This window comes from Ptychodera flava, chromosome 20 (genome assembly GCF_041260155.1).
Source record: "Ptychodera flava strain L36383 chromosome 20, AS_Pfla_20210202, whole genome shotgun sequence".
Classification (NCBI taxonomy): domain Eukaryota; kingdom Metazoa; phylum Hemichordata; class Enteropneusta; family Ptychoderidae; genus Ptychodera; species Ptychodera flava.
The window spans coordinates 33,039,703-33,161,598 of NC_091947.1; the positions used below are offsets into that span (position 1 = coordinate 33,039,703).

The window sequence follows — 121,896 nt, forward strand, 5'->3', positions numbered from 1 at the left end:
GCAAGCTTTGATTGTCATGTTTCATGTAGGTCTGCTCTGTATCAGTTTGTATGTTCAATTGAGGGCCCTGGGGAAGATAAGCATCTTTACTGAAGCTTACCAGGCTACCTTCCGTAAATAACGTGTAATAAAATAAATAAAATAAAATAAAATACAGCCTCTAAATAACGTATAAAATATTGATATTGCACATAATTAACAAAACTAATTTACAACACCTCGTTACATTTCCAAACAAAAATGTCTGGCGGAAAACGTACTGTACATTCCTTGTTATTTTAACGTTCGGAATCTATCTTTAAAATTTGCTGAAAATTAATGTGAAATTGCCAGAGGAGGTTACTTCTATAACAACAAAATCTGTAACAGAATGTAATGAGGTGTCGTTTTTACATGACTGGTCTTTCTGTGATTTCCATATAAAATAGTTGACCTGAAAATGCAATGGAATCAGCACAGTGAATTGTGTACTGTGTGCAACGTTATTCAATCATTCGATAGAAGGATAAATTCAACAGAAGGATAAATGTTACCGTGTAGCTGTGTAAAGATCAGCTGATCCAGCGATAAACACCTCTTTGATTTTCTCAATCAGGTCTGGATTTTCGGCCACATTTTCTTCTATCCCGATAAGAATTCCCGTATATCCGTTGTTAACGAGGGATATTTGCTGTCGTGATCCTTTGGAACGCAAGCAGCAATGGACTCCAGGGTTAATACCGAACAATAAAACCATAACAGACAGCAGGCAGACTTTGTCAATCTTAGACCACATGACTTAGCTCCAAGACCTTCATTAAAACACAGAGAAATTGTGAACAGGAAGAGCTCAAGCCAGATTGTTTTGAAAAATACAGATTTCTTCGCATGCTATCTGTGATAAATATCAATTGAGATAATTGCATTACGCACGGCTTTGGGATTTCCATCAATATGCGCCACGAGAGGAAGCTTATATCAAACGTTTCCTCGCAAACTGTTGTTTTAGAATACAAATGTCATTTACAGAAAGCATACTCTGCATTTTTCCATACCATTTGTTGTCATATTATTTTGAAATCGAAGCTAGTACACGGCACATTTCTTGTTGCGCGGATGAATATATCTGAGTGAGCACCACCGGTTGAAAATTGAATGCGCATGTGCATCAGTAACCTGTTTCTTTGTTCACGTGTCCAGGGTTATAAACTTTAACACGATATTGAAAGGAATATATGTGAGTGTGTCGCGCATTTTGAATGACTATGGCATTACCTTGCCTCTAACATATATGTAAGACGTTTACAAGCTGCGAACTCACAGACCTGTCTGCGTGGCCGATCTTGGTTGTAGTGTCGGCGTTGCAGCTGGAGGGGTACTAGCGCAGCCTCGAGCAACATACGCACACATAGATGCAGTAAACGAAATATCAACTGATTCAATCTGACTGGTAAACGTAGAAATCAATCATCGAAGTGTGGGAATCTCGTCACTACACAGGACACTAGATTCAATTGGCAAACATGTTGATGTTCCTCATACCTTTCTGAATTTTGTACTTTATGGTCTTGAAATTAAAAATAATCATTTACGCGCGAAGGGGTTGCAATTATGTGAAATTTTGAAAAAAGTATCACTCAAAATCATCTGAAATATTTTGCTGGAATGTTGGAAATCTGGTTGCATCTTAATTGTCCAAACAAAGGATGTTGATATTTTACATACGCCATCAAACGGGCCAGAAGAGAATTTCCAGGATGATGTATATAACTACAGAATATCTCCTACCGAGGAGCGGCGATCAATAAAGTGCCTAGGCTCAAGGGCACAACACCTTGCTAGTGTCTCGAACTCACTATACTTTAATCGTGAGTCAGCTACCCCTGGGCTAGTGAACATACGATAGAAATCTACTGGTTAGCGACCGCCAAGTCGCATAAGTTCAGCATACTAAATTATTTCATTAAAATCTGCCTCTCAGTGAAAGTACATGGTATCGATATCAGATAGAAAGTAGGATCTTGCAGTTTTATAACTGTTGAATAATTCTCTAATATAATCGCACTACGTGGTCAGTCAACGACATAATTGATGAAATCAAATAACAAACAGCAGTTCGAGGTAAAAGAGAGTTACATCGTATTTGACGATATTTCCGTTTAACATTTCGCGTGTCTCGTACTCTTTGGGCAGTACATAAATATGCTCCACTGCTTGAGAGTTTGTAACAAACAAATCTTTAAGTGGCTTCAATGATTCATCGTCATGTCTGACCTTCTCTTCGGCTTATCTTTCGCTTCTCCCATGCTCATATCATATTTGATAGCGAATTATAAAGCTACGTCGAACCAATTATACTGCCTGGTTCGTTAATAGGCAGAGAATTAAAATGACGTGACAAGAGGTGAAAGAAATCAGACGCCACAGAATAATGGTTAACGCTTGCAATGCGTGTATTTCAAAATTCAAACAGTGGTATCAAAAGAGTGTAGGAAATATACAGAAATACCATCGGGCAGTAGACTTTGAAAAGTCGCCTGCCCGACGTCATTCGTACCTGCCCTAATTACCATGTCATCACATACTTCATATCCAGTACACAATAACTTTCATCACATCAAACCCAAAATCATATTTTATTTCCACCAGTCCATCGGGCAGGTATTTAATGTTGACCTGCCCGACCAAACATTTACCTATCCAGCGGGAAATTGTCTCCAATACTGCATACAGTATCGGGAAGTGCTTCAACACAGTATGGAAACAGATTGTCTTGTTTTTGTTGTTTGTTTGTTTGTTTGTTTGCTTGTTTGCTTGTTTGCTTGTTTGTTTGTTTGTTTGTTTGTTTGTGTGGACATTTTATAAAGTCTGATGACAAGATTGTCGTCCTGGTGATATAGTTTTTGGGGTGTGTTACGTACATGATGGTGCAAAATGTTAGATTAAGTAAAATACCTTGATTTTCAGCTTAGTGAAGAAATGACAAAATTAACATCAGTTTTATAGTTTGGACATTTGTTATTTCGAAAGGTGACAAAAGCGGGGTACGAAATTGGAAAGTACATACACTGCGGTTATCACCTTCGAGTCTCTTTCAATATATTTCAATGGTCGCTGTAAAAATGAGTCAGCTCTATAGTCTCAGCGAGCAATGCAACTACAAAACAGAGGGTTGCCATCTGTCGGTATATATACAACACTGTCGACTCAATAGACTGTGTAGCTTTTAGCTCATAAATTACGTTTCTAATGTAATGGCAACACCATTGAAGTAAAACTCACTCATTATGTTTCTCTCGTGAAAACATGTTTATCGAGATTGGTTCCTCTTACAATGTATGGATGGATGCAGCCACACTTTTAGACATTTAAGTTGTATCCTTCCTTAGCTAAATCCGACAACTGACATTTCCTAAACCTCTCGGGACCTCTCATTCTCTATCTTTCTGTTTAATTCTCCCCGTCTGCCAACTTCATTCAGCCTCTGTCTTGCTGACCACGTCTCTTTGCCAGCTGTCTCTCTCACTTTTATTCTTCTCTAACTCTCTGCTTTTTGTTGCTTCTATGTACCACTCTGCGATCAATCATCCCTATTGGCATTTTTCATCGACTACATCTTGGTCCCTTCCATACCTAGACATGTTTGGCGATCGATTGAAACCTCATACTGTACAAACCGGTCGGAAAGTCACCCGCACTGTGAATATTTCTATACAACTAAGTACAGTATCGGATCACACTACAACTGCTGTAGTATGTGTGTTTAGAGTTTTTATCCACCATCGCACTGTCTCGGATAAATCGGTTGAGTGACGAGGAGGAAATTTCTTGTATATCATTTGCAAAGTTGCAATGAGTAACGCTTTACGCAGATAAAAGAATGACAGGCAAATGCTTTTTTCAACTTTCACATTGTTGTGGTATTATTTCATTTCCATGAATGAGACCTAATGAAAAGTTTGTTGAAACGTGTGTCTATTCAAACTCCCCCCCCCCCGGTTCATCGTGGCCTCAGTTGCAAACAAGCATGTATTCAGACTAGCAATTTTCAAGCTAATTCAACATTTAACTTCGACGGTTTGTCCTTTGCATTTCTACTGCAAGAATTTATGCATAATACCCTCAATTAAGTCTCGCATTCGAATTTGATGTCTGTTTGATAGTCATTGACCACAATGCGACCAAATCATCTCACCCAGAATATCCAACTCACTGAAACTTGTAACAACACATGGAAATATGCTTGACTTTCATGTTTATTACTTTCACTTGGTCTTTATCTCACTGTAAAAGTGGAAAGGAGTTAAAAGGACTTTCTCCATAGCAAGATGCATGCGTATTGTGTAGATGGGGCACGCAAGAGTTCTCCAGGTAACATTGAGAAACAGATAAAATGTTTCTAATAACATCAACAACAAGAAACGTACCTGCCTTGAGTATCCAAGGTAACTGTCAAGAATATGCGATGCCAGGAATACGGTATTAGTCGAAAACTTGGCACGCTCTCAGTACAGTTCTCTTCTCTCTAATCGCACAGAACGTAGTGAGGTCCTTGTATACTGCAACTCCTTCAATAGGTATTCTTGTTGTCAATGGCAACTTCAACCAGCTGTGGAGAACTCTACAACCGTATACAAAAGCCAGTTGACATTCAGTAGGTTAGACGCCACCTCGAGGAGATCACATCTCGGTTCAGTTAAAGGAACCGCAGTAAGTCAGACAGCAAGACAGTAGAGAGATACCTCAAACTTAAATGTTTTTACTCCTGAATAAAAAGGACGCGCGGTATTAAACAGATTGCGAAGTCTACATACTGTATGTTAATGTTAGACGTTTGATGACAACCATTTTGCTCTATTCTTTAATTCTACGTAACCAGTATAGCTTCTTTTCAAAAATGAAAGTGAATTTAAAATCAACGTATAAATTATCCTACAGACACATTCATAAAATATTCATACACAATTACTTTATAAAATTTGCACAGCATGCGAAAACAATCATGTTACATACAGGTAATCAGATTGAATATCATTAAGTCCAGGACTGCAATTTTGATCAATCACTTTACACCACTTTCACGCCGTCATCCATTGCAAAAATCTGATCTAAGGTGGTGATATCACTCCTCACATGATAAAAATTCCGACCTCCATATCACGCATGCATGGCAGATCTACGCTTAAGTTTGTAAAGAATAGCTTATTTTGAAGACTGATATTTTCTAGGTTTATTTTCCGCCATCTTCTGTACACAGAACAAGCAGTACCAATAACTGTCGGGCGATCGATTCGCGAATGGAAGGCTGAGGCAAAAAGATCGTGTTGCTTAGGTTACCAAACCTGCCCTATTTTTTACCAGTCGATCCTAAACTTCTTAACGCCATACGTAAACTCAGAGGTGAATAAAATACAAAAAGCATTTGAAATTTGGCGAGAAAATACAAATCCGCGAGAGCTGCATTGAGATCTATTCATTTTTGCACCGTACAAACAAAACATGAGAGCCAGTGATGTCAATAATGAGTAAACGACATCATTTAGCAAATGCTATCATTGAGATGAGAAATATCCTTTTGCCGCTTTCTGGCTGCTCTTTATAAAAAGCGGACTTTCTAATAAATCGCAGAGGGACGGCATCCGTGTTTTCCCCACTCTGTGTCCTATATGGTAGAATTAAGGAATACAAAAATATTGGCAAAAAACCCAACCTACCGACCTTAGTTTTGAGCAGTATTCGGTACCATACCATTATTTTTACCAGACTGGCATACATACAAAATGGCACAACCTACAGAGTTTCCTCTAGCTATAGTATGCGCTTTTTTATAATGGCGAACGAAGATTCCGAATTCATCTTGTCTGTGACTGTCATGTTCGAGTCTCACAGCCTACTCTAAGGAAGTAAATGGTCTTAAAAGCCGCTTACGTCGAAGATATTGCTCAGCCATCAAGACTTGGCAACGTCGTTTATTTTTATGCTTTTTGCCAAATAAATGGTCTCTGTTGTGACCTTTACTGATTTAACTCCTATTTTCGGTTAACTTACTGCAGTTGTATAGCGTGAATGTGGCAAAGCATATTTTACTGCTATTTAGCGAATTCCTAGACTTGCTCTAAGTCTGTGGGCATATAAGTATCAAAACATATAATAAACTGAAGAACTAAACATCAGCAGGCCGTCGCGCTAAATGGTAGGCTGTTGCGTCGATCGTGGGGTGAACGCCTTGTGCCCACAGTACTAGAGATTTCCCACAATACATCACGATTTGTACCAATGTAGATTCCCCTGTGAAGTCTACCGTGTCTCCCATGTGTAGACAAATTCCTGGGCCACTTGTAAAAATTCTGAGAACGTACTTTTAAAAACACCTTTCTTCTCAATTCCCATTTTAAAGGATTAAGAAAATTGTGCTTGATTGAGAGAAGAGAAAGGATTTTTGTAAATTTTCCACTGATCGTGTCCTCAGCCATACAGAAAAAAGTGATGGACAGTAGGGGAGACTAGTTGCACCTGTTTTATGAAACAAAAGGATATTGATTTTTTCCAAATAGAAAAGACAAAAGAAATTTACATGCTAACTATTTTCAGAGAATGACCCCTTCAGTTGGTAATAACTTGCTTCCCAAACTGTGACATTTGTAGTACCTGAAGAATGTGACTTTTATGGTTATTTAATGGTTTCTTTGAAATTTCTACTACAAGATTTCAACGTACTTTTAATAAATATAATTAATCAATTATCGTGAGACTTCACATTATTGCTTTTATACAGAACTGAAAAAGTTATAAGAAAACTAACGTCGTTGGTACAAATCGAACAGCATTGTGGGTAATTTATTGTACTGTGGGCCCACAGCTGCTGAGAAAAAGCCAGGTGACTGGAGGCCCATCTAGAGATATCCTTGTGGATGTCACTTTTATTCTATTAGGCTATGAAGTGGTGTGGAAAATCTTCCTTCAAAGTTTGCGACCGAGAAAACTTGTGAAAAGTTTGTGATAATTTTTCAGCAGTGAAATGAGCTCACCTGTCATTGTCTAATAGAGGCAGGGCTGAAATGAGCTCACCTGTCATTGTCTAATAGAGGCAGGGCTGAAATGAGCTCACCTGTCATTGTCTAATAGAGGCAGGGCTGAAATGAGCTCACCTGTCATTGTCTAATAGAGGCAGGGCTGAAATGAGCTCACCTGTCATTGTCTAATAGAGGCAGGGCTGAAATGAGCTCACCTGTCATTGTCTAATAGAGGCAGGGCTGAAATGAGCTCACCTGTCATTGTCTAATAGAGGCAGGGCTGAAATGAGCTCACCTGTCATGTAAAAGAGGCAGGGCTGAAATGAGCTCACCTGTCATTGTCTAATAGAGGCAGGGCTGAAATGAGCTCACCTGTCATTGTCTAATAGAGGCAGGGCTGAATGAGCTCACCTGTCACTGGTGTTTCTGATGCCAACGCTATCACTCCTATATTGGTCGTCAGTGTCGATGTTGCATGCTGCCAAAGCATTATTTCTACACCGTGCCTTGTGTTTTGCCTTAGTCATCACTGTGCTGACTTAGTTTGACAGTGGACCAAGCTCTATTATGGAAAGCCATGACTGACTTAAGTGGTCTAACATCATGTAGCCACGAGTATTATCATGTTGTGATATGTATTTAACATAAAGCATTGACATGTTGTCCTTAGAACTAACATAGGCATTAACCATGTTGCCCTAGGCATTCAATATGTTGTCCTAGGCATTAACCATGTTGCCATATGCGTTTAATATATTGTCCGAGGCTATACATTTGATATGTCGTCCTAGGCATTCAGTATGTTTTCCTAAGCATTCACCATGTTGTCCCAAGCATTTTACATTGTTGTCCTAGGATTTCAATATGTTGTCCTAGGTATTTCCTATGTTGTCCTTGGCATCCCAGACATTCACTATATTGTCCTTGGCATATAGCATGTTGTCCTATGCATTTACTATGTTGCCCTATAGGCATCTACCTCCCACTACAGACATCGTAATCGTAAAGTTACACCATTCGCTTCAATACGTGAAGATACCAATAAATGCATTTTTAAATACTCTTGTCGTCTGGCTCCAATTCGAGACGCCATGTGTCCGAATTCAAGTATTTTTAAAGTTCCAAATACACAGCTTCGTAGAGCGAACGTAAAAATTACGTCAATTTAATAGAACAACGCTTGATATTGCAAATAACACGATTGGAACTAATTTGTGATAATTGGATTTTAAAATTTTTCAAATTTCTCAAAAATGTTAGGTGCCCTATAACTCAATGTTGCAATATTAGAAATTACTCATAAAAGAAAAGCAGATGAGCTTACATTTGCGGATCAAATAGACATTAATTCACCATCCAATTATCCCAAATTAGTTCCAATCGTGTTAAATGCTTTCACATGTTGATCGTCGACGGCAGTTTTGGCGTATGAGTGGACTTTAAGAATTATATTATTATCATTATTACTTAAGAGTGAAATGTCCATATAAATGAAATACGAAAGGAAATACCTGGGCAATTCACTTAGTCCTTGGGATATATCCTTCTACAGAGAGGTTTACGATTGTGAAAAATACATACATACACTACAGGAGATACAATTGCTTTCTTATCTTTCTTTTCATGCATGCTTCTGTGGATTGATCGCCAAACGAAGATGTGCAATCTCAAAGATGTGACACTAGTGAATAGTTTTTCACATCCTCGATTGGCAAATAACAATATTCATTTAAGTGTTTACTACGATATTTTTGATGGTGCTGTTCATTTCAAGTATACGAGTAAGTATCGAACACTGATTAGAAGTGGTCTTTTTTGTACAGACAGAATATTGTCATTTTATGGTGAAATCTAGCAGAGTGACATCACTTTTTCAATTTACATCTCAAAATGACTTTTCATTCCAAGTCTCCTGAGAATTTCTAGAAAATGACAACATTACAAGGATGTTTTCATGCATTTCCACTGGCAAACCGATGCCATTGGCTGATATTGCACTAACCTATATGGGTTAGTCCTTCACCTTAAACACTGCGTATTCATGTTATTTGAGTGTTCAGAAAATACGGCGATCGATCATTTCGTGCTATCGAAAAGACAAGGTCCATTGATAGACCTTTGGCGTTTGACCCAAAAACATCTGAGTGAGGACAACAAGTGCGTAATCTGTTTTGTGGAGCCGGGGACTATATATGACAGATCGAAATAGCAACGAACTCTGGTACTGCCTATATGGACATTGGACTTCTGAACCGACAATTTTAGCTATCAATGCTCTTGAGGGATCCAACTAGCCTTCTCCTGGACTGGCGTTTTGTCGTGAATACACACACCAACCACATTTGGAATCAACAATTTCTGATCACGGCTGACAGAATGGAAACGTTTCTTGCCGCCAATTTGACCAGGCCTCCATTTCTCGTCCTCTCTGTCTGGAGTAAAATTTATCGCTCTTTCGGTGAAAATGACAAGTTCATGTTTTCGTTCGGTGAGTATAGTTTTCCAACAACATAGAAGTCAAATCTCAGCCTACGGATGATCCATTTTGATCAGATTAATCATTAACGCTTACGTATATCTGTTGTGAATGTGTGCAATGATCATCAGAATAACAACTGCCCTGGATGGCGATTCTTGCTGAACATATACAAAATACAGGATACTGAGAGTCTAGCTGCAAGAATGTTGCCCACGGACCGTGCGCCCGCACCGTCCGTGGGCAACATTTTTGGAGCTACAGAGAGTCATGACAGCGTAATTACACGAAAATGGAATTTCCAATGTACTACGGGATTGACTACTGTGCCCCGTGTTTACAATAAAAGACTGTTGCTCCGGTATTTTAAGGTGTTAAGGCTTTTCTGGACTTTGAAAATTGTTCCTTAGTTCTGTTCATAGCTGAAATTTCATGTGTCAAGGTGTCATATAATAATTGATGTGCTGCACAGGTATAACAACACTCTCTGCCCAAGTAATGTCGACATATTTCTATATGCGCTGCAATCTAGTGTAGCTAAAGTAGGGCAGTAATTAAAAATGCCGTTCAACCAAAAGACAAAATTGTGTACAGATATTTTGATTGAAAAAATCACTGTAACTCGCCCATCATTCTTTTATTCAGCGACATGGTTTGTTGCCATAGCAACATACTGGATCACGAATCTGGCGCTGCTGTACGTGGACATAACTGGAAAACCTAAGTTCCTCTCAAGGTACAAAGTGCAAAAGGACAAAAATGCACCGGTAAGAATTATTCTAACACACTACCAGGTCACATCATGGAAATATTACCTATCGCTAAATTGCTTTGAGTAGTGAGATGAGATCGTGCTATGACAATTACGTACAGAGTCAGAGGTTGCCATTGAACAAAGTTCATGATTGTCAGATTAATTTGACCACGTGACCATGCAGTGCGACCTAAACCAGAGACCATTGAAATGATTGAAATAGTCAGCTCTGGTGGCTTCCCTCTTCGCGTCAGTATCGAAAAGTATTTCAACCAAATAATTGGATCGTTGTTCTATCATTGACATTGTCCACCAAATTTACCTTCCCTTGTACCGATTAGACTAGCTATTGTCTCACAAATAACATGTTTGAAAGTTTTAATGCCACTGGATTTTACCCTGGAAACTTTTTGATATTAAAAATCTGAATTCGCCTTCTAGCTTGATCCAAAGCTGCTTCCTAAGGTTTTCAGAACGGTATTTATGAACATGATGGTCGTACTACCTGTAGTATTCTATGCAACGTGTCTGATGAGTGTGTGGCGCGGCATGAGCTGTGGCTATGACGTCCCGTCTCTTCCCAGAATCCTCCTCGACCTTGCTGTTGCTGTCGTTTGCGAAGAAATACTGTTTTATTACTCTCACAGGTACGAGACATTTTATGCCACAGTGCAGGAAAGTTAATTTCTCGTATCATCCCGAACTTGAAAAAATGAGGCAAACAAAGAAAAACCAGACCAAAGAAGAGTGTCTCAACGTGAATTCATATGTGATCGTCGCCCAATGTAATTGTGGGCCACATTTTGCAGAGAAACCACCGTGAATGTATTTAGTCCCTGCCTACATTTGCTCTGGAGATTCAATGGACCACATTGCCCCCAAGTACATGGTTGTTGCATCAAAACCTCTCTAAATCTTACCCTCACGTAAATTTTGCAGATATTATAAATGGAAACAGTATTGTAAAAAAATTTGATTTCGTCTACAATCTTATAGTTTGATGAGGTTGATCAAACTTTGAAAGAATTCAGTTCAAGCGGCGTCGGTATATCATAGAATATACGTGTAAAATCATCCGTTGACTTTCCCTACAGCTTTGACTCCTCATAAGTAGATCTGGTGTTAGGCTATTGACAATCTGTTATCAGTTTCGAAATAGAAACAATGTCATACTTTGAATTATCATTTTTTTATCTAAGTCTTTTCCGCATACCCAATGGTCTTTCACGGTTTGTGATATGACTTCAAAGGATATTCTCGCCTTAGATGAGAGTATTTAATTTATATTTCTGATATTTGATATTTTTATGATCACACTGTCACGGTACAGCGATCCATGAGTTTCCTTATTTCGAGTAACTCGAAATAAGGAAACTCGTGGATCGCTCACAAACTGTTGTTCGTTTTATTCTATTTCAGACTAATTCATCATCCATATCTCTACAAATCGATACATAAGAAGCACCATGAGTGGACGGCGCCGATTGGTTTGGTTTCCGTCTATGCTCATCCAATCGAATTCGTTGTATCGAATGCGTTGCCTCTATTCGCAGGTCCGTTCCTTATGAAGTCCCACCTGATGACGTTGTGGATTTGGACTGTGATCGCGCTAAGTGGAACCAGCATTCACCACTCGGGATACCACTTCCCGTTTATGCTTTCACCCGAATTCCACGATTTTCATCATCTGAAGTGAGTAAATCTATAATGCGAAGAATGCACATCAGCAGACAGACATTGACCTACACGCACACACATATATACTTACTAATAAATATGCAATGCACGGTGACAGAGAGGGACAGACACATGCTCAGAGAGAAAGATTTTATCCTGGACGGTGTGAAGGCTTTTTTGCCAAACGTTTTTGATATTATACCACTGAGACAGTCAATCTAGCAGCCAGTCACTCCGAGTGTCTGTCTGCCGACGAAAAGACTCCTGGCTCGTAAAACTAAGTTTATGCTTTGGTTTTAATGGATTGAAATAAAAATAAGGGCGTTTTCTAACTTTTGCTGTTTTAGTACCACTTGAGAAACCTGATACAAACAATTTAATCGCAAACTGTCACATTTTTGCGAACTACTGTGTATATTGCAAGATTTGTATCCGTAAATGCATCGTATGCAACTTTCTTAAATAAAAAAAAATATATATATACATATATATGTAAATATATTGATTCGTCTTTCTTCTCAGGTTCAACTATAACTACGGCCTTCTAGGGTTTCTAGACCGGCTACACGGCACTGACAGTTTGTTTCGTAAAAGCAAAGCATTTAAAAGACACAAGGTGTTGTTTGGATTCACGCCAGTATCTGTCAGCATCCCGGATGAAAATGAGTTCAATCGAAAGAAGGCTCACTAGCTCAATCTCATACGGCAAATACCAGAACTTGGAATGACAGAGCGCCCTCATGAAACCCACGATGTCAAATGGACATCAATGAAACAATGGACGGATACTTGTTTATATGGGTTTATTTTGCTCCGCCAATGCAATGCTTTTAAATAATACCAAAGAAAAGGATGCAAAATTCTTAATTATCGTGTGCAAATACAGAACAAAGCCATACGACTTCAGACATTTTCCAAAAATATGATGGTTTACTTCCTGTGCGTTACAAATTGCGTCTAACCCTTCTGCAGTACCGAATACTACATATGCCATACGCCTAAAGACCATTTGGCCCGTTTAGCTTTGTGGTTATAATGATAACCATGGAGGGAGTTGCACGCCTCTGTCTTCCGATATGAAGAGAAGAGAAGTGAAATATAACATGACCAATTTTTCAATTATTTCATAATTCAAGCATCCAAATCTACGGCTCACAAGTTTATACACTGAGAGGAATTACGCCACTGCCATTTAACATTTTGCAGAACCACAAAGCTGGCTCATTGCCTATGTATTATTAGCAGCTACAGAAGGGTTAGACGTAATTTGTCACGGATTTTCCCGATTCTATTGACGGCGTCGGTAGAAGTAGAGGGAAAGTTTAACACTCTCATTTCAAATCTTATTTCTGTCGCTCGTAATTTCATTTAAAATTTATAGATTTAACGCAAAGGAAAAACATTTACACGATTTCTCAGAACGTTCGATGTATCAAATTATTTCACTTGAGTGTATTACATGTACAATGCAAAACATTATAGACCGGTACTTGAATCAGTGACAAGAAAATATGTATGAATAAAATCCATGCTGTGATGCGTTCCATACGCACGCAAAGTTGCTGGATTCCAAATCGGTTAATACCAATCGAGTCTGCTTTTGATTATTCGCTTCTCTCAGATATATTAAAACAGTTAAAACAAAACCAAAGCAGCCGACAGAAAACATCGGATGATCGACCAATTTTATGTTATATTCTTACACTGTGACATCGATACAGCTTCCTAGCGTATGGTAGGGGTAGCTAAGCCGTTGTCAAGGAATTGTGACAAAATTAAAGGTATCTTTGCACGTTAGTATACATGTCCTACTATTCTGCAGTAATCTGAAAAACAAAATTTGGGAGGGAAAAGTGAAAGTTGTTCGCTGCTACCCCCGGCTGCTACCCTCCCCAACTGTGATTTGAAAAACCCAGACGACCACTGTTTTCTCATCTCCAAAACCCAATTATCCCTCTTCCCTGTTTCAAAAGCTCATTAATACCGTCCCCCAAATCACGTGATTTGCTCTGCCTGTTGGTAAACCTCCACATACAACTAAATTTTAACGACTCCCTGTCTGCCTGCTTGACGTCGACCCTTCACTGTGTTGCCTGCCGAGTTAAAGAATAAAATTTCCCCTCCCACTGATCAGAAAATGCACTAACTCTCCGCCCACTGATACCAAAAACGAGACTAATATTGCCGGCCAAGAAACCACTGGCGAACACTTTTTGTTTCGCGAACAGCTTTATCGTCTGCTTCTAGCTGTAATTTTGATGCGTTTTTCATCGTTTTTGTTCTGCTTGTGAATTTCAGTGTCATATTCTACTCCTGAAATCATGCGAAATTTCTCGACGTTCAACTTCTGAGCACAACTTGTGAGAGTTTATTGTACAGAACATTTTTACTGCTGACCACTTAAAGTTTAGCAATATCAGAATTCATTTGTCAACGATAACGTTGCGTTTTGTACACAATGCGTCGCATGTTTGTAAGGTTAATACACTGTATTTCTGCATACATTCGGGAGAAAAGACAAAAACTGTACAGGACTTCTATAATAATGACCAAAAAACCCCCGAAAATTATCAATGGCAGCTGCTATTATCATTTTAAACGTGTAGCCTCGACAATCTTTTCCGGGCCGGTAACTGAAAACGCTGCAGTGCCGTCATGAGAATAATTTATGTGGTACAGTTTTCGGCTAATGTGATAAGGAAAGGTTATTGACAATATTTGGCAAACACACAATACAATTTTTTAACAGTGTATATAGTTGATTTTCTCTTCAACGAAATCGATGGCAAAATATTTCATGATATTCATCAATCGCGAGGCCAAAAAAAGTGGAATGCTCGCGTGGGGGGCAAAAGAAATCACGCTTCGCATCGTCTTCCCATGCCCAGACAAATAAGGACTGCACAAACATTTTTTTCATATTAATTTCATGAAGTTGAAATGCTGATATCATGAGGGATTGATATATGTGAGTTCCGTAAATTCATATTGCACTGTGTCATAATCCAGAAATGTTCTGAGAGCTAACTCTGTACTCCTCGGTGTTCTCTTAAATATCAATGCATGGTCACCATATTTTTTTATATTTTTATAATTAAAGTTTTATTTGGCTTCACCATATATGATGCTTTCAATTCCTGTCTGCCGAAAATGACATTAATTTATTATTAAACTGTCGGGTGGGAAACAATCTGTTTAATGGTTAAAACAATTGCTTCATCGTGGGTCTTCATTCTGCATGGTTCGAGAAGTGTTCTATTATAATTGATATAAATATACCTCCACAAAGGGGAAGAAACTCAAATTTTCAATCAGTATACTTCCGCTGAAATAATTCATGAGTACTTCCATATTTCTAGTTTCAGTCTTTTCGCAACTTGAAATTCAAGTCATTTGAAGGTCAAACATAGAGTTCCTGTTGTGAAAGAGCAATGTGCTCTCCGACGTCAAACTTAAAATATTAGTGACAGTGACGGAGACTTTGAATTCCGTTACAAGTTTTGATATGTGATTCTTACCCAGATCTCCTTAATTTGCTATGTTCTAATGTCCACGCAGCTCAGCCATTAGTAATTAGAATCTCCAACTCATCAAAACCCTACCCAGGGTCCGCACAGATATTTGTAACTCACACCATTTGCCGTGTAATCCGGTTTTGGGATAAACCCATAGTGTTCCGGTGAATGTTTCCGGGCTCTAAGAAAGCGACCATAATGGGCGAATGAACGAACGGTAACAATAGAGGACAATTGACATGTCATCTAAAATATGTGTAGTCACACCTCATTGTCACCATTTTCACTTCCCTGGTTTCGTGCCAGCACTTTGCAAAGCTGTCTCGTGTCTCCTACTTCACTATCAGTCTACAGCTGAATATTTTGTCTCCAAAATTGAGATAAACGGTTATAATACGCTAAGGACTGTGTTCAAAGTGAGTTTATGGTGGGGTTTTGGTCGAATGCACTGAACTCGGCCGACACATCACCGAGGAGTTGCTTTAGCAATTGTTGCTTGGCGGTCGTGCGGCGTCATATCTTGACTTATTCCCTCAGGATAGTCTATTGCATATTGCTCTGCCTTTTTGACCGATTCCTATAACGTGATAATTATAAGGGGGATATGAATTGAAGATGGAAAATTAAATATAACAGATCATCTTCCTCTTTAACGGTCCCTGGATGAGTTAAGATTTCCGCAATTGCAATGTACTTGTTAAAGAAAGGAGCATTTCAATTAAAATTTATATAAAAATCGGCCATGTACATTGCAATAGTTGCCGTGTCGACAAAATTCATTGTCATAGCATTATTCACTTGACCTTTTAAAGTTGTGCAGATGTGCATATTTTGGATATGTTGAATTTTCTAAAAGTACCACGGGACTGTGATCTTTTTTCCTCCAGTTCTTCATATTGTACTTGACACAAAGTTGACCTATACGCTGCAGTGATGTTAGTTCTGGATTTGCTGACCCGTACTACTCTTATTGACTGTAGTCAGGGGTGTCTTTGTAAACAACTCTGGGATTTATACTACCAGGCACCATCTCTGTACTTCAACATGGATGAAATGGTCGAAATATCATCGAAACTAGCGTGGGAAGGGTAATTCCGTATCCCAGTCTGATGACGTAATCGATAAAACCCGTCCGTCAACGAGAAAGAAGTCACAGCGTTTATAAAGCAAGAACTATTTCCGTATAAGTACAGTGTGAACAGAAAGCCCCGGCTACCATAACCCACGCTGAGTAATCTCACGGCAGGTTTCTTGAGGTACTTAATCCATCGACTGAACTTCAACATGGACAAGATCATCTGCCTTTTGGTCGTAGTCATAGCGATTGTGGCGGTAGACGCATTCCCAGCACAACTTGAAGACAGCAATCTCGTCGACTCTTTCATCGCTGACCTTCCAATACCTGTCTTCAAAAACTGCGGTACGTAAGCTCGTATTGAATGATTACGAAATTTCTCAGTCGGCGGTGGCGATTACGTGCCGTGGAGTTAGTTGTGTTTAATTCTTACCATTGAAACCCCTTCAGCACATATTGTTTCATGGAGTATGACATCGCCATTCAATTCGCAAACCGTGCAATAATATATTGGGATGAAATCTGTAGAGTTCCGCATAAGCATGTTTCGCTGACTCTTAACAAAACTCTTGTCACGGAGGTATTTCCAGACAAATGGTTCAACAATAGTCTTAATTCCTGTCAAACTGTTTTTCGTCAACACACAGGATCAAAAGAGAGTAACCTTGAGATCAGCTTTCAAAAGGTAATCAAAGACAAACGCACTGGAAGAACCAGATTCAACTACACGGTAGATTATACCTGGGGTATGTAGATTGACCGTTCACCCATTTATTACTTCCTTGTTGAATATTATCATGTGTCGACGTTCATAGGTTTACGCCCAACAGAAAATGACTTTCTGTGATAACAATTATCGCGTATTTTAAGGCGTGATATTTGAAATATGTAAATGATTTGAAATGTTTGAATGAGTCATGAAGGATGCGATCTGTTTTAACTTCTTAGTAATGAACTTTTTCTAATGTGTTGCTTCACTGGCGTCATACGGTGCACGCACGTTCGATTCAGTGCCTCAGGTCTGCATCGAACCTCTTCCAGTACAGCGCAAATCTCGCTATGTAGTGTTGTTCTCTTAATGTAGACTACAATGTGGAAATGTCACAATAAAATTAACCATGAACCATTTCAAAGTATTGGTACTATACAGAGCTAACCTTGTCCATTTTCAATTTTAGTGCATGACTTGTCAAGTGGTGTTGCAGAGTCCTACATGTACCGCAACGACGCCCTCTACTTCCACGCCACGCAGTATGATTTCTGTCAGCAGTTGATGAATTCTGTCAATCGCACAGAATTTCAATGTCCGTTCAAGAAAGGAGGTAAGTAAGGACCACAAAAATGAGTTTGTTATTTGCGTATCATTGAATTTCTGTCGTCGAAAAAAATGGTCAGATACATTGAAGGAGAAGCCAGACTACCTCCATGGTAACCGTGTACTACCTTCACACTATTACGGTTCATGTCTATTAAATCATTGCCCATATAGCGAGCTGTGGCGACGTTTTGCCGCAAATCATCCAATTTTCGCAGTAGTGTAAGTCACTAGCGCCACAACAGCTTTGAGTAAATTGAGGTAAAGCTGTTTTGATCAGAAACACATTTCCTTGTGACCTATTTTACCATCCGCTCTTTCCACTCCCCTTTCTAGGCTGTTGTTCCAATTTTGGCACCCCCGGTTGACATTTTTAAAATCCCTATCAGCATTCAGTATTTGCATGACCTTCTGCTTCCTTGTCCATCCCACTGTTGCATCTGATGAAGGGGACTGAAGTCACTGTAAATGATTAAAATCTGCCAATCAGATATGACCTTTCCGGGTCGCTGAACATCTGTAGAAAGCTCATGCAAAATTTCAAAACGTTGATCAAAGTTTGCTATCAAAACCACAACTTCCTTACAGCTTTAAGTGTGATGGTTACCGAGAATGCTTGTGTTACATGGACTCACACTAAGCCTGAACTCCAGTTTGATGTGAACTAACATATCACTCCGCTAAAGCGTTATGTTTCGATACTTCGTTACCTCTATCCGCATCTTCTTCACAAACAAATTCTCTTAGCCATGGGAAATACCACCCTCCTTGAGGAACAGATTTGGTTTCTTCACACAATCTCTTTTCTACGTCCATGATGATGTAAGCGCATGGCAAAAGGCCGACACTACTACCATAGTCACTGTACCATGTTCGCCATGATTAAGATCGTAAATATAGGGAAGAACGTGCCCGGAATGGGGATTAAGGCCGGGCAACAGAGATCAAAAATATAATATCAGGCTGGCTCAACTTGTATGTCAGACATACCCCAATGGGGTTTAATTGATCTGGACAAATTTTGTCTGACTTTTGGCCGACCTGGCCTATCTACAGCAGACCTAGAACTTGCACCTCCTGTTGTCCTGGACAAATTGTCCAGTATATGAACCCCGCATTTATGCGTGATCTCACCGAATGTAGGAGTATATAAAGTTAATAGGCTTGTGTCGTTGCGGGATAGAGAGCACAGAGAAAGATAGATAGGGTGGCAACGGGTATAGTTTAAGGCGTGAAGCGGTTACGTAACCCATCCATGTTCGCCTCAGGTTGCTCTCGCTTCTCTTTCCGAAGAGTGCCGACCATGAATCCTTCGGTAATTTTCGGATTTTCGCCAATTGTTGAGCGAAAGTATGTTCGGCAAAGTTTGTGTTGTGTGTTGTCGTGTGGTGCTGAGCAGAATTGACGTGCTGGCGAAAACGGGAGTGTTTTGAGCTTCAGGAAAATGAGTTTTACCGTTTTAAAATTCCTCTCATATTTTTATGAATATATAATGAGTGTATTTGAACCAAATTTGAAAGTCTTTTATCGATACTGTCTGTTTTACTCAATGGTTTACGGTCAGTCATACCGTCTTTACACGTGCGTCAAGGAAGGACATATTATGAAACTGCTGGCGTGTTATGTTTTGATTGGCGTGAAGCAGTGTTTCTGGCCTGAGAGCTCACAAAGTAACTATGGTTGCTACGCGACTGGCAGTACGATGCCATCTCGTCGTATTTTTCGCATAATCTCGTGTAATTATCAACCACAAGCAAAGCCTCCAAAAGTTTAACACCTTTGAAGCTCAATTTAATATGAAAAGCCAATAGTCTACCGAGACGACCATGGAACAAAAGGCATGCAAGTGTTGCGACTCTGTCTATATGTTTCTCTGTGATAGAGAGCACAGAGAGGAATCTTGCCTGCTGCGTGTGATAGAGATATACGAAGGATATTATACGGCCTGACCCCATGTTCGAGAGACAAAGGATGCACTTTTAATTCATATTTACTTTGACGGCAGTGCCAAAATGAGAATATTAATTGGTTTTGTTATAATGGCATCACAAGTCTGGGGCACTTCCAAACATGAAATTGCTATTTTTGATAAGTTCTAAAGTTTACTTTCGATCCTAACCAAACAGCACACATTGCTCTACGTTTCAACAAAACTGAAGGGAAGTAGGCAGGTGAATGTTAGAATATTCAGTTTCCCATTTGTCATTTCAAAGTGTGATTATAGTAAGTTTAACTGTTGCAGTTTCGATTTCTATCTTTACTTCCTCATCCAGATAAAGTTCACGAGCAATTAATCTTCTCACTGCACCATTACTGGAATCCTGTAAGTATATCCTGGTGGCGATAAAACTTCTATAATTATTTCATCTCATATCCTAAGTGTTAAAATTTCTACATCATCGAAAATGCGCGAATGTATGGAAAAGCGTGACTAATTTGATAAGAACCATTCAACAATTTAGTTTTCACGGAAATTGTCGACTGTGTTTACGATATCCACGACGCATGCGCAGATGAGAAGCGAGTTTGTCAATGCATACGTTTTTCCCCATAACATGAGGTTTGCCAAGCTGGAAATGTCTGAACGGGGCTTTGCAGAAAGCAGTCAAGTGTGATGATGCACTACAATAGTTGATTTGAAATTCATCATTATTCAATGATAAGTAAGCAGATATGTTGCCGAAATACGAGCACAGTTACAAACCCCGTTTATTTGATTCCAGGGCCATTACATGGGCAACACCACAGTGAAAAACGAGCATGGAGAGACGGTGGCCTGTGTTGAAATGGATTATGATTTTAAGGAGTGAAACCATCGATTTCAACGCCGAATACACCAATCATTTTTAAAAGAGCGTGCAATTTGGTTCAATCACGTGAGTCATTGTGGTTTCAATTATACATAGGGTCAATTCGTAATCAGAAATTACTAACTTATTTCCCTTTTAAAAGTATTTAGCATTTCATCTCTATACTTCGATCCTTTTTCAAATCGGAAGACGGCGCCACTTTTGTCTGATTTTATCAAAATTTAACATTATATTCTTATTAACTCGTAAAGAATAGGACACTATCGTTGGTCATAGAATATATCTGTTTCCGATTATCCACCCGCATTACTCCGAGACTTTCTCACGTGCATTTTCTTTCTTTCGTTAATTCAATAAAATTCACACTGTTGTTATCCCTAACAAACAGCTAACAAATGAGCCGAGTGATCAGTAAAATTACGAGATTGTGTGTGGAGCAGCCTTCTTCATAGAGTGCTGAAAAGGGAACGAGAGTCAGTGTCTTTTGGCAGATGTCAAATAATATATTGTGATAATCTCGTACCGATGTGGTTGGGGGGAATCCCACATCATTGCATCTCCTTTGCCGAATGTAATGTCAAAGACCAGTGACAAATTTCGTAATAATTAGCCTTCCATGGTTTGTACTTAAACAACTTTGAAAGTTTAATATTTTACATTAAAGAAAATTACTGACAAAGTTAACTGATCATATAATGTTTTAGTGTCTTTTTTCCCAATTTTCACTCAAAATGGGATTTATGTTGTGAAGGGCAGTTACAGATAATTTCCAACACCAAGTTGTTGACGTAAGCATAGTGTCAAACTGCCTCCGTTTAATACCTTCGCATTTGATAAGTATGTTTTACTCTAAAATGGATCATACTTTATCATTATACAAAAACAAGCTTTGTAGATGTTGTATTGAGTAATCTGTATAAATTTGTTCCATACTCCTATGATAAAAATGAAACACACATGCTATCAAAGATACATCCGGTAACATTTGCTATCCTCTCGAAAAAATCGAATCAACCCACAATGCACCTAGACATACCGAACAAACAAACCATGGTACCGAAAAGCACAAGTGCATGAATTCTCGAAGCCTCCAAAAATTATCACCGAATACATATATATCGATTCTTACTACATCATCTCACTAAAGTCAATCTCACGTAGTTGTTTTCTTTTTCTGATGTGCGTTCTCTCCATCGTTCTCTAGGCTTACTGGTGTTGATAATAGTGAAAGTTGAGTCATTTCATCTATGTGGAAGGGACAATGGCGGTAGCATGATGCATGTTCTAGAAAAATTATGCGATAGGCGGTAGCATGATGCATACACAATAATGCGATGAAATCCACACTGCAATGAACAATATGGAATGTTGTTGTTGTTGACAAACGAATTCTAGTCCGGACAAAAACTGCGTTGTAAACAATGGAGAATATATTGGACATTAAACACTTATATACAGGCTGGATGGACGAGTTGAACGCCAAGCTTATCAACATCACTTTTGAAGTAGAACAAGACCTGTGTTTCTAGACATTGAATACACACCAAATAAAACTTCAGTTTATTTACTCGGAATAAGCTCACCGTTTGCAGTGATATTGATACGACATAAATTTGCTTGACGAAATGTGATTATTTATTGTTGATAAGATACACTATAGACGGGGTATACATTTTGTGAAATAGATTTGACGAAATGTGATTATTTATTGTTGATAAGATACACTATAGACGGGGTATACATTTTGTGAAATAGATTTATTTAAGAAAGTGATTTTCACAATACTTACTGTATAACATTGGAAAATACATAGTTTACACCCTGTAAACTAAATTAATATTATTACTATTATTTACACCGTTGGAAATGCACTTTCTAAGATTGAACTTATGTATTAGGTGCATGAACCTTGAAATTTCAAGACGTAAAAGTGAGCTTGTATGGTCTTTTCTACTTTATTTCATTTATTATTATCATTATTATTATATACCTCAAAAGTCACACTTTTCATTATTTTATTATATAAAAACGGAAATTATATGAAAATGGCAAGAACTTTGAGGAACAATAACCGTTGGATTAAGCTGACGAAAACGATTCGATGGGGAAAAATACGTTTAAAACTGACACTCTCGTTACCAATCGTAGAACCTGTTTTAATCCTTAACACATAGGAAACATGTCCGTTGATTAGGCAGAACACTTGCTGGGTGAAATTCTTTAATTTGTTTGCCTGATTCCCACTGTTCATAGCAGTCGAGGTTTGACGGAGTTCTCCAAGTTATAATCCTTTTTGCTTTGGTTGTTTCCGAAATTGATGTTAGGAAAATTTTCATCATTAAGCAGTACTGTCACTATTTCATACCATCAGTGAATCCACAAATGAGTGATGAAATGACAAAAAAACTAAATTTTGGCACACCGTATTTTGCTCAGAACATCAGCTATTTGCTCTCTCTCTCTCTCTCTCTCTCTCTCTCTCTCTCTCTCTCTCTCTCTCTCTCTCTCTCTTAATATAAACACATATACACACCATATATACACACACCATACACACATATATTTGTGTGTGATTGCTTCTATTCATTCAACTATTTTTTCAGTATTTATGTCAGCATGCTTCCATCAGCAGCGTAAAAAGTTTTTAAAACCAGTATGGAGCTACATAATCTCACTATCGTATTCGTCGTCACGAGGAGACCAGGACCTCGACCTGTGTTTGTGTTTCTTGTGCTTCTTGTGCTTCTTGCGGTGTTTCTTGGAACGTTTCTTCTCGTAGTAGTAGTCATCGTCATAGTCGTCCGGGTGATTGCCGTAAGTTGGCGCCAATGCCAGCATTCGTGGATCTCCATAGGGCTGACCAGAATATGAAGGCGACACGGATGGTTCGGGTGCGTCCTGTGCCCCTGGTGTAGGTTTGGTACCAACAACCACTACGGCCTCTGCCACATCTCCCTTATTGGTTGTCCTGTGGTAGAATAGGTACAAAGCACGAACATTGAACTTGCTTTCTCTTCAATTCTCACAAACCTGATCAGTTTTATAGCTCGATTATATCCATTGATATACATGTATGCTGTAAGAAAAGTTATAGTCACGCGTTTTAGATGACTTGCCGGTCGAGTTTCGAAAGTGATATCCCCCCCCCCCCCCGCCCAATAAAATGCGATATCTCAAAAGACCTGCATCTCACTCGATGCAATCATGTGATATAAAATGTGTTATGTACTCACTGAGTGTCTGTGCAATCGCAGTCTTTACATTCACAGTCACAATCCGGTGACAATGCAATCACTATGGCGATAAGGATAGCAGCGCATCCCAACACAGCTGTTAGTATGGCTCCCCATATCTTATATGGCTGAGTCAACGTCAACCCGGTATCTGCAAAAGTGTATCTGCAAATAGTTCCATAGAAACAAGTTCAGTGGGACTAAAAGTCGAATTTTCAGCTGTGTGGAAAATATTTCAAGATACAGCACACTATAGTATCAGAGAAACTCCTACAGATAAGCATTCATTTACAATTTTTTGTTGAATACGTATTGCTGAATATCTTGTACCAATGTGTTGCAGTTGACGTCTTATGAAATGTATGAATGGCTAAAACAAGGTTTCCTGGCAAAGGTGATGCAATGTTCCATGGCATTAAAACAGATTACCTTTCGATTAGTTATCGCTCCCTTCATTATTTTCAAATTCTAATACAATGCAACTAAAATGCTGGAATGATATTCAGAAATATTTGGATACAGTATTATCGTTGCACACCCAGTTTTGGAATAGTGTTTTTCTTTATAAAGTTCTAAAAAGGTTTTGCACGCTAGAAATCTGTCATGGGTCATTCATCTTTCTATATTTCACTAGACGCGTTGTTAAAAACATGGATTGAAGGTGAATTTTTGTTTGTGAGTCTCAGATATGCCATACATGTCATCGACTTTTTCTCTGAAAAAAAGAAGTATTCCCATATTAAGATAAAGATAAGACAACTTTTTACTTGTCTGAGATTAAAATCACGTTGAGCTTAATTGCATGTTGGTTTTTGCGTACCCCTAGTATCAGGATCGCAGATTCTAAAGTGGCCCTCTACGTTGTATCCTGTGCCAAACTCGACCACTTTGACGGACACTTCTGGATTCGGTTCGAATGCTCTTCCGTGTCTCTTGGTGATGCTGAGAAATGGCGTCGTCTCCCCTTCCTTTGTAACTTCGATCATATCGCTGGCGTAAGCGATAGTGAACGATCGGTAGATGTCGGCAGACAGAATACCCAGAGTGTTGGCCTCGACACTTTCGGGGTCCGTACTTCCGATGTACCTGGTAAGACTGGATTTGGAGTTCTCGGAGCTTCCGAGTTCGATTTCGAAATAGTTATCACTATCCTCATCGGACGATTTGAGGCGAATGATAGCATTCTTGGGGGCTCTAACTTGAACTGTGAGGTAGCCAGAATACATCTTGGACCCAGTCCAATCGGGCAGCATTACGTAGCGGAATGTCGCTCCAGCTGTGTTTTGATTTTCATCCTCGTTGATGGCGTCGCAGTTATCTAGATTAGAAAAAAATAAATTGTGCACTTATAGGCCCAAGGCTTACGTGGTATTTGGTCAAGATTCAAGTGTTAATAAAAAATTGTGTGCCCGAAAGCTATAACTAACCAAGTATCCACACGTACGTCAATTTGTTACTCAAATATATTGACAGTACATCAATTTTATTGGGGAAGACTTTTATTTGCAAATTTTCAATCTTAGAATGTTGATATGTCTTTAAGATGGTATTCGCCTCTGAGTCCAAACTAAATGTTTTCAGACTTTTGCCTGAACTTTCCCCGAGGAAACTGTAACTATCCTCTTTCTACTTTAAGGATCACCGTAGAAATATCTGAACTTGAGAAACGATTCACCTACCGTTATTTGAAATTCAAAATGGACACTAGCTATACAGTTAACTTTGTGGCGAAAAATGTGTAAGTTTATGGATATGGATAGTGAAAACTTCATTTCTCTCAAACGTTTTTAGCTATCATAAGAACTCAACAGTGACATACTAGCAAAGTGATGTAAAATTTGAGAGTCCAAATATCAATCCCGAGTCACATTCTACCTTGCTTGTCATTAAGTTAAAGGAAAAAGAAATCGAAAACAAAACGAGCGAAATTACAAACAACAAGGCGACTGCACTTACTTGGATTGAAGGCCTCGTCGTTCGATGTTTGGACTGAAAAAGAAAAGGTTTACAGAATATAATGATGGTCACAGACTCGGGAATGTTGTAACTCTTTTGTTTACATTTCATCAACCAGATTTTTTAATTATATCTGTGAAACTACCTGGAAACAACGTTACCGTGTATGTCAGCAGTATTGGCTCGTTCAAAAATAAGATCCCACTGAAGTTTACTTACTCTTCATTAATATTATATTAATATGTTAAATTGGAAAATATTATTATAATATAGTTATATTATTATAACTATTTTACAGTGTTAATACACTTAAAATATACCTACTGTAGACGTTAATATCCTGTGGTTCCATGACCCTTGTTTGTCCAGCAACGGTAACTGTAGCAGTACAAGCATAGACTGCAGAATCTGAGGGACGATTTCCAATCAAACTCAATCCTTGAGTGTCACTGGATATCAGGATGTCAGGCACACCGTCGTCATCAAGATCTCTGGATCCGCTACCTGGTGAAATGACTTGGTCATTTTTCTTCCACTGCATGGTGCATAGCTCTGGGTCAAGATTGGCGCATGAACACCATATCGATGCACCACTCTCGTCTCTGTCTCCTACGAGGGTATCTTCCGACGTGTCAACTGTGGAAATGTAAAAAATATCGTAGAACAAATGACAAATGTTGGGTCTTTGTTTGTTTTGTTTTATTTGATTTCCCTTTTTCGTCCTAGTTTAACCTCGGGAGTTCAAGATCTTATCACAATGATCTATAACCTAGTTTAGTATGGTCTTTAGCATCACATTCCCAATATTTTGTCACTAGATGATATATCAGGGAGCATTCAGTAATTATGGTCGGGGCCTGCAAATTCTTTTCACTACCCTGTCAATTATTGTGATCCACGATTACTCTACCCCAACGTGTGTGAACCCTCCACCCTCTCAATGAAAAGATGCCCCCGTTTAAAGATGATTATAATTTCATGACACCTATAAGTCTAGTTTTAAACTTTGTTAATTTTTCAACATTTTGTTTTTTGTGTTTTTTACAGTTTTTTTGGTTATTTTGGAAATAATAGTACTGTATTTGGCTTTGCTTCACAGTCTGTTTTCAAAATCAATATTACTTCTGGAATTAAGTTCAATTTGCAGCGATAACAATTGCCACAGCGAGTGTATGTATGTAAAACGGACCTTCGGGTTACTTCTGGAGGCAACAATTTCAGTGATTAAGTATCATCAATCAGGAAATATATTTCTGGCTGTTATGTTTTGTGGGTCTGTCTCTTGAATTACGGTCAGATATCAACAGTCTAGCTATCCGACGGCTTACAGCTTGCCTTAACTTCGCCAAAGCATGCCGGGAACGAGCTATTTCCACTCTGCTGGCATAATTATTGGCAAGGTAATCACTTAAAAACTTGCTGAGGCAAGAGGTTGATCAGACCAATAAACTTGTATTCAGACAACAGTGATTAAGTGATTTTAGAAAACGAAAACACGAAGCTAATTGCCCCTTATTTACCTGAATTATTTATACACTAGAACAGTGCTTCTATTACTATATTTACATTTTTAAAAAGTAAACCCCAGCCCTTTCTGTGTGATACAAAGCATTCCTCTAATTACAGTTTCCCATTTCAGAGGACTCCCCCCTCCTGGATTTTGCGGTCGCCCCCCAACCCCAACAATGACAACCGAACGCACCCTGACTGGTTTACCTTTGACTACTACAATGTCCACATGTTGAGATTCAGTGGTCTGCTGTTGTTGGTCGACACTCTTACAAAGCCACCGATTGGTGTCGAAAGGTCCAGCTTGGGCGATGGTTTGAGTCAGAGTCTCCAAGGCACGTTTCCGCCGACTTGCTCCGCGATTCAGCCGACTTGCTCCGCGATTCAGCCGGCGAAGAGAGGACAGCTCATCCACAGATCGCTTCTGCTCTTCGTTCAGCTGAGGTGTCCATCCATCGTCAATCACCAACATCGGGGTCCGTGTACTTGACGAAGTTGCCTCACATGTTATGGTGACGCTTTCTCCCGCCGCTATGATGACTGTGCCGCTGGGTTCGACTTTCACTGTTAAACATAACAATATCAATGATACAACACCATTCAAACACTACACGCTAGTTGACTCAGTTCCATGCATTAAAACATGCACCCTGACCACGATACAAACGACCAACATCCATCATATAACATTAAAACAGAAGAAGAAGTAAAAGAATGTGATTCTTCCTTGACGCTTTTTACATGATGGAAAGTATCATCATTGCTATTTCGATGGTCTTTTGTTACTATGTAATTATTGCCATTTCATTTACGTGTAATTCTTGATGTTCCTTTCTACCAAGTTTGCAAAGTTTGACATTCCACCAGACTTGCACTGTGGAATAACCCTACGCAGAGAATCAAATTCTTGAGCGTCGAAATTCAAACAACGCGATATTACAAACTGAACTACGTAGTTGCCTTTTCACAGTACAGTAGTATTATTACTTTAAAGTATGTTTCTTTTGAGACATGTTTCCTCTGCACGCCGCAGACGGAGAGCCACCAAACAAGTAAGAAATGAGCAATTTTACAAGACGGCATGATCGGCAAATGTCGTAACTTACAGTCGTTGATAATCGCCGAAAAGAACAGATCCACCATACATGGCGGAATCCATGAACTTCAAAGGGACTCTAAGCGGTTGACACCTTCTGGAACCCCTTGAACTTTTGGCTAATGTCATAGTACATTTTATTCTGCGATGAGAACGTCCAACACGTTCACATTATCCTCACAAGGCCAAGTTTAAGTAAAGATGTCCGAACACGTCCGAGCAGTACGCGCAGGGTCAATCGCCATAGGATTCTGTGGGATCACCAGTAATAGTAATGGCCTCCACGACCAAGATTTACCTTCAGTTGGGAATCGTCCATTGTTCACACAAAGCTTTACACGATAAAATATTGCCGAACGTGTTTCATTGACAGTAAATCTGACAAACACTTACACCAGCCCGAGTTTGTTTCAGCTTACATTCAGATAGAAATCAGCGGATAGCTCCACTTTCAAAATCGAAAGTTTTGCCATAACCCTTGACTGTGGGCATCGGTGCGATTTTCTGTCAATTTGAACATTCGTACAAAATTCGTACAAAAGCCCATAACAACGCGACGCTTCGAGACAGTGAGCGATGTGTTTGGAAACTGGCTTTCAATGAAGGCGGTTGACCTCGTTTCACCCTTTTCTATTGAGGACCGGCATTATGCTCCTTGCCGAGGGCTTTCTAATGTTGAGGCTTTGTCCTACTGTGTACTCTGAACGTCTATAAAAACTTGTTGTGTACTGGGACTCGCCCATCCACACAGCGCTGTCATGGTGACTTGGTCAATCTGAAGCCATCTTGTCACACGGCTATGAGCTTGTAGTCGAGGAGTTTGATATTCGAGAAATAAAAATCAAAGCCAGTGGATATGACTAGGTGTGTTTGTCGATATCAATATGGACAAATCATTACACGATAAGCTTATGGAAATATACAGACTAAGAACACGTACAGTTACGCTCTTTCAAGTAGGTATTAAGCGTCAATAATGCATGACGGCACTTGACGCTTTTTAACCTATGTAGACGTATAGTGAGACAGAACAACGGTTCAAATTTCGATGCTGAAGTCTTTAATCATAGTTTCGTGAAAGTAACTTTTAAACTGGCAGTGTTTTTTATTTCCATTTTAAGTAATAGTAGAAAGTCCACACAGCCTTGAAACGCAGAAGTTTTTCGGTGATTTCAGTGACGTATATTAATCAGCGCAAACGGCATTTTACCTCTGAGAATATCGTCATGGCAGACTTACGGTCACAATACGTACATAAGCAGTCTTTAAACCATGATAAAATGCCAACCTACAAACCACAAACCAAAACTGATCTTTTGAGATTTAATATTTCGAAATGTGAAGTTTTGATGCATTATCACCACTATCCAAATGGTACAAGTACTTGCTGACAAATTAAGAAGAAATAATTCAGGATATTTCTTCTCTTCTTAAAGACAACATAGTAGGCTATAGGCCTACCATGTAAAATTGACAAGGTACAGAACATCTGCTGTGCATCGAAGTCCTTTTTCACACATGTATCGGTGCGTTTTGAAATAAGCAGCATTTCCTCAAGGGCGCTTATCATGCATATCAGCTTAAATGATATTTTGCTTGAAGAAATAAAATGACATTTTCACCGATTACCTACCGTAAGCCAAGACGGCTAGTACAAAGCTCAGTAGCAAAACAACCTGGAGCCATAGCTGCGACCCCATCTTGAATGATGGCCAACTGTCGTGTTTATGATACCGTATCCTGGGTGCCGCCTGCAAAGGAATTCCCTGCCGTGCTTGAAAGCGACTTCAAAGGTGTTCACGGCGCGGCCCTCTTGATTTTTATATTGACCCACAAAACCGTACAGCGCCCCCACGGATGATAAACCCACGCCCATATCTCACTTTCAGATCACAAAGTGGTTCAGTAATAACGAGTTTGAATTTTCACCCTCAGTCACGCTTCCTTTTGCCCGCTCTTAACGAAATATTCTTTTATTAGTCAAAATTTAAAACTACTGTATTAGATTATTCATTTTCGCCGGACATTTGTTTATATCCATTAGGTTTGTCGCATTCCAAGTTGAATGTTTATCTGTTGGATTGGTTTTACTATTTTTACACATCCAACCATTTTATTTTGATGGTTTTCAATGATCATTTTAAAAGTTGTTACCTAAAATTAAAAATAAAATTTCTCTTCATCTTTAGAACTACGTCATCCTCGACTCTGTCATCCTCGACGTACATGTGCTTGGTATAAGGTTGTCTTGTCTCATTGTTGGGATTATTTTGTTATGTTATTAATCCTACATGAGAGTTGACTGAAGTAAGTGCAGCCATAGACCATAACTTCGCAGTAACCTTAGTGCACAGCACAATTCTCAAGGCCCGTTGATAGATGCTAGCATTCAAATCGAGCAACATTAATAAAAAATGATATTTAGTCAAAAATTATCTCGTCTCTTGGCAGCATTAAATGAAAAAGGAAGTGCAACTAAAAGCTATACATCCAAAGTAGATAATATAATGTCCTAATTCTATAGTATTGTTCCATTGTCCACGCAAAACTGGTTGTACAACATAAATAGACTTTCCTTTGAATATATGTGATCTCAAGAAATGCTTTGAAACGGCGTATTTAAATTGATGATAGGATCCGCGAAATATATGCCATATAAATTCAAAAAATGAGATATACAGAACCCTAAGAATTAATTCTTCCATGAGTAAATAAAAAATCCATTGTCCATCCAGAATTTGCACTCTTCCTTGTGGTAATCTTCTTGAATGACCATTTCATTGCCAATAAGTGCCATACCATCTGGCTTTTCCGGCCAGTTCAACTCTGGCGGCATCACGCCCTCTTTAGCGAAATACGCAATTGCCTTCTGCATCAGTGCCTGGAATTGCATGTCTTCTTTGGTAGGATTGGAGATGTAGTAAGGAAGAAACCCGAAGAATGCGAAAGTGTCCGACATATGGAAGGCATAACGAGCTTCCCATGGAATCCCTACGTACGAAAACGGTTCAGAAGGCCACCAGGTGGTGACATAGCGATACACAGGTGATTTCAATGATAGGGCAGCATGTTCGGCGAGCAATGAATTTCCACACGTGGCTTGAATATCACTGGCCATCGTTGTGAAGGTCAACTCAGGTGTATCCTTTGTCTCGTCGTAAGGGTAAAGCAACATGGCTCGCTTTGTGATGTTTTTGCCGAATGGATCAAGCCTTTCTATTGATAAAAAAGGAAACATCAAACAGTCATTTAATGACAATTACGTTTTTAAGATTTACCAAGCTAACACATATATTTTTGATTCACCAAGAACTTCCTTACACGGTTTGTGTGTGTGTGTGTGTGTGTTTCAGCTTAATTGAAATTTGTTCTGTAGACAAAAAAAAAACGAATTCTACTTCTTCAATCTAAAACCCTTGACTGCGTTTGAGAATATGCAAGTTTACGATAAACAACATTGGATACCTGAATACACCGGAGAGAGTGGTACGTGTTCGGCCTTTACCATCATCCAAATAGTCAGTACACCGATTGTAAATATGACGAGGGTGAAGTATTATCTTTGTTTTCAATACTTGTGGGATTTTTTCTGTCATGTGTAAATGTCTACTGTCTCTCTTTGTGGTCTCACCTGCCACGTGACTTTTATATTGATCCCATGACCAGTTCCGAATCTCTGTCGTAAACGGCATGAAGTCAGTTTCTTGAGTGGTTGTACCTATATAACAATGGAGAAATTCAGTGGCAATAATCCATTGCCTAACTGGAGTGCATGTCTAAAGCAGGAATCTAAACTTCCAACTCAAATTGTAATCAAAATATCCAATTGTTATTCAATTACTGTATAGTAATCGTTCGAAAATCCAACCCAGATACAACACGATTGGAACTAGCTTGGAAGAATTGGATTTTCAAATTTCTCAAAAGTGTTGGGTGCCCTATAGTTGAATGTTGCAATATTACAAATTACTCCTAAAAACAAGTGCATTGCTGAAAGACAAAAGCAGATGAGCTTATATTTGCAGATTAAACCGACATTAGTTCAATATCCAATTATCCCAAATATAGTTCCAATCGTGTTATACCTGAAATTGTCATTAAAACACCATTTTATCACATGAGAGTTTACAAATTTTGAAAATTCACAGCGATTTGGTATTAATTTTGTGTCACTGAGTAGAAGGGAAATTAGGCTTTCATAATATTTAATATATCAAATTCTCTCTACGGAGAATGGCCGCTTATCATTCATATACTTGTTATGGATGGATACATTTCAGGTTGTTGCACGCCCTGATGTCATGATATATACGTTGAGGACTTTTTCTCTTGATTGAAAATTTACATTTTCCTCAAGCAAACGTGAGCAAATACCTTCATATTTAGGATTAAAACGGAACCAACAACAGTCCTTCTATTATCTCAACTTGATCAAAATCATCATTCGCATGACCTCTGCTCCACTGCACTCCCACATGAAATCTGGTGCTCTGTCTGACTTGGAATGATAACCCTTTGACCTTATCATCACTCAAACATGATTATTAGCTATTATAATTATTTAAAAGTCCTAAATTTATCAATTTGTACACTGCACTTATAATAGATGTATGTCTTGTCTACCTATTATTATTATTATACTTTTTTATTTTTTTTTATTTTCAGAGGGTAGTTAGAGTTACAAAGTAAAAGTAAAGTAAATTGTAATTTACACCAGAGCCCTCTATTATCTCACTACCCCTATGTCTAAATGGAAAGGTACATCTAATAATATTTGAAATTAGGTAAACTTTAAGTGCTCGCACATCGTGTCTAAATCAAGTGGCCTACCTATGACCAACGGCATATCATGAGCTTTGCCTTCCTTCCAAGCCGTCAATGGATCAAGAGGAACGACCACACCATCAACAATACACAGTGCACCGTCGAGTAAGTCTTTGATAGGAAGATCCATAGAGTTTACACTGCCCCAATAGGGATAGACATCGGTGGGAATAGCATGTAGAACTTGTTCGGGGGCAAGGGAATAAATGCACTCGATGTCGCTACAGTTGGATCTCTCTAGGAACACCAAATTAGCCTTAGAAGCCTCTTCCAGGGTTATTTGAAAATTAGGAGAAGCGCTCGACATCCAGCCACGATGGAAAAGTCCCTCAGCAAGTGGAGACACAGACAGTGTCATTACGGAAGTACCACCAGAACTGTGCCCAAATATAGTCACAAGATCAGGATTGCCACCAAAGTTTTTGATATTATCCCTTACCCATTCCAGTACAAGTATTTGATCCATAAACCCAAAATTTCCAGATGTATTGGTCTCTGACTGTTCTGCTAAAATATCTAGAGCCAGAAACCCAAATCCGTTTAGCCTGTAATTGAATGATACATACACCAAACCTGTGTCAATGACAGTTGTTTCGTTGGGATGGTAACCGACTTCAGCAGACCCAGAAAACATGAGATATCCTCCATGAATCCACACAATAACGGGCAGGTTAGCTGACGGGTCTAGGGAAGGCGTGTAGACGTTCAAATACAGACAATCTTCACTTCCTATAATGCCAAAAATTGCATGGTTTTGAAAACAGTACGGTCCAAAACCCAGAGCCTGGAGGGTACCTGACCAACAAGCACCACTCCGTTTCAGGGAAACAGGTGGTTTCCATCTCAGTTCTCTGATTGGTGGTTTTGCATAGGGTATCCCCTTGAAGACATGAACGCCCTGCCTGGATCGACCTTCTACCTTTCCGCAATCGGTTTCAACAACACACGGCTTCTCCCTCAAAGAGTCAAATTTCCACACATTGGGCTCATTGATAATATGTACATCAATATCCTCTTCCGTAGTGCCTTGTGAGGCTATCGAACCAATGGCACACGATATACTTACAGCGACAACGATGGTGATACAGGTAGACATATTGAATGCTGCTGGCGTGCTTTATATTAGCTGGCTGTCTCGTGTTCTGAATCGAGGTCAACTACCGTCACGTGTGTGACCTCGGTTTGACTTTAACCAGAACCTCCCATGAGGCAGTTGAGGATAGCCTGCATTTTGAGTATTTGTAGTTACTAGGTAGTTTGATATTTACATTTGCCTTACCCTCTTGGATAAGCATGTTACATCCATATCGATTACCATGACCGGCTTTGACCTTGGAATACATTTAACTGCTTGGCACAGCTACTCAGCTAGCAAAGTACATGGCACTGGATTACCACGGAAAGAAGAATCCCCAAATTTGCAATTTAAATGAGATATCGAAGGAGTACGATGATCTATATGTAGCAATGTTTGTAAATATAATTTACAGTAAATATACCATAGACAATATCGATTTCCCTCGATAGGCCTAATCATGATAACTCGAATGAGTAGGCCACAAATTGCTGATTACGCATGCGCAAAAATATAAGGTATAATAGGTATTAATCCTAATTAATATATGTAGTTAACAATTATACTCTCTGCTTGTCTTTGTAACGGTTTAATCAATCTTTGTCAGGAATATTGTTGATTTTGAATAATGTTGAACAACGGCTACAACTGGATGCCCGAACCAGTCATAGTATTATATCCTATCCTTGTCTACGTGCTTGTTGCAAGTGTTTCTTTCATTGTAATGGCTTTTTCCCAACCATGGCAAGACGAAGTGCAAATACTACGATCTTTAACTAGTATTTTCTCTGAATGTTCATTGAAAGGGGCAATTTCCGTCCCATTCATCGAAATCAAGGGGAGACTTGCCATGTAGGTCAGTACTGTTGATGTTGATTTTGCCTTCTAGGGAGCGCTTCCCGATATCATTACGATATCGACCGTCACCAAGTTCAGTTTCGTAATCACAGGCGTGCTGTTTTCTGGGTAGTTTCTATAAGTGTAGTTTATTCTACGTTTCGACGTTCTCTTCCGTAGCCTAATCACCAAGGTAAGAAACAGAATTATCCGGCCTGCCAAGAAAACTGCACGTTCTAGTCGAAAAATAAACACAAATCCTTCATTGAGTTACCTAGTTAGATGCGGAAGGATCTCGGCTGTCCAAAAAACACACTCATGTCACGATAAAATGAAAACTTTCGAAGAAATCTGCCGCGTTTTGACAACATCGGCGTTTCTGATGGCCACCGTTGTAATAACGCAACTCATTAACATAATGGCCGGTGTCTGCACATAGAAAGTGGTGCATCTCAGTCTGATGCCGTTGATGGCGTTGCTCACGGACCAATCAGCGATGCGGACGGCGTACAATTATGATAATGAGTTGCGTTATTACAACGTTGGACGCCAGAAATGCCTAGTTTGTCAAAACACGGCAGATTTCTCCTGAAGTTGTCATTTTATCGTGACATGAGTGTGTTTTTTGGACAGCCGAGATCTTTCCGCATCTAACTAGGTAACTCAATGAAGGATTTGTGTTTATTTTTCGACTAGAACGTGCAGTTTTCTTGGCAGGCCGGATAATTCTGTTTCTTACCTTGGTGATAAGGCTACGGAAGAGAACGTCGAAACGTAGAATAAACTACACTTATAGAAACTACCCAGAAAACAGCACGCCTGTGTTCGTAATCTATGTCGCATGCCCATAGCACCCGTACTAACATCGACAACATGATATTTTTCAGCTTGTGATGTGCTCGGCTGTTCTCCTTCTTATGTCGATTTGTCACCCACAGGTTTCCCCGACTCAGAATTTGACGTATTTGTTCTCTTGGGCACTATTTAATTCAAATTTAAGGGGTTAAAGTCCATGAAAATATGCGCCGATCAAACGATTGTTTTCCATTAGGCTGCGTTCACAAATAACGATTGGGGGGAGGGGCTGGAGGAATCGTGATTGAAATCTTTTTTTTTTCCAGTTCCCCCTTCAATACCCTAAAAAATTTTCAAATGTCCCCCCTGGCCCTCTATATGATCAAAAATTTTCAAGTCCCCCAACTATCACCAGCCCACATATTTGTAAACGCAGAAATAATAAACACGTATTGCGCCGTTCCGCTCGCAGCTGTTCAAGACTACCTGTTATTAGCACTTTGTAAAGTCATATTCCTAAGGCAAGTTCTTAAATTGATTCATTTTTAAACGCATCATTGAACTTTTTGGATTCATCAATCTAAGCCAACTTGAATTAATCCAACTTTGGCCATGTCAATTGCTCCTGCCGAAGAGCACACAAAATGACGATCATGAGAGAGTAGGCAAATTGTGAATTCTGGCTAATTGCCATATTGTAAAAAACTGAGCACAGTGACCTACCAAAAATTTTGTTTCAAAAGTACAAGACATATATGAATTATATGCTACTCAAAATTGACAATACTGGAAGGTTACAATATTCCATCAAATAAATGTTTTAATCTCTGAAATGTTGGGTGTAATAATGGCAAATTTGGTTAAAAAATAAACAATTCCATTTAGTCACATATTCTTTCATTAAGTCTTTAATGTTCACAGATTTACTTAATAAGTTTTGTATTATTCTATGACGAGAATTTGAAAATTAAGAAATCTAGCATGGTGATCCCATCTTTTTTCTTTAATATTTGATTTTTCTCATATGTCAGAATTCAAAAATCCCCGATAACTTTTCAAGTCTCCTGGTCTTCCATGTGTTGCTCTCTGGTCTGATCTTGTGTACATGTTTCACTGTCATGAGCATCAATTGACCCAAACTCTTCTTCACCTACCATGTACACCATGTACATCTTAGTCAGAGCTATCTCTGTCACTGCTTAGGTATGCACTGACAGTGACACTGCAGTAGCAGGGCAGTATCTAATAGTGACACTGCAGTGGGCAGTTGCTGTATTAACTTTGATAATATTTTGACAATATTTTTGTTCAGTTTATACAACTGCGTTCTTGTTCTACTCCCTACAGCATGTTGAACTGTCAAGTATTCAGCTTGCCAACACAGCTGTGTATGTGTACCATGTATTTGTATCACTGACAACTGATCATCTTGTCATGTTTCTATAATTTGCACCGGTTACTGTAAATCTTCATTCTAGTAATTCGCCAAATTTCAACATTTCGCTACTTGGGCTTGAATTCCCACGATTTACCGGAGGTGTTATTCTTCAAAATTGGCGGCAAATTTACATTTTCAAATCTCTTCTGTTTAAATTCAATGGCAGCGCATTCCAGCATCCGCGTGTCTCGTGAATTTCCTATGATTATGCATGAAATGTCTCACGCAAGGTTGGACAATAGAAAGACAATGTAGTCGGACTTTTATCAGAACTGTAGCTGTTAAGTATCGCTTTTCATATTTCACAGCTTGGATTTAAAACAATGGTGTTTTTGACATGTCTCATGCATACTACGTATAATCATTGTGAAACTAGCGTTGGCAAGTTTTCTTGTCGACAAAGTATTGTAAATTTGAAAGAGACTTTGGAGCCTTGGAGTGAGCCTCCAGGCTAGCGCTCTCGGAGCTAAGGGTTGCCCCAGGCAGCCATCAGGCTGACCTGGGGAAATAAAGTTTCGAGCGCAACGTTAAATCCTGTGTCGCCTGATATATATTTACTCCATCTACGTGTACTGTGGTCTGAAGTTCCCCCTTAATCCTGATCCAGAACAGCATGAACATTCCTTTACGATTTGATATGGTGGAGAACTAAAACCCGGTTGCAATATCGACCAAATGTGGTGTTTGGTCGAGCCCCGAGCTGCAAAGCGAGTCGTTCTACCAAAATCTGAGCTGCATGATTCCCCGAAAACAAAGAAAACGAAGCCTCTCACAGCAAAGCGGAATGGATCCCGATAGATCTGTGAAAGGCGAGTTGCTCCCGGACACCTGAGTGAAATTCCGCGGATGACATAAAGGATGGAGAATGCAGAATTCAGAGCGAAAAAATTACAGAAGAAGGTGATATTTACAAAGGCAAGATGAATCATTCAACCCAAGGAAGATAGCGAAGAATACGTCAAGGTAGATCAACCATGAGAAGATAACAGTATTAACATTTTGAAGGGTGAGCAGATTCGAGATTTGTCGAAGTTGAACAAGAGAACTGTATATGATCGTTTGAACTGCGTGTTTTGTCTGCGAACTGATTTTGACAATTGTTCGAGGGGTTTTTGTGGTCAAATAGTTAGTATAGCAGACTCGCTTTAATTTCAAATATTGATATTGTTCAACAGAGAAATCTAATTATTTTTACTCGTTTGTCTTTATTTTATACGAAGCCTCATCTACGCGGGTTGGTTTGGTGGTTGGGAGTGTTTTTTATCAAGTGAAGATAATTATAGAGCTACGAGAATTACCGACGCTGCAGTGCTACGCGTAAGACGTCTCCGATACGAAGGGTTGGGGGTTGGGGGTTGAATAGTTAGTTTTTAATTTGAACATCGTCAATATGGTAATCGAAATTGTTCTAGAAACGGATCTCACTGGGAGAAACTTTTGATCACAAACATAACCGCGGACATTGCCTATATCAGCACTGCAACACATACATTATTCGATTATTTTCAAATAACGATGTCATGTTTCTAATTACAAACAAAAAATTGTACTTTCCACTTTATGTTCTTCTGAAATTCTGTACTTTCCTTGTGTATTTTGTGTAAATGTAATATTTTTGTATTCTAATCCATATTTGAGACACCTTTTATAAGGCTTGAGGGCAAGCCTTTGTGGGAGAAAGAACGATGTCATGTTTCTATAATTTGCACCGGTTACTGTAAATCTTCATTCTAGTAATTCGCCAAATTTCAACATTTCGCCACTTGGGCTTGAATTCCCACGATTTACCGGAGGTGTTATTCTTCAAAATTGGCGGCAAATTTACATTTTCAAGTCTCTTCTGTTTAAATTCAATGGCAGCGCATTCCAGCACCCGCGTGTCTCGTGAATTCCTATGATTATGCATGAAATGTCTCACGCAAGGTTGGACAATAGAAAGACAATGTAGTCGGACTTTTATCAGAACTGTAGCTGTTAAGTATAGCTTTTCATATTTTCACAGCTTGGATTTAAAACAATGGTGTTTTGACATGTCTCATGCATACTACGTAGTAATCATTGTGAAACTAGCGTTGGCAAGTTTTCTTGTCGACAAAGTATTGTAAATTGAAAGAGACTTGGGAGCCTTGGAGTGAGCCTCCAGGCTAGCGCTCTCGGAGCTAAGGGTTGCCCCAGGCAGCCATCAGGCTGACCTGGGGAAATAAAAGTTTCGAGCGCAACGTTAAATCCTGTGTCGCCTGATATATATTTACTCCATCTACGTGTACTGTGGTCTGAAGTTCCCCTTAATCCTGATCCAGAACAGCATGAACATTCCTTTACGATTTGATAACCTAATACATATTTATATATACAGGCTTTGTCGACAAACTAAATATTGTGTGTTTGAGCATGCCATGCTGTAGGGAGACAGCAAGAAACTGTGGTTGATATATCCACAGACAATCGCATCGCCAATTACCGTCGCCCGACTTTCTAGTCCTCGGCAATTTTAGTGGTCGGTATTGCCAAACCTTTATCCAGTACATTCATCGCCTAATCCCGATACTCGGCAACGTACATCCGTTCTGTAAAGACTTAGTTTGACCACTCAGAAGCAGTACGAGACATTCTGAAGCTTCTATCATCACGGCCGTCAACTGCCTCAGGGAAGACAATTAAAATCCTCATGGAACCGTGCTAGTCCCACTTATCAATAGGCATTTCCGCCATTTAATTTTTGCTGACTCATTGAAAGGTAAATTTCGTTTAAAAAAGAAAATCAATCTAAATTGATGTTTTGCGTGTATTGATAGTTCCATCTACGGCAAATGTAGACGCAGTGTAAAATTTGTACATTTTTGTCTTTTTTATTAACTTTTCTGACGGGAGATTGGTAGTGCTGCAGCGGCATACTTGTCGGCTTCCGCCCGTTTATGACCAATGCAATTTCCGCACTTAAAGTACGGAAGATAGTCAGCTGTTTATCGGGCACTTGTCGCAAGCTGCCCAGTCAGAGTATTCAATTTCACGGACCTTAGGTACGGCAGATTGCTGATCCTTTATCGGGTAAAGCATTCGCTGACTGCCCGCCGTCGGCCATTCCAATCCACATCCTTTGGTATGGAAAATGACGACCCTTTTCCGGGCACACCTGTGGTCTGCAGCCCGTTGACAACGATTGCGATATACGCGCTTTTTGTACGGGAAATTTTCAACCTCTTTTCGGTATACCCGTCCCCGGCTACCCATTGAATGAAGTTCCAATCGTCGCACTTTAAGTACGGGAAATTTGTCGCCTCTAGATTTAGCGCATCTGTCATTCATATCGCCGCCATCCGACATTCAAATACCCGTACTTGTGATACCGAAGATTGTGGGGAAACTCGATTGATTTTCTCTTATCTTATGACATTTCGAGTGAAACTTTAAAATTAAAAATTAAAAAAAGGATATATATATATATATATATATATATATATATATATATATATATATATATATATATATATATATATATATAATATATATATATATATAAGTTGTAGACAAAAAAGGGGATTTGGAGTGAAAAAAATCGAAGCAGGTAAATAGACCAGTTTCAGATGCAGTGACGGTTCGTCCTGAGGCTAAAGTTTCTATATGTATAAATTGGTAACTAAAATCGTAAATCCAGTCAAAGAATATTCCGTCGCTGCATACATTATTAACAATTAATTTTCAGTTTTATCTGATGCACGGAATGTGCAACGTAGGTGGTTTCTCAGACAGAAATACTCCCGAAACTCCGCGCAGAGCAGTGGCCTACTCTTCCTTAATAGTTAAAAGTTTGACTTTCGCTCAAGGGCGAAAGTCAAACTTTTAATTTTTAAACTGACCATTGCGCCTGGACCAAAAAATCTAGATTACATTTCATCATAAGCATTAGGGCAAAATCTATCCCCAGTGAAAGTTTCATGTCCATCCTCGATTTCTTGGCAGTTGGTCAGTCGAGTCATATATGCGAGAAAACTCAGTTTGATTTGCTCTGGTGCTCATAAAAAGAGAAAAACTTATTTTTTTTTTATTTTTTTATTTTATTTTATTTTATCTCGAACCAACAGGTTGCCCCAATAACAGGCTCGTTTGAAAATAAAAATATAATACAAAAACGAAAAATATATAACAGTTACAACGTAAACAAACAGACAGGAGAATTCACATAAGAAAAAACCAAAAAACAGCAATAATGCGAAAGATACACAGAAATACATCCAGATAAAAGTAATTATTCAGAAAAAAGGATCTTACATAATCCATGACGAAAATTACTGAAGTTATTAAAAATATCTAAATTTTGCTTGTTACAGATAGAATTAAAATATGTCTGAGATCGTGATAAAAATGAGTGTTTCAAGATATTCGTACGTGCTGACACTGGTCTAAAAAGAACAGCACGACGCAATGTAAAAGCAGGAACGTTAAAATGAATCTGTGCAAGAACATCTGGTACACTATAAACTGAGTGAAGGATTTTATAAAGAAAAAGAGTGTCTAAAAATTTTCGCCTGTTCTCCAATGTGGGAAGGCGAAATTCATAACATAGGTTACTATACAGAGCCCTTGAGTAAGCCATCGATGAACGGAAACAAAGATACTTGATAAATTTTATTTGGACTCTTTCTAATTTCTTTATTAAATATAATTGATGAGGGGACCAGATGGGTGAGCAGTATTCAACGTGGCTTCTGACGTAGGAGACATACAATGTTTTTAAAACTTTGATGCTATTAAAATATTTACAAGAACGCTTGATAAATCCAAGCATTTTAAAAGCCTTTGAAACAACATGGTTAATGTGCATACTCCAGTTAAGTTAAAAATACACCAAGGTCTTTTACAAAGTTGGTGCGAGTCAAAATAGTTTGCTTAGCACATCTGTAAGGAAATATTTTGACGTTTTTTTTCAAAGTGAATGAAATACATGAACATTTTTTAACATTTAATGACAACTTCCATTTGCTCGTCCACTTCACAACCTGGTTGATATCTTGTTGTAGTTTGATGCAATCGGACATATCAGTAATGGCCATAAATAACTTGGAATCGTCAGCATACAAAGATAAATTTGCATGGTTCATGCATTCAAACATGTCATTGATATAAAGTACAAAAAGGAGCGGACCCAAAATAGACCCTTGGGGTACACCTGATGTGACATGTCCCCATGATGACAGTTCCCCGTCAAAAGCTACCCTTTGTAAACGACATTCAAGATATGTGGAGAGCCAGGTTAACAGATTACCACCTATACCATATGACTGAAGTTTATGAATTAATAAAGTGTGGTCGACCGAGTCAAAAGCTTTTGAAAAATCCAAGTAAATAGAGTCAACCTGCCCTCCTTTGTCCATCACTGTGCTGATATAATTATATAAGATATCAGATTTGTCGTGGTCGAACGGCCGCTGACAAACCCATGTTGGCTTTCACATATGACAGATTTAACATGATTAACAAGATTATTGTACACTACTTTCTCAAAAATCTTACTGAATAAGGGCAAAAGTGAGATTGGTCTGTAATTTCCAACCTCAGTTCGGTCCCCAGCTTTAAAAATAGGGACAACGTTTGCACGCTTGAAAATAGCTGGAAAAACACCCTGTTGCAAAGACCTATTAAATATAATTGTAAGAGGAACAGACAGCTCTTCAGCGCAGTTCTTTAAAATAATTCCTGAAATGCCATCAGGACCACACGCTTTCGTCGGCTCGATCTCTTTCAATGCAGCTAGTAATTGATCAGCTGATATGTCGAAAGTGTTAAGAACATTGCAAGAGTACTGATTACATTCTGGTAAATCTGTCACATTATCTTTAGTAAAAATGGATTGAAAATAATCATGGTTAAAAAGTTTAGAAATATCTTTTGAATTTTCAGCCAAAGTACCCTTATAATTAACAGTAGAGGGAGATGACCTAGTATTATGCTTACTATTAACGAAAGACCAAAAACATTTACTATTTGCGCTGATTGAATTTTGCAGCTCAAGTAAGTGGTCTTCGTAAATAGAATTACGTAGTAATTTAAATTCAGCACGCTTACGCGAGAAACGAGAATAGTCTGCAGGATTCAATGAAGCCGGTATTTTTGCGAGCTTGCTCTTTTTCCTTGAGTAAACAAATCAAGTCCTGCGTATACCACGTTGGGTATTTTCTTTTCTTGATTCGTACTAAGTTAGATATGTTAGAGATGTCATCTTTTCATTTTTGTTGGTTTAATGCGAAGTCACAGATTACAACACGCTCCATGATCCGACAAATCGTCATGTTTCTGCAGTATTTTTGAAGGCTTTTGGTAATGCGTACAACATTTATAGTGAGAAAGATATCCAATTAGATTCGATATGTTCGTGTGGTTTTATATCTGGAGACTTTGTGTTAAACATTAGAGTCGCCAGAGTGACGGAATTCGGTTGTGCCTGGATAATAGGTGTTCCGATTGGGCTGGCTCTCACATTACGTCAGATCCCTTTGTTGTAAATCCTGGTTACGCGTATGACATAAATCGACTTTCAATCACAGTCAGTTTTGCTTCAGCGACATTGGCGCTATTTAGGGGAGGGGGGCTAAGAGCTTTGGGATTTGGACACTTAGGGGGAACTGCCTTACGCTTAAAGGAGAACGCACCTCGGGGACAGACATTCGGACTCTCAAACTTTTACAATTCTCTTCTGATATACCACATGTGGGGATTCATTTTAAAGCTCCTGGTGAAAGAAAACTTTTCACCGGCTTAGTTTTTCGAAATTCCAAAATTTTTATTTTTCTTCATACTGAGAGTTAACACTGGGATGGCGGCCATTTTGAATTTCTAATATCGGTAAATCTTGGGTAATTTGTTTCTCTAGTACCAAAATTTGCACGGTGACCCCCTATTTTTATTCTTGATTTTGAAAGAGAATGATTGAAAGATCCCTTGAGGAAAGTTAGAGCAAAAGTTTAAGTCTTTCACTTTCGAGGTGCATATTACCTTAAAGGAGGAACTGGTTGATTTATACTTTTCAATAGTGTGAACTTTAAATTGATTTAGACATTTTAGGTTTCTTTACATTCAATTTATGGTCTTGCGTTTATTTTTGTTCTTTTTTATTGTCGTGTTTGTTGTGCAGTTTTATTATTATTTTATTATACTTTCATATCTTTTGTTTTATTTGCACAGTTGCTTAAGAACTGTGTTTGATGAGGATGTCATGCATGTTGAATACTTCGTATTTGATATTTATTGTTGAAGTGTCTCAAGTTTGATGCCCTTGTTACAATACCAAGGATAAAAGTTCACTTTATGTAATAATACAGCTTATATAAAGTTGTCCATCACTCTATACGTCTGAAATGCAATATTTCATTGCTTTTGTAAATGAAATTGGGAACGACGGTCCTTGAAGATGTCACAAAAATTACATTTTAAAATTCCACCAATTGACGAAGTACTGCAGTGCACAAAACCAGCTGTCGATGTCTCATGTAGGGTCCGTCATAGAATCTTGAGCTCCAGGGTCTATGAGTCCATAAACTGCCAATGGCACTTACAACTCATTTCTTTTTGCATTCCCAGTGTCACACCTCAGCGGCCTTGGCCTCTAAGCGGCAAACTTTAGCGTGTCGTAATCATTTGGCACAATATGGTGTTATATGCAGTGTTGGGTCGATGAAGGGGGTTTAACTCAAAGGATGAAGAACTGAAATACGTTGAACAAGTGATATCTACACCTCGGCTTTATCGCTGAAATGCTTCCGCCAGGAAACTTCCAAATAAATCCGAAGATGTGGACTACGATATTATTAGGCGGACATTCCGCTTCCGCCTTTGTCGCAAACTTTAAACCTTTTATTTCAAGATCTTTCCTCCTTTTGAAGGTTAAAGATACACATAATAGAGAATTGAGATTGAAAACGTTTGAGGGTGAAAAACGGATACTTCCATGCATGCATCCAACGTTTACCTGTATCGGTAAACTCCATAATAAGTAGCCTTAATTCAAGTCCGTACTATGTCACCAAACTATGTGCAAGAAATACTTACTACTAAGAAATTCCATTTTCTATCAATCTTCGGGAAGTCAAAATGGAGAAAACTGAGCTCAGCAACAACGTGTCGACAATCCAATCTCAGCTAATAGCTAGCTGATCAGTACATAATAGTGGTATTCGGATGTAGCCGGTGAAGGCAATTGCGGTGGTGCTCGTATTCAAATATTGAAGGCCCTCTTGATTTTCTTCCACTGCTGACGCCTCATGGATGATATAATTTTTCCGCGATTATCCCTCTTTATGACCAGCAGCAGAATTACTATTTTCAAACATGCACATATCACAAGATGTATGAACACCTTTCATATATGATCATATACCTACATTCACGTGCCTGTGAAATGCTATGGGGGAAGCGCCCTCACATCCATGCATTTTTTAAGCTTTAACGTATCACGCCCCGGCCCGGTGTGTGATACAGACCCGGCCCTTGGTCGCACGGCGAACGGGTCCTCGCACGCTCGGGCTCTTCCGCCGTACGACCTTGGGCCGCAAAAGGGCCATAAAGATTATTAGTCCATCCGAATCGTTATGAACTTTCTGTACAGTTTTGAAGGATGAATCATGGGAAAAACCAGTATTTTTTTTCTAAAGGGAAGACATCACAGGTTTGTTTTTATCTTTTTTTACACCTATCTCAACAGTTTTCCCCATTTTCGTTACGTTTTATTGGTCTTTAGCTTTCCTTATACCGATGTGTTCCCCGCGTTCATTTTGAGGAAATCGTAATTTACAAGTTTTTCCCGTTTTTATTGCTTAATCTTTGGTTTTTGAAATTGCAGAAACATTTAATCAGAACCAATACCTGAATGACGTGAGAGTCAAACTTATTATCCCATTTTTGTTGGGAAGTTCATTTTGCAAACCTCTGTTAATAAAAGTATTTATGTGTGTTTTTGGGCCGAAGCAATTTCTGGCTTTTATGGTTATATTTTATTCCCCTTTTATTTTTCCGGTATCTATTTTGATTTCGCCTGTATTCATCGGAGTGTCCCTATTTCTCGATGCCGCTATGTTGACGATGTATTTTTCGGAATCTTGCTATATATTTTTGCATTGTTTCTGTAATTTTGTGTAATTGATAGGTGGCACGTATTACATTGTGTCACTCTCCGATCACCATGATATATTCTTCAGCAACTTTGCAAGCAACGACTACACGATATAGGGACAGCAGCGGTAACTTTGATACTTCTTTCACTATTTTCGTCAAAGCAGTAAGTACATTTTCCTCTGCTCCCTATCTAGTGGATAGAGAAAGTTGGAATGCTAAGTGTCAGCCTTGGCAGTTGAATATGTTATATTGACGAATAAAATTCTCGTCCGAACTTAAATTCAGTCTTGAATTCACTTGTCAACAATAAAACTGGATATTACGTTTAGTATCAGGCTATGTGCACAACCTGTGACTGTTGAACAAAGTAATGGCAATATCAAAAGATGCCAACTCAAGTCATCAAGCTGAATTATAATGGTCAAAACCGAAGTGTAAATCAACAAAAAATAAATTGTTTTTGGTAAGGAAAGATTATCAACCTCAATATTCAAACAAAATGAGAAACCCAATGACTAAACTAATGTACTTCAACTATACACTGCCACCCATTGATCGTACTTATCTTTCTCCACGCCGTACTTAGACTTCTTCCATGTGTCACGTGATCGTAGAGTTGTCTTCGCATAATGTCACCGGGATATGTTTCACATCAATATGTAAATCAGTGCCAAATTCAGTAAATTTCGCAAATTATCTCAAATATTAGACAGTAGTAACCCAGCCCTCACAGCATTAATACTTCCATGAGTATGGGTAAAATCCATTATCCATCCAGAATTTGCACTCTTCCTGGTGGTAATCTTCTTGAACGACCATTTCACTGCCAATAAGTGCCATACCATCTGGCTTTTCCGGCCAGTTCAACTCTGGCGGCATCACTCCTTCTCTACCAAAATGCACAATTGCCTTCTGCATCAGTGCCTGGAATTGCATGTCTTCTTTGGTAGGATTTGATATGTAATGGGGTAAAAACCCGAAGAATGCGAACATGTCTGATATATGGAAGGCATAACGAGGTTTTCATGTAAGTCCTAAATACGAAAATGGTTGAGAAGGCCACCATGTGGTGACATAGCGATACACAGGTGATTTCAATGACAGGGCAGCATGTTTGGCGAGCAGGGCATTTCCACAGGTGGCTTGAATATCACTGGCCATCGTTGTGAAGGTCAACTCTGGTGTATCCTTTGTCTTGTCGTACGGATAAAGTAACATGGCTTGCTTTGTAATGTCTTTGCCGAATGTATCAAGCCTTTCTGTGGATACAGAAGGAAAATCACAATATATGCACGAGTTTGTGGCTTGTTACTGACAGTATGGACCATTGTCAAATTTACGAGTAAATTATAGGCCTTGTTTGCTGTGTGTGCAAGCTGCACTGAAATGATTCGTTTCAAGGGCGATATTTACATACCTATTGATTCGTCAAAGCTTTGCAGTTAGTTTTAGGAACTGCATACTTGTAAAAGACTCGGTTTTAATAAAATTTTCTGTGGTATTTTATGTGCCACAAACATAAAGTAAGAATTATGAAGTTCAAGGTCAACAAGTCATTGACAATGACATAGTCCCCCCTTGTAATTGGGAATTTGTAACTGAAAGTGACTAAAAATTGACGTCGACATGATGCACATGAAAAAAGAAAAGTGAGTACCAAAGCCCTGACTGATGCCCTTATTGGATTGGATTGTAAACAAGTTGACATTAGTAATAGTATTAATAGCAGAGGGTTATGTCCTTTTACCAAGTTGGACAGAATTACGTATGTCATGCCCTGGTTTTTTAAACGTCAAAATTCAGCTAGTCTGCAAGAAACTAGTGTAGGTATGGCTGAGTAATGGCTATCCACCAAAAAAAATCAGAACGCCAGGTGTGAACCAAAATGCCCCCATTTTAAGTACAGAAGAGACTTCCCACAATTAGCTATCGATACTGCTAAAATTAAAATGCCTTTCTTGACTTGTAAATCTTTGTATGATCAACATCTGCAGCAAGCGTCATCAGATGTAGTGCAGTCACTCAGAATATAGATCTCTAATTACAAACATTGTTTCCCTATTCAGCCAATCTGGGGTAACACCCTAATCACAAAAGGTCATTAAATAAGTCAATTGATAATTTATCAACATGATGTTGCTTTTCACTTTTACACTACTGGAAGATCAACATCTATACCATGTTTCATAAAATTTGATGCAGGATTTCTGGACATATCATACGAATTCGGAAAGTTCATGAAATATGGAAATTAGAATTTAATTAACATGATACTGATAAACGTCATTATACACAGTTAAAGCAACATGAGCTCAACATCTATATCAAATTTCAACAAATCCGATGAAGTATTTCTTAACGTATCGGCCTAATTACAAAAATTCATCAAATATGATGAAGTATTTCTTAACGTATCAGCCTAATTACAAAAATTCATTAAATATGCAAATACACAATTAACTGACATGATACGACTAAATGTCTTTGCTTGCTACTACAACACTTTGGGATAAACATCCGTACCATAGCACACTAATCAGGACTATCAGGACATTATAGCACACTAATTAGCACACTAATTAGGAAAGTTCATAAAATATGCAAATTGGCATTAATTCACAAGATACTGCTAAATGTCTTCGTTCCCTATTACAACACATTGAGATCAACATCTGTACCAAGTTTCATCAAATTTTCTACAGTATGTCTAGACATATTTCCTTAATTACAGAATTTATGCAAATTAGACATTAAATGATATGATCCTGCAAAATGTTTTTGCACACAGGTAGAGTTTTGGTATATGAATATGTTTACCAAGTTTCATCAAATTTGAGTCAGTATTTCTTGACATATTATGTAATTATGAAAATTCATTAAATATGCAAATTAGCAATTAAATGACATGATCCTGCTAAATGTCTTTACGTACTTTTACTGCTCTGGTATATCAACATCTGTATGACGTTTCATCCTATTTGAGTTGATATTTCTTGCATCAAATATGCAAATTAGCTTCTAATTGACATGATCCTGCTAAATATTTATTGAAATATTACCGGAATTATGAAAATTCATAACTATGCAAATTAGCAATTAATTGACACGATACTGATAAATGTTTTTGTGTGCTATTAGAGCCCTGTGTGACCACCATGTGTACAAAGTTTGATCAAACTTGGTGCAGTCTCTTAAGAAGCACAGCTCTTTTTAAAAAATCAAGAATTATGCAAATTAGCACTAATTATGCGTGCCACATCCAAAACAATGGGCGAGCATATGTAGGCCATAGTGTATTATATCGTTGTACAAAGTTTGAAAGGAATTGGCTTGGGCATGTCCGAGATATCTGGTGCATGGAAAGACAGACGGACGGACGGACGGACTGACGCAATGACGGAGCCCAAACCATAAGTCCCCTGGACTTCGTCTGGGGTCTAATAAATCACTTCACTGTTTACATTACATGGTTGCATTTCAAGTTATGATAACCTTCGTCTGTTATGTATAATTTAACGGTATATAGTCACCTGTAATCTATATATGCCCATATATGGTAAAAGGAGCATTCCTTGGTATTCAAAATGCCCCTGTGAGGACGCTGTTTTTAAAAAGCGGCCACCCGCTTAAAATCTGTAATTGGTTAGATTTTCTCTTTGCATGGTAACTGTGGCAAAATTGGAACAGGTGACAGTATACCTTCAATGCATGGGTTCTATTTCAACCACTCATCTCTCCTGTCACGTGACTTTCATATGAATAAGTTATTGCATTGGTTCAAAGGGAACCATAAATCTTACCTGTCACGTGACTCTCATACTGCTCCCAAGACCAATTCCGCATGTTTCTTGGGGATGGTTTGAAGTCAATTTCTTGAGCAGTTGTGCCTACATCATAGTGAAGACCAAAAGACAATGTAATGGATATACACGTCTATAGATCAGCAGTAGACAAATGTTTTTGGAAATTCATGTTCATGGAAATTGTTATCAAATACCTACGTAACCTTTCATTTTCATTTTCATTTTTGATCTGGGGCCTGTTTTGAACTCCTTTTAACCTGTCGGGAAAATTGATTTAATATCATCATCTCCTTGTCATGAAATTAAATCGAAAATTGAATTTATCAGGAAGTTGTCGTTGGGCAGTTTTGCTTTCTGGTGAAACATATAGGCCTATGCTGAACGCAATATTTCTCCCGTGACATGAAGGATACTGGTTCAAACTTTCCCTCAGAAAAGAAGAAGCAAAAGTCAAAACTTTCATTCACAGGTACACACTATCTAAAAGTCTACCAATGGGGATTAGTGGACGCAACACTTTGAAACCCTACAGTTTTTTTTCAAGGCGGACAAGCTACACTTTCCTTCACGCTAACGACTCCTTTGGTTACTTATTATAACTGTAGTATGCTAACTGCATTGTATCCAATACCCTCTGCTCTTGCCCTGAAACTTACCACTCGATCTTTTTTCTTACCAAAGAGTCTTCAGTCTCCCTAACTTTATCATTTTCACAGGATTCCACTGAAACTTTCGACTTTTACATTGGAATGTTTCTCGTTTTCAGCATGTCATTTTGCTTAGATGTAAAATTGTTTCATATTGTTGTACAGGTAGGGAGCACCACAAAAATCATAGATAGCCTCGTTTGTAGTTTAATATATATGTTGCAGATTAAAATGAGTACACAGATAAAATTATCATAGTTAGAAGTTAATGTTGATAACTTTTGTGGACACATACAAAAAGCCAATTTTTTTATTTTTTTCGAAAAATGGTACTCAAGGATTGGCATTCATTAGTCCTACGTTTAAGAAACGCTGAAATCGAAAATGTGTGAAGTCATTTCTTGAAAAGGAAAAAGAAAATTAAAGAAAGTCATAAACTTAAACTGACATTGTGAGATGAGCTTGTTAATTTCAAGATAACTAATTAGTCGTTTATTCAGTATAGAAGTAAATAATTTTGAAATACGACTTGATATTGCAATAGCTCTGTAATTGCTAGGATTTGTCTTGTCACCAGACTTATGGATAGGAACTAACATTGTTGATTTCCAGCATTCAGGAAATTTACCTTTTTTCAAAATGTGATTAAACAATTTAAGAATGCCTTTATTAGAGAAAATACTATCAATTTTGAGCATCTCATTCAATATACAGTCTTCCCGGGTGCCTTTTTCGCTTTAAGGTTTTTAATTCCTTCCTTTAATTCTTTAAAGTTAAAAGGCTTATACAGGTGAGTATTAAGTCTTGGAATGTTCTCTAATGATTCTAATTCCTCTGCCATAGCATGATCTTGTTGACGTGTTGCTATTGTACAGAATTTTGAAATAGTGTATTCACTCACGGCTCTTACATGTATTACCATGTTCTCCTGTGTGGTTTGTAATCTATCTATCTATTAACATACTACTATATAAATTTTTACTTTTTTTCAATTGTTTTTTATACTCTTCAGATTAAAATATCTTTGCCTCAAAATTGGTAATTGAAGTTCGGATTTTCAACCACGAAACCAATATTCAAAGTTTCAGCGTACATAAATGACATACTAGTAACGTTTAGTTCTGCTTTTTCCACATAGTTTCTGTAACATTCGCTCTTCTCAGTCTTCTGCATTCACCTCGCTCACGTACGTTTCACCTATGACGTCACTCCGCGGTCAAGAAGTAGTTAAACAGTATATGAATATTAATTAGCGGCCATTTTTAATTTATGCTACGGGTAACATCGAAGTACTTCCGCCTTATAATAGGAAGATGGGCCTCTTCGGGCAATCGGCGCAAAAGGACCCAAAAGAGCAGGCAAGTCCAAATAATCACGGAATATTACAGAATCGTTCGATTCCTAAGATATCAGTGAATACATGTTATATGGTTTTAAGGGATAAAATCATCAATTTTACCATAATTTACCCGTCTCTGCACTTCTTGATTGATCTCCGTCGATTCTCACCGCACTGGCACTGCGAACGTAAACATTCTGTGGTTTCTTTCACAGAGGTGGCAACAAGTCTACTTCCTTGCTTTAGTTTATTAATAAGCTTTCTCACATCATGTCAAGCAAAGTTAGCAGATGACACTGCACCATATAACGTGCCTACCTCTTACAACCTTGGCTTGCTACTCAAACCATAGGTGCTGTCGATCATGTAGAACTTGAAGGCCTATATTATTACGTTGGCTCGTCTCTTTGCTTTCTGCAATGCACCGATCACCATCACCTTTGCTGAAAAGCATGGGTACTGAGTGATTGACTAAAATCTATTTTGGTAATCGGCAGTATAGAAAACGCTCCGAATGGGGTATTCCTTGATACTTTCAATACTAAGCTATGCAGAGTCAAACGACGAATATCAATGCAATTATAAAGTAAACATTGTGTACAGGGCATCGCATCCGGTATCTTTGTTCGTGTAACGTTTTGATATCGTAGGACAGTTGCAGAATATTCAACAAAAACATGTGACAAGGGACAGTTTATAGGTTTTCCATATATGAAACTAAAAAATGGTTTACCCTACAGCAGGTGAGTTTTGAGCTTCAGAATCAAAAATAATATACTTTGAAAATAGACATGCCACAGTCACGGTCCCTCCAGGACCGTGGCCACAGCTTAGCAGAACTCACCTGACACATTAGTCATCATCACCGGGGATCATCACCCACGAGTAGCAGTATTGCATACTGAAAGTTTCTCTGACTCATTCACCGAAAAAAGGGGGAAAAGCAGAAATCTAATGTTGTTACTTGCACAGTGATCAAATATGACCAACTGAAGTTCAATAAGAAAATGCTTCTTAAGAATTGAAGCAAATTTATTATTTTCAATAATCACAGTTGTGCAGGTACAAGGTGTAGGCGCTATTTTATTATTGACCTATTTTCATTGGCCTGATATTAGCTCTAGAAAAGCCATTCTAAAAAGATATCAGATTTTTGTTGATTTTCCACTTGTGGTTTGTACTGACATACATCTAATCCACATCATCAAATATTAGAAATATCACTTGACGTTTAGCTTCCATTGCAAGTCCACCACAATCGTACCAATGAAAGAAGGGTAGGATATTCCAGCTATTTAAGTAAAGTTTTGTTTGATGAGAGGGCGTGAACTGTGAAGGCTATAAATACTGGCTTGTCATTACCACGGTCAACATATATATAAACTTGATTTTGTGACATTGTGTTGCAGGTAAATGAATGGAATAGAAAACTCAGAAAAGAACAGAGAGTTATTGACAGACAAGTCAGATGTAAGTACAAAGACATGTATATGTCATGTGTTGGTTATTGTCATGTGGGTTATGCGTACCTCATCCTGTAATTGGGCTAACGCCTGTTGGATGATGGACTGATCAAAAATATATATCCATGTACATTATATATATATATATATATATATATATATATATATATATATATATATATATATATATATATATATATATATATATATATATATATATATATATATATATATATATATATATATATTGGCTGACAATGAGAAATCTCTGAACTCTGACCACTGATTTGAATACTTTACTTGTGCACTCTCCTGCAAATGTAACAAGTTTTTAATGATGCAGATAATATCTTCCAAATAAAATCAGCCCAAAATAACACACTTCCAAAAAGTGACTTTTGTAAATAAGATAGTGAACTCATTAGGGGGGAGGGGGAGGGGCTGAAGATCAAAGGGGAATATTGCAAACTCTTTCCCAAAAGACTCAGCTTAAATGCACAAAAAATGTTTAGATTAAGCAGGTCTGAAATATGGTAGGTCAGGTTAATTGATACATACATATTAATTCCTTGGTCTTACAAAACCATGGAGTTTTTATGCCATGTAAAAAGCATGTGGTCAATCTACAGTCATATTCTGCAATACATTATTGAAGAGAGCATGTGATGGATATGTTATGACATTGCAGATTCATTACCTTTATGTAAGTACAGGTGTCAGAATCAAAAGACTTTAAAAGTTTTGCCCAACCTTTCAATAAGGAAACTTCAAACCATTCCTTTTCAAAATCAAAGATAAAAATCAGAGCTCGCTATGCAAATTTGGTACAGGAAAAACAAATTATCCAGTGTTTGCCAACACTTGAAATACAAAATGGCCACCATCCCTGTGTTACGTCTACGGGGAAAATTGAATTTTCGATTTTCACGTAAATAAACTGGTGAAAATTTTATACACTTTATGAGCTTCAAAGTGAACTCCCATAAGTGTTTGACTAAAAATTTATTTGAAAATTTTGAGAATTCAATTAGATCTGTCTCCAAAGTCCATTCTACCTTAGAATATCTGTCTGTTGATCAACCCATCGTGTTTCTCTCTCATAATTACAGTAGTAATCATTGTTTTACAAAAGGGAAGATCAGCCAGAAATAATTGAAAAATAAAAAGTTAAGAAATTGTATATGAAAATTTGTATTTGGATAATTATTCATGTGATAACATGACAGAGTATCTATTGACAAAATCTGTTTTCTTTGTTTGAAATTCAAATTTATAAAAAGTAATGAAGTCAGTCGTAAAAAGTTCTGCAATGAGTTAAACCCTGAATTTGAATTGAAGGCAGTCAAACCAAAACCATGTGCACAAACATGCATAGAAAGAAATACATGCATCTAAACACGTGGGTTCGTTTGTACTGACATCACATGATCTCTTAGGTGTACAGAGCCTACAGAACATCAGCATACATCTTTTTTTCTGGAGTTGAAATATTGTGTGTTTGCCCAATATTTTCATAGAAGGGTTTTTAAAAGCCAAAGAAATGTTTCTCATGCTTTACAAATAAACACTGCTTTAATACTTTACTAAACACCATTCTGCTCTATAATGATGGAAGGACTCAGCGATCCCAGTAGTGTGCCCTCTAAGCCTATTTGGGGTTCTATGACCCATGAATATTCTTTGTGACTCAAGAAAATTTTCAGTTGAATAGGAAATCATACATTGTGACTCAAGAAAATTTCACAAATTTTTCAAAAGTTTCCTGAAATTTCTTTTGTTAGAGGGCACACTGGATCCCAGTTTCCAGAAATTCAATATATATGCCCTGTAGCACTACCAGTGTACACGCTGTACAAAACACCTATCATACGTTAATATTTTAGCTTTGCACAAATTGCATAGTCATGTTGAGAATGTTTTCAATGTATTCTAAAAAGACAGATATCTATGAAATTTCTGTGATGTAACATTTAAGCAAAGGTCAGCACAACAACAACACAGTGCCTAACAAGACATCAAAACAGGTCAAAATAAATAACTTACCAGGTTGAAGAAACAAGATTGACGCAAAGTGACAAAGAACACTCAGAGGCAAATACAGCAAAAAACAGGATGGTTGGACAGTCTCATATATATTACGTTTACGTTTTTGTACGTCCCACACAAGTTCTGTGGATAACATTGTAGATAAAAAGAAGTGTACAAGTATTGTATAACCATTGATGACGTACCATAGGTGTTAAATGTTGGTCTGTAAAGATTGCCTCTTTTATGTGTCTTACTCTTTTCATATTTAACAAATAAACAGAGAAATGATCCCATCATACAGTGCTACATTTTCGTTTGAAGTACCAAGGACAAGTTGACACATGTAGCTTTGCAGTTTATCATAATTAAACATAATAATTAAATATGACTACAAGAATTCCTTCAATGACGTAAATATTATGCATTTAATCTGTGTCCTTAGCTGTATTATATTTCTTTTTCACATGCAGCAATTCAGAATGCTGAAGCCAAAGTCAAACACCAGATAAAACAACATGCCAAGAAGGGAGAGAAGGATGTGTGCCTTATACTGGCCAAGGAGGTAGTGCATTCCAGGAAAGCAGTGAACAGGTTATATGCCTCCAAGGCACAGATTAATTCAGTGTCCATGCAGATGAAAAACCAGCTTGGTAAGTCATAGATATCAGCAGTCTTACCAGTTAGAGTGGTTACTCCATCTATCAAAGTGGAAATGCACAAACTGCTTTACCCTTTCCCAACCAAATTATTTTGTAATAGTTTGATTGTTTTTCAATGGTTTGGCCCACAAGCATGGTTATCAGTGGTGAGTGTAGACACATTTACAAAGGATTTGAATGAATGGAGGTTAATACATTTAGAAATAAAGTGTGTGACCTGGATAAGTACTTGGGTATAGTATTTGCGTATTTCATCAGTTAAAGGGTATATCTCACCTAGAAAACATTTTTTTATTTTTTGTCAATAAATAATAATACTATTCTGAAACTAAATGTAGGTGTCTTTTTTTTCCTTTTTCTCATTGATAAATTATGGTGGGAATGAAAAATGTTCATGGCTTGACAAAAAAGCCTCTGTGAGCAATGCGTCCATTTCTTTGATGTCAAAAAGTGGCATTTGTGAGTGTAGAACGGAGGAGCTACATGTATACTACCTGTACACAATGACAGAATGGCATCTGTCTCAAGTTCTGTCTATAATTTGGAAATTTAGTGATCATCACTCCTGCAATAGAATGTTGTTTGGAATGATTGATTTAGAGGGTAGCCAGTGATGAAGAGTCTAGTTACTGTTGAAAATGATTCCATCGGAAATATTGTGAGCGTAGATTTTGTGCCTCAGTTCACTCGGCGTGAAATGTCTCCCTAGACCAACCGGCTGCAATATAGCCGAGTACAATCCGCAGCTTCACAAGAAATATAAAAAATTTTTGATCTACTGCCCTGTTCTTTACAAAAGTTATTAGAGCAGAATATTACTTTCATCAGGCCTTATTGCCTCCGGAATTGATCCTGTGCTTTCCTGGAGTACATAAATAAAAACACTGAGATGCCAGGCTGACCCCGCCCAGTTGCTTGGCTTTTTTGTCTCGGCGCGTGGCACCAGTTACAGCTGGCCAAGGCCATCACGTTGACACCCCCCTATCGAAACATGAGCTTACCAGAGTACATTGCTTCAATGTCATCTCACCACAAACATGTTGTCGATTGATTTTATTCAAATTCCTTCAATTTATTCTGTTTTGATATTTATATGCCCACAAACTTGGGGCTAGTCTAGTCAGACATCGACACACAGAAATTTTTGGAGCCAATATGGCCACCAATCCACGTTTTGGTTTATCACCGCTAAATTAGCTAATCCCATCATTGACATTTCTAATGGAAGAGGACATTTGAGAGCATGATTTGAGCATAGGACGCTTTTTCTTGTATACCCAAGTATACAAACTGAAGAGAGTCCCAACCCTGACACTGACAGGATGCAGTCCATCGGAAGGTGAATGAAAATTGCCGGTTGTCTATAGTTCGGGCCCCGACTGCATGCTGCACTCTAGACGTTGCCAAACAGTGAACTTGTCCCTGGTTCTGTACATTTCACTTACTACAGTTTTATAATTAACAATGCGAATAGCAGACCTAAACGACTGTATATAGAGCCTGGAAAAACAAGTGTATACTTTGCACAATGCAAATTATTAACTGAAGCAGCGAGCCTGATTAGACCCCTTCATACATATCACTCCAAATGTTCTGGCTATAGACTAGCTCCCACATCTGGCGTCAGTGCGGTGGATGAACAGATTTACAGCTGTAGTATTTTAGGCATTATGACACAGTGCAGTTCATTAAGTAGTACAGTTTAGGGAGCTACTAATTATGAAAGGCTTGAGTCTCATTCATAGAATATCCTTGGTGGATCAGCTCCATGTCTCACTATTCCTTTATAGTACACAGCGGTTGACTTGGCATTGGGTCGGCTGCTGGTATTATCACACTGACATTCAACACACAACTTTGCCATGCTATCATGGAGATATTTCTAGGTCCACACCAAATTGACGGCACATATGTAGACTAAAACCATCCAGATTTGTGTTGTTGCAGCCCAAAACCACACATCTATTCATCATAGTGAACTACCTGAGATCTTCTCGAAGGTGGTCCCCAGTGTGTTGACTATTGCTCACAGGGGATTGCTCTCACATGTTAGCCACTTTTGTCGTCATGCCACTTAACCAATACGCGGCGAATATGAACTCGGACGTTTCCTGACAGGGTGAATTTTTCACAACTTTAACAGTGAAATACACTACTATAGAAATAGTTGCCACTACAACGTTATGGATTTTTCGAAATAATGAATATTGTTTTATGCAATTCGATTAAGTTCAGACATACAAAAAATAGGTGAGATATACACTTTAATTTATTTTGTATTTTTTTCAACGAATACTCTGATGTACCCTGACTAATGTTCAGAGATCAAACTCTCCTTTATGGCCTGACATGTTCTTTAGTCAAAGACAGCTAGGATCTGATCATAAAGTTTGGTTTTGATTTCAGCATTAGTCAGAGTGAGTGGAGCATTACAGAAAAGTACTGATGTGATGAAAGCAATGCAAACGCTGATAAAGATACCGGAAATCAGTGCCACAATGAGAGAGTTATCCAAGGAAATGATGAAGGTAGGAATTTCAACCATTGCGTCACTGAGTCCATGCAATTATGCAATTATTTCCACCATTATCGGTGTACTATCTTAGAAATTTCATACAGAATAGTTTTTATATTTTGAGCAGCTAGCTGTGAAGAGGCTGGTACACATTGTACATCACATGAATCATGTATCTGTAACAGTTACATTATGTTTGTCAACATGTTACCAGAGACAAATTACTAATTTGCTCTAAGGGGACTTAAATTGCTTGTAATAGAGTTTTGTTGAGTATCTGTCGGTAATACTGGTTGGTTACTATTGTCCAGTATGTACATAATTGCACTTTCTGAATTTCTCTAGCATTATCAAGGTATTAACAGACTTTTCTTTTTCATCCCATGCTTGATCTAAATACCAGTGCAATCCTGATGGTATGTTTCTGGAAACATTAAAATTTGTTCACGAAATGAACCACTGATCACAGATAAACCCACCATCAAAACGAGATGTTTTTCACCATGGTTTTTATTTCCCCATTGCTCAACAGAGCGCCCTCTATAGTGCCTTATTGTCAACCTGTCCCCAGTTCTTACTCAATGTGTGTTTTCAACACCATGGGAATATGTACACAGCAAAGAGGTTTCACACCCAGCAATTTACTGAAGGGCCCCCGTTTCCAGCTATCAAACACATTTGGCAATACATTCGTCACCACAATTCAATTTGAATCACAGTACCTGACATGCTGATATTCATGGAATGCTCCGTTAGGTTTCTAGCTGACTAGTACTGACTTCGGGATTACTTTAACCGGAATTATTTTTCTAGGCTGGCATTATAGAAGAAATGATGGAAGACACATTTGAAAGTCTTGAAGATGAAGACGAGATGGAGGAGGCTGCCCAGGCTGAAGTTGATAAAATTCTCTTTGAAGTCACAGCAGGTAGGTTTCAACATTTAATACAGAGCAGCTGTCGTTGATCGATAATGCTCACAAGAAATGAAGTAAAATTAAGATTACAGATAATTGAAAAGTACAAGTAGTGTAATTTTCATCTCTTGTAATAGTATCAGAAAAATACTGAGTTACCTCACTATGACATAAACCCAAACAGTACATACATGACATCACACTGTAAAAAGTATACCACGTCCAAGTTCAAGGAAAATTCAGGGTACAGTCCTCCATTTGATACTACTAGGTATCAGTGTACAGATAACTTTTATGTTGTTCCACATTGGCTGATGCATTTATGAAATAAAGATATACCACCAACTTTTTGGTAATTGAAGCTCGATTTTCTACACAAATTTTAACTAGGTGATTTTGATTCCATAAATTGGTGTAAATATCAGGTAAAATCAGATGAGCTCATGCATGAACGTCTTAAGTTTAGAGTTCTCAAAGTCAGTGAAGTGAGAGTGTGCTCAGCTCGGCATTTTTTGTGTAGATTCTATCTAGTGCAAATGGTATTAGTTAGCCATTTATACACTTAAATGATGTGTTCCACAAGTGTGTCAGCATTTATGTTCTTGGGTCAAGATAACACTTTCACCAGATCACACAGAAAAATAAAGGCTCAGATTTTCTTATAGGGAACAGCTGGGACAACATTACTGCCCTCACAGGGTCTGATCATGATACTTGTGGAGTTTGTTTATTTGAATTAAGATCTTTTGAAGGGATTAATGGTTAAAATGTTTCATATCTGCTTTAGGTGCCCTTGGTCAAGCACCCAGTGCTGTGGATGATGAGTTACCGATGGCAGAAGGCGCAACTGCCGCTATTGAGAGTGATGAAGAAGAAGATGTCACAGAAATGCAGGCAAGATTAGAAGCATTGAGAAGTTAAAGTTTACATTACCAATTTACCTTTTGTAAATAGTTTTGACAAAAAAAAATTGATTTTTTTTTCCACAGATAATGAAACAATCAGATATTTTGCGGTTTTCACCAGACATGAAAATACTTTGCAGTAGTTTTTGTGTTCTCTTTTAAGTGTCATATAAAGCATATCATGCATATTACAAATTATTCTTGAATAGTCCTTCCCTTTCCATTACACCGTGACCTTTAATTGTGTCAAATAGGTCCACCCTGTTGGTCAAACCAATCTTTCCTTTTAGCATGTGTATAGATTGACCTAAGTTCAGTAAGACAGGTTATACATCATCATCTTACCTAAATGGATCCTTTTATCTCTTTTCAAAACAACCGTGTGAATGAAAGTAAAGAGGGGAGGTGAAAGATGTCAGATATATAATTAAACCGACTGAAATGAAAACTAGGGAATAATACTCTGACAGGATGAAAGAGCGCCCTCACATGTCCATGCAATACTCACTGGGTAAAACTGGTGTTTTGTTAGATCTGTGCTGTGATGCAGTCTCTAGAGTGTACAAGTATTATAAATTCTGTTTTAAAGAGGCAATAGTTGTAAGCTGTCGATGGCTAAATGTATGATATGCATGGTCTCTCTGATGACTTTCGAAATCATAACTTAACATGTCGTTAGAATTCAGGTGTAAATTTGTATGTCTGTGATATTCAACTATCATTTACCAATTGGTATCAGTGAAGCTATGGCATTTATAATCCAAGTTTGCCTTGCAAAGATTGTAACGATACCCTATTCTATAAATTGTGGGCATGTGTCTTTGTCAACTCCTGGATATAATGAAGTACAAACTTTGACAATGGTAACAACTAGTTGAGGAAATGTTACAACAATAGCCAGTGAAAATGTTTTGTATGTCGCATGTAAAGAGAATACATGCAAATATCATGGATTGGTGTGTGTTTCATGTTTGTTTACATTTACTCCTTGTTCAATTCCACTGTGTAATATCATCATTACCAAAGTTTGTCATTCTGGTCCAGAAATCAAAACTCATCTCTGAACATTCATGACACATAGTATTGTTTTCAATCCCAACAAAATGTATCATTATTTTGGTCGCGTTTCATCAGTCTGTGTAACTGATCTGCATCATTCGCCTCAGTGTTTAAATGTTGGATAGAAGCACTATGTAAAACATGTACGTTTTCGTAAACAGAAAAATAAACGATCTTTCAGTAACCTTAGCATATGTAGTATGTACTTGAAACTCAACATTGAAATGCATAGTTGGCTTCTACACTCAAACAAACAAAACTTTGGAAATAAACACCCATATAAATCTGAAATGTACACAAGTGATGAGTAGTTAGCAAGCCGTATTGATGAGCAATACACCAAGGGAGCAGGACTGCACACATGTTTTCTTTCTTTTTTCTTTGTTGATAATTTACTATCATGTATAGAATGTAAACAGACAGACAGACACCTGCCCACAACCTCTATCCACTCTCATTAATGACAGAGTTACATGTAGCACACATTCAAAAAGGTATTAATTACAAGCTTGGTTTCCTCAAGACTCTCTCACAGCCCCTCCTTGGCTATGCATTGTGACTGTCCTTCAGCAAGTAACACTTACTGTAGCCTTCAAAGTTTCATGAAACAATGTAATGGCTCTCTTGGCCACACTAAAGGGCAGAGCAAATTAAGGGATATATGAAAGCGTAGGTTTTACATGTGGCCCTACAACGTCACTGCTCCTGGGAAAATCTTTCTTCATTTGAATATGTCATTTGTTTTGAAACATAGTAACCATTTGAGGCTAGACTTTTCAGCAACTTACCAGAATTACCTCATATCTAGCAGTTTGGACCTAAACAGTTTGAACTGGGGTATGGTACCTTAAGGAAGCATATTTCAACAAAATCCAATGCTGTATGTCGCCCGTCATTCAAAACTCTCAACATGAATGGCTGCATGCTTAGAGTTGATGAATAATGAACCACACAAAGCTGAGCCTACCAATCATTTGAATTAGAAGAAGAAATTGAATGATAACTCAATTGTCATGTAGAATAAGCAAAGTTTCATCTGTTTAATCTGGTGTTTTCAATATCAGTGGGTAAAACATTACTGTATAGTTTGCCTTTGTAAATAATGTGTTTTGTGATGTAGAAATGATGTTCAAGTCTCTGACACTGTACAAGTAAGTGTTATTTGTATGAATTATCTATCAAAACTTCATATGAAATTATAGGTTCAAAGAGGCAGGGTCTATTTTTTATCCATTTTTCAAATTAAAGGCAGTGATGCCGGCGAGTTGTTTTTTCTGTACCGGGTAATTTGTTCAAACATTAGGCATGACTGCAAATATTACACTTTATATTTCCAGCCACAAGTTAATTGCATGTCTTGTACATATTTCTAATAATACATTTAGTATTAATAAATCAATCTTAAACCAATATACAAACACTGAGACAAATGTGTTGTATGTATATTAAGTATTCAAACAGAAAATCTGAGTTGTATGCCATGATGTGTGTGTGTTGCAAACTGCTCATTTTCCAACCTGTATGTTGTTGTTACTATGTTGTTGTTACTATGATTTAAAGTGCTCATTTTTGTCACAATATGATCATGTAACTCAAGTCAACCAGATTTTGTTGCAAATATTATCACCAGCATCGTAAATGGAATATACTTCCATTACAAGTGAATTTTCCATCGTGAGTTTGGCATCACTCATTACACACACTGCAAAACCATTGTTTTACAACAAGATAGTTCAGATATTTTTAGCAGACACTGTATCATCTTCAGGATTGTACCACATCAACGGGTAATGCAACAAAGCTTTGCAACAAAAATCTCACCATAATCACAGCCACATTTGAAATATTTTATTCTCATCGGCATATATTATACATTACTGTCAAAAACACAACATATATTCATATATACAATCATACACATATATTATCCACAACACACAGTAATGTCCTACGTGGCCTGTAAATGTTACATTACATCTCACCACATGTCAAAAATAATAATAATACAATATTTACAATTACAACACTTGTTCTCAGAATTAGGCACCATTAAAGTTCAATGTGCAAGAACTAGTAAATTATGTTGTGCCAGTAGGAGAGATATGCTTCAAGTCATGGAGACAAAAAACAATAAACAGAGTTTAATTGCATCATTTGAAGCAGATGATGGTCTATAAAAAATGGAAAATGAGACTGGAAGCAAAGTATTAACCATTGAATACATGATAAAAGAAACGGCTGGTCAGTACGTAAGTACAGAGTCAATAAGATAATATGCTGAAAGGACATTGAACTCAGACTTGAAGGGGTTGGTCTGTCGTCATATTGCTGCATGGTACAAAAGTTCCCCTCTAACACAATTAGGCTACCATTCCTCATTGCTAAACATCAATCATTTTGTTCTGTCTTATTGACACAATGAGAACTGAATAGCATTTCAATGTTTGGAATGGTTGCAGTACAGCATAGAAAGAAAGTTGAAAGGATAAAGAGGCGATATTAATTTCTGTTATGTTCATTGCACAAGTACAGTGTCATCGATAAAACATATTTCATGGATATAATCAAAGATTTTTTAAATAATGCACTTTATTCTTTCCAGGATATTTTCCAAAGCCTCTCCCATATTTTTACATCACTACCTCTAACACTTTTGCCACTACTTACAGTGTAAGTATTCACCGTGAACTCTGTAATTCCAATCCCAGAATGCACCAGGATGGATCACCAGGAATCCTCTGATCTGAAAGATTCTTATTGTTATATTAAGTCATTGTTTCACCATGTCAACTGAATGTCAGCCCATGCCCTGAATAGAGTTAAATAAACCACATTTTTGTATTACCAATGGCTTTAAAAGGTAGTGCTGATAAGTTTGCAGACTGTTTGACGACTGTCCGGCACTTCCAGACAATTCAAACATTATATTCTCATGTTGATTGATATGATTATTTGATAGAGTTCAGCTGCTACACCGTTCACTGCTATATCCATAACACCGACTTTTTTGATGGTGTTCTTCCACTGGTTGAAATCATGGAAATACCAGTCCTACTTGTGAAAGGACTGATAAACATAGTCCAGGAACTCACAAAACTCACAGAGTTGGCAAGTCTTTACAGGATTTTACATACTTATCATTGTTTTATATGTGTGTGTAGGTGAAAACATAAGTTCCTCTCTAATTTCATACATTTCTGCTCTCTCCTCCAATTGTTTGGTTGAGGCTAAAAAAATATGGAATTGTTTCCCATTATAGCTGTATCAATCTAGACCAGCATTTGTTTTTGCATGTATACTTTTAAAAATTAAATTAATGCAAATGAGTGCACAATGCGCAATAGTTTTGGAAAAGTCCATGTCAGTCAGATTGCACACATACACACTGTAATGTTCTGACTAGTGAACTTATTGATGTAATCTTACTGTATGTCACAATTACTTTTGTATTCATACATTCCTGTTCTACGTTTTCGCCTTGGTCATCGGATCTTGTGGGCAAACAAAGTCGCAGCAAAGCAACGATAAACATATTCCCCTCATGTTGCTATGGGAACTAATGAGTGTCACAGTCCTAATAAAAAACTTCAGATGTCAGTATTGGACAGACAGATTGTCATATATCAATGGCACATATTGTGTTGTGATTGGGCGTAGAATGGATGGCAGAATAGCCAATGTCTAATGTAGTGTAATTAATGCTGTAAAGCATGGACGGAAAACAAATGATAGTTCACAGTGTTGTAAGAATGTATTCAGATTTGACTGAAAACAATTGATAAAACATAATCAATGAAGCTGAGATGTAAACTCATGGACGGGACACTAAATGATTCCAACACGTGGGTACTTTTACCCTGTATGTTAAAGTTTAATCACAGGCTGCTAAAGAAAACGTTTGGGGGAAGTGAAAAAGAGGGATTCTGTACAAAAAAAACTGCATTTATGCCTAGCAGATGTTCAAAAACAGAGAATGTTCACCATACAACTTTGGCAATGGATAAAGAGTAAAATATCATCACTAGACAAACACACATGAGCTTAATGTTGTCAGCATTTCTACTGACCCGGGAAAAAACTTTGAGTATTGTATGAAAACTATTTAAGTGCGTAAATTCTTTGGAAGTTTTTCTCACCATGTATTCCACTTTTTACAAAACTGGTAAATGTTTCGTGTAATTTCTATGTTCTGTTCTTGATACAGTTCATTTTCTTCACTTACTGTTAACAATTCTTTCATTGACAATATCACAATAAGCAATACAAATAGTAAACTTTGAATACAGTATATAAATAAAAAATCTAGTCATGAAAAAATTTCTTCAGTGTTAAGCTTTCAACTGTTACATAGTTCAAAACAGTTGTACCCGTACAGTATCTCAATTGCAATTAAGAAAACACTACAGATGTTTTCTTTGATATCAGACATATTGTTTCATACCTTATCAAAGGGAGAATACTTGAGCATTAAAATGGTATTGTCTTTTGTAACAATTTTTAAATATTATTTTTAATACCAGTGGTCAGTATTCGACCTGGAATTATTTATGGATCACGCAACATTGATAAAAACATGATTGATTTTTTTTTGCCGATGTTTTTATTTTGATGATGCAAGGAATTTAAAGTTTCTAATATCGAACGTACGTCATAGGGACTCTTGTAATCTGAGCTAGGGAGTACATACGGTTTCAACACCAAGTGAGCATTCTGCCTAGTATAGAGTAGTGGCACAAGCCTTGGTTCTTGTGGACTCCCTAGAAAAAGTATCAGAATGATAATGCACTTTTGGAGTGCCTTCCTTTGGAATAGAAAATTTGTGAAACTTTTGATTGTGAGGCTCACACCCGAAAGACAACCTTTCTTTTCCAATTACACATTATATTTCCATGATTTCAGGGTCAAATATTGACTGTTGGCATCAAGATAAGATGTACAGTAAAATAAAATCTTACAAAAAGACAATGCTGCTTTAACAAATTACTCTGATGAGGACTCTGGTCATATTTGGTCATGAATTTGAAAATGAGAAATGTTGTCTTGGTAACCCCTTGTCAGATGTATGGTTTCCACTAACACTGGGTCTAGGCGTGTCCATGGGCCCTATACTGACATCCTTGGGAGTCACTTCACCCGACTGGATGCTGGATCTCTTGCTGGCGAATCCACCGCCTTTCAAGTTCTGCCGATTCCGGAACCCAGAGGCACTGGTTATCCTGTCAATTTCTTCGGCAAGCTCGGTGACTTCTTCCTCGGTCAGGTCAGTTTGTCCTGGAACCTTGGTGGCAGGAGGTGAGAGTACGCTATCACCGCTAATGTCACTGTATGGATTAGTATCAGTAGAGCTGTCAACATTGTAAGGATGGAAGACAGAGATCAAACTGACATGAGAGAGACAAAGATTTGTAGAGGATAGAGGAATTGAGGATACAGACAACACAGACATTTTACACTGAAATCTTTACATCAAGTTATATTTTTAGTAATTGATATGTTTAAGAAATTTATTTATTTGCTTGGATAACTTTCAATATCTCAATTATATCTCAATTTGTACAATTCCTTGGATTAATATCATAGCTTACTTGAATTATTAACATGTTATTTAGATTTAATGGGGGTTTTAGTTTCCATTACAGAAATATTGTGAGTCGTGAGCGTTCTGCAGCAAAGTTCACAAAACACAATAATTCTTTTGATATGTGACAGCAAAAGCTCTGACTACTTGGCAGTCCAAATCATGACATTTCATTTCACTTAATGTGTAATGCTTGCGATAAGCACAGCTTGAATGGAATTACCCAGTAATTAACAAATTTCTCAGAATTTTCAGCAGATTATACATAACGTTAACACATTATTGACAAGTGTAGATTTGTTTGTTGAATTTCCTGATGTGCTGTCATATACTCTCAAATCCTCTTTGAGTAATTTTACTAGACTCTTCAGTCGTAAAAGCATTTTAAAATTCATTACCTTTCTGATGAATAGAATCCATTATGACTGACAGGGAATTTTTAATATTTTAGTTTTGGCTTTATTGGGCAACTAAGTTTTGTTTTTTATTGTTTTTTTGTCAACCAAACATTAATATTACTGTGGTTTATACTCTGACTTATCCAATGAACTGTACAAACCTTTACAAAACCAGCAAAGATGATGTTGATTCAATATTTTTTTATGACATTATTATATTATATCATTTTCAGAGTCCAAATATTATTAGTATTAATATCTCACTGAAAGCTTCACCTTACAAAAAACTTAGTGAATCAATCAGCTATGGTATGGGAACGTGTATTCCTTTCATCTGCTCTATTTCAGAGTGTAATCAGATACTGTGCGGGGAAAAGTTTGGAATTTGGAACAAAAAGAGGACTGATGATATTGCACGGCATCTGAAATGTGAGAGTTAGGGAGATGAAGTAGGGTGTGTGACACTCTGCATGCCATGATCTGATGGAATACACAAATGCAACATTTCAATGATGTTATCGGTATGATTAGCGTGTAAGCTGACGTGATTATGTGCAGATTAATACCAGACAGCCGCTGTGAATGCTTGTACCACAACCCGAATAAATATCATTAAACGCGCAAGCCTTATATCTACAGAGCTCTAATATTACATGTTGACATTGTCTTTAATGTTACTTTAAATCGGCACTGGGTATGGCCAGCTGTTGGGCCTATAAAGTGCACTCCTGCCCCACGTCATTAAGTGTACCGGTAGAGTATTATGACGCTATATGTCACGATGAATGCCGACAGAAACTTGTACAAGATGCCTATATTGCCCTAATTTTTTTATAAAAGCTTCATCAAGGATCTGGTTTACATCAAACCTAAGGCCTTAAACTGCAGGTGCTGATGATGTCACAATTTGTGCATGTTTTCATTCTCCAGTCATTCAGAAAATGTCAAATTCTTACTTGTTTATCAAATGAACTTAATTTGGTGTTAAAAAAAGGAGAGAATTATGAATATGTGTTGTTGAATATAAAGAATTGACTGTCATCAGTTTATATATACAAGAAGTATTTCTAAATTCATTGTTGAAGACAAAAAGGCCAAAGTTGTTTTATTAAATTTTCTCAAACCATGATTTTTGAAACTACTTTCAGATGAAAAAAGATGGCAGTCACTATGACATGTATAATTTTTGTCAATCAGATGTAATTCAAGGACAAGGGTTTTAAAACTGTAGCTATCAGTACATTATGTAAAGGCCTAGTTACTGTAAGTTTTGACAATTTCTTTCAAAACTTTATTGTATGTGTCAGCAACACTTTCTCTGTCTTTACTCTACACAGAATGTTGAAACATCTAGAGCTCAGCTTGTCAGCATTGACTGTGTATGGTGTATGTGTCTGTCCTGCCTTGTAAGTTTTGATAATCAAATTCAGGTCCAGACTTGAATTCAGTTGTCAACAATAACAATGCATGTCAAACACTGACACTCTGCACTGACGAACCAAATACTGGGTATTTCAAAATGCTGTAGGAAATGGGCCTAGGAACTGCTGTTGATACATGGTCTTTAAGTATTGAAAAATACTGTCAACAGTTACTGTAGTCAAATACTCAGCTTATCAAGGGTTGAGCAAATTCAACAGTACAAGGTTGTCTACTGCAAATTTTTTTAACCATACCAGTGAATTTGCCAGTCCATTGCTACAGCACACCAGTGAATACAGTGGAGGTGTCTGATAAAATTGTATAATGTACATTTGAGCAAAATGGACCATGATATTGGACTATGTCATCTGCCAATCTGATGCACCACTGCACCGACTAGACTTTTTCTTTGACTCAAGAATATGTCATATATTGCATGTATCAGTATAGCGCTAACTTCTAGAACATTCTGTAATTGATGTAAATAAAAGTGTTCAACAATGTAAACAAGTCCAAGGCCAAAGCAAGGAGCATGTAGAACTGAATGGATTTGATCAACCCTTGACCTACATTAGGTTTCAAGAACAAAAAGAACAAAAATGTCTACTTGTTTGAAACAAAATTATACGAAAAATGCTGATTTGCAATTAAAGTTCCTACTCACAACTTCTTCTCAGGTGTACCATACTGTGAGTTGTTGTTCTCCTTGTCTGGCTCATCCTGTTTCCCTAGCAACCAGTGTGTTATCATGTCTCCCTTTCCCTAAGTTGCAAAACAAAATATCCAATTTCAAATATCAATTTGAAAATTGAAAAATATAATCAAACTCTAACAACATGAGGTAAACTTAGATTAATTGTTAGAATACATGTGCACCTTGATTTTTTTTTACCACATGTAAAGCAGCTTCCAAATACTGCCTGACAAAATTTCACAGACATATTGAAATGTCATAAGGCAAAGTTCTTTTAGATCTTCTGTATTTGATATTTTCTTGAAAATTCTTCCAAAAATTTAAAAACATTTCATAAATTTTGCTATTCGATAATCACTGTCTGCGTCAAAACTGTCATGAAACGTGCAGATACCAAACTTCATTTGGAGAAGAATTCCGGATACAAGATATTTGTACTTTGTTTAAAGTTCAAGGGTCTACATTGACTGCACCCTTAGTCTTATGACCACTTGAATCTGTTGTTTAACCATAGATATTTTGCCATAACAACGCTTGCAAGCTTTCCATGTTTGTTCAGTCAATGCAATGAGAATTTGAGACAGTAAACTTAGTGGAAACAAAATCCCTGTTGTAAACTTTGTTGAGCTCAAACCCCTGGTAGTAATAGAGAAATCGTCAAAAATCCTTTTCTCTGATGCTCAGGAGATATAGGGAAATCTGACACTCGTTTTTGTAATGATACTGCTAACTTGTTCTGTCATACGAATGAACATTTGGCTGTCTTGGGCAAAAAGGATGAATCATGGCCCAGTGAGAACCTGGTGACAAATAAATCTTTCAGAAAATTTGATTTATCAGGTGCACTCAATTGCCACCGGCACAGATGAAATTTTGTCACAGAATATAATAGGGTTGTAGAAAAAATGGTGGGAGAAGTGTTGAAAGATATATAGTACTAACCAACTATGTCATATCTTTATAAGAAATATAAGTTGACTTACAATTGCAGTTTCTGATTACCCAATTTTTTATGCAGATTCAGAAATGGAAATGTCCTTTTACAAACACAGAATTAATTTCAAGTCTTATACTCATCCAAATCAAATTACATTTTTGAAAGAAACGTGACATGCTTGTACGTATATGGGATCATACATCACAGATGGTAATTTATTTGAAGAGACTTTTTCCTGAGGAAAGATGACATTTTAAAACAAGTAACCTGTATGTAAATAGACATAATATACACAAATAATTTATTCCTATTTTACCATTTACTGACAATTATTTGATGTTCATGATGTGTAGTTTTTGTGAACTGTACAGATCTGATATGTAACAGAATTAAGCGTATCCTAGGTACAAGTTCTAACATTTACTAATCTCTTATTTCACCTAGCTGACAGAAAATTCTCATTTTTTATCATGCAGAATACCAAAAATGTTTGACTTCACAAGAATCATACTCTGATTTGTCATTTTGTCATCTGCATTTGGTTGATATCGCAGTGTCATGTACTCTGATATTTCACACTCTTCAATTATTTTAAAAGTGATGACAGGCAGCTCAAAACTGAAAAGTTCCAAACTTTTGCTCAGGATTTGCTAAAACAATTTCAAAATATTTTTTTTTCATATCTACAACAAACATCAAGTCTCAGTGCAATTTTTTTGATATGAGAAAAGAATCCAATATCCTTAATTTTGCCAAATCTTTGAAATTGAAAATGCAACCAATTTCTCTGTGTTAGCTCCACGGAAAAATATTAATTTTCTAATTTCTTAAAAATTAAAAATGTGAAAAGCTTATTTTCACCATGTTTCAAAATTCCTCAATACAAGCACTAGAGTATAAACGAATCATGTTTTGAAAATAAAAAATCTTGTTTCTGCAGGGCATTCTGTTTTAAAACTCTTAAGGTAGAATGCGCCTTGGAGACCGTCAGATATTCAAACTCTCAAACTTTCACAAATTTTTTTTGATCTACCACTTGTGAGGGTTCGCTTTAAAGCTCTTGGTGTAAGAAAACTTTTCACCATCTTAGATTTTTGAAAATCGTAAATATTATTTTCCCACTAGAATTAACACAGGAATGGCAGGCATTTTGAATTTCAAATATCAGTAAATCTTGGGTAATTTGTTTCCCTAGTACCAAAAGTTGCAAGGTGACCCCCGATTTTTATTCTTGATTTTGAAAGAGAACGTTTGAAATATTTCTTGAGGAAAATTTGAGCAAAAATTTAGGTCTGTCACTTTTGAGGGGCATACTACCTTCAACACTTGACTTGATGACAATGTAGCTGTTCTTGTATTGTCAGTGATGCATACAAAGCCTCATAGAAGTTGGCAAGGGGAAAATTGAGAACAGTATCAAGTCACACATCAGTTTCTTCCTTTATTTACCTTGATATTAAGCTTTCCTCTGCATTGAGTGATGTAGCCTCCTAACTCATCCAAAATAGTCTTTGTTGTGTTGTTTATGTGTATCTTTAGTGGTTCACCATGGGATTCCATTCTGGACGCTGTGTTGACAGCATCACCAAACAAACAGTACCTTGGCATTGTCAAACCCACCACACCTGCAGCAACTGGCCCTGTCCATGATGAACAACAGAACACAGAGAACAGATACAACACAATTGATTCAATATCAAATATTTTTATCTGCAAAGCTGAAGACAGCAGTTTAAGCATATTTAATGATGTTAATTTTAAGTTTCATGACACTCTCCGAAATGGACATAGATAATGAGTAATGACCAATAATCAACCAAAGTGTTGTTTTAAGATAACTTGTAAAGTAAGTTTAAAAATAGTTGCAGATAGTCTTGATAAGGTACTGGTCATCTTTGTATAAACATAGATGATGGTGTAATGCATGACAGGATAAATATGTATCTAAAAATGTTTTTGTCCATCAGTTGAAAAATATAAACTTTCTAATTGGACTATGAAAGTATTTCTCATCATTCATTACGCTTGATCTGGTCAGTAAATGAGAAAAAAGTTTTACATGTAATACGTGAATACATTTTCACTTCTACAAAAACACCAATCAGTTCATTGATCAAAATGATCATGTGATACTGAAGAATATTGAGTAGAAACACTGTTGAAACTTGGTGATAAACACTACTATCTAAAATCAAATATAGCTGTCAACTACTAATAGGTGTTGAACAACCAAATTGTCAAACAATCAAATATTGTATTAGCTTAGTGAGTTCAAAGCCTTTTTTTCTGGCATTTAGCGTTACACTTTGTCCAAATCATGGCCATATTCCATGACACGCCTAAACAATGGATCTGCATAACGGAACAAGAGTATTTTGTCACCCTAGCCTTATCAGGACAGAGTCCGGTGGAGTTCATTTCAGATAACAGGTTCAAAACAGCCTCATCAATCTGCTTTACTAAAACATACAAGTTCTGACTTGGTGTCAAATAGATGACAGCAGAGTTCATAAATAAGTCAGCGCCCACACTTCAAAGTGAATTTCATCAAGACCAGTTGGTCCACCTGACTTCAACCTGACGGCTGACTGATATTTACTTCTGAATTTTCAAGTATACATGTATGCAGATTGAATCAAGCTGCGATCTAGATTTCCCAGCATCAAGGTCAAGTTGATGATTAGACCACCTTGTGACTCAATGATGGGCTAGTACACTTGAATCAAAGATGATAACAATTTTGTTTTTATTTTGTGCTATGACAAACTTACCTGAATTAATACCTATTCTGACTTGAAGTTTATCTTTAGGTCTGTGCCTGATGGTGAAATGTCGGACACCATCAAGAATGGATAATGCCATGTTTGCAATTTCTCCAGCATGCCTGTTTCCATTTCTCTCTGGAAGACCCGATACAACCATATATGCGTCCCCTATAGTCTCAATCTGAAAGACATACATTCATACTTTCACTAAGGCTTTCAAAATTACCTATCAGGGTTATCATTCTAAAACCTGTTTTGTAATTTATTTGAATGTCTTAGACAGATATGTTTAAATGACACAGAGTAGAGTAAATTTTACAAAGAATACTAAACAGGTTCAGGTCATAAAACCATACACTGTACATGTTTGAATTTTCAGCACTATTTGTAATTTTGATAGATTCTTGTCCCACAGTACATTTCAGCTCCATCTTTAATACCGCAAAGCATTTGACAGCTCATAAGCAGATGGTATCCTGATGAAGATTACAAATTTTGCTGAAGAGGTATAGACAAACACTGATACACATACTGAAGTGCCCAAATACAAACACACACACACACACACACACACACACAAGTACATTGTTATTTAAATAGCTTTAACCAAAAGTGCACACCAAAGTTACTGACCTTGTACACACCAAAGTGGCTGATGATGTCATCAAAACATATATACAGATCATTTAGAAAATCAACAACATCCATGGGTGTACTTGCTGCAGACAACGTAGTGAAACCAACTATATCACTGAAGTAAATTGTAACTTGTTCATAATATTCTCCGACCACTGGGCTTCCTCTTTTCAATTGCTCGGCAACAGGTCTGTGTAAATGAAATGTTTATCAGGGTCTAAAGTGACTGAGTGTAATGAGAAACATTGGATTCAGGTGATTTGAAACATCTCTTACTGATGACAAAGGATGCTGCATCTCATGCATTGATTATTTGGTCACTGTGTTGCAAATTCCTCTGATGCATGACAATTCTATCAGACATTCTCTTGTTTCTGTTTAAAACACTGTGTACATTGGTATTTGACAGGTGTGCCTTGGACGTCGTCTGATCAAACTATTGACCTTTTTCCTTCAGATAATGTGAACAGCTCTTGTCCCTTGTGAATTATGATGAAAAGATATAGGCAGATAGTTGTACTTTTAGACAACTACTCCATTGTTGACAATTTAAATTATACTCTTCCACTCTAATGAATGACTTATTCTGCCAAGTCAACATTACGAAATCTACAGTTTATCTCCATAATACAAGACTAATCTGTTTTAAATGGGCATGAGGAAACAGAGTGTCAACAAACAATTCTGTTCAGACAGGGAGACTCTACAAGTTGCGTCTGTTTCCAGAGGACAGTTAATTACACTAGCTTATCACCAGGGCTACTGACTGTATATCATAACCCTGTGTTTCAGACCCCACACACTGGATTACCTGTGATCGCTGAGTCACTTGTCATGTAATCAATGTATTATATCACTCCTAACAATAATTTACCCTCTGTCCAAAGCACAGTGGGCAATTCATTTCATCAAAGTGACACTGTACAAAATACTTCATGATAATTTACAAGGTCACCTGTTTGCTTTATTATATGTTTCCGAAGGACATTCTCTAAACTAACATTCATACCAATATGGTGAGATTCCCACTGTGCTATGTGATCCTATTCCTGCTGGGATATGTACAGTCTCAACACTAAAAGCTGTTTTCTGTCAACTTTTCATGACATGAAGATTGCATATCACAACGAGGCTTATATTAACTATATTTGCCACGGACTGTGGCATTTCCTTTTTCTTGCAATGAAAGACTACATGTGATGTTAGTCACCCAGTCATTTACATATGGACTTAAATCCAACTGTATGAGCAGTGTATTTTATACACACCTGAATATTTCAGTGAAGAAAAAGAACTCAATCTTGCAAAACTATTTTTATTTCCTGTTTAGTGTAATTTAAACTTGGTCAAAGTTTCTATATCACTGCTATTGTTGAGCAATCTCTATTTGTTTGTTGATATATTTATTTTCTACTTCAGGTACAAATACAGGAAAACATTTTGCACACTTTCAACAGAACATAGTATTTGAAAACTTTCCTCAGTAGTGAACATTGTAAAAAGTTACACTGAGTGTATTCCGTTTCAGACATGGAATTAACAATAAATTTTAAAATCTGAAATGCCAAATTTAATTAAATCTGGCATTACACACATTCAGTCACCATAGCAATGATGCATTGATGAGGGTCAAGGGTCAAATTTTGCACCAAAAGTAATATCATTAGCTTGAGGGACCTGACTGTCCATTAGTTTGAATTCATTGATGCAGACACATCCTCAAGAGTAACCCCCTACATACAGACATCAACAAAATGACAGGGCAGTACGATCATGAAAATTGAGCAGCTGGGTGAATTACGGTGTTTTTTCTGATTTTGACTTATGTTTTATCAGTAGTCCTACACACTTACATTGGTTTCATCATTGAATGTATTCTGCTGGCATTGCTACAAATCGAAATCAAATCGAACCTTTACTGAAAGAGTCAAGAAACCATTACAACTCCACTAAAGGCTAGGTCTGGTCTACATGAAATAAACCAATACTTACGCTGGCAGCATCCTGTAAAGTAGTTGGTCTGTTTTTCTTTTCTCCTCCACCAGCTGTGAAGTACGCTCTGCTACAATGCTTTCCAAGTTTTCCGTGTACTTCTCCAACATCAGCACCATGTTATCCATTAAACCTCTCTTCCTGTGAAGTGACAAGATGAAAGATTTAGGGATTTCAACTGAAATTGATCACAGAGAAGTGATCTCCTGCTGTAAGATGTTATTATCAGAAGAAAGCTCTTTAAATTCTGAAATTATCATCATTGGTATTTTTGATTCAATATTCTATAATTTCAATATGGCATAGAAATTCTGATAAAAAGCAAATCTATATATCAACCAAATTCTCAAAGTACAATTTGATCTGCCTGAAGTGTCAAACTGATCAAGAAACCATAACCCTTGTTCTCAATTTGAAAGTGTTGATTATTTTTCAAAACAGATCTGAAAATGAAAACAATAATATTGCCTGACTTTAATTTGATACATATAATTTTATTTTTAATTTGTATCATAAAAAATACCACCGATGAATTGATTTTGATTAGATGGTCTGCCTAAGGCTTGCCTTGGCTTGGCAGTTTGCCAAGTGTTATCCTTATTTGGTGTATTTGATCCTGACAGACCAATACTATCAACAGCTAGTCCAAGTAAGATGGAACACCTCATAGCTTTGATCATATGTTCACAGCTTGACTTGAGTTCTTTACATGATGTATGGACTCGCTCTAGTCATTATTCAACTCGTGGCACTTCTAACACTGGCAAATACATTTGTAAATTATTTGAACATATATCTCAATATTATTTATCTGCTTTCTTGAACATATAATTGAAAACTGTACCAAGCACATTTATCATATACTTGAAATTTCCGCTGATATTACTGAAATAGTGGTGCGGCATAACCAAAATTTTCATAACAATTGTGCATTTTGTGATAAAAGCATGAAATTGGTAGGAATGTAGATTATCATAATATAAATCAATTTGGATACCGAGCCACCACAGGTTGAGCCTCGTTCTGGTTTGGCGGCCATTTTTAAATATGGCGACCATCAGTCACTATAAAATCCCATAGTTGCTGCTTTACGGATGATTCTGTAGGAATAGGTATGGAAGACCGGTCACGACATGCGACATGCGACCTGCGACTTCAAAACTGCGACCTGCGTGTTTGTCAAACTGCGACCTGCGACTTCACAACTGCGACATGCGACAACAACACGTAACGTTTCATGGTGTTTTCCTCAGTATTAGATTGGAGGCGTCTTGCGTGAACTTTAATCCTTTGAGCGCCAAAGTCTATTTTTGTCCCCTTTATATAATAAACCCCTGTCAATTTTTCTCCAATTTTTGCAAAAAAATTGGGAAAAACCTGTAGCCAATGAAATGTGATGTCGATTTGGTCCAAAATTATCAAAAAATTACAGAAAAATCATACAATTGGTAAAATTTTGCACTAAAATTTTGGTGGGAGAAAATTACAGTGCTCAAAGGGTAAAACGTGGAAAGGAGATTTAACGTTCAACATCGATCAATTAATAAGCCATTGCTTTCGCTTTGGTAAATCGTTCACCAAGTCTGGCAAAACTCAATTCATGTACACACCAGTTCACTCATTTTCATCTGGAGAGATAATTTTATGACGGAAATGTTGACAGTCCGTGTTAATGCATGGAAAATAATATGCTACGTGATAGGCATTTATATGTTTAGGCCTTATTTAATTTCAAATTATTTTAGATATTCTTCGTCTGCCTTACCTCGCTTCTTTCCTTATGTTATCGACAAACTTTTGATTTTTAGAAATCTCTGGTATTTATCCTCATTTCACTGTGGTATAACCATCTAGCTGTCTGTTTAATTCATCAGTTGTCCCCCCTGTATCATAACTGCGTCAGTGTCATTGCAAACATTCGAATTTTCAGTTATTGTCGTTCATTTTCTAACATTTCCAGTTTTGTTCCAATTCTCTAGTGATTGATCATCGGATGTTGCCATCTTTTCGTCTAATTTCATTTTTACTTTTCGTCAAAAAATCGAATTGATCCAACTTTTGTTCAGTTGGAAAAATAAAAATATTCTTACTTGTTAACTTCGGACTACATTTGTCTACACAAATAACATATGCAAAGTAAAGCAGTTAAAATAATACTGATATTGACAGAAGTGCAAACATATTTGCTAACCATGAATAGCCAGAGACCGACTCAAGTTCTTTATAGATAACGCGAGTTAAAACTGTAAAACAGGACATAATTAAACCCTCCTACAATCCTATTTTCAGTCTTTAAGCCTAATATGTACATACTATAATATGTACATATTATTTTTTGTGTGTATATAATATTTTAGATCATGTAGGCAGAAAAGTTCCAGAAACTATTAAACACTGATGTAGACGTTTAAAACCCTATTGCTATTGCATTATTTCAGATCGGTTTGCCTTTCGTAAGAAGGAAAATAAATTTGTGCTCTTCGTTTGTGGAATTCTCTACCGTCACAGCTTCACGCACTTCTATCGCTGGTTGAATTCTTTCGCTGGCCGATTTTTGCGTAGGCCAGCGGTGCGAAAATAATGCTCTGGTCGCGAGAATGCGGTAAACCGGCTGTTTTAATATAGTGCAATGGTGTCCCTCGTGTTTTTCAGGCTCGTGTTCAGAGCAATGGTGCGAACAAATCAAGACTGATATCGCAGTTTGACAAACACGCAGGACGCAGGTCGCTGTTGTGAAGTCGCAGGTTAGGCCTACGCCTTGGTCTAAATGCCGAAGTCGCAGGTCGTATGTTTCAAACTCGCAGGACGCAGGTCGCAGTTTTGAAGTCGCAGGTCGCATGTCGCATGTCGTGACCGGTCTTCCATAAATAGCAGTTCGTTACCACTCTAAATTTGGAGGGTCGTTTGCGCAATCGCAGATTGGATGACCTCGGTGAACTTTGATATGCGCATGCGTATTCAATCCCAGAATGCATCAAACAGATTACAGTGGGAATCTATGTACGTACGTGTTGCCTACGTTATCTGACGCGGAAATGGACGATGACCGGCCACAGTGCAGCCGGGCACGGTCCCTCCACCCGTGAGCCGGGTAAAGAATTACAGTCAACTCGCACCTTTCCCAACCCGCCCAGAACCAACTTGCCCAATTCCAACTCGCCCGATGCCAAGTTGCTCGTTGTTTGAGATGTAGTTGTAGATTCCATGTACGCAAACCCGATGGCCCGAGGCCAGCTAGCTCTGCCCATGTGGTGGGAGGCCGTATAACGCCGGTAACACACAGCCCTGCCATGCAGAGCTAGAGGCCAGCTATTTTCATGCCGAGCCAGTAACTCGTAAAAGACGGTCCTACTGTTCCTAAAGACATGAGCCAGTAACTGCAGTAACTTTCCCTATACGTAAAGAAACCGAACGAAATTTATTCTTTCAAGAGATTTGCAAAACATGAAATTCGCAAAATAAAAACTTTTCCGCGTTGGCACATATTTCAAGCCCTAGCCGCACCTATGGTTCTCAATGTTAGAAATATTTGTTGTAGCTGTTTTAAGAAATAAAACTTTTTTTATGTACCAAGTACTCATAAATATTGCAAAATAGTATCGGGCGAGTTGGCATCGGGCGAGTCCACAGTTGCGAGTGGAGTGATACGTACCGGCCGCCGCGTACTATGCATATAATAATTGGAAGTTCCAATTATTATATGCATAGTACGCGGCGGCCGGTACGTATCACTCCACTCGCAACTGTGGGCGAGTCGGTATCGGGCGAGTTGGAATCGGACGAGTTGGAATCGGGTAATTAGGTTGTTTACATACCAATTTCAAGCTGATTTAGACCTCAATGTTCGCTTTGCCGTACATTTTCGTCCGTGTTCATAACTGAGCGCCCATTCATTGGTAAATTCCCGGGGACAATTCATTGGTATTATCACTGTATGTACTGTAATGATGAAGTTTCGGAATGCGAATTAAGTTGAACTTGAAGGCGACGTGCAAAGTAACTGATTTCACTCCGTGCCCAATGTGTCTAGGTCGGTTCTGAATGTGTGACATACACGTGTTTGACTAACAGCAGTGTATCTGTATTAAAACCTGTATCTCGAGCATGCTGAAGCTTAACATATTTAAGATGTGGTTTAACTTTATAAGGACAGTGGAAAGTACGGAGTCAATGTCAACCCTACCCACGTACTACCCTAATGTGGGGTATTTGGAAATAATCTTATGAAGTTTTATAAATGCCTCAACCCCGGGAAAGACAACTTGGAAACATTCAGTCAATAAACATAGCTCTTTATCAAAAATCTTCACTTCCAAAGTCTTTGATCCATCCACAGTTCGGCGATCATCAATTTCGCTGGCTTGACCAGGCTAAACGAATAGACAATTTGGAAGGGTAACCGATTTTCAAAAATGTCCCCCAACGTCCCCCATCAACGTAGGTGAATGAAACTGCCATCCTTTGTTCATCTATATTTATCGATTCAATAACTTGAATGACATTGCTCACAAACACATAAGTACGCGAAAATGGGACATTTTTGAATTGCAGGTGCTTGACCTGTCACTGCCGATACTGAAAACATTGAGGTCACGATCGCACTACGTCAAACAGAAAGCTCAAAAAGTTGGCAAATTACGACTTATCATGCTCTCTTGCTGCCATGATGTTGTAGTGAGGTTAGTCACGAGGTTAACCACGACCGAATTTTTCCTTACTTGGCCTTGCATAGCGTTAAAACAAAGGCCGAAATTAGCCGATGTCAAAATCAAAACACGAAGACATCGAAGTTAGTGACGTAGTCGAGTTGAGATCTGGGCATGCGCAGTCGTTCGAAAACGACCCTCCAAATTTAGAGTGGTAACGAACTGAATAGTGGACGTATTTCCATCATAAATGCCCATTAAGATTACTATTTGCATATTTTTATTGTTTTAAAATCAATTGGATACCAAGCCCTTAAGCATAGAGCCTCGTTCTGGTAAGGCGGCCATTTTTAAACAGAGCGATCATCAATTACTGTAAAATTCCATAGGTACATTTTTACGGATGATTCTGTTGTGAATAGTGAATGTTTTACCATCATAAATGCATATTAAGATTTCTATTTGCATTTTTTATTGTTTCATTATTTAATTTTCTCAGAAAAGCGGTTTCTTAATAAAATTGTTGACAATATGGCTGCCAAAAGGCCTAAATGGAAGATTCAAAATTGTAAATTTTAATGTTTTTTGACGATGAGCAGCTGTTAGCTGATCTGTGTAAGTAGACTCTCAGTAGGTACTGTTCAGAGTTTTTTTATTTTATTCTTATTCGTAATCGTTGATGCACCAGTGTTATATATTTTTAGGTTTGTAGCTGGTACTTGTGCATCACACGTGCGACACAGACCAGGGTTTGCAAACTATTGGCCTAGACTGGCCATGGCTGTGGAGGGGAGGGTATGAAGTGTCCAAGTGTAAGAGCAGCCTGTCCCATGTTCTGCCAATGGATGGGGTGTTCTTGAGTGCAAAGTTGAATTGTGTAATATTTTGACATACTAATTATCGTTTCTAAACTTTATAATTAGCCATTGACGAGTTTTGCAGAGCGTTCTTGATCATAATTCCTAACATGGAAAATTGTGCAGGGGATTTAACCAAATCTCTCACTCTCGTTCATCTACATCATACGTAGGCCTACATACAAAAAACATAATACTATTTACTGTACAAAATCTTAAAGTTTTAACATTTTTGGGAAAATCTCTTATATATCCCCATAATTGTCAATGTTAGAGATTTATCAGGTAAACTACAATTAGTAAATTAGTGGCGCCGTTTAAAATTTGACCACGTGGAGAACACGAACATATTTTTATATTATTTTTTGGCTAAATATATTATGTTTTATACATTACTTTTCGTAATTCATTTAACATAAAACTGATCTTGTGTAATTTGATATAAATTTCATGATTTACAAATTAGTTTAATAGTTATTTTAACGTCACGTCAATTGTCTATTGCATAAATATAGATTCATGCCCATCATATTTTGAACATCGTATATTTTGGTACTAATTTCTTGATAGTACATAATTTGTTTTTCAAATGCGAAAACGGGGTACCAAAGTTATTAAGGCTTGTCAGCTGGCGAGTATTTTATTCCTTTCCATGGTGTTTACATAGGCTAAGACCAGTTTAAACGACACTTCTGAGATTGAACATAAACCTCAGAGAGTTTACGTAGTTCAGTATTCACAAAAAACAAATTGCACATTCAGTGATATACAATTACAGCAAAGTTATTCCCAAATTTTGAACGTTTTGAACATGTCAGCGTAGCTAAATTTGAGCTGCTTTATAAAAATCAGAGGCAATAGTTAGATCGACTGCGTATCAGATACATGCTTTGAAACTATAGAAAATCCTTTCAATCTTGAGTTAATTCTTAAAGATCATAAGCGATAATTAGATCTGCTCAACATCGTATATATCCTGGAAATATTTTACTGAAGAATGCCCAGCTAAACCTGAGCTAATTTATAAAGTTTAGAAACGATGATTAAATCGACTAAATATCGGACATATCTAGGAAAAATACTTAATGAAGGCTGTGCTTTTCGTGTAAAGCTAGTTTAGCCAAATAGACTTTACATACAGTTTAGCAAACAAAACCTATGAAGGCACAATTCCGCACCTTGCTCCTCAATCAGTTGGTTGTATAATTCAGTAGAATGCCTTTCTTTTTTCATCTCCTTTACAGCTGGTAGAACGCACGCCATGATTTAGTTTTCAAAAAATTTCTCTACCAAAATCTATAAATTAGATTGTCGGATAAGAAATCTTTAGGTCCAATCTTACAAAGCAAACTTGAAACAAGAACTTTAATATGCGATGTTGATGATATTTTGAGATCATCCGTGACTATGATTTTGGCTTACTACTTTCATAAAGGTGTGTTTGATAAAAAATATATGTTTCAGGAAATTTTGCCATATCTTGGTACTCCCCCAAATATGATCCCGATGGCTACTAAATCATATTATCTTCCCTTTAAAGGTTCATGTCTTTTGGGGTATTGGGTAAGTCTTGGTCCTATTTCATGAAAACTGTAAAGGATATTGCATATCACAATATATCATCTAAAAGAAGAATAAATCGGTTTACTAATGAAACCCCATAAACCAGGTTATGTAGAAGTTAGGCTCGGCATATGACTTAAGCGAAGACTGGTTAACAAAAATGTTAGTGAGTCTCAAAATCGTGATTTCAAAACATCCTTCTAAACATGACTTATTTTTTTTCTGTTGAAAGTCTATTTCATATTTGTGACGTGTCCCAGTAGTAAATAAAGAGTTTTCATACAAGACATGGCCTTTTATTGTATGTCTAGGTGAAAGGGTTGTAGAATTTGAGATAAGCAGTGACATTAATTTTGAATAAAGTTTGGGGTGTGGGGTAATTTTTGGTCTGTCATGTTTTATAAAAACGGTGGAGATATTGCATATTACAATATGTCATCTGAAAGAAGAATAAAATTACTTTCCAATGCTACCCCACTAGCCAGGTTATGTTAAAATATAAGGTCAGCAGATGACTTAAAAGGAGGCATGCTTAACAAAAAGATGCGATTCACAATACTTTGACTTTAAGGTACCCTTCAGAACATGACTGTAACAGCCATTGCATCCAATATTTTTGATGTTAAAAGCCTATTTCACATTTTGACATATTCTTATAGCAAATTAAACAGATTTCATACAAAGCATTGCCCTTTGTAATATGTTTAGGTACAAGTTAGTAGAATTTGAGGCAAGCAGTGACAGTAATTTGTAATATAAAGTTTTGGTTATGGGGTAAGTTTTGGTCATATTTTATGAAAACTATGGAAGATATTGCATATTACAATAATTCATCTGAAAGAAGAATAAAATTACTTTCCAATGCTACCCTATAAGCCTTGTTATATTAAAAGATAAGCTCAGCAGATGACTTAAAAGAAGACAGGTTTATCGAAAACGTATTCGAGTTGGCAATACTGTGATTTTGCGGTACCCTTCAAAATATGATCGGTAGAGCTATAGCATCCCAATATTTTTTTATGTCAAAAGTCTATTTCACATGATTAACATGTCCCTGTAGCAAATAAAACAGATATCATACGAAGCATTGCCTTTTGTATTATGCCAAGGTAAAACATTTGTAAAATTTGAGATTCACTATAATTTGCATTGCAGGGCAAAGAATGGCCAAGGCCAGGTGCGCGGAGCCAATATGCCGTGCGCTGGCTTTTCTGACCTGTTTTCTTTGCAGAGCAAACTCTGGGGTATCGGGTAAGTTTTGGTCCTATTTAATAAAATAATCTATTGAAGATATTATATATTACATGTGTCATTTTAAAGAGGAATAAATTTCCATTCTTACGATACACAACAAGTCAGGTTATGTTAAAAAAGCTTAGCAGATGACTTATAAGTACTACCAGAAAAATGCACGTGGGTATGCGCAAAATGGTGATTTTGCAGTACTCTTCAAAACACGACTGTAACAGTTATTGCATCCCTTTATTTTTTCTGATAAAATTTTATTTCGCATTCTGGGGATCCCAAGCTTCTATAAATACAGCTTTGTTATCCTAGAGGTGCATGTAGACCCCTCTAGCCTACGGAATAATATTTCTTGACTGCTGACATAGTGTCGTTCTTTGATAGGATCTAATACCGTGCATTTTATGCACAAGAATTGTGTTTTTGTCTGTACTTACCCGTTTAACAAGTCAGGCGATGAAGAGAAAATGAAAAAGTTGCAAATCACTCTTCCCATAGTTTCTAATTGAAAATATGCAACAAAAATTACTCAACGCATTCTGCACTTGACGTTTACTAGGTGAAAAATACCTTGTCTGGCGGCCATTTTGAAAAATGGCTGCCATGGCAACGCTTCAACAGATTTTCAGTGGCTCGGTATCTGAATTTGTTTAACATATATTAAGACACATCTCAGCCAAGTTTGGTGCTTTTATCACAAAATGCACAATGGATTTGCTATGCCGCACCACTAAAAATGGTAACGATGCCACGTAATTCTTTGATATGACACAGCTCTGACAATCACACACAGTTGAATCCTGTCTTTCATTTAGGTCGAAGACATGGGTGACAAGATTATGCTTTAAGTATGTATCTAAAATAATTAGCTGGCTAAATATGAGTAAATATTTTTTCCTGTCATCATCAAATATAATATGATTGACTGAAATTTTCACATCAGTAATATTTAACATTCTAAAGGCCATCCCATGAAAATACATGTAAACAGCAAACTATCAAAATACATGCAGATACTGTGATATATTTCCAAAGAGTATCTGTTCTGAGACAAAAATATATAAATTAACTTAATTCATGTCTGGTATACATCAGTTTTTAACTAATTATGGGAGAATCTATTTTTGATAGGCATATCATCTTGAGATATATCAAAGGAAATCTGGGTTTCATTTTTAAACAAGAATAAAAGTTGATATGATGGTCACTCTGACTAAGTTTGGCGATTGATGATTATGGTCAAACTGCTTCGGGCGATTAAAGAAATCTGGGTGATTTCAAGAAGCTTGGCTGGTACACAACAAAACATCAGACTTTCAGCATCAGTAAAGTATGATAAGTGCCTGCGTATATTTTCATATATTTGATGTGTACATATTTGATCATTTGACAAAATTTTTGAGACAAATCCAAATTTTTGAGATAAAATCTTTTCTTTTCAGATTCACACCCTATTAAAAGGTAAAGAAATTTGCATATGAGGAAAACTTCTCATCTTACTTTCCCTTGTTTATGCTTCTCAATTTCTGTCTCACAGCATAGAAATCAGGTCTGTCCTCTGGCTTTTCTTCCCAGCAATGTGACATGAGTGATATCAATGCCGGTGTGATGTCAAGATGACTCTCAATCATGATTGACGGACGGAATGGTGGGTCTTCTCTTTTCATCACTCTTCTTATAATATCTAGAAAACCAAGGAATCAGTGAACATTATTATTGTATACTTGTCAGATCAACCAAGTCTATCTATACACTATTACCTATTGACATTGTTACCAATTGCTGGCTGGTTGACATTAACTAGCCCTACATGTATCATTTGAAGCAAGTGGGTGCAAGTGAATAGCAGTTTTAGTGAGATAATTGCCTTACAACAATTTTTTCAACAACAATTCAATTTTATCATATAATGATATTGGTGGTGGCAGCTGAGTGGTGGGAAATGTCACTGTTTCATTTTGAATCCCTACCTTTGGGTGATCCTTCACAAGTTGGATAGGGCCCAGTCCTTGTTAAAATCTCTTGCAGTATAATTCCATAGGAATACACATCACCTTTCTGACTTCCCTTGGCTGGACATTCTTTCCTTAGCAATTCTGGTGCTGTCCATAACATTCCTGCATTTACATTGGAAATTGATAATGTGAGCTTACTATGTCAGCTCTACCCTACACAGGAAACTTACATGCAATTAGAGCACTTCAAATATGCAATATTGGCAAATACTGACACACATAAAAGAAGGCTCTGCCAATTAATTAGAATGAAAAAAATGTTGTCAATAATAAAGAATTAACACACAACAACAGTGCATAATAAATAATGCTGCTTTCCTAGTTGTCTGTATGTCTAATATCGCAATTAAGCGCATTTTTCTATCAATTTACGAAGCATCTATGAATTTTTACCAGCATCAAAATTAGATCAATGAGTTATAGATCCAAACCTTTTACTTCCCAACAACAATCAAAACATGCTAATAAGCAAACATTAGAAAACAGCCATTACCAAAGAATCTTTTTGTTCTAACTTAGTTACCTCTAAATCTTGCCTCATTTTCTTTCTCTGCTGCTCGTTTTCTGTCAATCTCATCTGCTATGAGGCCATAGTCGGCAACTTTTAGAACCCATCGGCTGTCTATCAAACATAGACTGGATTTCAACATGCCATGTGATTTGATCTCAGTGCTGTGTAAATAATACATTCCCTGTGAAAGAAATCAATCAAACCAAAGACTGTGTGTCAGCAATGTCTGCACAGAGCCAATATCAGACTTCCACATTCAAGAAATATGGTGAAAAACGGAGAAATGTTTCTCTTGTGACAAATATCATCAAATCCCATCTGCAGCAATTTGAAACAAAACTTTTCTTTGAGTTCCTCTAGCTGTTATTTTTAAACTCTTTTCTTTCTTTTGTCCAGTATATGAGACAGAGTTTCTTAATCTACTTCTCAATCTACTGAGTAAATCATGCCACAATACCCAGTCTAAGACTTATCCACACAGCATGTATGTGATATCCCATGTTATTGTTCATGAATTTTATTTTAGACTGTACATTAGTAAACTGTCATGAGAATCATTGCATTTTTACACAAGGTGTTGTGTTAGCAAAGCTATAGTACTGTGAATTGTAACTGCCTATTAAAAATATCAGTTTGTTTGTCTTTAAGGTAGTATGCGCCTCAAAAGTGAAAGCCTTAAGCTTATGGTCAAACATTCCTAAATGACACTTTTAACCCTTCTCTTACCAAATCAAGATTATAAATCAGGGGTCACCGTGTAAAGTTTGAGACCAGAGAAACAAATTACCAAACACTGAGCAATATTGGAAACTCAAAATGGCTTCCAACCCTGTAATAACTCTATTGGGGAAAAATGAAAGTTTCGATTTTCAAAAACCAAATACCATGAAAATCTTCCTTATGTCAAAAGCTTTAAAATAAGCCCAAACAAGCGGTAGATCAGAGAAATATTGTAAAAATTTGAGAGTCCACAAACTGTCCCGAGGCACAATCAATTATACCTTAAACATACTACAGGCAGTCAGGGGAGAAGAAGAAAATTTCCTTGTTCTCTCAAACAAAAATTATCTGAAAAAATAATCAAAAGTCATGACCATTGAAGTTTTCCATGAACACATACGCATAGAGCTGATAAAAATGATACTCGAGAAAAGCTTTGAAGTGAATTGGCATCTTGCCAGACACATGTTATGGCTATTGTTTATAGCTGAGAGGCATTACAGACAATTTCTACATTTTTTGGACACCACAGTAAGATTCTTGAAACACATCACGGCTTCACATCTCTCTGCAAGATTTCAAGTTGAAATCATCAGTGCCTTCCTGGTACACTGTAATCTTAACACACAAAAAAAGTTTTGAATATACTCCTGACGTTTCATGATTACATTTAATAACAATCAAGTATGACAAGTTTTTGGGCTTCTTTTGAACCATGCAAATACAGTACTTTTACCATTATCTATTTAACTCTTTTATACTGATTTCTTGTAAAATACCAGTTCACAGATCAAACTCTTTTACCATTTCCATTCTTTATTTTCACTGAGTTTTTATTTTCACATCTACATGTGCAATCTCCAATGGTCCATAAATAAAGAATCCAAAACCATTAATGGTACACTAAAAACATAAAATTACTTGAAACTGATATTTGTGTGTCACACTTACTCTTGCCAAGTCTTCCATGAATGAGAATTTGAAAGTCATATCTAATCTGATGTCATCGTTTTCAAGGATATCCATAAGTGAACCTTTGGGGCAATATTCAGTCACGTAGTACAGCATATCATTAATCTTGGGATCTGGTACACATATGCCAATGAAACGGTTTAAACTGTCATGGGTAATCTGCCTCATCTGTAAAGAAGCAAGAAAATACAAAACAAAAATGAAAATGGAGAGCCTTGAAGGAAGGAAAAAACCACAAATATGCACATATATGCCTGTTTGAACCGATCACTGAGGGTTTTGTTGAGTGGAGGGTATACATAAAATAGCATTTAAAATACGCACATCTTGAGAAGTTAATCCAAATCTTGTATGTATGTCTTGAATTGAAGTGAATATAATTCATCTCATATCTGAACATGCAATCTTGGCCATCAACGTTCCTATTTTCATTAAGGCCTTTCAAGTTGCCAAAATGCATCATGGGATATATAAAACTGTTAAATCTGTTTTGCTGTAAATCTGATAGGTGAGCCTGTCATAAGCAAAGTGACTATATGATCTTGTATCATGTGACCATGGTTGATCAGAGATCAATGACACTGATATTACTCATAAATGTTTATAAACACTTATCGGTGATTAATGACTGACAATTTCAATAATGACCCATTGACCATGAACTAAAATCAGAGGCCTTGTCTTTGATCATAAAATACTATGGGAAAAGACAACGAGTGACTGTATAGTCAAACACTTTTAGTGACATCATAGATCACGCTTACTTGGGTAAAACATCTGACTATTAAAGAGTGTATATAGATCTGGTTTAACAACAGGTGGCTAGATCTAGGACAAACATCAATTCCGATATCATAACCTGTAATTTCTATGAATCATTTATGTTGAGCTGGTGTTCATCAGTCACTTAATTTATTTATCATCGTTGACACCAGTTTACCTTATTTATATGTATTCAAAGATGATGTAAACAAAATGCACGCTAGAAGATTCTAAATTGGTAATGACTCTCACCCTTGTTAATTCTTTTTTCATATTACTTGTCAATGTAAAGGTCTTCAGCTGGATTCTTTTCACGGCGACAGTCTGGGCATTGTAGATAGCCAGCGCAAAATCTGAATCACCATGGAAACCTCTGTTTACTGCTTGTAATGAACTTACTGCTGATGGGTGACTCATGTTTCTATTCAGTTTAAACTTCGAAATGTGGCTTTGTAACTAGAGAACAAAGACAAGATGCATTACCAACAGGTGTCAAATTTATTGGTGACTTGTGAAAATGGTATTATGTCTATGGAAATATAATCCAGACTTCAATCATTTTAAAAGAATGTTCCTCAGGAATTGAAATTACATCCTGCAATAGATAATAAGACAATCATGAAATTACAAAAACACAGTGATAGTACTTTACAGAATCCCATGAAGATTGTTTACTCTTGGTGATCAAATACCAAGTCCTGTCATTGTTTTACTAATCTTGAAATTCATGAAAAAAGACAAAGTTTATGCATTCCCCTTCAAAGATAATTTATGTTTCTCACAGTTCTATGGTTAGTATTTATGTGAGGGCAATATGAAGAAATAAAAAAATTTAGACTGAAATATCAAATCAAGCAGATCCATGAATTCTCATAAGCTGAAGCATAAGAGGCTGCCAACATGTGGTTCAGATGGACTATTTTAGTATACGTCTATACGTCACAATTTGTCAAAAAGCAACGTTGTTAATTTCCGTACAATTTGAATTTACAAGTTCCAGCTGCTATACGTTACTTTATCACTCACTTCATAAATGATAAAATTGATTCTCACAGCATCTGGAACATTCTCAAAATAATTTCCTTCCCTCTAACTCCAAGGTATTTCACAGCTGCCCAAAATTGTATTTTATCCCTATTACTTCTGACAGGCCAAAATTTGGACATCAATTCTGACTATTTCAGTATTACCACAGATATCGTTTCTTCTGCTTTCAATCCTAAATCAAATTGATTTATTCATCATCATATCCCCTCTGATCTGCTTACAGTAGTGGTATCTTACTAAATCATTTGACATTGTAAATTTCCAAAATGAACACACCAAATAATTTTCAATATTACAATCCATGCCAAATATGATCACAGAAATGCATTGAATATTGCACATTTAGCAAGTTTGACATATCAAAAGATTGCCATGTATAACCAAATATGAATGAATCTGGTTCAAATGTTATCGAATTAAATTCCTGTTTGCTCAGTTCACATTTAATTCCATGCATAATCTAAACCAATTAAAATGGTATTGTAAAGACATGTAGTTCAATTTGCCCATGAAATGTTATTTCAACTTTATGTATATTTACCAGGAACTGAATTACTTAATCACTGAAAGAAGTACATATTTACTTCATCATTGCTTTAAAAGTAACTTAAACAGTTGACATGCTCATGTGAAGGACACAATTTGCTTAACTTGCCAAACTAAAATAAATCATTTGCTGTACAGTAACAAGTCATATTGCTTTAAGATTTTTGTCTTGACTTACCCCACTGACCGCTGTAAAATCACTGGCTCCGGCAGCTGATGGAATCAACTGTAAATCATCTGGGTTCAGTAACCACTGTCTCTTTCTTACAGCTTCTCGATGGTATCTGAAGCTAGAGTCAGAAAAATTTCATTCTTATTATTGAACCTGATATTGTGAGTGCTTGTAACCCTGAACATGTGCAAATATTACCAATACGCCACTCGAAGCAACATTTTTGAAATAATACAGTGGAAATGTTGCGAGTAAAATCTAGCCAGTGTAATATTTGATATTTTTTTTGAAATAACAGACCAATATGCCTGTTACTCTATAATTACCATGCATATTGATTTGTTTTATTTAGACAAAAAGTTTTTATAAGGTTTCTGTTTGACTTTCTTTTGTTTTGATTGGTTGCAAGTGAAGTATAAACATCTTCAAAAGATAACATGACGTGACTTAATAAGACTTAAAACTTTCAAGTAGATATGAATTGGAAGAGCATAGCTACCAAAGAAATGTTTGTGTCATTTACACTGCAGGTGTTTTATTTTATGTTTGCATCAAGGGATCTGAATCTCAAATCTACCGATTATATTGATCAATTTAATCGGGTCTGGTACTATTTTGACAGACATTTATATGATAATGAAGTTCATAACTAATTTTACAACAAATAGTATACTAAATCTCACCAGGTGTATAGAGATATTTCTTTAAATTGCCCCATTAAACAAAGTTGTAACCATACAGGTAATCTTTACAGATGCATACCTATAACCTGCCAGTTTGCGTTACTTTCTCGTAAAAGACCAATGTTTTGGTTCAATCAAAACAATCTTCACTATGCAAATGAGACACTTATGTAAGCCCCATGTATGAACTAATGACTTTTGGATTTTATCAACAAGAATCTTACTACAATATATCTTAATTGAGTCTGACTGGCCATTCTTTGGATTGCAGTGATAGACACACACATGCAAAGACAGGCAGGCACAGTACTGTGACATCAGATCCCATATGTAAATGGAGAAGCTATAAATCCAAGTGTTAAAATGCATCATATGCAGGGAAAAAGTCAAGACCCTAAATCATTGTGTCATTTCAATGATTTAATTTATGAACAAGTTTACTGAAAAAAAAAGCATGGGAGTCTAATTTATTAGCATTCTGGTCAATTCTTTGGCCGAGTTTTGCTGATCTTTGAACAGAGACAGAGAATGCTGGGTAATTGTATGGTAAAACTGATAAACGTTCATTTTGATGATATATTTCTGTTTGTCAAGTATTTGAAGTTTTTGCTATAACAATCTCACTCCTTTATTTCATTCCATTCTATCTAAATAAATCTAAGGACAGATTTCTGACCATAAAATTGTAATGCTTATACATACGCAAACATGGCCGCAATGATCATCGCTATGACAGCAGCAACAATGCCAACAGCTAATGCTATAATCTGACCGATACCTGTAAAAATGAAAAGGAAATATTCAGTGATGAAATTGCTGCATTCTGAACAAAAAAAGCTCAGGAAAATTTTGTGGTAACACATCGTACCTTTCTGCACTCTTGTTTGACATCCTATGAATATGATTTATACTACATTCATTCAAACCACAAAGTTAAGGTTGCCTCTGAGTCAGCCTTGGATTTGAAAAAAAAACACTTAATGCAATATGTCAGCCCTAGGCCAGCCTATTTTATGTCGGGTCTGAGGGGTTTAGGTTCATATCACAATCTTAGGTCAGGCCTAGAGGGGCCCTTGGCCCGAATGTAAACCTAGGATTAAAGTCAACATGTGCAGATACTGGTAAAGTGTCTTGGTCAAGTGAATTAAATAGAGATCATCCACAACCCTTATTGTCAAAAAGCAATATCAATTTTCATGGCATGATGGCCAGACTTTTTTCAGCTATCATTACTGGTAGCATACTGTTCACAGTCAATAAATGTAATATTTGTGTGTGGGTATTACCAATACACTGTTTTCACCTATTAAAACTTTGTTTACGTAGTATACACCAAAAGTCTTTCACAGATTTGTAAACCTTATCTTACAGATTCCTCATTTCATACATGTAAAAATGGTTACTGTAGCGTTACTTGTTTATGATATATTCCGTATGACTGTTATCTACTGGACGATGGAAATTTCTGTACACAGTGATAGTGTACTGAATCCCGACATGCAAATTTTAGCAAAAAACTCAATACTTAGCTATTCACAGCAACAAAATATGTACAGTGAACAAACGCTTAAAAATCACAAATTTTAAATTTTCCTGCATGTTTATCTGACCAAATAGTCTAATGCAAGGATGCCATGCCCCTTGAAATAATCTATGCTCAGGATTGACAATGACAGGTCAAATTGTACTTCAAATAGACATTTCCTCAATTTGAATTCATGTTAACATTTGCTTTTGTACTATCAAACTTCAGATTTCAATGATGAGAGATCTGTTAAAGATTGACATTTTGAATCCTACAGTACTTCTAACGTTATGTCAATGACTATCCGTACAGACTGCAAAGTTTTGCAAAAACAGATGTAAATTGAAAGTACATTCTAAACAGAATACCAATATATACAATAAATATTTCATTAATATAGTTGATAATGAGTTACCTACCCCAGCAGTGTTCACCATGGAAACCACATCTTGGAGTATCTCTTGGTATTTGGCTCCCTGGCCAATCAATTTCTGTGTTTTCCATCATCTCAAAGGTGTAATTAGAGCCATCCAGATAAGCAACGATAGAAAACACCGACCTATTATTGGGATTCACCTGCAGGAAAACAAGAAGAACACAGTGCATTGTGGGATTTTATTAAAACATTACATCCATATCCCCGAGCATTTAAGTCTGTAACAGCCCCACAGTATTAAAGTCTGTAACAGCCTCACTGATAATCAGGAGCCACTATATACAGGACAGTAAAAGATTACAAATTCGAACTGTAGTCATGCAATTGTCACATTAGGCCTACATGCACATATGAAATAAGAAATAATTATTGCAAACTTTCTCTTGATATCTTGTGATGTGAAAGATGGCAGACACAGATTAATCAATTCAACCAAGTGCTGTAATCTTCATATTTCAAGATATCATGACTAAAGAGTCTAAAAGAACTCCTTCAGAGTGCCTTCTTTGTGGAATAAGAAAAATGAAAAATGGGTTTTGATATGTCAATTTATGTCAGTTTCATTGTATTATACTTGCCTTCAGATCTCTCAAGACAAAGAGAGATCTCCTGTCACCTTCATCATCCATGACAACTCTGCCTGTTGCACCTAGACGTGTGGTTTACAAAATGAAAATCTGTCATTCAGTATCATTTCTTTATCATTAGTATCATTAGTATTTAATTCTCAGAGAGAAACTAGCATGGTGTTTCTTCTTGAAACCATTTCAAAACCTTGACCAGGCTGATCTTGACCTTGTCTAACCTCAACCTCTGTTGACCTCAACATGGTTGGTCATCAGTCAGAATCAACTAAAATCAATGGGAGGCCAGTAGAGGTTAAGAAATGTTGCGGTCAGTCAAGGTCAAGATCAGCACGGTAAAAAGTCAGTTAGGGTTAGGTTATTATATTTACAAGTCATACAAACTTAACCTGTATATTATGGGTATTACATTAACTTAGAAGAAATAAATTATTTTAGAAATCTTTGTGGAACAAAATGGTCGTCAATTCACAGGATGTAAATAAAAATAAATATCGGTTACAATACCTTGAAATTCAAAGTCTCTCATGTTTTCAGCAATATCATTCGGGCTGTCAAGTGACTGACCATATTCCATGGTTCTGTTCAAAGCATATGCATATAACAGCATGGCGTCATACAGATAGCCTGCCATTACACTGGCCTGTTAAATGATATTAATAATTATTATTTTACTTCATCACAGCATATCAGTTAAAGATTCTAAAAAAGTAGAAATAATAACGCAATTATACGGTGTCGCTCAAATTTGATCAGAATTGGTACATCCTAAAGATCAACTTTTCAATAAGTGTTATTTCTATCTGTTCAGTGCAGGAAAATCATACGTTGATGTTATGACAATTTCTGCACAGTACAACCAGAAAAACAACAAGAAATATTTAAACCAGAAATTAAGAATGACAAAAGTAAATAAGGTCTGAAACTTTAGGTACTGAAGGTCAACTTTAGCAACATGCATAGCAGAGAATCTTTCAACCATGGATGTACAAAAATAGACATCCATGGTTTCAGCAGATCTGTTAATATGTCACAGTTCATAAACAATGACAGGAAATGACCAATTAGCTGTTTCAGTTACTGCTACCACTCCCAAACATAATAGGTACCCTGCATACAAATAGGTTAAAGGTCAAAATCCTCTTATTCAGATGTGTGAGCTGATTCAGTTCACTGCCACCACTCCTGCACACTTGCAGTATTTCCCTTTTTCTTACCTCATTTGCACATTTTTGACACTGATGTGTTCATTTGAACAAATTCACATCTCAACCCCTACATCTACCTGTACACCAAATACTGAGACGGTAGCTTTGGCGGTATGGGAGCCTTTGTGTGTGACGGACATACATCCGCACATACATACCCACAAATATACAGACATACAGACGCCACTCAGACTCATCATATAAGCTCTTTTTGGTATTTATATATAAAACCAAACATGAGCTAATAAAAACCATCACGAAATATTTGAAAGTATAACATTTATCATTCTCAAAGAATACATAGTTCCTTTGGTTCTGGTGGTTCAGTGGTATCTGCCACTTTGAAGACTCTGAAGTATCATTCATTTAATTCCGTCAATACCAACTGACAGATGTAGAATCTGAGCTGAATTTTTCTCAGATGCTTTCAATGATACATGTGACAGACTGTACTAGAAAATCAGCACGCCAGATTACAGAAAAATGTAAGTCACTCGCCGACTGCATGAATAGAATGAGTTAGTACAGTCGTCATTTGAAGACAAAGAAATGAAGACAAATCTTTCCAGTCTTTGCTCTGTCGTATTTTACAGACCAACACTATGAAAAGTTGGAAATGATCTACACTGAATTGTCAGATTTAAAAGCTTTCACTCTTGTGAGATAGTTTATTGACCATACTTGAACTTCCAGTATCAGTAAAGAAACATAGCTTTGTACTAGCATATCCAATATATCCAATACATCCAATAATCTGATTATTTTCAAAGACAATAAATAGCATAACTATTTCACTACCCTTGCATCCTTTACACCACTGATTTGTATCAGTAAAAATTGATAATTTTCAACTTCTAACATCTGATTGTCCATCCCAAAATTGCAGCTCCATTTATAATTTTTAAGTCTATTTGTTTTCTGTGTATTATATATATATATAATATATATATTATATACGAAAAGATCTGTAGAACGGCAGGTTGTTCTAAGATTGACCTTACTTCCAATCCCAAGAGTAAATTTTGATGAGCAACGTTTCGATGTGGCTAGCACACCTTCATCAGGCTCTATTTACTAAAACAAAAACAATGTGCGCATGTCCAGATCAGACAATGCGGGAATATTCACGTGACCCAAAAGGAGACCAATAGCACGAAAGCAACTAATTTTGAATTCCCGTAGGCTCGTAATCATTCAAACCCTGAGGATACATCGTTTCCGCTTTGTTAATCCATAAACTTTCTAGCTGTTTCATAAGTTGTGTGTTAGGATCTGGTAATCGGCAGAGGATTACGGCTGTCAAAGCATTATCTGACAATGAGTGACCAGGCAGCCTAAAATGAGGCACTACATAAGGAGACCTGTCCTTACGATTTGTTTTGATATTAGAAAATGGCCATTCATTCTTTTATGGAAAGGTTGTGTTGTATATATAATTATATAATATATATATATATATATATATTATAATATATATATATATATATATATATATATATATATATATATATATATTATATATATATATATATATATATATATATATATATATATATAATATGTAATAGTCTCATACTCTCTTCCCAAACTAGTCATTTTCAATTTGTCAACAGTCTCTATGTATAATGTATATTGTCATTGTTGGAAACTCAATTCTATTCCAGGCCAAAAGTTATTGGTCGATATATAGTATTGTAAGCAATGAGTTGTTTTTGCAAAGCAAGTACTTTGTATCTCAACATGCTTTTAGATAAAAATAGAAAAAGGTACTTGTTTCATAAAACAAAAATAACAACAATATTATAAAAGTTACAGCTATTGTCACTTAAAACCATAGTCATGCTCTAACATTAAAACATTAGCTGCATTACCTCATATTCAGTGACATTCAAATAGAATGGTGGTTCTGCCATTCTAGGGATGATCTGATTCATAAAGGCTCCATAGCCGTCTCTCCAGGGTAAACTGAAATGTGAACACCACAAGCAATCAAAGACATAAGTTTCTTATTGAAAAACAAATTATTTTGGAGTCAAAACACTAACTTTTTGGTGTGTTGAAGGTACTACAATATACAGTAAGATTGCAATGCTAACAGTTTCTATCCTAATATTTGGCTTACTGGTTGTACCTCACAGTTGAACGGTTTAAAACACCTTTCGAAAAAATAAATTTTATAAAATATACTTTTTTTAAAAAGGATATACTACTTTGGTGCTCTTCAATTGATAATCTGTGTCAAAGTCGATGTACTAAGTGTATCAATATACAAAATAATTATTTTTATATTAATTATATTATAAATTAATGACATGATTCATCGAACTTCACACTCTAGTTTGCTATACTGCTGGCTGTATAGGCAACAACATCTTGCAATGACTTGAAATATACAAAGTTATGATAAAAACTGATGAACTTACACAGAACATCCTGACTTTGATGCCAAAGATATCAAAGTTTCCTCTGAATGAAAAGTGTCACTACATGTAAATTTAAACTCCAATCTGATAATTTATAAAATTTCATTTTCATCCAATTTTCAAAAACGTTGCAAATTAGTTACTTAACAAAAAATTGTTGATATTGTCCAGGAATTCAGAAAGATATTGAAATGTACTCACTCAAAGGTGACATGTAACATTGCGGCATATGCTTCTAATAATTCGTCACCTTTATCTGTAAGCATTGGTGAAGTCGGAATCCAGTACTCTGTCCTTGGTCGGTCATTGTAAAGTTCAAAATTGATGAAAACAAAATCACCGTTGGTCATTCCTTGCCTGTAGGCTGCATACATTAGCATTTGTTCATTGTCATCCAGTACGACAACTGTTCCAACAATTGTGAAGATTACTGTGAAAAGGAAATTACTCTAAGTGTAATGCTTCAATTGTGCCGTTCTATTTGGTTATCAGCAATAAAGAAGTTTAGGGTAAGGAATTACCCTTTTTTGACTTGAAGCATGAATATAACTTAGAAGAGCTACCCCCAGTAGCTAAAGATATGACCTCTATGCTTGAACCAAAAACGTGATGTCAGTGGGATTTTGTACAGTAAACCACTACAACTACATGAATACTGGATAAATATAGTAACCCTGTCACAACAAATAACAGATTCTATCGTTTTCAGTCGGACATCAGGAGGGGCTCGTAGGGATGTGAGGCTAAAAGGTTGTCAGATCATCAGATTTACCTCAATGTGAATACTTACAACTTTAAAAAAAATAGCTACAGGGATTGGCAGACTTCTATTTCCAAATTTCACTTTTAGTATCAGGGCAGCCAAGTTACGATCTTGTAACCTATCCAACTTCTGTCCTTTCTGAAGGACTCTGATGTGGGTTCAACCAAACGCAAGGCCTGATGTGACAAACAGTCTGTGATTTACACACAGAATTCAGCTAAGTGACCATTGGAATTTTTACGGTATGTTTTGATAATTCACAAGTTCACATATAAATCAAAGATGAGCAAACATGTAGGATGTTGATAGGAAGGACAGGGCTGATCAATAAACATTCAACTTTTGAAAGTCAGTAAATCACAGTATAGATATCTCTTCAAAACTTCACACTCTTCAAATAAAGAATTCTCCGTCAACTACAGAACCATCCATTCAACAAAAGCGTTATTGTTTCAAAAGTTCAAATTTACTGATGCATTAACTTTTTGATCATTGTTTAAATGAGGACTGTGTCAACAGATGATTTGGAGAAAATAAGGCAGGATTACTGTATATAGGAAAAAACAACTCTCAAAATTACAGGTGGTGTCAATTCAAACAATTCGACAGTAGATTATTGATGAAGTTTTTGTTCTCTATAAAGTTCTAATGCTTTTTCTTGAAAGAAACAGTAACAAAATCCACCATTTTTAAACTTGTTAACTGAAAACAGTTACTGAAATAATCAATGGAGCAAAGAATATTTTGAACTCAATAAAATTCATAATTTTCTCTACTAATAAAGTCTTCAATCTCAGTCTTCAATCGTAAAGGTTACCAAATATTTGAAAACGGATGGAAAGCTTGCTTCAACTTTGTAACGTATATTAAAGTTTGTTCAAAAAATAGAATATAGAGTAAAAAATATTTCAATAACACAAAGTTTAGATATATCACTACAACAAGCCTAACAATAGGTACATGATGGCTCAAACTGTGCTTGGATTTATTTTCAATTGCCATGAATAGAGCACTTGTCTGATCACTGTGTTACATACCCGGGTCACTCTGATTCACAGTTTTACATGAGGGCCATGCACATTACGGACTGAACTAGACATCATGGGGAGACTTACTTATTTTTCATAATAAAATCATCCAAAGGACATACAATGAGTATCCATCCAGTGACCTCAGTTGATGTAAAATACCAGCTGTAAAGCATGAGTGTGGTCTTGAAACATCTACAGACGTGAACTGAAATGTCTTAAAACCATCAGGTGGCAGATGGTACAAAGCCACCCACAAACAACAACATGATATACTAGATGGTCATTTGTGGTGCCGTACGTTGTGAGTTCGAAACCGATCGAAAATGTTCTGAATTATACAACCCACTACACCTTAAAGTTCAACTGCCCTACGTAGAAAAGAGGAGAGTACATTTAGACCATCATGTTGTATGTGTACTTGTTGACGATAAGTACTCTGAGTTAAGAATAAAGTGATTCCAGGTTCGCTATCTTGTTTTGCTTTTATTTCAAAAAATGAAAAAAGGGGCGCACATTTGATGTCGAGAATTACAAGTGAAAAGAATAACGTCGCCTGGTACTATAAGAGGCGACAAAACCTTCGCCACTTCATGTGTAAACACTGGGAGCTTCAAAATGTCACGATAGACTTCCGTATATAAAATGTTCCCTTTTTACCAGTACATCCAAGTAAAGAAAAGTTTACCCTACTGTGTCCAGTATTTATGTTTAGTCAGCCTAACGCCTTGCTATCAGCATTTGCTATTGTCATCCACTATTGCACGCTCTCAAATTGTAATAAACACCTGCTAATTGACCAATCTACTTACAATGGCTGTTTTATTGGCTAACGGCGTGGTATCTTCAGATTAGTCCATTAGCAGGTACTTATTAAGCAACTTGATAGCTTACGTAGATGATTAGCAATATGATCAGATAATACATCACTGTACAGCTGTCACAGCACAGGCGCCCGTGGTCAACCTTCGGTTGCAATGGCGGGCAGATAGAGTACGGGATCGATAGATCGAGCAGAAAATCGATCGATCTAGCAGACTACCCAACCCACGAGCGCCTGTGTGTTAAAGTACCACTAAACAAGTGAACATTTTAGTTTGACGAAAGCCTACCGTCCAGCGGAAATTTTACATTTCCGAGTGCTTTGCCTCCGTAAACGAAATTGGGGAGCTCTTATATTTTTCATAATAGCTGTTATAAACCATTTTCCCGCGCTTACCGGTTCGTCCAATAGAAAGTGACTTAATACTAAAATCATATGGAGGGTCACAATGCATTATGGATACACATTATTGCCGAATGCCTCATCGTTCAGCAAACTTGAAACTTGAATTAAAGCAATAAAATGCGCTTCATTCTCCTTCGAATCACTTTCATTACGTTGAAAAAAATAACTATTTGCCTTTGACGAAGGCTTATGCAAGAGATGACATATGTAAAATTGTTGGCTGGGCCACAAACCGTGAAGAAGTGATTATGGGTGGGCCCGTGTGTGCGGTAATCCGATATATCCAGTCGGCATGGAGTGCATTGCGGGTTGCTAGGGGGATGTATGTCATCCGCTAAACCCTAGATTCCGACATTGCGACCAAAGCCAAGCAGTATGATGGTGGTAATTGGTGCATAAGTCAATCCCTGTGGAAGTCTTCGCTAACTTAAACCCGCAATTAACAGAGTTGCATTTATTCGTCTAGTCAGGACCGAAATTTGCATGTTTTTCATATTCGCAATGGTGGGACCTGAGCTCAAGCATACATCAAACAGAAAGGGAAAACTCGTATTGCCACAATATAACACTTTTCGTCATAGTCTGAATACTAGAGCAGAATTGTTTGGTTGCTACTCAGCTCAAAAATGCAGATTCGAGGGAAATGCGACGTCTTGTGCGCTAGGCCTACTTACTTTACAATAAGAGATACCTACCTTTGCAATGAGTTTTCCCCTGATACTTTGGCAGAAAAATTGTTATTTATTGATTGCAACCCTAATCGAACACATTAAAGATAGTGTTCTCAAATATGTTGTACGTTTAAACGCTGGGATATCGCGGTATTCCAAAGGGCTAAAAGCATAAATTTTAAGCGTAAGTTTACGATCGAGAATGGTGACGTCAAATAAAAAAATAATATCTTTGTAAGTTGGGTTTGCACTGCAGCCGTCGTTTTGTAGATGTGCGTACCCATTTATTACATCAGAACTTAAGCATCAGTTAAATTCTTGCGTTATTTCAACAAATAGGGATATACCTCCGCAATATGTCATACGAGTAATTTCATATCAGTAGAGACGTTACTGCTGGCCGCTGGGGAAGTACACTTCGCGCCAGCCGTCAATTAGTAACATGTTGCCATGTTTCAAGTCACATTGCCATTTGAAGACGATAATTGTAGAACGTATCAAATAAATCCCTTAGGCTATCCTCAGGAAATTAACTATCGCCTAATTGTACCAACATCCAAACAATTAGTCTACTGAGACAGTTTTTCAATTTGGATGTTTTACAGAAAAACTACGTTGGTTCTATAAATAATCATGGATTACATTATTAGACAATTATATTCACGAGACGACTTAAACTGCGTGAGTGGTAACAAGTACACGAGGCTTCACCATGTTGTAAAACTGTCATAGCTGTACAGCCATAAACTTTACAATTAGTTATAGATCAGTCTGGTTAGATGGACCAAACAAACGTGGGAATTAATACGCCTGCGCACCATCGCCGATTGCTTCAGTATTAAATATATAGTCGTTAGCGTTTTCAATGTATGTCGGTTCACCGTACACGGCTTTGCATTTTCATCTCATTATTTTACATCATTTTTGATCTTTCGAAGGACCGAACCGCCCCACACTGTTCAACTTTTGTGCCATACATGTCGCCAGCAATTGGCTTCATACAACAATCGCCGTTAAAATGTGTGGTGTTTATATCAAATATAGCTTATTTATGGTATTAAGGAGAAATGATATGGGCCATATAGCTAAAGGTTAATGATATATTTATCTATTAAAAGTAAAGCTGCGCAGACTCTGAAGCTTGAGATGTTTCTTCGATCATTTTTATTCATCTGACAAAGGCTTGTTTAAATACATTGTAATGGCTGTGTTATAAAGACAATGCATAATGTACAAAATACAATGTTATTGTTTACAATATCACATAAAGTGGATTGTATTTCGCACAAGAATTCAGTTGTCAATAATAAGCTTCATGGCGGAGATCACACACATCAAGCCTGCATTGAAAAGTTGAGCAAGAATCTTTCTCTTTTACAGAAAGGAAGGAATTTTTGAGGTGGAAAATATATCACAATTGACATTCAACGGAGCTATGACAAATCGAAACCCAAACTACGTCATACCGTACACGACACGATAGGAAAAACGGAGTGATATGGCTGTATTACAAGCTGTACTATAATTATTGAGTCGACATAATGGGGAGAAACAAGAACCCTAAAATTACAGAAATATATCAAAACTAAACCAAGGACTGATCCCAATGATCTGAACCCACTCCACAACATGTATTCTGATGTCTCGCCAGTAAGTGCCTTCTCCGATGTAGTCTCTTTAAACCCGTCTGTCAGAAACCTTTGCACTGGCAAAACAGGAGAAAATGCGGACATCAAAAATCACGCTTGCAAGGACGAATGTCGTCTAAAATTCTGCCGGGTATCCTGTGACGTGATTGGTGAATCTCGTGACGACTTCATTTCAAAAGGTCGTAGGTAGAATAAAAAACTACCTAAATACCGCAAAAGCATAGCCATCATTTTATATGCTTATAAATCACCTAGAATTACCTTTACAAATCCCAGTCAACTGTGAAATATTAATTTACCTTTTCATATTAAACGTGTATTTTGGAACATTTGTTCTTTATACACTTACGGTGATATTTTGTGGCCTTGCTCAATTTTGGAACGTAATTCTTGCAAAGTCGCTATTACACCGAGATACATTTCACCTTAAAGTCGGACATCTACCACAACTGAAATATTCCATCGGTTAAAGACCTTATTTTTATATCTGAATCATAGTCTATATATACACGTTGTAATTTACAATTTAATTGGTAATTATTTGAACAAACGCGTGACCTGAACATACAGAAAAGTTTAAAGATAAATAATTTTTCAGTTCTATATAGAAGATTACTTCTCTACGGGGATCGCTGACATTTACAAAGGGTGCGAAAAGTTGAGAACCTGGATACAAGTATGTGAACATAGTGAATCTGAAGGATATGTAAACTACAGAGTCTGATCGTTGACATCTCACGTTTCGTATCTCTGTTTATCACATCGTGGACCATACATCTGTTTCAACCCCACTTGTGATTGAGGGACTGCGGTGTCTAAATTTAGTGTGCAGATCTGTGTCTTCTTCTAGGCTGCCTGACAAAATCTTAGTGTGGACGTCTCGAATAACTGCAGAAACACATGTGCATGTACTGAGAGCTAGTATCCATCTCGGACATCGCGCTCCCCGCGACTGGTCAGAGAGACATACGTAGCTCTATACACAAGACGTTCTACGCAACCCTTTCTCACACTGCGGAACGATGTTATATAAAGCGAAGGATATCCCTGCATTGATGACATCAACCATATCGACAAGCCATCGCGACCTGAGAGTTCTCAAGCTCAAGGCCAACCCAAATATTGAATGATAAAACATTTCATTGCAACCAGGAAATTCAAGTCCGCTGTTGAAGTGCAGATACTCTTGAAAGTCACGGGCCTGACACTGAGAGACATTGTGTGGCCTTTCAAGGAATCGTTAATATAGTTTTGTTACTTCACAGTAACATCGTCATTAAAATTTGAAAGTATACTGATAATCTGCAAATCGCTAATCATCTCGCTAATCATCTATCGACAGTTATCTTATCTCGTGTATAATAACATCGTTACCATAGTTTTAGCGGGGATATTGGTGCAAAGTTAAGTTTAATGATATTAAACTAAAACTTCAACTAAACGCACTGGCGGCCCGCTTCTTACATGTAAATATGTCCTATATTGTTTCCAGCTTATAGTCAGCCTGCATGGCATAAATTCCTACAAGGCACGCTTGCCATTCTTTGATCGCTGCTGTTATCTGCTTTATGTTCGTGCTGATGGATTATAACTCTGACGTGCTAGGCGTCCTTAATTTGCCAATCCTGGGTGTCGAATTCTCTGAATGGTCGCTGTTAGATCAGTCATCGTAGACAGTCCATCGGTATTTTTGCATTCGGAGATTCTTGACCTTCGCCCACAGGCCAAAAATCTCCGACGGCAAAAATACTCCGCCAAGGGACTGAACTACAGTAGTGATCGAGACTTAAGTTGACGCTCATCATTTAATGATGAGCGTTAGAAGAATGCACTTCATAATGACGATCATTATAGTTCAGTCCCTTGCCGGAGTATTTTTGCCTTCCGAAATTATGGCGGGGCTCTTTCAAACGATTTTCGGAGTCATAATTTTAAAAGGCCAGTAATGCTAACTTTCGTGGATTTTTTTTATTATTTTATTTTGTACAACATCATTGCGACTTCTTATTCTACTCCCCAAAGGATGTTGAAACACCCAACATTTAACTTGTCGCTAGCCTCTACATGTGTAAAACGCACTATTATTGTTTATATTTGAATTCTAGCCCGGACCAGAAGTCACTTTTCAACAATAACGATGCAGATTACACGCAAACGGGCTGAGTTGGCTAGCTCATGAACACTGTGTATATCAAAATGCTGTGGGGAGTAGAACAAGGAACTGCGGTTCACATTCAAAGCAAAAATGGTGAAAAGATCACCAAAAGTTAGCATTTATATACTGGCCCTTTAAAATGTATTACGAGTACTTCAAAATAATTTCTTCTGAAATATAGTTTTATTCAGACGGACCGCTCACTGTAATCTAATAACAATTATGGAACTAATGTGATTAATTAATGAACAGATGTCATCACGTCTCAATCTGGACAGTTTATGGCAACACAAGGGTTTCATTTAAAGTTAATAGCGTCCCGTAATTTATCAAGGTTGTAGTTAATTTAGCTTGTATTCCGATACTTTGTTCAGTGTCTGTAGTTGAGAATGTACAACGCAACGCTTCACCTGCTCGGTGATAAGGTTTACGGCATACCATTGGCCAGCCTCCGTGAAGCCATGATTGGTATGCAGTATATGTTCCGATATACTGTCAGTACGTGCTGCTCTTCAGGTCGACAGGCAAACAGTAAATCGCCCTATCATTTGGTAATCAATGGAAAGTTCAACAAGTTTCGAAGGACGTTATCAGTCTGAATTCTGGGAATTTATGAGAATAAACAAACTCTCGTTTTAGACGAAGAGATTATACTCGGCGTTTCAAAGACACACTCTAAAGTTTTCGGCGCTTAGGACGTGTTGCATGCGTTCAGTTTGATTACATCAGACGTAGTATATGTGTTCATATATTGAACTCATGTGTTCAGAAATAGAATGGATGTGGTCAACCATTGACCACCATCATTCTAACACCAATTTATAACAGTTTTTGGAGCTTGTTTCTTATTAAGACAACATTATTTTTTACGTCAAAAATATCTAGACATCTCCACGTTATTTTCTGTTCCAGTAAACTCCTCTGATTTCAAACGAACTAGTATAGTATTTCTAAGAATTGTACGTACATATGTGAGTATGAGTGAACATTCACTGCAATCAAGTGAACATGTTGGTCTTTCTAAAAAGCTTTTATGTTTATTAATTGTTTGTAATAAAATGACATAATTGTCTTTATTCTGTTTCATTTCAGTAAAACAGTAAGGATAAAGGCTTTTTGGAACCCTTTATGTTCAATTTTAGAATGTTTGTACTCTAACACGATGCTACAGAGAGACCCATTTCCACTATTAAAACAAGTGTTCATTGGTAATCCAGAATGTTCTGCTATAGCTGAGCATGCGCAAGAGGCAAAGACGGCAGCATATTGCTTGGAACTTCGCGGATTTCCATCAAGATAATGCGTGTAGGGGTTGAGTTCCGCGAATGTTTTGTGGCGTTAAAAAATAAAACACTTTATGTTCTAAATCTGAACACTTGCATTCTACTTTTCTTTCTGAACACTGTCACTGCATTCAAAAAGTGAATCAAGTGTTCTAATATGTGTTCAACACTATCTTTAGAGTGTATTTATCTTCGAACTGTACCCTGGACGAAGTGTGTATTTCACTCGCGACTAGTTGTGGTGTTAAGTTTTCGAAGTTTTGATAGAATCATATTAATTCGCAGCTTTTGCGCTAGTGGGATTAGAATAGCGATACTTCATCCGAAGTGGAGGAACATGTCCACAGGGGCGATAACGAGGCCATGAGAATCGCGCCAGTTTGTGTTGGTACCCACGCCAAAAATAGAATTATATGTTGAACAGACACGTGAGATTGAGAAGCCTCTTAATTCCTTTTAGAGCTGTAAGTATCTTATATAAAATATTCTAATATGAAACGCTACTTGTCAGGGAGATTAGTATCCAAGTCAGTAAAACCGCCAACATAGTGTTCACACATGCACTGTTATGAGGTGAACAACTGAGTTTGACTGTACACACCTCGTCCTAGCTATATCTTGTGATTCGTTAATTTTCGGTCACGTGGTATGCACCATTTTGACGCTGATACATGCAAGGAGCAAGTTATCGGTTAACAGTTTCCAAAACTGTTGAGCGATTAATTGAAGGGCCAATAATGCTTATTTTTGATTATTTTTTCACCATTTTTGTTTTGAAAGTCAACCATAATTCCTTGTTCTACTCCCCGAGCATGTTGATATACACAGTATTCAGCTTTATAGCCTTAGAGGCCTATGTGTAGACCCCTTTGTTATTGTTGACAAGTGGTCCGGACTAGAATTCAAATGTAAACAATAACTGTGCATTCTACATGTAAAGACGCTGTGTTGACAAGTCGAATAGTTGTTTGGATGATTTGAAGAGGAACATGAACTTGCAATTGACGTGCAAAACAAAAATTGCGAAAACATATCATCAAAAGTTACAGCTACTGGGTTTTAAAGTGATGCATGGTGACAAGACAACATTGTTATTGAATTTGTAAGCCTTCCTACTGTCTAACATAACGTATTTGTCAACAGCCATTATCTAATGTCAAGGTGCAATAAATTTACCATTGCAGTTTTCCGATAGGTACGGTCAGGTGTTCGTTGAAGTGCACTAAGAGTTTATGGTCATGGGTTTCCAAGAAATTTCTGCGAGTTCTTTACGTAATCTTCAAATGACGTTCAGCTAATACTACTCGGGCGGAAATCTCCTAAATTACTCAATCAAAAACCATGGTAACGAGTTCTATTTGAACTTACTACCCTTCTATACCTCGTATCGGATATTCCTTTCAAGGCCAGATTATAAGGTAGTCATGCCAAAAAGGATTGTGTAACTCTTCATTTTTAGATATTTTTGGTACACTATTTTTATTTCGATGTAATGGCGTAAGCAAGGACTTCACATAGCATACTTGCTTTGGGAAATATATCGACATCCCGTTGCAGCAGTGACAGATGGGCATTGAAAACACGCCCCGATATAAATCTCTAATGGCGCCCTAAATCCTCGTCCATGAAATAAAAAACCAATGTCATACTTTCTGTCCGTTCAAACCAGACCAGATTAGCTTTACCTTTTAGTGTACAGTCTGTTTGTAAAGATAGTATCTTGTTCTTCTCTCAAAGTCACGTGCAAACGCCTAGTGTTTAAATCGTCGAGACAGCCTTTAAGGTAGTGTGCGCCTCGAAAGTGAAAGACTTCAACTTTTGCTCAAACTTTCCTTAAGGAATCTTTCAACAGTTCTCTTTCAAAATCAAGAACAAAATCAGGGGTCGCCATGCAAATTTTAGTACTAAAGAAACAAATTACCCAAGATTTACCGATATTTGAAATTCAAAATGGCTGCCATCCCTGTGTTAACTCTATGGAGAAAAAACAAAATTTTCGATTTCCGAAAAACTAAGTCGAGAAAATTTTTCTTGTGCCAAGGGCTTTAAAATGAACCCCAACAAATGGTAATAGATCAAAACAAAATTGCAAAAGTTTGAGAGTCTGAATATCTGTACCCGGGGCGCATTCTACCTTAAAGTGTGTCGTGTCGATGCTAGTATTGGCAACTGGTCTGGACTAGAATTCAATCGTCATCAAGAGTACATCGTCTTTGCAAGGCTATTTCAACCGACTTTAAGGATATAAAAAAGAAAAACACAATTGTTTTTCAGAACAAAAATAATGAAAACATCAAAACTTACAACTGCTGTCACTTTAACCGACGGTATTATTTGCCAGAGAAATGAGAAATGTTTTTAAAAGTCAATGTTGAAGTGCATGATAGCCGACTGCGAAAATACACTAATTCCGTCCATACATTAAGCTTATGTCTCATTAGCCAAGTTGTGCCAACATTCCTTCCAAAATTAATCTTCATGTACAGGCGCATTATGGCATTAAGTACTTCGATTTCGGCTAGCAATACTTCATTTGGACTCCAAACAGAAGAGAGCGTTGAATCTTGACTGTTTTACAACGGGAAACGTCGGCAGTTGGAACTATTTGAACAACTCTTCAACCTGATCGTGTTAAGTACAATTATCAAGGACTATCGCAATTAACACAGCCATTAGCATTGTGCTCAGCAAGACTCTTCTATGGTGAAATATCAAACTCCATCAACGGGAATATTTTGCCATTATAGTTTCGTATGAGGGTACGACCCAAGAAAACGATATCTGCTTGTCGGCGTTTACTACCCAATATTTTTGCCTCGACATAGTCGCGATCGGTTAACTGATAGAATTCGGTCCAATTGAAAGTTAATTTTACACGGTGTCTGTTAAATCTGGCAAAACCCGATGGAGATCTGTTAGTCAGCATTAACTTGTAATCTCACACTGGGTTTGTTCTGAACTGATCATTATTTCGATTGAAATGAAACTGCATTGTAATTATAATTTCCTCTCAACTTGAGACTATGACACATAAATATGTACACTTCTGCAGGAAAGCAGATCCATTGTCAAGACTATACTGCAGTGCAACTCATTGAGTATCATTTTTAGCCATGCTATATTTGAATAAACTCAGTTGGACGAGACTACAACAGCAAAGCTCAATACCATATCATACTCTACACATTTTCTACTAAATTATCTCTACGCATGCGCTAGATATTTTCAAATACGAAAAGTTGCAGATGAAGAAATATGTAGTTGACATAAATAAGCACACTATCTTCTCTTCTAGATTGTTATTGATCGCAATTCAACCTTCGTGCGCATGTACGTGGTGTGCAGCTTATATTGTTAAAATTCCACTCACTTAACATTCATTAGTTAACTTAGAACCCATGTCCCGAGTAGTACTTTCAAATTGTTTTTCAAAGTTTTATCTTTATATCATAGTCTGCAACTGTATCGTTCCCTCGATATAGCACAGCATAGCACTCTGTAGGGAACCCGGAACATGTAAAAACTTTTGCAATTGGAGTTTTACTCAAGCAATAATGTACCCCGATCCGGTCCGACGAAAGCAAACTTTGCACGATATAATGTACGAGGCGAAGCCCAGTATATCATGGAGTGCAAAGTTTGCTTTACTCCATTAAGGGCTTGGAGGTGTACATCATTGCTATTATTGTATTGTATTGTTTTGGCAATGCTAGCGAATTTGCAGATGTAGAAAACATCTTCAGCCACAATCACAATGCTGTATAATGGATACATTATTAGCTGTAATGATCTTAGAGGATGACGTCACAAACACTGGTATTGATAAAACCACAATAATGGTGACGGAAAAATAAGCAATTTTGAATAAAATAATGCTCGGTCGAAATTTAGGATATTAAAGTGTATTTCGACAAGTTCGTTGAAAACTGTTTTCTGTAATGAGACTGTCCGCCCGAGACATACCTTAATTTTATTACGTTGATATTCGAAAGCTGCTTTAGTAAAATATGTGTTGGTGTGACCTTACAAGTGAACCTTGAAAGTTAATTAAACCGTCTTTCGGCTTTTAATTTTAAGTTCAGCTCTGCAGGAACAGATTGACAACTTTGCCGGCGTGAATCCAACTTTAATGGCCTAAAGTGGTTCCAGAAATTGCTTTCCACGTTCACACGTCCCGGCCTTAAAGTGCACGCGAGCTTCACATTGCTGGGTAATTGGGAGCAAGAAATGAAACTTAATACACAAACAGTGAATTAGTCTCAAGCTAGGATATCAGCTTTGACCAGCACAACGATCTGAATGTGTCTTATCGATTCTGAGCTTTGGATGACAGTCCTATTAAAGGGCCTGTAACTCTAACTTTTGATGAATTTTTCACAACTTTACTTTTTTTAATATCAAATGCAGTTTCTTGTTCTTTTACCCAAGGCATGGTGAAATACACAGTATTCAGTTTGTCAACTCAGCTTGAATATGTATAAACTGCTTTGTTATTGTTGACAAGCGAATTGGTCTGGACTAAAAATCAAATGTAAACAATAACAGAGAATTTAGGCTAAATAGAGGGCATTTCAATATACTTTGGGGAGTTGTACACGAACTTGATATTGACATACAAAACAAATTAAAAGTTAAAAATAATTAAAAGTGATAGCTACTGGTTCTTTAAGTCTGTTATCTTCATGTATTAAAGCTCCATTACGTGTAACTTTTTATAAATTTTCCAGAAATCTTTCTTTTTGATAAAATGGTTTGTTCTCAAGACATAAACATGCTGCATAACTCTTCAGCTATAAGGTTTTCAGTAATCATCGTCGTTGCTAAGATATATTTGTTGTGATGTTGTTTCAATGTTACTTTCATTGTGAGTATACATACGAGAATATAACGCTAATTACCATCGCCTCCATGGAAACATCCCGACCTTATCTTCGTACTCGTATTACTTGGTTTTAATAAACACACTATGCTTAACACCATATATCCGATATATCAACATGAACGTATGTTTTAATAGAAAGCGTAAGTTCCAACGTTGAGAATGTACACGGGTTAGTCGCTTTACGAGTCGGCGAAGGCGATGATAGTAGCGACGATACCAAAACAATAAGCATAAAAATCAACGAAGGCAAGAGCAATGAATATAGATCATTCAATTGTATTCGTAATGGATAAAACCGATAACGAGATCATTTGTGTTAAACATTACTGAGCACAGCCTTTATGTGTGTTATTGTGTGTTAATGTAACATTTATAGTTGACGACTGCATTTTTCAATAATAACATCGCGTATAAATACACAACAAAAGACCCATACTTTGTATTTTCAACATACTATTTGGAGGAGATGAAAATACTCTTGATTCCTATGACACAAATTACTGAATGATCTCATCATTATAGTTATTTTCCCTTTAATTTCTACTGAGAAACAGACACAGTTTAGAATGTTAGCTGAATTTAAATTTGAACCGATACAACGAACGTCTTGTCGTTTAGAGGCTTTGTTTGTTTTGTTTAAAATGCAGAACTGAATTCTCTACATTTGCCTTTGGCTAGTCCTGTCACCCTAAAATCATACTTTCCAACTTGACGGTTAGCAAACAACTTCCACCTAATCAAAACTTTGTTTTCTCCGGTAGTGCACAACGTGTTCTGTTAGCATCGCATAAGACCCATACTTTGTATTCTCAGTTGACATGTACTGTTTGGAGAAGACGAAAAGTAAAGTACAGCACAAGAAGATTAATCGGAGATTAATTATGCCAACTTGGAGTGAAAACCGACTCAGGTTTGAGCTGTACAGACCACTTAGGTCAGCGCTGGTCGTTAAGTAAAGTGACGCTAAGGAGAACTGAAATACGTAGTCCGTTAACTACTTTAAAATGCCACACTCCGATTTTAGTATGAATGGCGATTGTATGTATATTCTGTTCATAAATCATCGAAAAATTTAATACCACATTTTATCCATATTATCGTTTATTTTGGACATCAAACATACCGTCAAATAATATTTCAAACATAAACCGAGGAAAACTTTATAAAACAGCAAGATTGTCCCCTCCTCCTTAAATATTAGGGCCTACGTCTCAGTGCTATCTCATGACATTCAGTATATAAGTTCTCAAGCGCTTTCGATGTGCACGGCGAACAAGGAGATTGCAGCTGAAACGAGTGAATATTTTCACTGAGAATTTTTCAAAAAGTACATGAGCGACCACAGGGTACCAACACTCGAATCGAATTGCCATTGTGCAAAGTAACAAAAATGCATGTTTTGTGCGCATTTTGTTAAAAATAAATGTATAATAATGGAGCCCTTTAAATGCCGGAGTTATAGTCATTCATTATTAGACTGTTACGCTCTCTTATGTACATAGAGGAGAGTTCATATGTCGGGCACCGTACAACTAACCCTGATCGCCATGACGTCTTGTATTTGTATTTTTTTATAATGTGAGTAACAACAAAACCAACAATTACATTTGCGTTCCCTGTGGTACGACTGGCGACTTGGCTACGCTGTATATTTGTTTCTGTTTTGGAAAGCATTGATCAGTCACAGCAAGACTGAATAAGGCAATAGTAAGATTAAACAAAATTCAACGGGTGCATTTCTATTTTATATCATGGGAATAAGCCAGGGACATGGAAATCATGACAAGGGGGAAAGACCGGGTCAAATATTCCTCTGGTACGCTCATCTGAGTCAATATATTCCCTGAATATCCGTCTGACAGTATCCGCACATCGTGGTGTACCACTGGCCCACAGGTGCCTGCAATTGCCAGTGTGGTATACACAGATACACGTATCTTCTCTCTGTGTATACCACACTGGCAATTCCAGGCACCTGTGCACTGGCCTCTTTTGCGTCACTAGTTCATTTTCCCATAGCATTGTGAAACGGAAAGGAAGCGCTTGCTAGCGAGAATATTGAATGTACCCGCGCGAGAACCACGTATTGTAACACAAAACTGATGACTTTGAAATGAGTTTATCATTATGTCTGGAAGAAAACACGAACACGCCAGCGAAAAGGTCGGCGCGATTGTAAATATTCAGATAATGTGACGTAGGGACTTCACGACTTCGATGGAGTCAAACGCACGTTTGGCAGTAATACTATCATCGGGCCGATACAATGCTGTTACGTTAAAATTTTACTGACTTTATAAAGTTCTCAGTTCTCGTTTTTGATCACGTTTACAATCAGCTGAGTATACATTGCGTGAAAACCTCTAGATTGATGTTCAATCCTGTTTCTGAGAGTTGAGTTTTATTCTCAGGCGTTTTATTTTGAAAATGTGAGAAATCATCGGTATTATTTACCCGGAAACATTTAACTCACAACGGTACAACTGTTACGACAGAAAGTGAGTCAGAAGTGGAGCATGTTGCGTCAATTAAGTTGACACAGCTGATGTGAAGTGGCTGAAACCTTGTACAACAAACATATGATCTCAAAGAAAACAGACTGGTTACTGATATATAACGAATATATAACGAATGTGCTATTAATAAATGAGTGCAAATAACTACCAGTCGGGTGTTAAAGTACTTTCGTTGGCACCAGTCTCCGTGCCAATTCATCTCAAACTAAGTATCTAGATTTCTGAAACCATGTCATTTATATCAAGATAATAATTCTCTTACAAAGATGCAACAGCGATTCTAGAAAAAAACAAGGGCAATGAACATTTCATTGAGTTTTGAATATTGTTAGTTCAGGATGTGCGGAAAAGTTACGCCATTTTCCTGAAGGAAAGTATCGACCAATTAAACTTTGTATTGATGACAGTCTGGGAAATGTAGGTACTGCACATACGACCTGAATGGTCCTGTATGACTGTATGTATGTATGTATGACTATTATGCATGTATGTATTTATGTATGCATGTATGCAAAAATATGTGTATCACTTCGAGTGTTACTATATGAGGTCAGATGAAAACCGCAAAGGAAAAAAGTTCCCCTCACCTCACCCTTTTTTCGAATAATAATCAATAATTGGAGTACACATATTTGAACTGATGCCAAACAACTAAGCAAGACTTATATTGGATTAATTCCAGTTTTGACATTTAATTATGTTTTACGTGTGTACTTTGACATGATGAAAACAGTTGTCACCAGCTGAGGGCTGCCATTCATACGTCACGCCCATTCTAGCAATGAATCAGCTGATCGTGTGTAGATATAAATATGATTTCGGTGCCGGGTGTCAATCTATATATAGCTACGACAAGTCTTAGCGATGGGAGGAATACGTATACTGAATATCGATGCTAAACGCAATGTGGTTAACAAATAACTTTGTGTGAGTCACAGCTTTATTTTACAAAATTGTGACTCTGGCAATACTCGCTGTGCCATATTAAATAAATAACTATATGTAATCATATCATAACATATAGATGCCCATGTGAGCTATGTCCTGGACTGTTTTCAATGTAATCAAGTCTAATACTTCTGAGAGTTCAGGATATAAAATAACCGACAACTGGCCACATTGGAATACATTGCAAAACAAACGGCATGACATGTATGCCACAGACCTACAGCTGTATTGACGTGAAAATGGTTCAGAAAAAGCCCATTGGTGGATCAATGCAGAAATAATAAGATAAACAAATGAATAAATAAATAAAACAGTTTGTACCAGTTTGGACTGTATTGCGAAAAGCATTGAGATGAAAACGTGGGTCGTATCAATTTGGAAACAAGTGTGGACGTACCTATCGCAAAAAAACTATATTTTAATCTTGAAAGGCATGGTCTCAGAGCAAACTCGAGCTAGGGCGTGTCTGGGGAAAACTGACAATGACAGACGGACAACAATCGATTGTTTTATGTGCTTGGTCTGTGGTGACAAACTATGCGATAAGAAACCTGGCAAGATTTGCATTATAATGATATATGTGCTGTCATTGCTATCATCTATCTTAATAATGAAGATCTTGTTCACATGACAATAGCTTTAACAATATTCAACGAGATAAGATAGAGAAAAATATGGCGGGTTGTCAATGCACTGTTTGTAATTAGATTATTTGCATGGTCGAGCGCATCGACCACCTAACGATTCAATAATGTTACATACTGGTATACAGCGTAATCAGACTTAGATGGGGATATCTGATCGTATTTTCACGTCCCCGTTGACTTCATGACTAAATCATCAAAGTCGCAGGTATTTTTCTCTGACACCGAAATCTCCAGAAACTTTGGTTAAAAAGATTGAAATTACGCGTTCGTACTCGTTACTTCGCACACAAAATACCATGTCTGTCTCTCTTTGTCTCTCTGTCTCTGTCTGTCTGTCTGTCTGTCTGTCTGTCTGTCTCTCTCTCTCTCTCTCTCTCTCTCTCTCTCTCTCTCTCTCTCTCTCTCTCTCTCTCTCTCTCTCTCTCTCTCTCTCTCTCTCTCTCTCTCTCTCTCTCTCTCTCTCTCAGACGTCGGAATGTACATGTGTATCTTTTGATGTAAATTAAACATTTTCAAAAATTAAATGTAATTATGAAAGAGGATTTGGATCGCCATAAATTAAGAAATGGTGAATCCTTTTATGCAGGTACGCAGTTGGGTGATTTCCCGTGAGGCTCATTAATAACAGAGGCAGTTTTATAGTTTATAGTAGCCTGGCACTTTTTATCTTTCAAACTTGGTAATATCAGCGATACAATAGCAATTCTAAGCTACCAAGAAGTACGTGGTGTCTGAAGAAGTTGACAAACTATATCTTTTGCGGATGCTTAAGTCAATTTAAGGGCGTTGCTCAAACACACCGTATTTTGCTCAAAATCTCATTTTTGCGACGATTCATTATTTAAATAACACAAGATTAAAATATTGGTGGGGTCACCTTTTCGCATGACGAGCAAGGTGAGAAAGAAGTGTATATTTATGCAAACGTAATATCTAAAACGCTGTAACTCCACTCTGGCGGGGTAAAATTCATGAAAATTTCACATTTTGTTCTTTAAAAAACCATATAGCAAAACGACAAGTTTATTTGGCAATAAATTTCTTTCATTTGGATTAAGTCATTTCAATTTAGTCTATCATGGTTTTAATCACTTTTTTGAATGTAAATCTTTCAATCTCTGCCTATTAAGGATCAGAATAGATATCACAGAACACAATTGTCGGGTTGTACATAAGCTCTAGTTTCAAATGAGATATTACAGTTTACAAAGCAGGATCAAATTTTTATCTAACTCATTAATACCTAAATTGAGTTTTTTTACCCCAAAAATGTACACTCTTTATCCATTGAGTAAACTATTGCAATCATACCAAACTTCAGATTCTCTGCTTTTTGAAAATATATATAGTATGAAAGGTTTTCACGTCATCTTTCATGAGAAATATTCCTTTGAAAAAAAATGTGAATTGTGTTGGTTAAGTTCAACGCTACCTTTGAGTTTGAGGGTATCATGCCAAAACCTGCCGAGAAGTTAAAGACAACCTCCTCAGAGGAACGATGTGAAACTTCAAGTCATACCTTTCTTTAAAATCGGGAAAGAGATTTTTGTTGACAGTTGTCGTTCTGTTTATTAAAGTCAAAGTATGAACAATAAGGATTAAAGTTTGTTTTGTCTATGGAGCATGAAATTTGATTCACGAAGAGACAAAATCCCGGAAGACGTGTATGACAGTTTATACCTCGGGGTACAGTTTGGAAATTGATGATAATGTCGAATTACACGTTAGATTAGAATAAATGGTTTCGATGAATAACAGAACGTGATCACTGTTATCCATTTTTAAAACGTTCACGTGATACAAGGCTTTAAAATATGAAATAATAACCCGCATGATTCAGAAAAAAATTGACTTTGCTTGAATTCACTACGGGGTTAGATTAAATCGTGCCAGGGCTTTACTATTGACTTGTCGACCTCTCTTGTAACAAACCCTCGCCAGAAATTAACTTGCCACTCTATCGGAGTATAGTCCGTCATACTCTAAATTTTGGCTGTCGACTCTGTTCATGAACGACGCCCCCCCCCCCCCCCCCCCCCCCCACTTTCCAAAGTCGCTATCATGTCATCTCGGGTTATCAGTATCGCCATGGCAATACGACACAACACACGAATTCTGTAATACACCAAGCACTACAAATAAGCGAGGCAAGGGGAACACTGTCAAGTGTGGTTATGATGTGTACATTATTCAATAACTCAGCCTAGCCCTGGCCATACACTGCTCGTGTCATCTCAAGTAGAAAAGTTAAGACTGCAAAATTAATGTGGGAAACTAAATTACCGACTGCAGCAGTTCAGTTCTTCCTAGAAACCAGAGTCGAAGAGTCTCTTATTCATTCCACCGACAGAAAAAGTTGCCTCGATATGTATTTCATGACTTGCAAGGTTTTTTGTCATTTTACCAGTTGTATTCAGCTTATGTAAGCCTGTCGTCGCAGCTTCGCAAAAGTATCAAGAAATTGAGTCTCCCTACAATACTTGTCTTGGTATTTTTTCAAATTAAGAAACCCGATAGCTGTTACTCTTAACATCCTTAAAACCAGACCAATCATACCACTGGAACAATAATTTACCATTACTGATCCGCGGCGCACGGCACACTTGTCACATTGAGCGCCTTCATCGAGCACTTGACTCTACAAACTGAACAACAATCTGCTATCGGGACAGTGTGTACGTTTCATAGACTGTTTTCCGTTTCATTTTTCTTGTCCGTGGTTGAAACATGTTACTGTAATTATTTTCCAATCACACTTTTCCCTAAAAACTGAAGCTAAATGTTCTCGGGTAAACGCGAATGTTCTACATACACAATGTAGATGATAGGGCAACCTCAAGGGGCCTTGGGTTGCTTAAACACCGATCTATAAAGTATGTCGGATCGATTTCATGGCTTGTGATCACCAACGAATATTTTACATATTATGTATTATTTATTTGTTTTGATGTCTAAAATTATCCACATACAAGACATCGTCCATTTGATACTCGCACACACACCAAATGTTTTGACTTAATTTGTGGTGTATTGTGGTCGCCTGACCATATCACCGCAGGCACTAGAATCAACATTCAGCATTCAAGTGCTGTGTGACAGCTATACGCAGAGCGACCACCATTGAAATTCGATTGTCGTGGGTATCGGTATATTAGTACGCTATTATTCCAGTTGCTCTTGACGATGATGCTCTAATTTAGATGATATGAAGGTATGTGGGTTCTAAGCCAGCAACAATATCTCACAGTGGCCACGTAGATGGGCAATAAAACCATTGGGGCTGATAGGGTCGTTGCCTGGCGTTAGAAACTAGGGGCCTATCTCCTGTACCATATATATTGCATAGATCAGCATGGGTGGCGAAATGCACCCATGCGTTTCCTATGTAAAATATGACACAACGGCAGATAATGTCGGAAGAGCAAAATCACGATGATTTTGGAGCAGAATAATTATGGAAAAAAACTCCAAAAGAAATATTGAAAATCAATATATTGGATGATGATGGATGTGTTAATACTGAACTATAAGAGATATCAATCAACGAATATCGTCCTAACCGTTAGTTAGCCTCAACTCTCACGGAAAAATCTTCGTACTCGTTATTTTGAAATGTCATATCATTGGTGAAGGATTTTCAAAGTTTAGCGACGGTTCCGAGATTCTTATCAAACGTTTTCCAGAAACACTATCCTCAACTGAACTGCGACAGCGGTATGCTGCAAACGTCATAACCAGAGCTAACAAACAAGGCGAAATTAGAGATGCAATTAATTCGGGCCGACAGCCGGTCGAGGAGTTTCTACCTCTGCAAGTGTAATGAGGACCAGGCGTCGCATTAACTATTAAAGCGTATCGCAAAATTCAGACATAGTGCGATCTAACATAAATGACGCACTTATTCAGACTTTATCGGTGTCCTTACTGCACACGCGTAAAGGTTACCTTACCGTGTGTGGCCAGGACAGCTGTACAATTACAAAATATTGTAGAAAAATATAACTTATCGGATTCACCGTAACATGCCCTGCACGCTTCGCATGTTTCCAGGGTTACAGGGTGACAGAAAGCTGTAAACTTTTTACGAATGGGACTATACCTATACGATGGATTTGGAGATGTTTATAAGCTGGTGTGATGGCATTACCCCGAGACTCATCAATCCACCTCGAAAGGGCAAATAAGCATGCAAATGAACCGTGCCAAAATATGTAATGCTTGGAGAAAAAACTAAACAATTAGTCGTGACAGACTTCCATAAATCCCACATACTTGTCCTGCCGGCTTATGATGTGATAAAGTGTCACATTTAGTATATTCCAAAACGTGATTTGCGGAATAATTATAAGAAGAAACGAGAGTCTTTTTCACGTCAAAGAATAAATCAGTTGACTTTCGGAACTGTGCCGTTTACTGTTCTTGGTTCAACTTTGAAATTACAGCCCCTTACTGTAGGCCAAGTATACGTAACGATGACAACGGCGATGGCCTCCTGCCATCTATAAATCAGTCGTGATTATTATTTTGCTTACATAGGATCCAGAATCTCAGACAAGCTTCTTTTCATAAGAACAAGGAACCAAATCGGACTTACTTCGAGCAATTTTCTTAGCGTCGGCCATGATTTCTTCAGCTCTGCTCGGAGTTAGAGAACGTGTAAAGAAGAAGACACCAGATACATGCAACCCTGCGTACTTAAGATCGTGTTCTATCCAGGCTGCCATTTCACCGTAAAGACTCTCTTCTTCCGTGATTATAGCCGCCGTGGTCCAGCCGAACTCTTCCATGATGGTAATGGATAAGGGTGACCACTTGTGAACTGGGTCGATGGTTCTTGCTGTGAACGGATGCAGCGTTTTGTTTGAGATTTCGTTCTCTTCCACGCAGAACCAAGAAGTCATGACCAAATCCCAGTATGAGTTCAACGCCGAGACGATGTAACACGGTCCAGGGCAAGGTGGTCCCATCATGGCGTCAATGTCATGAACCATGATGAGTTCGATGGCTTTACCCAAAGCTTCGCTGCTGTCACACTTGCTATCTCGCATCTCATAGGTGATAGTGTGATTTCCTATGATGCCTTCGTCATAGATTTGTTCCAGTGCCATCGGCAAGGCACTGGCTGTCCTCGGGCCAAGGCAATGATAGCCTGAAGGCGATTCCGTAGCGTTCCATGGTAACTCCCATCCGAGAACAAATTCTCTTGCCTCTGCCCGATGTCCATCGAGCAGCAAAAACGTACACAAAACTATGAAATTCAAGAATTGTACACTCAGTAGATTGACAAGCAATAGTCTGCCTGTAAACCCCATGCGGAAAAACACGGTTATTACGATGTCGATAAATGACTGAGTTGCCGGGTTGTTAGTATCTGCCTGACGGAGCAACCTAGGCAGCATCCATGATCCCAACTATAAAATCATTAAGTTGAACTCATAATCCTACAAATAACAACAAAACGTGCGCTGTGCTGGACTCCGCGCAGTGATGTGTTGCTCTTGAAATGCAGCCCAATAAAAGCGGCAAAATAACCCTTGAAAACACTCAAATTAGGAAGAGAGGTCGTTCGTCGTCAGTGGAGAAGACAAGTACTGGGCAATAAAACTGTCCTGACAGAGCCTACCCGGCTTGATTGCTATGGTACTGCTCGTACATTGGAGCCAAAGGAAGTCCGCTCCGCGCACAAGGCTGTATCGTAGCCGGGAATTCCAGATCAGAAAGATTTACACCACTATTGATTATTGGACAGCAGGAGTTCCCAAACAAACACACGCCAATATCACTAACTCCCTGCCACTTTGCCGCAACCGGGAGACACTCGGTAACCGCCCTCAAATATTAACCAATAGTGTGTGTACATATGTTCGCACGCAAGGCAAGGTTTTCATCCCAAAACGTCGACTCACAGCACTGAAATATATCTGTACCTGACGTGGTTCTACCCTTCGTAGCGTTGTCCTAATGAGACAGAAA

General features: G+C 37.3%; 6 protein-coding genes and 1 long non-coding RNA gene across 9 annotated transcripts in view; 3 read left to right on the top strand and 4 right to left on the bottom strand.

Annotated features, from left to right (window-relative positions):
* Positions 1-4,505, bottom strand: part of LOC139120711 (uncharacterized) — an 8,264-nt gene extending 3,759 nt beyond the window's left edge. The window contains exons 1-2 of the long non-coding RNA XR_011549137.1: positions 4,407-4,505; positions 534-791 (exon numbers count right to left, since the gene is read on the bottom strand). This is a non-coding gene — a long non-coding RNA (uncharacterized lncRNA). The remainder of the gene's footprint in view (positions 1-533; positions 792-4,406) is intronic.
* A 4,621-nt stretch (positions 4,506-9,126) lies between these two features.
* On the top strand, positions 9,127-13,473 carry LOC139120712 (fatty acid hydroxylase domain-containing protein 2-like). 2 transcript variants are annotated; one of them, XM_070685248.1, is made up of 5 exons: positions 9,127-9,480; positions 10,114-10,235; positions 10,664-10,869; positions 11,776-11,914; positions 12,422-13,473. In XM_070685248.1, exons 1-5 carry the CDS (start codon positions 9,264-9,266, stop codon positions 12,431-12,433), a joined length of 696 nt encoding a protein of 231 aa, XP_070541349.1. In that variant the 5' UTR covers positions 9,127-9,263; the 3' UTR covers positions 12,434-13,473. The 2 variants fall into 2 exon arrangements, with proteins under 2 accessions (XP_070541349.1, XP_070541348.1); XM_070685247.1 differs by having other exon boundaries at positions 9,184-9,480; positions 11,642-11,914; positions 12,422-12,679.
* A 2,949-nt stretch (positions 13,474-16,422) lies between these two features.
* LOC139120713 (uncharacterized) lies at positions 16,423-21,298 on the top strand. The gene is made up of 5 exons (XM_070685249.1): positions 16,423-16,834; positions 17,137-17,235; positions 17,668-17,811; positions 20,078-20,127; positions 20,528-21,298. Exons 1-5 carry the CDS (start codon positions 16,699-16,701, stop codon positions 20,612-20,614), a joined length of 516 nt encoding a protein of 171 aa, XP_070541350.1. The 5' UTR covers positions 16,423-16,698; the 3' UTR covers positions 20,615-21,298.
* Positions 21,299-22,352: 1,054 nt separating this feature from the next.
* LOC139120714 (uncharacterized) lies at positions 22,353-30,206 on the bottom strand. Its single transcript, XM_070685250.1, has 7 exons — positions 30,042-30,206; positions 27,520-27,876; positions 26,128-26,439; positions 25,804-25,836; positions 24,668-25,165; positions 23,848-23,998; positions 22,353-23,582 (listed from the first exon to the last, which is right to left on the bottom strand). Exons 1-7 carry the CDS (start codon positions 30,106-30,108, stop codon positions 23,276-23,278), a joined length of 1,725 nt encoding a protein of 574 aa, XP_070541351.1. The 5' UTR covers positions 30,109-30,206; the 3' UTR covers positions 22,353-23,275.
* Positions 30,207-30,349: 143 nt separating this feature from the next.
* Positions 30,350-34,383, bottom strand: LOC139120715 (para-nitrobenzyl esterase-like). The gene is made up of 3 exons (XM_070685251.1): positions 33,239-34,383; positions 32,040-32,126; positions 30,350-31,624 (listed from the first exon to the last, which is right to left on the bottom strand). Exons 1-3 carry the CDS (start codon positions 34,326-34,328, stop codon positions 31,101-31,103), a joined length of 1,701 nt encoding a protein of 566 aa, XP_070541352.1. The 5' UTR covers positions 34,329-34,383; the 3' UTR covers positions 30,350-31,100.
* A 17,788-nt stretch (positions 34,384-52,171) lies between these two features.
* LOC139120718 (charged multivesicular body protein 3-like) lies at positions 52,172-62,000 on the top strand. The gene is made up of 6 exons (XM_070685254.1): positions 52,172-52,290; positions 53,681-53,741; positions 56,233-56,412; positions 58,828-58,949; positions 59,750-59,864; positions 60,640-62,000. Exons 1-6 carry the CDS (start codon positions 52,246-52,248, stop codon positions 60,771-60,773), a joined length of 657 nt encoding a protein of 218 aa, XP_070541355.1. The 5' UTR covers positions 52,172-52,245; the 3' UTR covers positions 60,774-62,000.
* A 1,649-nt stretch (positions 62,001-63,649) lies between these two features.
* On the bottom strand, positions 63,650-121,452 carry LOC139120716 (atrial natriuretic peptide receptor 2-like). Of its 2 annotated transcripts, none has more exons than XM_070685253.1 (19): positions 120,518-121,452; positions 98,355-98,583; positions 97,602-97,695; positions 95,030-95,165; positions 94,517-94,587; positions 93,922-94,078; positions 92,680-92,755; positions 91,301-91,412; positions 89,782-89,985; positions 88,747-88,935; positions 87,088-87,256; positions 86,520-86,666; positions 86,050-86,233; positions 76,239-76,379; positions 74,244-74,436; positions 73,617-73,791; positions 72,295-72,485; positions 69,879-69,976; positions 63,650-67,094 (listed from the first exon to the last, which is right to left on the bottom strand). In XM_070685253.1, exons 1-19 carry the CDS (start codon positions 121,320-121,322, stop codon positions 67,073-67,075), a joined length of 3,393 nt encoding a protein of 1,130 aa, XP_070541354.1. In that variant the 5' UTR covers positions 121,323-121,452; the 3' UTR covers positions 63,650-67,072. The 2 variants fall into 2 exon arrangements, with proteins under 2 accessions (XP_070541354.1, XP_070541353.1); XM_070685252.1 differs by having other exon boundaries at positions 63,650-67,161.
* Between the last annotated feature and the right edge of the window lie 444 nt (positions 121,453-121,896).

Coding starts and splice junctions, on each gene's coding strand:
- LOC139120712 (XM_070685247.1), top strand. CDS start 9,264: ATGCTCTTGAGGGATCCAACTAGCCTTCTCCTGGACTGGCGTTTTGTC. Junction 10,870..11,641: donor CTGTTTTATTACTCTCACAG/GTACGAGACATT, acceptor ATTCTATTTCAG/ACTAATTCATCATCCATATC. Junction 11,915..12,421: donor CACGATTTTCATCATCTGAA/GTGAGTAAATCT, acceptor CTTTCTTCTCAG/GTTCAACTATAACTACGGCC.
- LOC139120715 (XM_070685251.1), bottom strand. CDS start 34,328: ATGTCTACCTGTATCACCATCGTTGTCGCTGTAAGTATATCGTGTGCC. Junction 32,127..33,238: donor TGATATGCCGTTGGTCATAG/GTAGGCCACTTG, acceptor ATTGTTATATAG/GTACAACCACTCAAGAAACT. Junction 31,625..32,039: donor ATATAAAAGTCACGTGGCAG/GTGAGACCACAA, acceptor TTTTATCAATAG/AAAGGCTTGATCCATTCGGC.
- LOC139120716 (XM_070685252.1), bottom strand. CDS start 121,322: ATGCTGCCTAGGTTGCTCCGTCAGGCAGATACTAACAACCCGGCAACT. Junction 88,936..89,781: donor TGAAAAAAGAATTAACAAGG/GTGAGAGTCATT, acceptor GCTTCTTTACAG/ATGAGGCAGATTACCCATGA. Junction 73,792..74,243: donor GCCACTTTGGTGTGTACAAG/GTCAGTAACTTT, acceptor TATGTCTTTCAG/ATTGAGACTATAGGGGACGC.
- LOC139120714 (XM_070685250.1), bottom strand. CDS start 30,108: ATGGGGTCGCAGCTATGGCTCCAGGTTGTTTTGCTACTGAGCTTTGTA. Junction 27,877..30,041: donor ACTAGCCGTCTTGGCTTACG/GTAGGTAATCGG, acceptor TATGTTTAACAG/TGAAAGTCGAACCCAGCGGC. Junction 25,837..26,127: donor ACAGGATATTAACGTCTACA/GTAGGTATATTT, acceptor TTTCTTTTTCAG/TCCAAACATCGAACGACGAG.
- LOC139120718 (XM_070685254.1), top strand. CDS start 52,246: ATGGGCCTCTTCGGGCAATCGGCGCAAAAGGACCCAAAAGAGCAG. Junction 52,291..53,680: donor AAAAGGACCCAAAAGAGCAG/GCAAGTCCAAAT, acceptor ATTGTGTTGCAG/GTAAATGAATGGAATAGAAA. Junction 59,865..60,639: donor TCTCTTTGAAGTCACAGCAG/GTAGGTTTCAAC, acceptor TATCTGCTTTAG/GTGCCCTTGGTCAAGCACCC.
- LOC139120713 (XM_070685249.1), top strand. CDS start 16,699: ATGGACAAGATCATCTGCCTTTTGGTCGTAGTCATAGCGATTGTGGCG. Junction 16,835..17,136: donor ACCTGTCTTCAAAAACTGCG/GTACGTAAGCTC, acceptor GTCAACACACAG/GATCAAAAGAGAGTAACCTT. Junction 17,236..17,667: donor CACGGTAGATTATACCTGGG/GTATGTAGATTG, acceptor TTTCAATTTTAG/TGCATGACTTGTCAAGTGGT.